The sequence below is a fragment of the Bufo gargarizans genome, chromosome 1, assembly GCF_014858855.1.
Source record: "Bufo gargarizans isolate SCDJY-AF-19 chromosome 1, ASM1485885v1, whole genome shotgun sequence".
Classification (NCBI taxonomy): Eukaryota; Metazoa; Chordata; class Amphibia; order Anura; family Bufonidae; genus Bufo; species Bufo gargarizans.
The window spans coordinates 234,505,616-234,649,794 of record NC_058080.1 but is presented as its reverse complement, the minus strand read 5'-3'; positions in this window follow the sequence as shown (position 1 = coordinate 234,649,794).

Here is a 144,179-nt window from a genome sequence, read left to right as displayed (position 1 = left end):
AAAAGGGACCACCAGAGGACCAGGTAGGAGGTATATTAGACGCTGTTATGAAAACAGCGTCTAATATACCTGTTAGGGGTTAAAAAATTTGGATCTCCAGCCTGCCAGCGAGCGATCGCCGCTGGCAGGCTGGAGATCCACTCGCTTACCTTCCGTTCCTGTGAGCGCGCGCGCCTGTGTGCGCGCGTTCACAGGAAATCCCGGCCCTCGCGAGATGACGCGTATATGCGTGACTCTGCGCAGGGCTGCCACCTCCGGACCGCACATCTGCGTTAGGCGGTCCGGAGGTGGTTAATACACTTCCCTCTGCATATATATATATATATATATATATACATATAAATATCCCACTTGGCCATTCAAGTCACAGGGGTCACACCATGCATGCGCGGCCGCCCTCCAATAAATTCTATGGAGCCACCGAAAATAGCCGGCACCATAGAAATGAATTGGAGGGATGGCCGCGCAAGTGCTGTGTGCCCTCCATGACTTTGAAGGCTCTGTTTACGAGATAGATGCAGTTCCCAGAGGTGGGACCGCAACTATATATATATATATACACTCACCTAAAGAATTATTAGGAACACCTGTTCTATTTCTCATTAATGCGATTATCTAGTCAACCAATCACATGGCAGTTGCTTCAATGCATGTAGGGTGGTGGTCCTGGTCAAGACAATCTCCTGAACTCCAAACTGAATGTCAGAATGGGAAAGAAAGGTGGGCTACAACAGCAGAAGACCCCACCGGGTACCACTCATCTCCACTACAAATAGGAAAAAGAGGCTACAATTTGCACGAGCTCACCAAAATTGGACTGTTGAAGACTGGAAAAATGTTGCCTGGTCTGATGAGTCTCGATTTCTGTTGAGACATTCAAATGGTAGAGTCTGAATTTGGCGTAAATAGAATGAGAACATGTATCCATCATGCCTTGTTACCACTGTGCAGGCTGGTGGTGGTGGTGTAATGGTGTGGGGGATGTTTTCTGGGCACACTTTAGGCCCCTTAGTGCCAATTGGCCATCGTTTAAATGCCACGGGCTACCTGAGCATTGTTTCTGACCATGTCCATCCCTTCATGACCACCATGTACCCATCCTCTGATGGCTACTTCCAGCAGGATAATGCACCATGTCACAAAGCTCGAATCATTTCAAATTGGTTTCTTGAACATGACAATGAGTTCACTGTACTAAAATGGCCCCCACAGTCACCAGATCTCAACCCAATAGAGCATCTTTGGGATGTGGTGGAACGGGAGCTTCGTGCCCTGGATGTGCATCCCTCAAATCTCCATTAACTGCAAGATGCTATCCTATCAATATGGGCCAACATTTCTAAAGAATGCTATCCGCACCTTGTTGAATCAATGCCACGTAGAATTAGGGCAGTTCTGAAGGCAAAAGGGGGTCCAATACCGTATTAGTATGGTGTTCCTAATAATTCTTTAGGTGAGTGTATATACAGTGGGATGCGAAAGTTTGGGCAACCTTGTTAATCGTCATGATTTTCCTGTATAAATCATTGGTTGTTACGATAAAAAATGTCAGTTAAATATATCATATAGGAGACACACACAGTGATATTTGAGAAGTGAAATGAAGTTTATTGGATTTACAGAAAGTGTGCTATAATTGTTTAAACAAAATTAGGCAGGTGCATAAATTTGGGCACTGTTGTCATTTTATTGATTCCAAAACCTTTAGAACTAATTATTGGAACTCAAATTGGCTTGGTAAGCTCAGTGACCCCTGACCTACATACACAGGTGAATCCAATTATGAGAAAGAGTATTTAAGGGGGTCAATTGTAAGTTTCCCTCCTCTTTTAATTTTCTCTGAAGAGGGGGTCTTAAAACAACTCTCAAATGACCTGAAGACAAAGATCATTGTTTAGGGGAAGGATGCAGAAAGCTGTCTCAGAGATTTTAGCTGTCTGTTTCCACAGTTAGGAACATATTAAGGAAATGGAAGACCACAGGCTCAGTTCAAGTTAAGGCTCGAAGTGGCAGACCAAGAAAAATCTCGGATAGACAGAAACGACGAATGGTGAGAACAGTCAAAGTCAACCCACAGACCAGCACCAAAGACCTACAACATCATCTTGCGGCAGATGGAGTCACTGTGCATCGTCAACCATTCGGCGCACTTTACACAAGTAGATGCTGTATGCAAGAGTGATGCAGAGGAAGCCTTTTATCCGCCCACGGCACAAAAAGTGCCGCTTGAGGTGGGCTAAAGCACATTTGGACAAGCCAGCTTCATTTTGGAATAAGGTGCTGTGGACTGATGAAACTAAAATTATGCATGGAGGAAAAAGGGGCATTATGCATGGAGGAAAAAGAACACAGCATTCCAAGAAAAACACCTGCTACCTACAGTAAAATATGGTGGTGGTTCCATCATGCTGTGGGGCTGTGGGGCCAGTGCAGGGAGTGGGAATCTTGTCAAAGTTGAGGGACGCATGGATTCCACTCAGTATCGCAGATTCTGGAGACCAATGTCCAGGAATCAGTGACAAAGCTGAAGCTGCGACGGGGTTGGATCTTTCAACAAGACAACGACCCTAAACAGTTCTCAAAATCCACTAAGGCATTTGTGCAGAGAAACAAGTACATCGTTCTGTATCTAGTTCCCAGACCTGAATATAATTGAAAATCTGTGGTGTGACTTAAAGAGAGCTGTCCATGCTCGGAAGCCATCAAACCTGAATGAACTAAAGATGTTTTGTAAAGAGGAATGGTCCAAAATACCTTAAACCAGAATCCAGACTCTCATCGGAACCTACAGGAAGCGTTTAGAGGCTGTCATTTCTGCAAAAGAAGGATCTACTAAATATTGATTTCATTTCTTTTTTGTGGTGCCCAAATTTATGCACCTGCCTAATTTTGTTTAAACAATTATAGCACACTTTCTGTAAATCCAATAAACTTCATTTCACTTCTCAAATATCACTGTGTGTGTCTCCTATATGATATATTTAACTGACATTTTTTATCGTAACAACCAAGGATTTATACAGGAAAATCATGACGATTAACAAGGTTGCCCAAACTTTCACATCCCACTGTATATATATATATATATATATATATATAGAGAGAGAGAGAGAAAGACAGAGAGAGAGAGAGAGAGAGAGAGAGCAAAGAAAATCTGCAGCACTCCTTGAAGTATAAAAAATGTGTAATTTTATTCACACATGTCAAAATTTGAAAACGTTTCGGTTCTCTCACAGAACCTTTCTCAAGTCAGGTGAACATAAAGTGCATATGTGCAAGTATAAGTACATCATCACATTGTTACCAATTCATTCATCAACCAATACAAAACCAGTACACTCCCATATTTAAGGCATGTTACAATTCATTCATTAACTCCATGTGTACAGATAAAGACGGATCGCGGTGCTTCCTCATCATTTCAATATCGATCATGATTATTCATCACCATACTGGGTGAATAAAAGTGCATAAGATAAAGTGCAAAGTGCGGTGTAAATCCTACATACTAAAATACCTTGCTGTGGCTTCATGCGGTGGAACAGAAGGAGATGGCGTCTAAACTTCTATGGAGGCATGCCACTACTCCGTGTCTCTTCCTCCTCAATGCGCATGTGTCAATTCCTTCCCCACTAACGACGCAGTACATAACTCCTATGCGTCATCCGTAGGCGGAGACCCAGCGTCATGACGTCAGATCCACTCCGTCGGCGCCTAACACGCGCGCACACGTGCCAGTACGCTGCAGCAGTAATCCGAGCCCTGTCACAGGTCTATTCCGCCATTTTTCATTAGGGCACTCATTTGGGCAATATCTTGCACCTTTTTTTCCTTCTATTCCCTCTTCCCACTTGCCAACCAGCAAAGGTAAACGCCTGAACCATACTTTCAAAGAGTACAATTGTACAAAATACATCACATTAAGACATAAATCAATCCATGTAACATCCATTGGGTCCACCCCATACAGCATGCTAGATACAACAGAGATAGGAACAGCAGAGAGGTATTAACTAACTATCCCTCCTGTCACCCTAAATTCGACATTTAACCCTTTGGGTTTCAGAGTATCCAACCGGAAGATCCACCTGAGCTCAGTTTTCTTTAAGATGGTTAATCGATCCCCTCCTCTATCTAATGGTCTTACATGATCCAAGATCATAAATCTCAGATCATTCTCCTTATAATTTTTTTCAAAAAAATGTTTTGACACAGGCAAATCTCGTCTTTTATTCCTAATGGATTGTCTGTGGTTGTTTAACCTAGTTTTTATATCACATGTGGTTTCGCCCACATAGAGCATTTTGCAAGGACACCTCAAAACATATATCACCCATGATGAATCACATGTGAGATAATGTTTTATGCTGAAGATTTATCCCGTGTCTGGATGCGCGAATGCCGATCCTTTATGCATCAGTTTACAATTCACGCATCCCAGACATGGGAAAGATCCCATACGTTTTGTCTTAAGAAACATCTGTCTTAACTGACCCTTTTCCGGCAGTCTAGAGTGCACCACCTTATCCCTAATGTTGCCTGCTCTTTTGTATGCCATCATAGGCGTATTTTTAAAGGCAGATATACTGGGATGCCCACTGCTAAGCAGCCCCCAATGGCACCTCACTATCCTTTCGATATTTGGGCTCAACTCATTGTATGTTGACACAAAAGGTAATCTGTCACTAGTCTGTCTTTGTTTTGACGTTAGCAATTCCTCTCTCGGGATTTCTCTTGCTCTATCAGCATGTTTTTTCACCAACCTGCTAGGGTACCCCCTATTTATAAAGGATTGTTCCATATTAGTTAGTGCTGAAGTCATATTCTCATCCTTATCCACTATTCTCCGTACTCTAAGCATTTGACTGAACGGCAAGGAGTTCACCATTCTCCTTGGATGTCCACTTGTAAAATGCAGTAATGTGTTCTTATCAGTGGGTTTAATATTCAAATCCATATGTATTTGTTCATCCTCAATGTATACCTGAGTGTCTAAAAACTGTACCCAGTCAACCGATGCCGTTAATGTAAATTGGATCTCCCGGTCAAGGGAGTTCAAAAATACGTGAAAGTCCATCAGTTGCTCCATGGTACCGGTCCAGATGAGGAAAATGTCATCTATGTATCTCCACCACGTCAAAACCTGATTGAAGTGGGGAGATACATAGACGAGACGCTCCTCAAATGACCGTACAAATATATTTGCGTAAGTGGGTGTGGCATTGGACCCCATTGCCGCGCCCATTACCTGCAAATAGAACTGTCCCTGGAACACAAAATAATTGTTCCTCAGGGACAACTCCAATAATGTCAACACAAACTGGCGAACTAACGCGGGGTGCTCCGAGTGTTGCAACATCTCCGCTACAGCAGCCAGGCCCTTTTCATGGTTAATCGAGGTGTATAATGACACAATGTCAAAAGATGCCAAAATCGCCGCTTGCGGGATCCGCATCCCTCTGATCTTGCTGATGAAATCGCCAGTATCCCTAATGTATGATTTAGCACCCATAGCATATTCCCTCAAAATTTTGTCAAGAAAGACATTAATATTTGAGAGAATCGAATTCGTGCCGGAAATTATTGGCCGACCTGGAGGGTCAATCAGCCTCTTATGTAATATGAAGTTGATGAAGAGGGAGACGCCCCTTCTTGTGGGGCGTCTCCCATGACACCACGTATTCCTAAAAAAGTTCCAGGCAGACTAGAATTGGCTTCATCACTTGTATCTTTGTTTCTCACCCATTTATTTGTTTCTTTATTCTGTTTTGATGTCTTCTTTGGCATCAGACTCCTGTCCACATGCCAAGGTTGTTCCCAAATATAAATGTGTCCAGACCCATAGTCATTTTGATCACAAGAAGGGGAGGTCTTAGACACAGAAGAGCTGGGAAAAACCAGAGCACAAAGATCCATGAGGACCAACAGTTCCAAACAGATGACTGTGACAAAGAAGAAATAGAGTCTAATGTAGTGGTCAATATTTCATCTCATACATTGACTGAGCATGAATTGAAGGTATTGAATAAAGGATTGTCCTTTTGTCCACAGGCTAAGCCTGACTGGTTTCCAGTTGGAACTAGACTTGAACCGCCTCTTCAGGAATCTTAAACTGAGGGTGTGGTTCGACTCTGGTTCCTCTGCAACCATGAGCACTAATGATGTCAATACTTTAGGTGTTGGGTTAACATTGAAACAGTTTGGGTTACACCTAAGAAGTGATTTTTTTCCTATTGTAAATTCACATGCCCTAGAGTGTTTTATCGAGGTGGTTAAGAGAGATGTCGCCCTGTTAAGACAAAAAACTAAATCTGATGTACTTGTAAAACCAAATATTATGGCACAAGAAATGTCAGTTTTGGAGAGTTTGTCCAGGAACCCCGAGCTCACCATCAAGCCTGCGGATAAGGGTGGTGGGATCGTGGTTATGGACACCTATCAATACATAAAAGAGATACATAGGCAATTAGGAGAACCTGGTGTCTATGAACCATTGGCCAAGGACCCCAGATACGATATTGCCAGGAAAATTGATATACAGTTGATCATTGCGGAACAGAATGGTGTCATTGACAAACAACTTAAAGAGTTCTTGGTGGTGAAATCTCCAGTTACACCAACTATATATGTATTACCCAAAATACATAAGAGGCTGATTGACCCTCCGGGTCGGCCAATAATTTCCGTCAGGAATTCGATTCTCTCAAATATTAATGTCTTTCTTGACAAAATTTTGAGGGAATATGCTATGGGTGCTAAATCATACATTAGGGATACTGGCGATTTCATCAGCAAGATCAGAGGGATGCGGATCCCGCAAGGGGCGATTTTGGCATCTTTTGACATTGTGTCATTATACACCTCGATTAACCATGAAAAGGGCCTGGCTGCTGTAGCGGAGATGTTGCAACACTCGGAGCACCCCGCGTTAGTTCGCCAGTTTGTGTTGACATTATTGGAGTTGTCCCTGAGGAACAATTATTTTGTGTTCCAGGGACAGTTCTATTTGCAGGTAATGGGCTCGGCAATGGGGTCCAATGCCACACCCACTTACGCAAATATATTTGTACGGTCATTTGAGGAGCGTCTCTTCTATGTATCTCCCCACTTCAATCAGGTTTTGACGTGGTGGAGATACATAGATGACATTTTCCTCATCTGGACCGGTACCATGGAGCAACTGATGGACTTTCACGTATTTTTGAACTCCCTTGACCGGGAGATCCAATTTACGTTAACGGCATCGGTTGACCGGGTACAGTTTTTAGACACTCAGGTATACATTGAGGATGAACAAATACATATGGATTTGAATATTAAACCCACTGATAAGAACACATTACTGCATTTTACAAGTGGACATCCATGGAGAATGGTGACCTCCTTGCCGTTCAGTCAAATGCTTAGAGTACGGAGAATAGTGGATAAGGATGAGAATATGACTTCAGCACTAATTAATATGGAACAATCCTTTATAAATAGGGGGTACCCTAGCAGGTTGGTGAAAAAACATGCTGATAGAGCAAGAGAAATCCCGAGAGAGGAATTGCTAACGTCAAAACAAAGACAGACTAGTGACAGATTACCTTTTGTGTCAACATACAATGAGTTGAGCCCAAATATCGAAAGGATAGTGAGGTGCCATTGGGGGCTGCTTAGCAGTGGGCATCCCAGTATAGCTGCCTTTAAAAATACGCCTATGATGGCATACAAAAGAGCAGGCAACATTACGGATAAGGTGGTGCACTCAAGACTGCCGGAAAAGGGTCAGTTAAGACAGATGATTTTTAAGACAAAACGTATGGGATCTTTCCCATGTCTGGGATGCGTGAATTGTAAACTGATGCATAAAGGATCGGCATTCGCGCATCCAGACACGGGAGAAATCTTCAACATAAAACATTATCTCACATGTAATTCATCATGGGTGATATATGTTTTGTGGTGTCCTTGCAAAATGCTCTATGTGGGCGAAACCACATGTGATATAAAAACTAGGTTAAACAACCACTGATAATCCATTAGGAATAAAAGACGAGATTTGCCTGTGTCAAAACATTTTTTTGAAAAAAATCATAAGGAGAATGATCTGAGATTTATGATCTTGGATCATGTAAGACCATTAGATAGAGGAGGGGATCGATTAACCATCTTAAAGAAAACTGAGCTCAGGTGGATCTTCCGGTTGGATACTCTGAAACCCAAAGGGTTAAATGTCGAATTTAGGGTGACAGGAGGGATGGTTAGTTAATACCTCTCTGCTGTTCCTATCTCTGTTGTATCTAGCATGCTGTATGGGGTGGACCCAATGGATGTTACATGGATTGATTTATGTCTTAATGTGATGTATTTTGTACAATTGTACTCTTTGAAAGTATGGTTCAGGCGTTTACCTTTGCTGGTTGGCAAGTGGGAAGAGGGAATAGAAGGAGAAAAAGGTGCAAGATATTGCCCAAATGAGTGCCCTAATGAAAAATGGCGGAATAGACCTGTGACAGGGCTCGGATTACTGCTGCTGTGTACTGGCACGCGTGCGCTTGTGTTAGGCGCCGACGGAGTGAATCTGACGTCATGACGCTGGGTCTCCGCCTACGGATGACGCATAGGAGTTATGTACTGCGTCGTTAGTGGGGAAGGAATTGACACATGCGCATTGAGGAGGAAGAGACGCGGAGTAGTGCCTCCATAGAAGTTTAGACGCCATCTCCTTCTGTTCCACCGCATGAAGCCACAGCAAAGTATTTTAGTATGTAGGATTTACACCGCACTTTGCACTTTATCTTATGCACTTTTATTCACCCAGTATGGTGATGAATAATCATGATCGATATTGAAATGATGAGGAAGCACCGCGATCCGTCTTTATTTGTACACATGAAGTTAATGAATAAATTGTAACATGCCTTAAATATGGGAGTGTACTGGTTTTGTATTGGTTGATGAATTAATTGGTAACAATGTGATGATGTACTTATACTTGCACATATGCACTTTATGTTCACCTGACTTGAGAGAGGTTCTGTGAGAGAACCGAAACGTTGTCAAATTTTGACATGTGTGAATAAAATTACACGTTTTTTTATACTTCAAGGAGTGCTGCGGATTTTCTTTGCTGTCTTCGTCCTAAATCGAGGGACCACCGCGGGCACCTTACAGCTACAGCTGCATGTCAAGGGAGTGCTGCCTGACTTTCTATGGATATATATACATATATATATATATATATATATATACACATATATAGATAAATACATATCAAATATATTTATATGTATATATATATATATATATATATATATACACAGTCAGGTCCATAAATATTGGGACATTGACCCAATTCTAACATTTTTGGCTCTGTACACAACCACAATGGATTTGAAATGAAGCAAACAAGATGTGCTTTAACTGCAGACTGTCAGCTTTAATTTAAGGGAATTTACATCCGAATCAGGTGTAGGAATTACAACAGTTTGCGTATGTGCCTCCTACTTGTTAAGGGACCAAAAGTAATGGGACACAATAATAATAATCATAAATAAAACTTTCACTTTTTAATACTTGGTTGAAAATCCTTTGCAGTCAATTACAGCCTGAAGTCTGGAACGCATAGACATCACCAGACGCTGGGTTTCATACCTGGTGATGCTCTGCCAGGCCTCTACTGCAACTGTCTTCAGTTCCTGCTTGTTCTTGGGGCATTTTCCCTTCAGTTTTGTCTTCAGCAAGTGAAATGCATGCTCAATCGGATTCAGGCCAGGTGACTGACTTGGCCATTGCATAACATTCCAATTCTTTCCCTTAAAAAACTCTTTGGTTGCTTTTGCAGTATGCTTTGGGTCATTGTCTATCTGCACTGTGAAGCGCTGTCCAATGAGTTCTGAAGCATTTGGCTGAATATGAGCAAATAATATTGCCCGAAACACTTCAGAATTCATCCTGCTGCTTTTGTCAGCAGTCACATCATCAATAAATACAAGAGAACCAGTTCCATTGGCAGCCATACATGCCCACTCCATGACACTACCACCACCATGCTTCACTGATGAGGTGGTATGCTTAGGAACATGAGCAGTTCCTTTCCTTCTCCATACTTTTCTCTTCCCATCACTCTGGTACAAGTTGATCTTGGTCTCATCTGTCCATAGGATGTTCCAGAACTGTGAAGGCTTTTTTAGATGTCGTTTGGCAAACTCTAATCTGGTATTCCTGTTTTTGAGGCTCACCAATGGTTTACATCTTGTGGTGAACCCTCTGTATTCACTCTGGTGAAGTCTTCTCTTGATTGTTGACTTTGACACACATACACCTACCTCCTGGAGAGTGTTCTTGATCTGGCCAACTGTTGTGAAGGGTGTTTTCTTCACCAGGGAAAGAATTCTTCGGTCATCCACCACAGTTGTTTTCCGTGGTCTTCCGTGTCTTTTGGTGTTGCTGAGCTCACCGGTGCGTTCCTTCTTTTCAAGAATGTTTCAAACAGTTGTTTTGGCCGCGCCTAATGTTTTTGCTATCTCTCTGATGGGTTTGTTTTGTTTTTTCAGCCTAATGATGGCTTGCTTCACTGATAGTGACGGCTCTTTGGATCTCATCTTGAGAGTTGACAGCAACAGATTCCAAAAGCAAATAGCACACTTGAAATTAACTCTGGACCTTTTATCTGCTCATTGTAAATGGGATAATGAGGGAATAACACACACCTGGCCATGGAACAGCTGAGAAGCCAATTGTCCCATAACTTTTTTTCCCTTAACAAGTGGGAGGCACATATGCAAACTGTTGTAATTCCTACACCGTTCACCTGATTTGGATGTAAATACCCTCAAATTAAAGCTGACCGTCTGCAGTTAAAGCACATCTTGTTCGTTTTATTTCAAATCCATTGTGGTGGTGTATAGAGCCAAAAATGATAGAATTGTGTCGATGTCCCAATATTTATGGACCTGACTGTATATATATATACATATATACGCCTACCTGGCACTGCCCTCTACAGTGACCCACGCCTGTATTGCGCGCGCATAACGCGCGTATTACATTGCCAATTTTTGCAATCAAGACCACATTCGCGAATTTGAGAATAAATGACGAATATTCTACCAAATATTTGCAAAATATGGAGAATTTGAATATTGCCCCTGCCCAGGGGCGTAGCTAAAAGCTCATGGGCCCTGGTGCAAGAGTTCAGCTTGGGCCCCCAGCCCTCAGTGCTTGTTGGCAGGGGAGCACATATCCTTCCTGCTGCCTGAGGTAAACATTTAAAGGGCACCCTCTAATGCCAAATTATTAACCTAACCCCTTCCCTCCAGCTAGAGGTGTAAATTGACCAGTATGCACTTTCTATAATGCCAGTGTCTTATGTGGCACAAGGGTCTTTGGGCCCCCTCAGGCTCCTGGGCCCGGTAGCGACTGATACCTCTGCACCCCCTATAGCTATGCCCCTGCCCCTGCTGCTCATCACTAACCTTCACTGGTTAAACTAGAAAACTAGTAACCTAAGCTCAGGCAATGAGTGACAGGGCAGTACAGCATTTGTGGCAGAAGTTGATTAACAATTAGAAGCACAAAGAGCAAGGAGAGGAGGGGAGTGGTGGTGATGGCAAAAAGTAGCAGTTTAATGAAAAATGTTCCTAATAGAAGTAGTGGGGCCACGACTGACATGGGCTGCATGTTTAACACAAGTTCCCTTTAAATGTAAAACCCTTTTTGAATAATAGTAACAATGGAAGCAATCCTTTTTTTACTTATGATCAGTTTTCTATCCCTCAGTATTTGATGGAAAAATCTGGTCCTGCTTTTATAATGAAATGGAAATACTGAAGAAAGACTGACAAATTTGAAGTAGTGTCACACTACTGCTTATCATACTCCACAATGATTGCAATAGAAGAGAATTAAATATTTTTATGTAATACATTTCTATTTCACTTTTTAGAAGTTACTTTTTAATCAAACTTCCATGTGAAATATAACAAGACTTTTGAAATGTATCTCAAAAACTAAGTACAAGAACACATGTCCTATCCAGCAGATTTACAAATCATAATCAATGTTCTTTGCATACTTCTTTTAGAAAGTTCTATACAATATTAAAGGGGTCATCCAGAGAGTATTTTAATATGTATATTAAATCAACTGTAGTAAATTGTAGATCTCCAGGAATGATTTAAAATGGCCGCCAGTAGGACTGGTTGCCACCACTTGCAGAGCTGCATAGGGGATCAAGGGAAGAAGCCACACTACACACTATGCTCTGGCACTTGCATATACTACACTTTGATGAGCGCTTCTGTAAGGCTGCTCAGCCATGATGGCATATATCAGGCAGGGTTGCATTTTTACCATCTATTGTAGAACAGAGACAGCTCTGCAAGTGGAGGCAACCAGTCCTACTCACATTCTAGGACAGGTTGCTGGTGGCCATTTTAAATCATTTCCAGAGAATCCCTTTAAGGATGCTGCCTTATTGCCAAAAATGTTTTATATAAGTTTCAATAGCTGTAGGAGACTCTTCCTGTCTTTAAAATCATTGCTTCATTACTAGCCTATGGAATTTACTATCACAGCAAATATATCGACTTTTATGCTTCCAGCACCATTATAGAATTTGAAGACCAAACTTAAAGGGTACTCCCATCTCAGACAATGGGGGCATATCGCTAGGATATGCCCCCATTGTCTGATAGGTGCGGGTCCTCTGGGACCAGCACCTTTCTCGTAAAAGGAGCCTTGAAAGTCACAGAGGTTACACCATGCATGCGCGGCCGCCCTCCATTAAATTCTATGGAGCCACCGAAAATAGCCGACACCATAGAAATGAATGGGAGGGATGGCCGCGCAAGTGCGGTGTGCCCTCCATGACTTTGAAGGCTCCGTTTACGAGATAGATGCAGTTCCCAGAGGTGGGACCGCAACTATCAGACAATGGGGGCATATCCTAGCAATATGCCCCCATTATCTGAGATGACACAACCCCTTTAAAGAGGACCTGTGTAAACAGAATAGATTGTGCTTCTGGTATAATCTAACTAGCCATGCTTCCCTGAACAATGCATACTTTACCCTATGTTCCTGCACCCCCTCATTCTTTAGTTAAGCCCACCCAAAGTTCCAGCATCACACATGTCCATCTGAAGTGACTAGCCACAGAGGTGTGGCTAACTACTTTACTACTTTCTTAAGACTATGTTCACATCACTGTTTATTTTTCCGTTCTTCTGATCCGTCAGAAGAAGAGAAAAAAAATATTATTTTATATTTTGCGCATCTATAAAGCTTCAGTAATTACAGTATAAGCCAAAACTAGGAGTGGGTCCAAAACAGAGATACAATGTAATAGAAATGTCTGCATCTTTTCTGTGTTTTGGACCAACTCCTGCTTTTGTCTTACAAATACTGATCATATACTGATTCAAAATATTGACCGTGTGAAAGAGGCCTTATGGATGCTCAAAATACAGGATCTTTTTTTGCTGTACACTTTATTGCTTCTGTGTCACAGTGCAGAATAATTCTGACAGTCAGTCTATTTCATCCAGGAAAAAACTGCAAAAAAACTAGGATGCTATTTGTATAAAAATAATTAATTATATTAAATTACATAGAACATTAAATATCAGTGTTAGTCAAAAGGGATAGGACATGACCGTCCAAACTATCCTAGCATCCTCCTCAATGAAACTCAGGCAAATGGTAGGACTGCGGCTGTATAATGATATAGCTGATGGCTGATGACTATTGAATGGTAACTAATACTGCCAATCCCACCCACACTGAGTCTCACATTACATACCCATGTTGCTGCTGCTCATGATGTCAATGGATCCCCAAATGCCTCAACCTCGACACGTGTTTTGCCACGTAGGCTTCGTCGGGAGGTACATTCAACACTGGGCCAACTTGTCTTAGTGTTGAATGTATCTCCTGACGAAGCCTACGTGGTAAAACACGTGTCGAGGTTGAGGCATTTTAGCTGTACTTCTGGTTTCCCTGGCAAATGGACACTGCTGCCATGCAGAGGCAGCAGCAACCGGTGGAATGGGGGAACCGTGACAGCTGCAGCTAGTAGACACGGACAGTACTGTACCACAGCCTGGCTGTGTCATAATCACAACACTACCGAGCCTTGTAGTTAAACCCTAAATTAGTCATAGATCACAAAATGACCACTTTATGTTGGCATCATGTTTCAAGCAGACTTTATTTTTTGGAGACGTAACAGGGCTTATAAATTTAATAGCAATTTTACTAATTTTAAAAAGAAATGTCAAAATCCTATTTGAAGCAATTGAAGTCACTTTAAGATATCTGTATATTAGAACATAACAAATCACTCCATTTTAAAACTGCACCCTTCAAAGTATTCCAAATGAGATTTACAAAGCGTGTTAACCCTTTAGGTGTTTCATAGAAATTAATGAAAAATGGAGCTGACATTTAAAAAGCCTCTGTCACTATGATCAACCCTATTAAACCAGACACCCTGCCTAGTAGGGTTGATCATGGTGACTTAAAGTTAGCCACCTTTTTCTCTGCAATCACTGTTACCAATGCAGAGACATTTTTTATTTTAGTCATATGTAAATGAGGTACTCAAGCACAGAGGGGTTGGCCTAGCCTAGTGATGGCTAACCTCCGGAACAACAGGTGTGGTGAAACTATGACTCCCAGCATGCTCCATTCATTTCTATGGAGCTCTGAGAACAGCCAAGTGAGTGGGCATCTTGGGAGTTGTAGTTTTACCACAGCTGGAGTGTTAGAGGTTAGCCATCACAGGCCTAGCCGCTCAGAGCATCTCTTTACCTCCACCTCTCATTGTTGCCACTCACCCTCCCTGTGAGATTGTCAGGGCCAGGCTGGCCAATGTCTGGCCCCAAAATCCGGCGCTGTGAGAATCTTACAGTGGCACTGTTGCCGATGCATGTACAAGATTTCAGGGCCAGGGTAGTTCAGGGGGAGGTGGAGGTGAAGTGGTGCTCTGAGGGGCTAGGCTTGTAGAGCAGGATTTACTTCCTACCTTTACCTCTCTAAGTCCAAAGAGTGTAGAATTGAGAGGTTCAATGGAAGCAGCCACAGAAGCAGGATATGTGAGTTTGTAGCAGCAGGGACAAAGTCCTAACAGTAATCGGCTAAACAGAAAGAGCGAGAGAGACCCTATCCACGCTCCTCAAGTAATATGGTAGAGACTCAGGAAAATCATAGCTCCATGTAAAGGACCACTGGACCACATTAGAACGCATGTGTAACCACAAAGAATGTGAATCTCTTCCTGTCAAAAGTGTTATAGCCAAGCTTTATTTCAAGTAAACATGAGTTTACTCTCTCCATGGAAATGTGTCTATAATCTTTATGGTGATATTGACCACTATTCAGTTATTCACCAGACTGGAGAGAATTTGTAAAGGCTTCTACAGAGGAGTAGAAAATGTGTTAGATGTTTGCGAAAGGCCCCTTTTGTGCAAAAATGTGCCACTTTTTTTACTGTTTACGGTGTGATCGTCACTTATTAACATTGGACAGCTGTGGCCCGGTAAATTTAAGATCATTTACTCCAAGTAATATGCAGACCTCCTTCCTGTGCCAGCTCTGCTTAGCTATAAGCATGATGTCCTATGCCAGGATTTAGCTGAGCAGAGCGGGCAACAGACAGGAATAGCAATGTTGTGTGTTCCCACTTAGTCTGCTGCGCTCTCTATTCCAGCAGTACAGTGGAATGTGTACATTGCATACATGTCATCAGTGTATGAATTCCAAAGCACTGTTGAAACCATGGTGCTCATTTAAATATAGCAAATAAATTTGAGTAAAATTCAAATGGTTGTAGATGGAAATGAATTAGTATAATTCAAAGAACAAATATTAATTCCCTCCCCAGCCCATTCTTTGATTATGGTGGATACATTTTATGGGACCTAGATTATACTTTGAATCACAGCACAGGAAACCCCAAATATTCACTACTGACAAACGTTTACCTGTTTGTAGACTACTGTATATATTAGCTAGCTTCCCTTTATTCAGTGTTTGCTCTCCCTATAACTCTCTTAGCATTCTCTGAAAGCAGCATATCCATGGGTATAACTTAAAGTTTCTAGGCCCCAAAGCAAAATGTCTATCAGGTCTCCCCAATTACAAACCGGATTCCAAAAAAGTTGGGACACTATACAAATCGTGAATAAAAACTGAATGCAATGATGTGGAGGTGCCAACTACTAATATTTTATTCAGAATAGAACATAAATCACGGAACAAACGTTTAAACTGAGAAAATGTACAATTTTAAGGGAAAAATATGTTGAATCAGAATTTCATGGTGTCAACAAATCTCCAAAAAGTTGGGACAAGGCCATTTTCACCACTGTGTGGCATCTCCCCTTCTTCTTACAACACTCAACAGACGTCTGGGGACCGAGGAGACCAGTTTCTCAAGTTTAGAAATAGGAATGCTCTCCCATTCTTGTCTAATACAGGCCTCTAACTGTTCAATCGTTTGGGCCTTCTTTGTTGTACCTTCCTCTTTATGATGCGCCAAATGTTCTCTATAGGTGAAAGATCTGGACTGCAGACTGGCCATTTCAGTACCCGGATCCTTCTCCTACGCAGCCATGATGTTGTGATTGATGCAGAATGTGGTCTGGCATTATCTTGTTGAAAAATGCAGGGTCTTCCCTGAAAGAGATGACGTCTGGATGGGAGCATATGTTGTTCTAGAACCTGAATATATTTTTCTGCATTGATGGTGCCTTTCCAGACATGCAAGCTGCCCATGCCATACGCACTCATGCAACCCCATACCATCAGAGATGCAGGCTTATGAACTGAGCGTTGATAACAACTTGGGTTGTCCTTGTCCTCTTTGGTCCGGATCAGTGCCGTCGCCAGGGGGGGGCCAGAGGGGGCCACGGCCCCCCCTACATCATGCTGGGCCCCCCTATGTGCCCCCCCAACTAAAATGCGCCCCCCCCCCAAAGTGAGCCGCCGCCGCCGCCGGGCAGGGGAGGGAGAGGCGTGTCCCTTCCCCTTGCTCTGATAGGCTGCAGGCACTAGGCCGGCAGCCTATCAGAGGCCGGCGCAGGCGGCGCGATGACGTCATCGCGCTGCCTGAGCCATACAGCGTGGGACACAGGCCAGAAGAGGCTTGCATCGCATCGCTGACACTGAGGTAAGTATAAGTGTTATTTTTTATTTTATTTTTTTTAAATTTTTTACAATAGTGATACTGAAGGGGGGGGGACGACTTAATAATGGCACACGATTGGGGGGACGACTTAATAATGGCACATGATAGGGACGACGACTTAATAATGGCAGATGATGGGGGGGCGACTTAATAATGGCACATGATGGGGGGGACTTAATAATGGCACATGATGGGGGGGACTTAATAATGGCACATGATGGGGGGGACTTAATAATGGCACATGATGGGGGGGACTTAATAATGGCACATGATGGGGGGGACTTAATAATGGCACATGATGGGGGGGACTTAATAATGGCACATGATGGGGGGAACTTAATAATGGCACATGATGGGGGGGACTTAATAATGGCACATGATGGGGGGGACTTAATAATGGCACATGATGGGGGGTCTTAATACTGGCACATGATGGGGGGCTTATTACTGGCACGTAATGGGGGGCTTATTACTGGCACATAATGGGGGGCTTATTACTGGCACGTAATGGGGGGCTTATTACTGGCACATTATTGGTGGGCACTATAGGGGCATCTACTGAGGCAACACAAAGAAGGGGTGTTTTATATGGGGGGCTCTGTACAGTAGCATTTTATACTGGGACACATTATGGTGGGTACTATGGGGAAGGGGGGAGAGGAGTACTATGGAGTCATCTACAGGGGCACTAAGAAGGGGTAATTTATACTTGCACAATTATGGGGGACACTGAGGGCATCTACTGGGGCATTTTATACTGGTACATTATGGGGGGCACTAGGAGGAAGGGGGAGAGGAGCACTATGGGGGCATTTACTGGGGGCACTATATAGGGGTATTTTATACTGACACATTATGGGGGACATTAGCTCAACTGGGGGCATAAGGGGGTATTTTTTGCATTGTCACATTATAAGGAGAATTATTTCTACTGGGGGGCATAATGGTGGGCTTTATTACTCCCACATGGTATGACCCCCTAGTAGCAGCACCAGCCTCTCCCTGCTCTGCTATCCCTCTGCCCCTTCTCCAAATACTTATTATGAAATCTTTCTTATTAGGATAAAACACATCAGCTCCGCCGAGCCCCTGGACAAAGTGTGGAAGTGGCGACCGAGACCCCCAAGGGCTATAGACATATAGCCTACACTGTGCCACACAAAATACAGTATACCTCTACACTGTGCCACACAATATACAGTATACCTCTACACTGTGCCACACAGTATACCTCTACACTGTGCCACACAGTATACCTCTACACTGTGCCACACAGTATACCTCTACACTGTGCCACACAGTATACCTCTACACTGTGCCACACAGTATACCTCTACACTGTGCCACACAGTATACCTCTACACTGTGCCACACAGTATACCTCTACACTGTGCCACACAGTATACAGTATACCTCTACACTGTGCCACACAGTATACCGTATACCTCTACACTGTGCCCCACGATATACAGTATACCTCTACACTGTGCCCCACGATATACAGTATACCGCTACACTCTGCCACACAATATACAGTATACCTCTACACTGTGCCACACAATATACAGTATACCGCTACACTGTGCCACACAGTATACAGTATACCTCTACCTGTGGAGTCTGTTCTATAAGCACCCTTGTTCTGTGGCGGCGGACAGAAAATAATCTGGAAGTGCCTCTCCCGAGACCAGGCTCTGGATCCGCCACTGGTCTGGACCACTCCCAGGAGTGTACATTTCTTCTAAACTGTAATCCGTATCCTCTGACCTGCAGAAATCAGCACTCGCTCGGTAACAACTAACAGGCAGTGCCTGAAGGCTGTAGCCTGGCCCTGTTACCGAAGCTAGCCGAGTGGTGTAAGGTTAAGGTACTAGTAGAGATGAGCGGCTGCTGAATCCTGATTTAAAGTTAAAGTTACTGCAGGATATGGATTACGGTTTAGAAATGTCAAATGTACACTCCTGTGAGAGGCGGGGAGGGAGATCTGTGGCTGACACTGTTATGGAGGGGGAAATGGGGATGACACTGTCATGGGGTGGATCTGTGGATGACGACACATATAGCATAAGATGCTATACACGGTATGTGACATCCACAGATCCCCCCCATAGCAGTGTCATCCACAGATCCCCCTCTCTATAAAAGTGTCATCCACAGATCCCCCTCTCTATAAAAGTGTCATCCACAGATCCCCCTCTCTATAAAAGTGTCATCCACAGACAGCTGGACTTTTCTTCCCTGTTGCGGTTTTAGGTATTGGGCAAAGTATCGCAGCATTTCTAAGCGTACTTGTGTAAATGTATCGTTTTTATAGCTGTCCCCCCTACTTTTGTCCTGGCCCCCAGTGTGCCCCCCCCCAAAATTTGAAAGCTAGAGACGCCACTGGTCCGGATGACATGGCGTCCCAGATTTCAAAAAGAACTTTGAATTGTGACTCGTCTGACCACAGAACAGTCTTCCATTTTGCCACACTCCATTTTAAATGATCCCTGGCCCAGTGAAAACGCCTGAGCTTGTGGATCTTGCTTAGAAATGGCTTCTTCTTTGCACTGTAGAGTTTCAGCTGGCAACGGCGGATGGCACGGTGGATTGTGTTCACTGACAATGGTTTCTGGAAGTATTCCTGAGCCCATTCTGTGATTTCCTTTACAGTAGCATTCCTGTTTGTGGTGCAGTGTCGTTTAAGGGCCCGGAGATCACGGGCATCCAGTATGGTTTTACGGCCTTGACCCTTACGCACAGAGATTGTTCCAGATTCTCTGAATCTTCGGATGATGTTATGCACAGTTGATGATGATAGATGCAAAGTCTTTGCCATTTTTCGCTGGGTAACACCTTTCTGATATTGCTCCATTATCTTTCTGCACAACATTGTGGGAATTGGTGATCCTCTACCCATCTTGGCTTCTGAGAGATACTGCCACTCTGAGAAGCTCTTTTTATACCCAATCATGTTGCCAATTGACCTTATTAGTGTTAATTGGTCTTCCAGCTCTTTGTTATGCTCAAATTTACTTTTTCCAGCCTCTTATTTCTACTCGTCCCAACTTTTTGGGGATTTGTTGACACCGTGAAAATTTGAATCAACTTATTTTTCCTTTAAAATGATACATTTACTCGGATTAAACGTTTGATCTGTCATCTACGTTCTATTACAAATAAAATATTGACATTTGCCATCTCCACATCATTGCATTCAGTTTTTATTCACAATTTGTTTAGTGTCCCAACTTTTTTGGAATCCGGTTTGTACACAGAGAGACCTTTGAGCTTCTCAGGATAACCATGTCCCAGGTGTCACTGCTGCCCCTACAGCCTGTATAAGTGTGGCAATTAGCATATCATTGGTGTTATGATATTGGTAGTTTGATGATGACAGGAGTAAGTCATTTGGTTGGCTGACTGCTTCCTTGTAAACGAGAGGCTGTGAAAGCTAGGAGGGCAGGAAAGACCTGACTGAGGATGAAACTACAGTATGTACATGTTAGAAGGGGGACATGGTAAAAGGTCAGATGTCCTTGGTTAGAAGAGGGAGCAGGAGCAACTGAAAAGAGAAGAAGCAGGAATGTTTCTGGGACCAAGGATAAGCAGGCCATGTGTGAAGCATAAGCATAAGTGGAGCTTCACTTTAAATAACATTATTCTGATCAGTGGCAGTGTAACTGGCCAGCTAAGACCTGTTCTAGGTTGCTAATATAGCTTATGTGTTTATACAGGTAAACCTGCCAATAACCTTAATATAGTTCCTATGTTTGTGTGTTAAAGACAAAAGCAGTTATTTACAGTGACTTCATGTTTGGATGTCATAAAACTGTTATATATTGTGTTCACAGAAGCAGAAAAGATAAAATGCCTTTATGATTCATTATATAATGTAAGGTAAGCTCAATGACACAGCAGAAACAACAGAAAGCATAAAGTTAAACTGTTGCTGCTGGGCAGGATTCTGGACCAATCACAGCCAGCCTCACACACAGCAAGAGTTTTGACCAATCACAGACAGCCTCACACACAGCCTGTGTGGGAAATTCCCCTAGCAGGAGCTGCTAGAATCATTACACCAGAGGAGAGAAGCTGAATAGACATTCACTTCACTAAGAGCTGTGTTTTATGGAAGCAGAGAGGCCAAAATAGTTCCACCAATTGCAAACTACAAAGTTCACAATCCAAATTCAAATTCCATATTGCAATCCAAATTGCATAAAACGATACCAGATCATACTCAACCAATCTACAAATAGTTACTGATAACTGCATACTGCAAATTGCAACCAAATTCAGCAAATAAAACTATTAGTTAGACCTTAAATATACCTCTCAGAGAGATCATAAAGTGCTTAAATAACTTAAAGTGAGAGCACAGATACTGAAGAGAGAAATATATCCACCATTTTATGTTGAATGACAAGACTGAACAATTGAACCACCATCTTTTGCATACCGCCATTTTGTGATATCTATTCAACACGTGTTATGTACATGCACTATCTGCTGCGGAGGCGGCAGTGTTATATGTCCGGATGAACCATACTATCTGGTAGGACCATCGGTTATTATTTTGTTGGTGCCGCTGTGCACCTTTATGCTAGAGGTTTATTGAATACTCTGAGCAGTCAAACATTGTTTTTGTCTTGATACACCTTAAAGGGCTTCTGTCAGCCCACTAAACCCTTTTTTTTTCCCCCGTTAATATTAATCCCTACACTGCAAGCTCCCTGTACATATGCTAAATATTCATTTTCGTTCAGTAGATATTGTTAAAAATCAAGTTTTATAATATGTAAATTACCTTGCTACCAGCAAGTAGGGCGGCTACTTGCTGGTAGCAGCCGCATCTTCCTCTCATCATGACGCCCCCTCCGCCGTTTGATTGACAGGGCCAGGGAACGGGTTCGTTCTCTGCTGGCCCTGTTCGAATTCAAAATATCGCGCCTGCGCCGTACCTTTCTTTAATCGGTGCAGGCGCACTGAGAGGCGGCCTCTCTCCCGGCCGCTCCATCCTCAATGCGCCTGGGCCGGGTGTAGATGTGACGTCATCGGTGCAGGCGCATTGAGGATGGAGCGGCCGACAGAGCGGCCGCCTCTCAGTGCGCCTGCACCGATGACGTCACATCCACACCCGGCGCAGGCGCATTGAGGATGGAGCGGCCGGGAGAGAGGCCGCCTCTCAGTGCGCCTGCACCGATTAAAGAAAGGTACGGCGCAGGCGCGATATTTTGAATTAGAACAGGGCCAGCAGAGAACGAACCCGTTCCCTGGCCCTGTCAATCAAACGGCGGAGGGGGCGTCATGATGAGAGGAGGATGCGGCTGCTACCAGCAAGTAGCCGCCCTACTTGCTGGTAGCAAGGTAATTTACATATTATAAAACCCCGAACCCTATTGAAGTCAGTGGGGACCCAAACTTTTGAGCACTAAAATGGCTCTAAAAAAGTCATGGAAAGGGCTAGAGGGCTGCAAATGGCAGCAAAATGTAGTTAAGAGCATGGCAAGTGCTCTGCAAACAAATATGGATATGGAAATGACTTAAAATAACATAAAATACATAACAAAAATATATAATCTTGATCTTGGAGGACGAGGTCCATATGGAGTAGGAGGTTGAGGAGGCAGTGGATGTGGCGGTGTAGGTGGAAGCGGCGGTGGAGGAGGAGGGGGTAGCCAACACTGGTTTTTAGTTTTAATTTTTAAATTTTAAATTTTTTTATTAGGGTACACCCCAAAACATTGAGAAATATAACCTGTGACAACCCCCTCCAGCCGTGCTAAACAAACGTTCAGACAATACACTGGCTGCAGGGCAAGCCAGCACCTCCAAGGTGTAAAGGGCAAGCTCAGGCCATGTGCCCAATTTGGAGACCCAGAAGTTGAAGGGGGCAGACCCATCAGTCAGTACGTGTAGGCGTGTGCACACATACTTCTTCATCATGTCGCACGTCCCTGTAATGTCCACAATCCAATTGGATTTTTGCTCTATCAACTTTCAATGTTCTTTTCTGCGCCTACCATGTTGATCACGGTTAGCGGCAAATCAGGGTTCCACGCTGGAGAGGGAGCGTGAGAAAGGGAGACCACACCCAAGCGAGGTCAATGGCTGCAATGTGATCAAGCTGAAATGTGGGACAAATTATTGAAGCCGAAGCTTCCAAGTTAAGGAGGGGGCGCACGGCAATTACCCACTCCCGAATTGGGGAAAGTAGTGATAATAAATAACAATACAGGACTCTTTATATGCCCTGTTATTGGAATGATTAATAAAAGATTATAGGGAATGTCACTGGGGTATTTTGGATTTGGAAACGTTAGCTGCCGCTTTGTTAACTCTCGTTAACTTCTGCCTGATCGCACGTCCCCGTGATGTCCACCATCCAATTGGATATCTTCTCTATCAACTTTTGATGTTCTTTTCCCTGTCACCTATGCAGAGCAGGGGTTTATTCACGGCAAAAATGGTAAAATGTCACCCAAGAATGTAACAGACGAATTAGTGAAATGTATTTCCTTGTCCACTAGGTAGAGCAGGGGTATATCACAGCCAAAAATTGGTGAATGTCACCCAACAATGTAAAAGACAAATTTGTTAAATGTATTAACCTGTCCACTAGGTAGAGCAAGGGTATATAACAGCAAAAAATTGGTGAATTTCACCCGAAAATGTAACAGACAAATTAGTGAAATTTGTTTACCTGTCTACTAGGTAGAGCAGGGGTATATCACAGCCAAAAATTGGTGAATTACACCCGAAAATATAACAGACAAATAAGTGACATTTATTTACCTGTCTAGTAGGTAGAGCAGGGGTATATCACAGCCAAAAATTTGTCATTTTCACCCGAAAATGTAACAGACAAATTATTGAAATGACATAAAAGAAAATAAAATACGTACAAATAAAAAAATAAATCTTAAAGTATCACGTGGAGGTCCATATGAAGTAGGAGGTTGAGGAGTCGGTGAACATAGCGGTGTAGGTGGAAGCGGCGGTGGAGGAGGACGAGGTAGCCAACACTGTTTTTTGGTTTAAATTTTTTTTTGTTTAAATTAGTGTACAAAAAGTTTTAGTTTCCCAAAAGAGTGGGAAATATAAAAAATACAACAATGAGCAATTGCACTGTAGTTGTCATGGACGGTGTACAGGAAACAAGACAAAGCAACATGCATATATGACTCACTGGATCCAAAGCTAAGGAACCAAAAGGGAGACCCCTGCACAAGACCTCGCACTTTCCCTGGCTGCTCAGCCTATGCAAAGATCCCAAAGGTGGATGGTTGCATATCAACGTACCTCGACTATATAACCCCTGAACACCCTACAATAGTGAGGGGACACGACCACCGGCTCCCTACACCAGACACGGAGGGAGTCAGGGTCACCTGGGATCCAGCAAACAGAAAATAACAGATAAATGTACAGCACTTAACTTTGTAGCCGACTGGGAAACAGGATCAGCATGCACGCACACTCCAGGAAGAAGTATAAGCCGCCCAGTAAAGCATTATGGGGAGGAATTTAAAGGGAAGCAATCAGTCCAACTACATGACAGCTGAGAGAGGCTAACGAGATGAGGAACTGAATACCACAACAAAGAAAACTCAAGGAGGAGGTTCTGAAAGGCCTCTGTCAGAGCTTCTCAGCTGTCTGGTTGTGACAGTAGTATAACAATGGCTGGGTAAGGTCAGTATACATGTCTATTCTGCACAAGATACGGACAAGTCCTGTGGAATCCATGCCTGGTCCATTTTAATGAACGTGAGCTTGTCCACATTGGCTGTGGACAGGCGGCTGCGCTTGACTGTGATAACGCCCCCTGCTGTGCTAAACACACGTTCAAACAATACACTGGCTGCAGGGCAGGACAGCACCTCCAAGGTGTAAAGGGAAAGCTCAGGCCATGTGCCCAATTTGGAGACCCAGAAGTTGAAGGGGGCAGACCTATCATTCAGCACGTGTAGGCGTGTGCACACATACTGCTCCACCATGTTGGTGAAATGCTGCCTCCTGCTAAGACGTTCCATATCAGCTGGTGGTGCTGGTTATTGTGGTGTGCTGACAAAACTTTTCCACATTTCGGCCATGCTAACCCTGCCTTCTGAGGTGCAGGTGGTGCCCCAGCTGCGTTGGCGACCTCTTCCTCCTCCTCTGCCTTCTCCTTGTGCTTCCACTGTGCCCCCACTGTCAGGTGGGAATGCCACCAGCAGCATGTCTACCAGCGTGCGCTTGTACTCGCGCATCTTCCGATCAGGCTCCAGTGAGGGAATTAAGGATGGTACGTTGTCCTTGTAACGGGGATCCAGCAGCGTGGCCACCCAGTAATCAGCACAAGTTAGAATGTGGGCAACTTGGCGGTCGTTGCGGAGACACTGCAGCATGTAATTGCTAATGTGTGCCAGGCTGCCCAGAGGCAAAGAAAATCTCTCCTCTGTGGGAGGTGTATAGTCTGTGTCCTCTGTATCCCCCCAGCCACACACCAGTGATGGCCATGAGCTGGTTTGGGTGCCATCCTGCTGTGAACATAGTTCCTCCTCCTCCATCTACTCATCCTCCACCTCGTCATCCTCCAGAACTGTGCCCTGGCTGGACAATTGTGTAACTGGCATTTGTGGGTGCAGGAACCCACCCTCGGAGCCACTTGTGAATGACTGGCCTGAAACCCTATGAAATGATCCCTCTTCCTCCTCCTCATCCTGTGCCACATACTCTTCCATCATCACTCAAAGCGTTTTTTCAAGGAGGCATAGAAGTGGTATAGTAACGCTGAGAATGGCGTCATCGGCACTGGCCATGTTGTTGGAGTACTCGAAGCAGCTCAACAAGGCACACAGGTCTCGCATGGAGGCCCAGTCATTGGTTGTGAAGTGGTGATTTTACGCAGAGCAACTCACCCATGCATGCTGCAGCTGAAACTCCACTACCACCTGCTGCTGCTCACACAGTCTGGCCAGAATGTGCAAGGTGGAGTTCCACCTTGTGGGCATGTTGCATATGAGGCGGTGAGCGGGAAGGCCGAAGTTACGCTCCAGCACTGACAGACGAGCAGCAGCAGGGTGAGAACACAGAAAGCACGCACAGACGGCCCGCACTTTATGCAGCAGCTGTGACATATCGGGGTAATTTTTAAGGAACCTCTGCACCACCAAATTCTGCACATGCGCCAGGCAAGAGATGTGCGTCAAACCGGCTAGTCCCAGAGCTGCTGCGAGATTTCGCCCATTATCGCACACCACCAGGCCGGGCTTGAGGCTCACTGGCACCAACCACTCATCGTTCTGTTGTTCCATGCCCATCCATAGCTCCTGAGCGGTGTTGGGTTTGTCCCCCAAACAGATAAGTTTTAAAACTGCCTGCTGTCGTTTACCCCTGGCTGTGCTGGAAGCAACAGGAGGCAAAGAGAAGCGCCCTGCAATTCTCGGTGGTGGAAGGACATGCGCCAAACTGCTATCCGCCTCAGGCCCAGCCGCCACTGCATTTATCCAGTGTGCTGTTATACGTCCCTGACCGTGCGTGCTTACTGGTCCACATATCCGTAGTTAGGTGGACCTTGCCACAGATGGCACACTTGATTTTGTCCCCCACTTGGTTGTGCAGGGAAGGGATGTCAGGCTTGGAAAAGTAGTGGCGGCTGGGCACGACGTACTATGGGACAGCCACCACCATAAGGCTTTTAAAACTCTCCATCTCCACCAGACGGAATGACAGCATTTCAAAGGCCAGTCATTTTGAAATGCTGGCATTCAGGGCCAGGGATCGCGTGTGGGTAGGGGGGTACTTCCTCTTCTGCTCCAGTGTTTGGGAGATGGAGAGCTGAACTCTTCCGTTGGACATTGTGGAGATGTTTGGTGACCCAGGTGGTGGTGTTGCTGGCAGATCCTCTGTTTGCGGGGTGCCAGGTGGCACTGTCACTCCAGAGGTGGATGAAGAGACCGAGACTGCAGCAGAAGAGGAAGCAGGAGGAGCCAGACACCTTTCTTTGTTTTCAAAGGTGTCTACTCCACTAGCACGAGCTGCACTTAGATGCCTGGTCATGCAGGTTGTGCTCAGGTTGAGAACGTTTATGCCCTGCTTCAGGCTCTGGTTGCACAGCGTGCAAACCACTCGTGTCTTGTCATCAGCACATTGTCTGAAGAACTGCCACACCAGGAAACTCCTTGGAGCTGGCATTGGTGTGCTCAGTCCCTTGCTGCGTTGGGCAGTAGCAGGCCTACTGTCTAGAGGAAGACCGCTCCACTTTTGCACCCTGCTCCTTCTTCTGCTGTGCTGGTGGCTCTGTGCGACCACCGCCTCTTCCTCCGAACTACACAGGTCACTCGCATGACCTTGATTTCATGTGGGGTCGAGGACCTCATCGTCCTCCACATCATCTTCCACCCAGTCTTCACCCCTGCCCTCCTTGTAGGTCTGCAGGCTTTCGAAAGCCACAGCAGTTGGCACCTGCGTTTCGTTATCATCCGAGACGTGCTGCGGTGGTCCTCCCATGTACTTATCTTGAAACATAAGTGGTTAATGTGCACTTAATTTCTCTTCCACTTCTTGGGCAGGGCTGTGTGTATTGCCCTGGGAAACCCTGCTAGCAGAGTCATCAAAAAGCAGAAGAGACTGCTGCATGACTTGGGGCTCAGACTGCTTGGCTGATTTGCAAGGGGGTGAGGTGAAAGACTGATGGACATCAGCTGCAGGTGCTAACTCTGATCTTTCAGCAGGATACAGGGTGGGAGAGAATGTGAAGGAACTGGAGGCACTGTCAGCAACCCAATCTACTATCGCCTGTACCTAAAAACCAATATATACCCCAACCAGGGAATTATTACTTAAAGAGGACCTTTCATCAATATAATTTTATTTAAATGACCCCCCTACCTAATAGTCCGGCATCCACTGATGTTCCCCCTTTTTTTTTTTTTTTAAATCGACCCCCGAATCTTGAAATAACAGCCTTTTTCTTCTGCTGCAGCGTCTGTCAATCAGACGCTTTTTTGTAGGGGGCGTTGCTCAAGTCTTTTCTTTGCTATTCTCCTTGGCTGAGAGCGCAGCCAATCGCAGCGCTCTCTCTCAGCCAGGGAGAAGGAGCTCAAGTTCTCGCGAGAATCGCGAGAACTTGAGCTTCCTAACATCCGGTTCCAGCGCCATCTTGGATTCCCCTGACGAGGATCGCGGCGGGTGAGGAAGCAGCGCAACGAGCGGCAGGGTAAGTATTAGAATATACCCCTTTTGCTCGATGTCTAGGGGTATATTCTAATACTTACCCTGCCGCTCGTTGCGCTGCTTCCTCACCCGCCGCGATCCTCGTCAGGGGAATCCAAGATGGCGCTGGAACCGGATGTTAGGAAGCTCAAGTTCTCGCGATTCTCGCGAGAACTTGAGCTCCTTCTCCCTGGCTGAGAGAGGAGCGCTGCGATTGGCTGCGCTCTCAGCCAAGGAGAATAGCAAAGAAAAGACTTGAGCAACGCCCCCTACAAAAAAGCGTCTGATTGACAGACGCTGCAGCAGAAGAAAAAGGCTGTTATTTCAAGATTCGGGGGTCGATTTAAAAAAAAAAAAAAAGGGGGAACATCAGTGGATGCCGGACTATTAGGTAGGGGGGTCATTTAAATAAAATTATATTGATGAAAGGTCCTCTTTAAAGAAGTAATTAACTGGCATAAGCCTATGCAAACTACCACAATACAAAACCTACAAAAAATGCCAGGCCGCTTATAATGAATTAATACTTTCTTACAAAATCACATAAATTTACAAACATGATGAAAAGAAGTAGGTGCAGGAGATAAAAGGTACGCAGAAGGTATGCTGAAACGCACGTTGGGGTTGGCGCCATCATGGAGGAGACGCAGTATGGGTAATTGTCCGATGTCCTTTTGATTACAGATGATTTGTTTGCATTTGCACTTTATCTTCCTATGTATTGCACTGATGGACTGATGTACGGACATGTACCTGCTGTATGTTTCCTCCAGTGATGTCGTCTCTCTTTTTATCTCCTGCACCTACGTCTTTTATTCATGTTTGTAAATTTATGTGATTTTGTAAAAAAGTATTAATTCATTATAAGCGGCCTGGTATTTTTTGTAGGTTTTGTATCGCCTGTACTTGTTCTGGCCTCACTATTCGTAGAGTCGCATTAGGCCCGACCAAATAACGCTGAAGGTTCTTTCGCCTACTCGCACCTGAGGAAGGTGTTTCACTTGTGCGTGTAGCTGGCACAGATCGACCACGTCCTCTCCCTGCAACAGGAGCTCCACAATCCGCCCCACGACCGGGGGCCACGTTCCTTATTCGACGCTCTCCTCATTCTCTGCAAATTTTGTATTTTACCCAAAATGGGTGTTTTTTTATAATAGAATATAACAGCAGTATCTAATGTGTGTATTTCACACTGACAGATGCAGCAAAGGCTGGAAATTTAGTATTTTGCCCAAAATGGGTGTTTTTTTAATAACAGAATATAACGGTAGTATCTAACGCTTGTATTTCACACTGACAGATGCAGGAAAGGCTGCAAATTTTGTATTTTGCCGAAAAAGGGTGTTTTTTAAAACCCAGAGAATTATTGCAGAATTTCAAGCTTAAATTTCACACTGACAAATGCTGCATAGGCCCCAGATGGAGGGTATTGCCAAAAATGGGTGCTTTTTTAAACCCAGAAAATTATTGTAGTATTTCAAGCTTGTATTTAACAATGACAAATGCTGCAAAGGCCACAGATGTAGGGTCTTGCCAAAAAAGGGTGATTTGTTTTAAACCCAGAATATAATTGCAGTATTTCAAGCTTCTATTTGACTGTCACAAATGCATATATGCTGTGCTGGTGCACTGAACTTGCATAAAATGGCCACCGCCGCCCACCTAACTGACTGACGAATAAACGTTATTTTTCTGTGTTACTGGGCTTAGGGCAGGGTAAAAACATTGTGCACTGCACCCACAAAACAAAATCTAGGTAGATCGCTGCGTTAACAAGCACTTCAGATTAAAGATTCTTTCCTATTCTCTCCCTCACAGCAGCAGCATCCTTTCCCTACTCCAGCTTATATAGAGGCTGGGTCACATGCTGCACTGGCCAATTACAGCCATGCCATTAGTAGGCATGGCTGTGATGGCTTCTAAGGGCACACAACACTTGTTGATTGGCTGCTCTGCATTAAATCGCCGAACAATGAACACAAACTTTTACTGAAAAGTTCGGGAGTCCAAAAATCCTAAAGTTCAGTACGAACCCGAACTTTACAGTTCGGGTTCACTCAACCCTAGAGCCGAATGCTGTGCCTAATTTATGATGAGGTGTACATCTTGTCGTAAATTAGGTGCAGTCCTTGCACCCAAACAGGTGTCTACAACAGTCCCTGGCTGTCATAGATTTGTGTCTTCTTTTATGCCAGAAAACTGGCATAAAAGAAGATAAGATGTGGTTGCCTGCTGGCCCTGGCCACTACCTACCTCATCACACAGGAAAGTGGTGGAGAAACTGGTAAAAAAATTATAATAAATCAGGCTCATAAAGTGTTTTTCTAGCTTCCTTCAAGCCAGCATACATTATTCTAATTGTTACTTCATGGAACAAGGTGTCAGATATAGAACCATGCAGTATATGTTTTAACATTATTGGCTATGTTTGAAAGTTGCCACACAGTGCTACCTGTTAGATGTATGGGCCCGTGGCTTCCATCATAAAATCCTCTTGAACTAAATTTCAAGCGGACCCTACAGACTCAATGTGAAGAGCCTCATCATCAGAAACACTACCACTACAACTCTACAAGTCCGATAATTACATGTTCCCAGAAGTAACATAAATAAGATATATTGACCATATAAAAATATCGAGTATAACATATAAAGTATTACATAAAACCAATCTGAAAAAGTCAGGAACATAACATTTCCTGCAACTTTTCCACTTCTGACATCTGACAACCTTTTCTACTTGTCAATATGAAGCATTTCACCCAGAATTTAAAGTATCCACTCAGAGGCAATTAACTAGATATGTGTTCCTGCATATGATCAGAGAAGTTAAGGCTGAGAGGAAATCTGGGCATTTAGATATATTGTCTCACTGTTCCATTATTCATCTGTATGATTTAGAAGAAGGGTCACGACAGTCAGCCGTCTGCTGGTCGCTGAGAACGCTGTTGGTTTTTTCTGAACATTCTGTACAGACAGGCTTGTTCCTTTGGGCTATCTCACTCTATGAAGATACCAAATAATAAGTGCAGAGTCATGTCCATAATCAGAGGTGAGCACACCAGTCGTTCATAATCAATAATTCATTCACAGGCTTTCCCTTTAATGCCACCACGTCAATCTATGTAAATGAAGGTTAAAATTTGCATTCAATGTTAACTATATATTTTGGTCTTGGATACCATAAACACATTTATTAAGATCGTCATTAAAGGGGTTATTCCATGACTACTGCTTATCACCTACTCACAGGATAGGGAAAATGTGTCTGATTGGTGGGGGTCTGACTGCTGGGGCCCCCACTGATCACTAGAATGGGGGCCCGTGTTCCCTGTTTGCAGTATCTGCTACTCAATTGAACTCAATGGGACTGCCAGAGATTGCACTAGACTATCTCGGGCAGGTCCATAAAGTTGAATGGAGTAGTGCTGCACATGTTTGAAAGCCACTCCATTCAAATGGGGAACATGGGACTCCATTCTAGTGATCAGTGGGGACCCATTGATCAGACCCTAACCAATCAAACACTTATCCTCTATACTGATAATATTTGTGGTGCATCTTGGCAGGTTGGTGCACTAAAACTGAAATCAGAAACAATGTGGTGGCCACTAGGCCTGGCCTTGCCCACTCACCTCCCACTATATCACTACAAGCATCTAAAAATGTTACAAGATAACAAAGTCATTGACACCTTACCAATCACCCCAGTGCTTTGCGGAACCCCTGTCATTCTCTTCTTCCTGCTTCTTCTGCAATGGCTGGGTTTGGGGTGGTCCCAACGCTACACCCTGGACACCGGCAAGATGTCGCCATGTGCTGCTGCTCTCCGGAGGGGATGTTAAGACATAGTGCACTTCAATGGAAAATAAGTCCAGAGAGTCAGGGTGTCACGGAAGGTGTACAGGAAACAAGACAATGCAAAATGAATATATGACTCACTGGATCCAAAACTAAGGAACAAAAGGGAGACCCCTGCATAAGACCTGGCACTCTCCCTGACTGCTCAGCCTATGCGAACACCCCAATGGTGGATGATCGCATATCCTCGTACCTCGACTATATAACACCTGAACACCCTACAATAGTGAGGGGACACGACCACCGGCTCCCTACACTAGACACGGAGGGAATCAGGGTCACCTGGGATCCAGCAAACATAAAATCATGAATGAATGTACAACACTTATCTTGTAGAAGACTGAGAAATAGGATCAGCATGCACACACACTCCAGGACGTTGTATAAACCGCACACTAATGCATTATGGGGAGGAATTTAAAGGGATGCAATCAGTCCAACTACAAGACAGCTGAGAGAGGCTAACGAGATGAGGAACTGAAAACCAAAACAAAGAAAGCTCAAGGAGGAGGTTCTGAAAGGCATCTGTCAGAGCTTCTCAGATGTCTGGTTGTGACACAGGGTTTGCAGTAAACCAGTGGGCTTCTTTTATTGAAGAACTCAAGTGCAAAACAATACAGGCAATGCCAGGGGCGTACATAGAAATCACTGGGCCCCATAGCAAGAATTGAAATTGGGCCCCCATTCCCCGTTTATAGCCCCTCCCACTACCCATTCCAGGCCTCTCTCTTTGTTCCATAAACTATTCTTGCTACTGCGTTTTATAATTTATGCCTTCATGGCCGGATTGGGATTACAAAACAGCCCTGGCACACAAGATAGGTATAATAGATGCAGTGTGTACAGATGTATAGAGTATACAGCAGTGTACTGTTATGTGAGGTACGAGGTATAATAGATGCAGTGTGCACAGGTATATAGTATATACAGCAGTGTACTGATATGTGAGGTACGGGGTATAATATATGCAGTGTGTACAGGTATATAGTATATACAGCAGTGTACTGATATGTGAGGTACGGGGTAAAATATATGCAGTGTGTACAGGTATATAGTATATACAGTAGTGTACTGATATGTGAGGTACGAGGTATAATAGATGCAGTGTGTACAGATATATAGTATATATAGTATATACAGCAGTGGACTGATATATGAGGTACGACCTGTAATTTATACCTCATGCCTCACGTCAATACACTGCTGTATTTACGCTATACCGGTACACACTGCATCTATTATACCTCGTACCTCACATATTACACTACTGTATATACTATATACCTGTACACACTGCATATATTATACCTCGTACCTCACAAATAAGTACTCTGCTGTATATACTATAAATCTATACACACTGCATCTATTATACCTCCTACCTCACATATCAGTACACTTCTGTATATACTATATATCTGTACACACTGCATCTATTATACCTCGTACCTCACATATCAGTATACACTGCATCTATTATACCTCCTACCTCACATATCAGTACACTTCTGTATATACTATATATCTGTACACACTGCATCTATTATACCTCGTACCTCACATATCAGTATACACTGCATCTATTATACCTCGTACCTCACATATCAGTACACTTCTGTATATACTATATATCTGTACACACTGCATCTATTATACCTCGTACCTCACATATCAGTACACTGCTGGATATACTATATATCTGTACATATTGCATCTATAATACTATAATACTGTGTAATATATGTAGTGTACGTGTATATATATATATATATATATATATATACACACACACACAGAGCAGTGTATTGATGTGAGACATACAAGGTATAATGCTATAGATGCATTGTTTACAGAAATATGTGGTCAGTTATACATTATGGTCACTGTGTGTGAGGTACATGAGGTAGTGGTCACTGTATCTGTCTGAAGTATTATACATGAGTGAGCAATGAGTAAAAACAGGGCATGGGGGGGGGGGTAAATGATGAGAAGTGGAGGGCCTCTCTTACCATTCCATTCTAGTCTGTATGGATCAATGCAGAGCTGATTGTGAACTTCTAATACTTGCTGTTAGGGGTTGAAGGACCTGTGATGTACTGCACTTAATACTTGCTTTTAGGGGTTGAAGGACTTGTGATGATGTCATCATAGGTCCTGGCAGATGTACCTTTCAAAACTAGGAACTACACCATTTTTGGTGCAGTTTCTTTGCTACATCCTGCAGGACCTGTGATGTTGAAGATTATGTCATCACAGGTCCTGGCAGATGCACTGTTCTAACCTGGGAACTACACTTTACACTGTGCAGTTCCCTTACAGGACCTGTGATGACATCATCAAAGGTCCATTAGCTTTAGAAAGATAGACAGAAGTAATTAGGGGGCGGGGCCTTTCCTCCACTGCGGGCCCCTCTTCCTCACGGCCCCATAGCAGCTGCGTGGTCTGCCTATATGGTAGGTACGCAACTGGGCAATGCACTGAGCTGGCATTTCCAGTCTCCCTTCTGGTAGCAGTAGGTTCTTTGCTGGGGAAAGCGAGCTGAGCTAGCTGTCTCTCTCTCTCTCAAAATGAAATGGACATATGGATGTGGAAAGCACACATAAATCATATGTGTGCTTTCCACATCCGTACACGCATGGACAAAATTGTTAGTAGCCTTCCATTAAAGAAAGAAAAACCCACAATGGTCACTGAAATAACTTGAAGCAGATAAAAGTAATACTAAATTAAAATTTACTAAAAATCAACCAATGAAAATCAGACATTGATTTTGAATTGTGTTTCAACAAAATAATTCTAGCAAACATGTGGACATGTTCCACAAAAGAGGTCCTATGCTTGTCTGCTAAATATGGACTGTGGACCCATTGAAGTCAATAGGTCCACAAAAAATGGATGGCATACTAACCGCAAAACGAATATTATTTGCATAAGACCTTAGGGATATTTGAACATTTTGGCTTCTGGAGAAGGTGAATTGCCTTTTTTCCCAATTCCCAATTGCCAATGACAGCAGGATCACAGCTATAGGGGTTATCTAACCCCTATAATGGCCCCCGTGATGCCTGGGCCCCTCATGTACGTCCCCGTCGCGGCCTGCAATTGGCTGCTTCCCCCCGTTGCCAGATGTTTTGATCTGTGCGAGAGAGAGATGCAGCCGTGGCCGTGCGGGGCATCAGGAGCGACGTCAGTGTCGGGGAGCGGGATAAGTATAACCTACATAAGTGGCCTGGGCATCAGGGGCGCATTGTAAGGGTTGACTAACCCCTTTAACTTTATAGCCAGCAGGTCTCTCTCACATGAAGATGATTTTAGCAGAGAGAGGCCATGCTGACTTTATACTTTTCTTTACAATGGATGGCCTATCACAGCAATCACATGCCTGGAGACCATTTTGGCTGGTTTCTGGGGTCTTCACTGTGATGGCAGCTGTCTAATAAAAGCATAGTCACAATGATCTGTAGCGCCAGGGGGCACAAGCAGATAGTGATGCAACCCTTTGCATTTATATGTTGGTTACTGTTAACAGACTACTGCCACAATGTATAAAGTCCCATTCCATCCAGCCAACTGATGAGAATGAAACGGGTTGTGTCTTTATGACTTTGGTGACATATTGCTAAGATATGTGTGGTGTGCTCCACATTCACGTTTGTAAAAGTTTTGAAAATAGAGGAGTGAGCGCCCCTGGTTATTTCTAGAACTCCCAATAGTTGTAAATAATGAGCGCACCATACATTCATGGCCGCCTCTCCATTCACCTCTATGGAAATTTTGGAAATAGCCTAGGTGGTGCTTGCTCTGCTATTTTCAAAACTCCTATAGAAGTGAATGGAGGTAGTCGCCCTTGCACAGTGGGCCCTTGTTTTATTTTGAGGGCCTTGTTTTAGAGCTAGGTGCAGGTCCTACCTCTGTTGCACTGTGGGTGAAGCTGCCCTGGCTTCCCTTTAAATCGTGGCAAACAAGAGGGGGAGGGCAGTGCCATGGAGGAGCAATCGCTCACCAAACCCAGGGCCCCTGCATTCCTGCTGCTAAGTAGCTCCCTCCTTCACAGCTTTTTTATGTTCAGAACTTAAAAATGTTGGACAATCTGTATTCAAAGAATGTGACCACATATTGGTTGGGATTTTGGACCTGAACATCTGAACACCACACAGAAATGTTTCTGGATGTTATTATTATTTTTTGTGAAACTATTTAAAGCATAACAGTTTTTGGCAGTTAAGACTTTTCTCAGATATTTCATTGCTCATTGTACATCTGTGGAGAAACATTATAAACAAGTTCAAATACTGTAAAGCTTAGTAGTCTATCCAGAGATGTCATATGGGCAAAATCACTACAACGTAAGGGAACCTCCTGAAACTAATTCAGCTTAGTGCTGCCATCATGTGTTCACGTAGAGAAAAGCTATTTACTGAAGATTAGCAAAATTTCATGTTTTTTCAGTTTCCATTAAAATGGCATGCATTCTGTTTGTTAAATTAAATGTTATATTTGCATTTGTTATTAACATAATCTGTAAAATCAGTTATTTGTAAATGTTCAAGTAGTCATTTGCTCTGCACTAAACAAAGAATATCATTCTTTCAGAATAACTACATGACATTATGTTATTTTGTGTGTTTTCAATGATCTTCCTGCTGAGAATCATTAGCAGTTGTACTAACTATTTTTATGTATAGCAATTTTTTTGCTATAGCATTATTTTTGGTGGATGTTATTGTACTTATTATACTATATTTGAAATATAGTATTTTGGGGCACTGTGCCACACAGTAGGTACAATAATAGGGGCGGATAAGCCAACCAAAGGGGAGTTTGTGTAGGTTGGAGAAAGGTAGGGCAGATGCTATAAAAATGAGAAGGCAATGATGTCTCTGTTGCAAACTCTTCAGACACAAGTCACAGATTGAAGAAGTCACCATGGTGGTCTGGGCCAGATGAAAAAGATGAGAAATCTGAATAAATCCAACTAGGGAACATTTGCTTCCACTGTAAGTTAATGGAATCTACGACACTGCATTCATATATATGATCTGCAGAGCATTTGTATAAACCTAACTACCATTGTATTAGGGTAATACTGGTCTTTGTGCAGTGTTTTTTTTCAGTAACAGTATGTTAATATTATTCAGTCACTATTTAGTGGGATTGGAAATGATCAAGGTGTAGCATTATGTGGGTTAAGAACCCACTTAAGTACTAGATGTCTTTTGCTCCCCCCCTCCCCTTCTGAACCCTAGGTATGTCAATCATCACAGTACGGTCAGCATAAAGTTAATGACAGGTTCCCTTTAAGACACTTTGTAACCAGTTTGGCAATATGCTTCGGGTCATTATCCATTTGGAAGACCCATTTCCGCCCAAGCTTTAACTTCCTGGCTGATGTCTTGAGATGTTGCTTCAGTATTTCCACATAATCTTCTTTCCTCATGATGCCATCTATTTTGTGAAGTGCACCAGTCCCTCCTGCAGTAAAACAACCCCACAAAATGATGCTGCCACCCCTGTGTTTCACAGTTGGGATGGTTTTCTTAGGCTTCCAAGCTTCTTCCTTTTTCCTCCATACGTAACGATGGTCATTATGGCTAAAAAGTTTAATTCTTTCCTCATACCACAGGAAATCTCTCTAGAAATGTAGGTCTTTGTTCCTGGGTGCATTTACAAACATTAATCTGGCTTTTTTATGTTTCTTTTGGAGTAATGGCTTCTTCCTGGCAAAGTGGCCTTTCAGCCCATGTTGACACAGTAGTCACTGTGGATATTAATGCAATCTCACCAGCTTCCGCCATCATCTTAACAAGATCTTTTGCTTTGTTCTTGGGTTGATATGCACATGTCGGACCAAAGCACATTCATCTCTGGGACACAGAACCCGTCTCCTTCCTGAGCGGTATAATGGCTGGACATTTCCATCTTGTTTGCAATTCTGTATAATTGTTTGTACGGATGAACGAGGCACCTTCAGGTATCTTGAAATTGCACCCAAGGTTGAGCTGGTCTTGTGCAAGTCCACTATTCTCTTCCTGATATCATGGCTGATTTCTTTAGACTTTCCCATGATGCTACACAAAGAAGCAGTGTGTTTCAGGTGTGCATTTAAATACATCCACAGGCGTGTCTCTAATTAACTCAGATGTTGCCAACAAACCTAACAGAAGATTCCAAACACATGACATCATCATATGGGCAGTACATGAATTGTTTAAAGGCATAGTAATCTTAGTGTATGTAAACTTTTGACATTGCAGAAAGTAATAAAAATGCCTTAAAACATTCTCTCTCTCTCATTATTCTGGCATTTGGCAAATAATAATAATTATGGCAATTCTAATTGACCAAAAACAGGAAAGGTTTATTCTAATTTCATGTCAGATATTGAGAAAAACATGCATATACTGTATGTCTTTTTATATAGTGTATGTAAACGTCTGTTTTCAACTGTATCTATCATTTATACTTATGCATAATTGTAACCTGAGCTTACAGTATAGTTTATAGTTTGCTAAGAAAATGCTAAATTATTTTCTCTTGATCCACATCATTAAAAATATGTATTTTTTTGGAACAAATAAACAACAGATCTTTCTCTTCATGTGACTGAATGACTGCGGAACGTCAGTTTCATGTCTGTCTTTACACTAAAGCTGTGTTTTATATGCATATTCTTGGAACATCTGAAATTAGGAAAATATCCAATTTAAAATGCCAGACTATTCTGGAGGCTAAACAAATAGGCGGTCGAAGAGAGTTATTATTATTGCATATAAAACTGATAAATCTCCATGACAACTATTAAACCACTTTTTAGCATGTGTTGTTAATATGAATTGTGTAGTAAATGCCATGTACATTCTCTTCAACCAAAAATCAAATATATGTTGGAAAATTCAAAATAGTTTTCCACAGTTCATTGCATATATGGTATGCTACAAAAGATGCAAACTAGAACTTTCACAAAGTTCAATCGACTTCATTCTCTGACTGTGGGACTGAAAATCTAACCTGAGTATTTGCTTAGTCTTAATGTTTTTCTAATAAAAAGGTTTACAGAGCCCATTGAGAAATAGTCTATCTAAAGTGAAGTTTCCTCCCCAAGAGCACTATAGAAGCCACAAGTTCTGCTTAGCTACTTGATTGTATAATCTGGACTCTGTAATGCTACAGAAAGCCAACCAATTACCCACATAAAACTGTATCTGTAGATATGCAACTGGTTTGGCTGCAAGATAACAGTTGACATCATATGTTAGGAACGCTAATTTATAATTTAAGCAATCAATTCAGAGAATTCCAGTATCCCAAACAGTAAGTTTGATGCCTAGTGAATAAAGGCATGCTGACTGACCATAAAGACAGCTTAAATGAATAGAAGACCAATTTAGAGTAATTTTTCCCCAATTGGTTGAAGGAATTTGACCAGGGCTTTCCCTTTGCCTAGACTTTTCAATATTAACAAAGAAGGGGGAGAGACTCAAGACTAGATTCCGCCAACCCTCTGTCCTACAAAGGTTGAACAGTTTAGTGGGTGAACATGCATTAAGTATATTTGATCCTAATTGAACCAGAACATTGAAGTTAGTACATATGTGTTTCTATTCTTAACAAAATAAGGCCATGGGGTGTCAAAATTGTGGTATTTGTTTCTGAAAACCCACTATTTTCAGTCAATACAAGAGATGCCTTTATGGCCACCTTGTTTGCTTCATGAACATTATGCAGGCATTTGGGCCACTAAATCAGTATAGAGGCCCCATAAATGAAAATGTAAGGGGGTGTTCCCACATAACGGATGAGAACTTTAACCTGCACCCTTATGAACTTGGACTGAATACTTATTGATGTGCACTGAATATTCATGTTTTGCTAGTTACATTTAATTTTGCAGGTGTTGTGCCTTTAACAATTATTTGTGATGCCTTGAACTGGATATTGGCGGGCATAATGGGCAGATGAGGTCATGTGTCCAGACCCAAGAGCATATTGCAGCAAAGGCTCTATACTACGGTAAGTTGAAGCCAGAGTATATATAGTAGTAAGGAATCATGGCAGGCCTTGTGGTTCTTGATTTTCCAGAGATACTGTGTATAAAGTGTGCAGAGAACATGTCAGATGCAAGACAAGTAGACAAGCTGAGATCCAGAGGAGGTCTGACGGAAGTAATTTATCACTGAGAAAGAAATTAGCCTGAGAGCCCTGCTGAGTGGTTGTGAACCACTTCCAATGCCTTGATCCTGAACTGAACTGCAGTATTAGTGCTATTTGGAAGCGAGTAGTCCATGGCTAGGGAAGGCTCTGTGTATCCTGCAAGTGGTTACAGACCACTTTAAGATTATTCCTGAGCCTTGGCTGGGTGGAAGTCAAGTTATTCTGGCTGACAACAGTGACCAAAGAGTGAAAGAGAGAGAGGGTCATCATGGCCTGGCATTTATTATTAGAGAAATTTCTTGAAATTTGTTTCAGGTCAAATTCTGATGAATCGGTCAGAAAATTCAATTTTGGTACAAATAAATTTGCCTCAAATCAAAACACGCTGAAAATTTTAGTATGACACTCTGAGGTCTCCAAGGACTCATATTTTTTTCTCTTGGCTTTCTCTCATTTTTTATTTTTTAAGAATTTTCTCTCTCTTCTCTTTCAAGCTGTTGAACAGATCAATAGTACAGTTGAAACCAGAAGTTTACATACACTATATAAAAAGACAGATATGCATGTTTTTATCGATATCTGACATGAAATCAGAATAAAACTTTTCTGTTTTTGGTTAATTAGGATTACCATAAATATTATTATTTGCCAAATGCCAGAATAATGAAAGAGAATGTTTTAAGGCATTTTTATCATTTTCTGCAAAGTCAAAAGTTTACATACATTTCATTAATATTTTGTACCATTTCCCTTAAACTGTATGACTTGGGTCAAACGTTTTGGATATCCTTCCACAAGCTTCTCACAATAGTTGGTCAGAATTTGGGCCAATTCCTCCTGACAAAACTGGTGTAACTGAGCCATGTTTGTTGGTCGCCCTGCTCGCATCTGCCTTTTCAGCTTTGCCCATAAATTTTTAATAGGATTAAGATCAGGGTTTTGTGATGGGCACTCCAAAACATTGACTTTGATATCCTTTAGTCACTTTGTAACCAGTTTGGCAGTATGCTTCGGGTCATTGTCCATTTGAAAGACCCATTTCCGCCCAAGCTTTAACTTCCTGGCTGATGTCTTGAGATGTTGCTTCAGTATTTCCACATAATCTTTCCTCATGATGCCATCAATTTTGTGAAGTGCACCAGTCCCTCCTGCAGCAAAACAACCCCACAACATGATGCTGCCACCCCCTTGTTTCACAGTTGGGATGGTGTTCTTAGGCTTTCAAACTTCTCCCTTTTTCCTCCAAACGTAACAATGGTCATTATGGCCAATAAGTTCAATTTTAGTTTCATCAGACCACAGGACATGTCTCCTAAAATGCAGAGGTCTTTGTTCCTGTGTGGATTTTCAAACATTAATCTGGATTTTTTATGTTTCTTTTGGAGTAATGTTTTTTTCTTGGCAGAGTGGCCTTTCAGCCCATGTTGATACAGTACTCGTTTCACTGTGGATATTGATACAATCTTACCAGCTTCTGCCATCATCTTAACAAGGTCTTTTGCTTTTGTTCTTGGGTTGATATGCACATGTCGGACCAAATCACATTCATCTCTGGGACACAGAACCCGTCTCCTTCCCGAGCGGTATGATGGCTGGACATTCCCATCTTGTTTGTACTTGCGTATAATTGTTTGTACAGATGAACGAGGCACCTTCAGGTATCTTGAAATTGCACCCAAGGTTGAGCCAGACTTGTGCAAGTCCACAATTCTCTTCCTGATATCTTTACTTTCCCATGATGCTACACAAAGAAGCAGTGTGTTTCAGGTGTGCATTTAAATAAATCCACAGGCATGTCTCTAATTAACTCAGATGTTGCCAACAAACCTAACAGAAGATTCCAAACACATGACATCATCATATGGGCAGTCCAGAATTGTTTAAAGGCATAGTAATCTTAGTGTATGTAAACTTTTGACCTTGCAGAAAGTAAAATAAAAATGCCTTAAAACATTCTCTCTCTCACATTCTGGCATTTGGCAAATAATAATAATTATGGTAATCCTAATTGACCAAAAACAGGAAAGGTTTATTCTAATTTCATGTCAGATATTGAGAAAAACATGCATATGTGTCTTTTTATATAGTGTATGTAATCTTCTGGTTTCAAATGTATAAGCTGCTTATCGACTCCTGTGGATTTTTATTGCTAGTGAATTCTAGGTTTTTCTTACCCAGGGGCAATGATTCAGTTCTCTTCCCTAGGCCTATATAGAAATAATCTGGCTAAGGCAGGGTCATTTTTGGCAAGTTTTTCACTGGCATCCTGCAGCTAGGTTAGGGCACAATCCCTACCAGCAACCTTCCTACCCTTGGCTATGACCCTTTGGTCTCGGATATTTTTTTTCTTCGATTGAAAGAATTTTTTTAAATGTTCACCAGCTGGCCCTGAGCATCCAGATACAGAACTGAGCCTATATACTTTCAGGCATCTGCATTCTGTGTGAGATGCGTTTCCCACATGCACAAGAAACCTTCATCTGCTAACTTATGTGCATTTCTGTTTTCCCTTTGTTTGTACGCAGCTCTATTTATAAAGCACATTGATTTTGCCTTTCAGTGCATCAGTAGCATTGCCAGGAACTTCATCCAGCTCTGAGACCTGAAAAGCTCCCAGGATTTCTGCAGTCTGTATTGGAAATTATTTGGCTCAGCTTTACAATACATTTTTGCTCGTACTGCTGATAGACTCGGGAAGGGTCTAGAATGCGAAAACAGTGATCAGCAAGAATAATGAAAAAATTATAATTTGTTTCATGTTACAATAGAAGGAGAGATTATACCAAATTAAAGGGCATCTGTCAGCAGATTTGTACTTATGAAACTGGCTGGCCTGCTGCATGTGCAGCTGTACAAGGCATCTATGTTGGTCCCATGTTTATATGTGTCCTCATTACTGAGAAAAAATTATGTTTTAATATATGCAAATGAGCTTCTAGGAGCAACAGGGGCATTGCTATGACACCTAGAGGCTCAGCTCTCTCTGTAACTGCAGCTCGCTCTGCACTTTGATTGACAGGGCCAAGCAGTGAACACGTCATCACACCTGCCTCTGTTAATCAAAGTGCAGAGGATGCAGCAGTTGCAGAGAGAGCAGAGCCTCTAGGTGTAATGGCAACGCCCCTGTTGCTCCTAGAGGCTCATTTGAATATGCTGAAACATCATTTTTCTCAGCAATGCGGACATATATGAATATGGGACCAACACAGATGCCGTCAGCTGCCAAGTGCACATGTAACAGGTCAGCCAGTGTCATAGGTACAGATCTACTGACAGATGCCCTTCAATAATAAAATGTCTGGTAAATAAAAGAGTGGCAATAGGTAGGGTAATGGAAAATGAAAAAGCCATGTCACGTCATCCATGATTGAGAATGTGAGCGGCTGTAATAGGCACCATTCAGCCAGTAGTAGTAACAGTTCTCCCTCACTTACAGTATGCTAGGTAAAAATGTATTATTGAGGACGAAGAGGATGACATTGTGGACTGGATGGCTCACTCATCATCTCAGCCACAGTAGGATGATGCTGATGTCACCTCTGAGTCTGACAGTGTGCCTTTGAGCCAGTGTATTCCTCCATATCCTCCTCTTTACTGCCCCAGAGAAGCTTTTCATTTGCAGCATCTCTGTCTTCAATACCCCTTCCTAGTGGCGTGCCTTCTTTTTTCGTAAGATGAGCCAACACGCCATGTGCTATGGAAGATACTCAATATGCTGTCCATAGTCATAGGTTGCCATCTAGTGGTTGTAGCAGTAGTGGCACTTGTAGCCATAGTGATGGTGGTAGGGGCTCTAGTTGCTGTGGCGACAGTGGCACTAGGGATAAATACAGGGTATGGTGAGTGAGACCAAGGAGCTATGATATATCACAGTCTGATAAAAGTGGTGGGGAGGGTAAAGACTTTGATGATGATTCCGTGTTGGAAATGACATAGAAACCATTAGAAGAGAAGGTTAATGTTGATGGCAATATAGAGCAGAGCCAATGTATAGCCAAAACATCCGGAAAAACTGGCACAGCCAGTTCTGCTTCTATTGTGGTCCGCTCGGGAAATGATGATGCCCTGATATTGCGCATGCAGGTTCAAAACATGTCAGACCGAGACCAAGCTCAGCTGCTGGTAGCTCTGTGTGGATATCACCTGTGTGGGAATATTTATTCACAGTACCTGAAGACAAATCTATTGTTGTGTGCAAGATCTACAGGATGAAAATAAGCTGTGGGCGTTCATTCACAAAAATATGCACTATGGCTGTATTGCAGCACATTGGACAATATATGTCTTTCAAAGCCAACTGTGTCAATGTTTTGCATGATAGCGGCAACTCTGCACTGCAGCATCGAGGCTAGGTGCAATTGACACCTCCATGTTTGTGTTGGTCTCGTTCCCATATCAGGTGCATTTCCACCTCCTCCATATCCACTTCAATGGACATCCTGCCATCCCCAACAGAAACAGGGCAGAGAGTTGTTTTACTCCCCTTCTCTTCTTTCATATATGTAAACTGAAATGTTGTCATGATGTCTTAGAACTAATGAGTCTGAGCGAGAGAAGCCACACAGCAGATCAGTTGGTAATCTGCATCAAGCTGGGAAAATGATGCTAGGTGTCTCACCACCAGCTACAACTGGCCAACGTGATCAGCGACAATACAATGTTTTTTAAAAATGTATTGAGGTTTGCAGAAGGTGCTGGAACTGTGTGCGCATTTCAGACATTCTCTCTGCTTCCTGCTGAGTCTTCGACCTCTCAGCATCTCTGCATCTCTGCATCTCTGCATCTCTGCTACAACAAGTACAGTCGCAGAAGTGGCAGCCCCAGCTGCAGTCAATAAAGTTTGCTGAAGTTGATGGAACTTTTTTTTTATAGTCAACACGAGGGAGGCTCACCAGACCTCACATATACTATATACTGGAGCACTGCCTAAGCTCTACCATGAAGCCCCAAAAACAAAGTTTGTAAAGTCAATCTTCCCAATTAAGTTATTTAAATCACAGGGTTATTCCTTCATACTGTAATGTTGTTACATAGTTAGATTCCTCTTACCGCTCTTCTGCTGATAGAGGTTGACGGAGCCTGAAGCTGATATTGTCTTACCACACTTCCACGCTGTGTCCTGGCATTTGCAGCATTCGATGTACTGGCTGTGAATTCTTCACGCATGTGCTCTGTATAGTTGGCCACGCCGGACCTCCGGATAAGATAGTGCTTCACCCTTACTGTTATCAAGAGTGTTTATCAAGGATATATAATCTCTGTGAATGTCCACACCAGACGCGTTTTGGAAAACTTTCCTTCCTCAGTGGCATATAATATGTTTTTTTATTTGGGACCTTCATTTTATTTATACCCTCTCGGGTCTCTAAGAAAACGTGGACCGGACCATTGAATTTACAAACTGAGTGGCGAGCGATATATCTAAGATAACTGGTATATCCAAGCCAACCAGCATATCTATGACAACAGCACTCCTCTGATAGCAGGAGATATTACCCAAACTAACTTTTATAATTTTTATAATATCAGTGTATATCTATTCAAAGAGTAGTGATGTCCCGAACTATTCGCCGGCGAACAGTTCACAGCGAACATAGCTTGTTCGCGTTCGCCGCGGCGGGCGAACATATGTGATGTTCTGTTTCCCCCACTATACATCATCATTGAGCAAACTTTGAACCTGTACCTCACAGTCAGCAAACACATTCCAGCCAATCAGAAGCAGACCCTCCCACCTCCTGGACAGCATCCATTTTAGATTCATTCGGAAGCTGCATTCTTAGTGAGAGAAGGAAGAGTGTAGCTGCTGCTGATTCAATAGGGAAAGTGTTAGCTAGGGCAGTGATCTGCTGTTAGGACAGCGTCCTGACAGCACCCCAAAAAGCCCTTTTTAGGGCTGGTACATCAGTCTGCTTTTTTTTTTATTTATATATGCACTCACCTAAAGAATTATTAGGAACTCCATACTAATACGCTGTTGGACCCCCTTTTGCCTTCAGAACTGCTCAGGTAGCCCGTGGCATTAAAACGATGGCCAATTGGCACTAAGGGGCCTAAAGTGTGCCCAGAAAACATCCCCCACACTATTACACCACCACCACCAGCCTGCACAGTGGTAACAAGGCATGATGGATACATGTACTCATTCTGTTTACGCCAAATTCGGACTCTACCATTTGAATGTCTCAACAGAAATCGAGACTCAACAGACCAGGCAACATTTTTCCAGTCTTCAACAGTCCAATTTTGGTGAGCTCGTGCAAATTGTAGCCTCTTTTTCCTATTTGTAGTGGAGATGAGTGGTACCCGGTGGGGTCTTCTGCTGTTGTAGCCCATCCGCCTCAAGGTTGTGCGTGTTGTGGCTTCACAAATGCTTTGCTGCATACCTCGGTTGTAACAAGTGGTTATTTCAGTCAACGTTGCTCTTCTATCAGCTTGAATCAGTCGGCCCATTCTCCTCTGACATCTAGCATCAACAAGGCATTTTCGCCCACAGGACTGCCGCATATTGGATGTTTTTCCCTTTTCACACCATTCTTTGTAAACCCTAGAAATGATTGTGCGTGAAAATCCCAGTAACTAAGCAGATTGTGAAAAACTCAGACTGGCCTGTCTGGCACCAACAACCATGCCACGCTCAAAATTGCTTAAATCACCTTTCTTTACCATTCTAAAATTCAGTTTGGAGATCAGGAGATTGTCTTGACCAGGACCACAACCCTACAGGCATTGAAGCAACTGCCATGTGATTGGTTGACTAGATAATCGCATTAATGAGAAATAGAACAGGTGTTCCTAATAATTCTTTAGGTGAGTGTGTATATATATATATATATATATATATATATGTATACATTGCAGTTGCCTGCCGTGTGTGAGAGGCTGCAGGCTCAGTCACAGACAGTACTGTGTGCACACCATTCATACATGGTGTCACAGACAATACCTTGCAGATAAAAATAATTCAATTTATATTATTTCTCTGTGATATAATCGCATTTGCAAGCCAGTGAGTGACTGTGTGGCCCACAGACAGTACTGTGTGCATACCATCCATACAGGGTGTCACAGACAATACCTTGCAGATAAAAATAATTCAATTTATATTATTTATCTGTGATATAATCGTATTTACAAGCCAATGAGTGACTGTGTGGCCCACAGACAGTACTGTGTGCACACCATCCATACAGGGTGTGTCAAGGAACCATGAACCAGACGTACAACAAGAGATAGTGAAAATAAGAAGGCTTTATTGAAAGTCAAGCCGTAAGGCAAAAGTCCAAGCGGATGGCTAAACCGAAGCAGGGTCTTGCGAAGCCAGAAGTCGGGAACCAGAAGGGTAGTCAGACGAAGCCTGGATCAGGAACCAGCAGGGTAGTCAGACGAGGCCTGGATCAGGAACCAGCAGGGTAGTCAGACGAAGCCAGGATCAGGAACCAGAAGGGTAGTCAGACGAAGCCAGGATCAGGAACCAGAAGGGTAGTCAGACGAAGCCAGGATCAGGAACCAGAAGCAGCAGCAGTCTTAGAAGCATGTGAACACAGGAGGACCAAGCAGGGAACTGAAGCCACAGACCTCCTATATATATGAGCTGGGCATCCAGCTCCTCCCAGTGGGAAGGAGAAGCCGCAGGGTGGGAGGCTACAAGAAACCCAGAAACCAAGATGGCCGCCAGCACATGTCAAACGAAGGAGGACAGCAAGAAGGTAAGACCATGACAGTACCTCCCCCTCAAGGGCCCCTCCTCCGCGGAGTAAAGAACGGTTTCTGAGGGAAGCGTGCGTGGAAGGCTCGGAGCAAGGCAGGAGCATGGACATCTGCGGAGGGAACCCAGGAACGCTCCTCTGGACCATAACCACGCCAATGGACCAAAAACTGCACCCGACCGCGGACCAGGCGTGAGTCCAGGATATTGCTCACCTCATACTCCTCACGATTGCCCACTTGGACCGGACGAGGCCGAGGAACCGAGGAAGTGAAACGATTACACACCAGTGGCTTCAACAGGGAGACATGAAACACGTTGGAGATCCGCATGCCAGGAGGAAGCGCGAGGGCATAGGCTACCGGGTTTACCCTGCGAAGCACTCGGAAGGGACCAACAAAGCGAGGCGCCAGCTTGGGAGTGGGCACTCGAAGGTTGAGGTTGCGGGTGGACAACCATACGCGGTCTCCGACCTGGTAGGAAGGAGCGGGCGCTCGTCTGCGATCAGCCTGGAGTCTCTGGCGCTGCGCAGAGACCTCAAGGGACCTCTGGATCTGTACCCAAGAAGCACGTAGGACGGAAAGGTGATCCTCCACAGCCGGAATATCCTGGGGAGAGAATACCTCCGGTAACACGGCAGGTTGGAACCCATAATTGGCCATGAAGGGAGACGTCCCAGAGGAAGAGTTCACCGCCGTGTTCCTGGCAAACTCAGCCCAAGGCAGGAGGTCAACCCAATTGTCTTGGTGATCGGAGACATAGCAACGAAGGAATTGCTCCAAGGCCTGATTGGATCGTTCTGCGGCCCCATTGGACTGAGGGTGGTAGGCCGAGGAGAAAGAGAGATGAATCCCCAACTGGGAGCAAAAGGCGCGCCAGAACCTGGACACAAACTGACTCCCCCGATCCGACACAATCTCCTTGGGCAAACCGTGCAACCAGAAGACCTCCCTGGCAAAAATCGAGGCCAACTCTTGTGCAGAGGGTAACTTCTTGAGAGGAACACAGTGGCACATTTTGGAAAACCGATCCACAATCATGAGAATGACCGTATGGCCTCGGGATGCAGGGAGGTCCACAATGAAATCCATCCCCAGGTGTGACCATGGACGCTCCCCGGTGGCTATGGGTTGCAAAAGGCCCAACGGAAGGTGCCGAGGGGACTTACTCTGGGCACAAACGGAGCATGCCGCTACATATGCGGCGATGTCGGAACGTAGAGAAGGCCACCAGAACAGACGTGAAACAGCCCAGGACAGCTGATTCTTTCCAGGATGCCCCGCGGCCTTGGAGTTATGGTAGGTTCGCAACAACCGAGTGCGCAACTCCTCAGGCACAAAACATCTGCCGTTGGGTCTCCCAGAGGGAGCACCAGATTGAGCCGCCAAAATCTGCTCACCCAGGGGAGAGGTCAGGCTGGTGCGAATAGCGGCCAGGATCTGATTCGGAGGTATGACCGAAGTCGGAATCGACTCCTCCCCGGACAGCTCGGAGTACTGCCGTGATAAGGCATCCGCTCTGATGTTCTTGGAACCGGGTAGGTAGGAGACCACGTAATTAAAACGTGACAAGAACAGAGCCCATCTGGCCTGACGTGGTGTCAATCTCTTGGCCTCAGAGAGGTAGGTCAGATTCTTGTGGTCCGTCAGGATGAGAACCGGAACCACCGAGCCCTCGAGCAAGTGCCTCCATTCTTTAAGGGCCTGCACGATGGCCAATAACTCCCTGTCACCAATCTGATAGTTGCACTCCGCGGAAGACAGTTTCCGGGAGTAAAACCCACAAGGAAGCAGAGGACCCTCTGGTGTTCTACGCTGAGACAGGAGGGCGCCTACTCCCGTCTCAGACGCGTCCACCTCGAGGACAAAAGGCAACCCAGGGTTGGGATGCGACAGAATCGGAGCCGACACAAAGGCGGACTTTAGAGCCTCAAAAGCTCGGATGGCCTCGAGCGGCCAGACCTGGGGATTACTGCCCTTCCTGGTCAGATCCGTGAGAGGCTTGGCTAGCATGGAAAAGTCCCTGATGAACTTCCGATAATAATTGGCGAAGCCCAAAAAGCGCTGCAGGGCACGAAGCCCACTGGGCTGGGGCCACTGTAAGACAGCCGAAACCTTCTCAGGATCCATGGAGAACCCCTCAGCGGAAATGATGTAACCTAAGAAGGTTACCTGGGATCGGTGAAATTCGCATTTCTCAAGCTTACCGAACAGCTTGTTCTCTCGTAAGCGTTGCAACACTCGTCTGACATCCAGAATGTGGGCCTCCATGGATTCAGAATATACCAAGATGTCATCCAAATAGACCACCACACACTGCTGCAACAGGTCACGGAAAACATCGTTGATGAATTCCTGGAAGGCTGCGGGCGCATTGCACAACCCAAAGGGCATAACCAAGGATTCATAATGACCGGTCCTGGTGTTAAACGCGGTCTTCCACTCATCGCCCGCCTTGATCCTTACCAGGTTATATGCCGCCCTCAGGTCGAGTTTGGTAAAGACCGTGGCCCCTTTGAGGCGATCGAACAGCTCGGAAATCAAGGGTATCGGGTAAGCGTTCTTGATCGTGATGCGATTGAGACCCCTGTAGTCGATGCAAGGCCTCAACTCACCGCCCTTCTTTTTCACAAAGAAAAATCCAGCCCCTGCCGGGGACGAGGATTTGCGAATGTGTCCGCGTGAAAGCGCCTCCCTCACGTACTCCTCCATGGCCTCATTCTCCGCTACCGACAGTGGATAGACTTTGCCACGAGGAGGAACGGCACCAGATTGTAACTCTATGGCACAATCGTATGGGCGGTGCGGAGGTAGGGCAACCGCACGCACCTTATCGAATACATCCCGGTACTCCTCGTATTCAGGAGGCAACAGAGAGTCCGAGGAAGTACACAGCAACTTGACAGGCCCATGGATGCAACTAGCCCCACACTGCGGTGACCACGAGAGGATCTCGGCCGATCTCCAATCGAAAGTCGGATTATGCTTCTGGAGCCAGGGGTACCCCAAGACCACCGAGTAGTGTGGAGACGAAATAACCTGGAGACAGACCGACTCTCTGTGAACGGCACCAATGGCCATCCCCACTGGAAGGGTCTCCTGAGTCACGTGTGGCGGCAGAAGGGGTCTGCCGTCTATCGCCTCAAGAGCCAGTGGGGAACCTCGAGGCTGCAGAGGAATGGAATTGGCGGCAGCGAACACACTATCAATGAACAAACCACCAGCACCAGAGTCCACCAACGCCTGGGTCGTCACCGAGCCCCCGACCCAGGAGAGGACAACAGTGATCAGTGGTTTGTCAACACGGGAAACCGGGGACGAGGAGACTCCACCCAAGATCTGCCCCCGACAGGATCTCAGGTGCGAGCGTTTCCCGGACGGTTCGGGCATGCCAACCGAAAATGCCCACCGAGACCACAGTACATGCATCGGCCCTCGCGTCTCTGGAGTACCCTCTCCCCCTCGGACAGGCGAGCAAACCCCAGCTGCATGGGTTCACCCCCAGACAAGTCATCCCCAGGAGGCGTGGGAGGAGAGGGAGGCATGGGTGGGACAGCAAACGTAGGCGCCAATCTGTTAGAAGACCTCCGCAGGCTCTCCTTAAAGGAAGGTCTCTCCCTGAGTCTGGTGTCAATCAAAATCAGGAAAGAAATAAGGGACTCGAGCTCCACTGGTAGGTCCTTAGCTGCAACCTCATCCTTCAAGGCATCCGAGAGACCATGAGAGAAAGCAGCGACCAGAGCCTCATTATTCCAGCCCACCTCTGCTGCCAGGGTACGAAACTCAATGGCGTATTCAGCTACGGATCGTGAACCCTGTCTGATGGACATAAGGAGCTTCGCAGCAGAGGCAGCACGAGCCGGCACATCGAATACCTTCCGAAGAGAAGCAACAAAACCGGAAAACTCGGCAACCACCGGATTGCTGTTCTCCCATAAAGGACTGGCCCAGGCCAAGGCCTTGTCCGAGAGCAGCGAGATCAAGAAGCCCACCTTTGATCTCTCAGTAGGAAAGGCATGTGGCAGCAACTCGAAATAAATGCCCACCTGGTTAAGGAAACCTCGGCACTGAGTTGGCTCTCCCCCAAAGCGCTGTGGAAGGGGGGCAGAACCGGTCATACCCCGAAACACCGCAGGCGCAGCAACAGGTGTCGGGGTAGACTCTGGCGCAACAACCGGAGCGGCAGTAGGAGCGGGCCCAGGAGCGACAACCGACCCATCGGCAACGGAAGCTAAATGAGCCGTGCGTTCAAGCAGGGTTTGCAACGCCACAGCGAACCGACCCAACAGGTGATCCTGCTGATCAAGTCTGGCAACCAGCGTAGGTAGCGAGGATGGCCCTGTACCGTCAGAATTCATGGCTTGGTCCTAATGTCAAGGAACCATGAACCAGACGTACAACAAGAGATAGTGAAAATAAGAAGGCTTTATTGAAAGTCAAGCCGTAAGGCAAAAGTCCAAGCGGATGGCTAAACCGAAGCAGGGTCTTGCGAAGCCAGAAGTCGGGAACCAGAAGGGTAGTCAGACGAAGCCTGGATCAGGAACCAGCAGGGTAGTCAGACGAGGCCTGGATCAGGAACCAGCAGGGTAGTCAGACGAAGCCAGGATCAGGAACCAGAAGGGTAGTCAGACGAAGCCAGGATCAGGAACCAGAAGGGTAGTCAGACGAAGCCAGGATCAGGAACCAGAAGCAGCAGCAGTCTTAGAAGCATGTGAACACAGGAGGACCAAGCAGGGAACTGAAGCCACAGACCTCCTATATATATGAGCTGGGCATCCAGCTCCTCCCAGTGGGAAGGAGAAGCCGCAGGGTGGGAGGCTACAAGAAACCCAGAAACCAAGATGGCCGCCAGCACATGTCAAACGAAGGAGGACAGCAAGAAGGTAAGACCATGACAGGGTGTCACAGACAATACCTTGCAGATAAAAAAAAAAATTCAATTTATATTATTTCTCTGTGATATAATCGCGTTTGCAAGCCAGTGAGTGACTGTGTGGCCCACAGACAGTACTGTGTGGACACCATCCATACAGGGTGTCACAGACAATACCTTGCAGATAAAAAAAATTCTATTTATATTATTTCTCTGTGATATAATCGCATTTGCAAGCCAGTAAGTGACTGTGTGGCCCACAGACAGTACTGTGTGGACACCATCCATACAGAGTGTCACAGACAATACCTTGCAGATAAAAAAATTCAATTTATATTATTTATCTGTGATATAATCGCATTTGCAAGCCAGTAAGTGACTGTGTGGCCCACAGACAGTACTGTGTGCACACCAGCCATACAGGGTGTCACAGACAATACCTTGCAGATTAAAAAAATTAAATTTATATTATTTATCTGTGATATAATCGCATTTGCAAGCCAGTGAGTGACTGTGTGGCCCACAGACAGTACTGTGTGCACACCATTCATACAGGGTGTCACAGACAATACCTTGCAGATAAAAAAAAATCAATTTATATTATTTATCTGTGCTATATTCGCATTTGCAAGCCAGTGAGTGACTGTGTGCACACCCACAGACAGTACTGTGTGCACACCATCCATACAGGGTGTCACAGACAATACCTTGCAGATAAATATAATTCAATTTATATTATTTCTCTGTGATATAATCGCATTTGCAGGCCAGTGAGTGACTGTGTGGCCCACAGACAGTACTGTGTGCACACCATCCATACAGGGTGTCACAGACAATACCTTGCAGATAAAAAAATTTCTATTTATATTATTTCTCTGTGATATAATCGCATTTGCAAGCCAGTGAGTGACTGTGTGGCCCACAGACAGTACTGTGTGCACACCATCCATACAGGGTGTCACAGACAATACCTTGCAGATAAAAATAATTCAATTTATATTATTTCTCTGTGATATAATCGCATTTGCAAGCCAGTGAGTGACTGTGTGGCCCACAGACAGTACTGTGTGCACACCATCCATACAGGGTGTCACAGACAATACCTTGCAGATAAAAAAAAATTATATTTATATTATTTCTCTGTGATATAATCGCATTTGCAAGCCAGTGAGTGACTGTGTGGCCCACAGACAGTACTGTGTGCACACCATCCATACAGGGTGTCACAGACAATACCTTGCAGATAAAAAAAAATTATATTTATATTATTTCTCTGTGATATAATCGCATTTGCAAGCCAGGGAGTGACTGTGTGGCCCACAGACAGTACTGTGTGCACACCATCCATACAGAGTGTCACAGACAATACCTTGCAGATAAAAATAATTCAATTTATATTATTTCTCTGTGATATAATCTCATTTGCAAGCCAGTGAGTGACTGTGTGGCCCACAGACAGTACTGTGTGCACACCATCCATACAGGGTGTCACAGACAATACCTTGCAGATAAAAAAAAATTCTATTTATTTTATTTCTCTGTGATATAATCACATTTACAAGCCAGTTGTCACAACCAGACAGCTGAGAAGCTCTGACAGAAGCCTTTCAGAACCTCCTCCTTGAGTTTTCTTTGTTTTGAATTTCAGTTCCTTATCTCGTTAGCCTCTCTCAGCTGTCAGGTAGTTGGACTGATTGCATCCCTTTAGATTCCTCCCCATAGTGCATTAGTGTGCGGCTTATACAACTTCCTGGAGTGTGTGTGCATGCTGATCCTATTTTCCAGCCTTCTACAAGATAAGTGCTGTACATTTATTTGTGATTGTCTGTTTGCTGGATCCCAGGTGACCCTGACTTCCTCCGTGTCTAGTGTAGGGAGACGGTGGTCGTGTCCCCTCACTATTGTAGGGTGTTCAGGTGGTATATAGTTGAGGTACGTGGATATGCGATCATCCACCATTGGGATTTTCGCATAGGCTGAGCAGTCAGGGAGAGTGCCAGGTCTTATGCAGGGGTCTCCCTTTTGTTCCTTAGTTTTGGATCCAGTGAGTCATATATTCATTTTGCATTGTCTTGTTTCCTGTACACCTTCCGTGACATTATAAGCCGCCAAGCATGGATCCGGTTTCATTTTTGACTGAACGCTTCCAGGGTCTTTCATTGGAGGTAGCTGATCTCCGTAAGACTCTTTCTCAGTTTCTAGTGACCGGTTCAGCCTGCGTTCATGGAGTTTGTTCTGAGCCTAAGATCTCGCTCCCGGATACGTTCTCCGGGGGTAGTGAGAATTTTGTGCGTTTCAGAGAGGCTTGCAAACTCCATTTTCGCCTTCTTCCCCATTCCTCTGGTGATAAGGAACGGAGGGTGGGGATCATTATATCGCTGCTCAGGGGTAACGCTCTGTCGCGGGCCTTTTCACTGCCGGTGGGGGCACGGCCCCTCCGTTCAGTGGATGATTTATTTTTAGCCCTGGGTCAGATATATGATGATCCGGATCGTGTTGCTTTGGCTGAGTCTAGACTACGTCTGTTATGCCAGGGTAAACAATCCGCAGAGATATACTGCTCAGAATTTCGGAGATGGGCAGCTGATACTGGTTGGAATGATGCTGCACTCCGAAGTCAATTTTGCCATGGTCACCTCACACCCTATAATAGGCCCTACTCTACTCCAATTTGGTAAATACCGACGCATTCCAACAATATCGCCTACACCATCCCCATTGTTCCCAATTTTGGGACACCCGGACTTTCCGGCAAGTATTTCGGGAGGCCCTTTTGTGCAGTGGAGACGGAGTGGGAGGTGTCGGGTGCCTTTCTTTAGGAAAACGGGACGCTGGCTTACTCACGCCGAACTGCTGGAGCAGTCCGAGCCATGTTCTTTCGGTCCTTGGAGAGCTATGCAACTGCATCACTTCCTTTCCTCTATTCCCTCTTCTCCGGATTTTGATAGAGCCCTCACTCCCTCTGAAAAAATATGCATAGGTTCAGGTGTCTATCGCCATTCTCTCACAGAGATATACAGGGCACTGGTACTACCTGACAAAGATTTCTGCCCTTCTTACGTACACAAGTGGACTCAGGATCTACAGCTGGATATCTCCTCTGACCAATGGCTTAGAATTTTCCAATTAGCTCATAAGTCTTCCATTGCCAGTAAGTATCAAGAGGCTAGTTACAAAATCCTGTCACGGTGGTACTATGTTCCGACACGTCTCCAAAGGATGTTTCCGACAGCATCCCCTCTGTGCTGGCGTTGTGAATCGTCTCAGGGTTCGCTTTTACATATTTTCTGGCAATGTGACAAAATCAGGCCCTTTTGGGACTCAATTCATAGGGCTTTATCGTCCATTTTAACTTTCAATATTCCGAATTCGCCTGTTTTTTTCTTACTGCTCCATTCGGATTTGCCCGTGAGCTTACTCCGACGCTCCTGTTTGCGTCATATGGTCATTGCGGCTAGGTCTTGCGTCCCGATGAAGTGGAAATCCCCTGTTCCACCTTCCATTGAAATGTGGATTCAAAAAGTGGAGGAGATCCGGAGAATGGAGGAACTAACGGCTTCCCTGAGGTACAACAATAAGACCTTTGTTACGACTTGGACCCCTTGGTTCACCTTCCAAGATTCAGCAGAGTATAGGTCGTTGCTTACCTGAGCTGTCCTTTAAGCTTGTTTTGTCTATGTAGTCTTCCTTTGCTGGATGTGTTCCCCTCCCCCCCTCCCCGTATGTGGTGTGTCTTTTCCTTTTTGTTAGTCTGAGTACTGTTTTCGTGTCTTGATAGGAATACTTCAAGACTAGCTACTCTTGGAGTGTAGTTTTTCTTAGGTCTGCCATGTCCTTTATTATTTTGTTTGGTCGCTGTCATGGTTACCGTATGCAATGTATATTCAGACTCTATTGTCAGGATATCTATGTGTTACTTATATTAGTATGTCGGTGTCAAGGAACCATGAACCAGATGTACAACAAGAGATAAGTGGAAATAGAAGGCTTTATTGAAAATCAAGCTGTAAGCAAAAGTCCAAACGGATGGCTAAACCGAAGCAGGGTCTTGCGTAGCCAGAGGTCAGGAACCAGAAGGGTAGTCAGACGAAGCCTGGATCAGGAACCAGCAGGGTAGTCAGACGAAGCCAGGATCAGGAACCAGCGGGGTAGTCAGACGAGGCCAGGATCAGGAACCAGAAGCAGCAGCAGTCTTAGAAGCATGTGAACACAGGAGGACCAAGCAAGGAACTGAAGCCACAGACCTCCTATATATATGAGCTGGGCATCCAGCTCCTCCCAGTGGGAAGGAGAAGCCGCAGGGTGGGAGGCTACAAGAAACCCAGAAACCAAGATGGCCGCCAGCACATGTCAAACGAAGGAGAACAGCAAGAAGGTAAGACCATGACAGTACCTCCCCCTCAAGGGCCCCTCCTCCGCGGAGTAAGGAACGGTTTCTGAGGGAAGCGTGCGTGGAAGGCTCGGAGCAAAGCAGGAGCATGGACATCTGCGGAGGGAACCCAGGAACGCTCCTCTGGACCATAACCACGCCAATGGACCAAAAACTGCAACCGACCGCGGACCAGGCGTGAGTCCAGGATATTGCTCACCTCATATTCCTCACGATTGCCCACTTGGACCGGACGGGGCCGAGGAACCGAGGAAGTGAAACGATTACACACCAATGGCTTCAACAGGGAGACATGAAACACGTTGGAGATCCGCATGCCAGGAGGAAGCGCAAGGGCATAGGCTACCGGGTTTACCCTGCGAAGCACTCGGAAGGGACCAACAAAGCGAGGCGCCAGCTTGGGAGTGGGCACTCGAAGGTTGAGGTTGCGGGTGGACAACCATACACGGTCTCCGACCTGGTAGGAAGGAGCGGGCGCTCGTCTGCGATCAGCCTGGAGTCTCTGGCGCTGCGCAGAGACCTCAAGGGACCTCTGGATCTGTACCCAAGAAGCACGTAGGACGGAAAGGTGATCCTCCACAGCCGGAATATCCTGGGGAGAGAATACCTCCGGTAACACGGCAGGTTGGAACCCATAATTGGCCATGAAGGGAGACGTCCCAGAGGAAGAGTTCACCGCCGTGTTCCTGGCAAACTCAGCCCAAGGCAGAAGGTCAACCCAATTGTCTTGGTGATCGGAGACATAGCAACGAAGGAATTGCTCCAAGGCCTGATTGGATCGTTCTGCGGCCCCATTGGACTGAGGGTGGTAGGCCGAGGAGAAAGAGAGATGAATCCCCAACTGGGAGCAAAAGGCGCTCCAGAACCTGGACACAAACTGACTCCCCCGATCCGACACAATCTCCTTGGGCAAACCGTGCAACCGGAAGACCTCCCTGGCGAAAATCGTGGCCAACTCTTGTGCAGAGGGTAACTTCTTGAGAGGAACACAGTGGCACATTTTGGAAAACCGATCCACAATCATGAGAATGACCGTATGGCCTCGGGATGCAGGGAGGTCCACAATGAAATCCATCCCCAGGTGTGACCATGGGCGCTCCCCGGTGGCTATGGGTTGCAAAAGGCCCAACGGAAGGTGCCGAGGGGACTTACTCTGGGCACAAACGGAGCATGCCGCTACATATGCGGCGATGTCGGAACGTAGAGAAGGCCACCAGAACAGACGTGAAACAGCCCAGGACAGCTGATTCTTTCCAGGATGCCCCGCGGCCTTGGAGTTATGGTAGGTTCGCAACAACCGAGTGCGCAACTCCTCAGGCACAAAACATCTGCCGTTGGGTCTCCCAGAGGGAGCACCAGATTGAGCCGCCAAAATCTGCTCACCCAGGGGAGAGGTCAGGCTGGTGCGAATGGCGGCCAGGATCTGATTCGGAGGTATGACCGAAGTCGGAATCGACTCCTCCCCAGACAGCTCGGAGTACTGCCGTGATAAGGCATCCGCTCTGATGTTCTTGGAACCGGGTAGGTAGGAGACCACGTAATTAAAACGTGACAAGAACAGAGCCCATCTGGCCTGACGTGGTGTCAATCTCTTGGCCTCAGAAAGGTAGGTCAGATTCTTGTGGTCCGTCAGGATGAGAACCGGAACCACCGAGCCCTCGAGCAAGTGCCTCCATTCTTTAAGGGCCTGCACGATGGCCAATAACTCCCTGTCACCAATCTGATAGTTGCACTCCGCGGAAGACAGTTTCCGGGAGTAAAACCCACAAGGGAGCAGAGGACCCTCTGGTGTTCTACGCTGAGACAGAAGGGCGCCTACTCCCGTCTCAGACGCGTCCACCTCGAGGACAAAGGGCAACCCAGGGTTGGGATGCGACAGAATCGGAGCCGACACAAAGGCGGACTTTAGAGCCTCAAAAGCTCGGATGGCCTCGAGCGGCCAGACCTGGAAATTACTGCCCTTCCTGGTCAGATCCGTGAGAGGCTTGGCTAGCATAGAAAAGTCCCTGATGAACTTCCGATAATAATTGGCGAAGCCCAAAAAGCGCTGCAGGGCACGGAGACCACTTAACTGGGGCCACTGTAAGACAGCCGAAACCTTCTCAGGATCCATGGAGAACCCCTCAGCGGAAATGAAGCTAAGAAGGTTACCTGGGATCGGTGAAATTCGCATTTCTCAAGCTTACCGAACAGCCTGTTCTCTCGTAACCGTTGCAACACTCGTCTGACATCCATAATGTGGGCCTCCATGGATTCAGAATATACCAAGATGTCATCCAAATAGACCACCACACACTGCTGCAACAGGTCACGGAAAACATCGTTGATGAATTCCTGGAAGACTGCGGGCGCATTGCACAACCCAAAGGGCATAACCAAGGATTCATAATGACCGGTCCTGGTGTTAAACGCGGTCTTCCACTCATCGCCCGCCTTGATCCTTACCAGGTTATATGCCGCCCTCAGGTCGAGTTTGGTAAAGACCGTGGCCCCTTTGAGGCGATCGAACAGCTCGGAAATCAAGGGTATCGGGTAAGCGTTCTTGATCATGATGCGATTGAGACCCCTGTAATCGATGCAAGGCCTCAACTCACCGCCCTTCTTTTTCACAAAGAAAAATCCAGCCCCTGCCGGGGACGAGGATTTGCGAATGTGTCCGCGTGAAAGCGCCTCCCTCACGTACTCCTCCATGGCCTCATTCTCCGCTACCGACAGTGGATAGACTTTGCCACGAGGAGGAACGGCACCAGATTGTAACTCTATGGCACAATCGTATGGGCGGTGCGGAGGTAGGGCAACCGCGCGCACCTTATCGAATACATCCCGGTACTCTTCGTATTCAGGAGGCAACAGAGAGTCCGAGGAAGTACACAGCAACTTGACAGGCCCATGGATGCAACTAGCCCCACACTGCGGTGACCACGAGAGGATCTCAGCCGATCTCCAATCGAAAGTCGGATTATGCTTCTGGAGCCAGGGGTACCCCAAGACCACCGAGTAGTGTGGAGACGAAATCACCTGGAGACAGACCGACTCTCTGTGAACGGCACCAATGGCTATCCCCACTGGAAGGGTCTCATGAGTCACGTGTGGCGGCAGAAGGGGTCTGCCGTCTATCGCCTCAAGAGCCAGTGGGGAACCTCGAGGCTGCAGAGGAATGGAATTGGCGGCAGCGAACACACTATCAATGAACAAACCACCAGCCCCAGAGTCCACCAACGCCTGGGTCGTCACCGAGCCCCCGACCCAGGAGAGGACAACAGTGATCAGTGGTTTGTCAACACGGGAAACCGGGGACGAGGAGACTCCACCCAAGATCTGCCCCCGACAGGATCTCAGGTGCGAGCGTTTCCCGGACGGTTCGGACATGCCAACCGAAAATGCCCACCGAGACCACAGTACATGCATCGGCCCTCGCGTCTCCGGAGTACCCTCTCCCCCTCGGACAGGCGAGCAAACCCCAGCTGCATGGGCTCACCCCCAGACAAGTCATCCCCAGGAGGCGTGGGAGGAGAGGGAGGCACGGGTGGGACAGCAAACGTAGGCGCCAATCTGTTAGAAGACCTCCGCAGGCTCTCCTTAAAGGAAGGTCTCTCCCTGAGTCTGGTGTCAATCAAAATCAGGAAAGAAATAAGAGACTCGAGCTCCACTGGTAGGTCCTTAGCTGCAACCTCATTCTTCAAAGCATCCGAGAGACCATGAGAGAAAGCAGCGACCAGAGCCTCATTATTCCAGCCCACCTCTGCTGCCAGGGTACGAAACTCAATGGCGTATTCAGCTACGGATCGTGAACCCTGTCTGATGGACATAAGGAGCTTCGCAGCAGAGGCAGCACGAGCCGGCACATCGAATACCTTCCGAAGAGAAGCAACAAAACCGGAAAACTCGGCAACCACCGGATTGTTGTTCTCCCATAAAGGGCTGGCCCAGGCCAAGGCCTTGTCCGAGAGCAGCGAGATCAAGAAGCCCACCTTTGATCTCTCAGTAGGAAAGGCATGTGGCAGCAACTCGAAATAAATGCCCACCTGGTTAAGGAAACCTCGGCACTGAGTTGGCTCTCCCCCAAAGCGCTGTGGAAGGGGGGCAGAACCGGTCATACCCCGAGACACCGCAGGTGCAGCAACAGGTGTCGGGGTAGACTCTGGCGCAACAACCGGAGCGGCACTAGGAGCGGGCCCAGGAGCGACAACCGACCCATCGGCAACGGAAGCGAAATGAGCCGTGCGTTCAAGCAGGGTTTGCAACGCCACAGCGAACCGACCCAACAGGTGATCCTGCTGATCAAGTCTGGCAATCAGCATAGGTAGCGAGGATGGCCCTGTACCGTCAGAATTCATGGCTTGGTCCTAATGTCAAGGAACCATGAACCAGACGTACAACAAGAGATAAGTGGAAATAGAAGGCTTTATTGAAAATCAAGCTGTAAGCAAAAGTCCAAACGGATGGCTAAACCGAAGCAGGGTTTTGCGTAACCAGAGGTCAGGAACCAGAAGGGTAGTCAGACAAAGCCTGGATCAGGAACCAGCAGGGTAGTCAGACGAAGCCAGGATCAGGAACCAGCGGGGTAGTCAGACGAGGCCAGGATCAGGAACCAGAAGCAGCAGCAGTCTTAGAAGCATGTGAACACAGGAGGACCAAGCAAGGAACTGAAGCCACAGACCTCCTATATATATGAGCTGGGCATCCAGCTCCTCCCAGTGGGAAGGAGAAGCCGCAGGGTGGGAGGCTACAAGAAACCCAGAAACCAAGATGGCCGCCAGCACATGTCAAACGAAGGAGAACAGCAAGAAGGTAAGACCATGACAGTCGGACTGGTTTCGGCTATGCCTTTTTGTGACATGTGATTTAACATGTTGCAAGCTTTATAATACTCTTGAAACTTATAAATAAAGAATTAAAAAAAAATAATAATAATAATTTTTTGCCATGGTCTTTCAGAGGGATTGAAAGATGCATTTGCCTTTCATGAGAGGCCTATCTCCTTGGACTGTGCTATGTCTCAGGCCATTCGTATTGACAGGCGTCTTAGAGAGAGAGAGGAGAGATCTCTCCTTCCTGTCATACTCAGTCCCAGGACAGTGCAGCGGTCTCATTCTATGCGCAGGGGTCTCAGTCGCTGTCAGCCCCTTCTGAGCAGGAGCTCATGCAGCTGGGGTTGATTGCCTCTGACGATAGAAGATTCAGCCCGCATGGGAAGGTTTGTTTTTGTTGTGGAGGTATAAATCATTTGGCAAATGTTTGTCCCTCTAGGAGATTCAGGCAGTTTTCTGGGAGTAATAAAGAAACAAAAAGGAAAAAATCTTTTAAAAATGTTCCATCTGTTACTATTGGCAGGTTGAGGCGGAAATTGAAGGTTTTCCGTTTGCTTGTATTTCCCATTTTGTCCTGCCTGCCAGGGTGGCGCTAGAGAGCAAGAACATTTTTTGTGAGATTTTTGTAGATAGTGGAGCAGCTGTCAATCTCATTGATAATCATTTTGCGATAACTCATGGTTTCCAGGTGTGCATTTTGGGAAAGGATATTCCTGTTTTTGCTATTGATTCCGCTCCACTTTCTCAGAAATCATTAAAGGGCATAGTTCACAATATTCGTTTAATTGTGAGTGATGCTCATGTTGAGGATGTGTCATGTTTCGTCCTTAGCGGATTACCTACTCCTCTTGTGTTGGGGCTACCCTGGCTCACTAAACATAACTTTACCATTGATTGGCAAGCGAGGCAAATAAATGGTTGGAGTGACTTTTGCAGAGAGAATTGCCTCACGACATCTGTTTCAGAGGTTTCTACTAAGACTGTACCTCCCTTTCTCTCTGAATTTTCGGATGTCTTCTCTGAGAGTGGAGTTCAGGATTTGCCCCTGCACAGGGAGTACGATTGCCCTATTAATCTCATCCCAGGCGCCAAGCTCCCTAAATCTCGTTTATACAATCTTTCCCAACCTGAAAGGGTCGCTATGCGTGCTTATATCTCGGAGAGTCTGAGAAAAGGACACATACGACCCTCGAAGTCACCTGTTGCCGCTGGTTTTTTCTTTGTTAAGAAAAAAGATGGTTCTTTAAGACCTTGTCTGGATTTCAGGGAGCTGAACAGTATCACTATTCGTGACCCTTATCCGCTTCCTCTGATCCCGGACCTGTTTAACCAGATTGTTGGGGCTAAAGTATTTTCCAAATTAGATCTAAGAGGGGCATACAACCTGGTCAGGGTCAGAGAAGGAGACGAATGGAAGACGGCCTTCAATACCCCTGAGGGCCATTTTGAAAATTTGGTTATGCCTTTTGGTTTGATGAATGCCCCAGCCGTTTTTCAGCATTTCGTGAACAGCATTTTTTATCATTTAATGGGAAAATTTGTATTAGTGTATTTGGATGACATTTTGATTTTTTCTCCTTATTTCAAAACTCATAAGGAACACTTACGTCAGGTCTTGCTCATCCTGCGGGAGAATAAATTATACACGAAACTGGAAAAATGTGTGTTTGCGGTTCCAGAAATTACATTTCTGGGGTTTCTTCTCTCCGCTTCTGGTTTTCGCATGGACCCCGAGAAGGTCCGCGCTGTGCTTGAGTGGGAGCTTCCTGAGAATCAGAAGGCGCTGATGTGTTTTTTGGGCTTTGCCAATTATTACAGGAAGTTTATTTTGAATTATTCCTCTATTGTTAAACCACTCACTGTTATGACCAGAAAGGGGGTAGATTTTTCTACGGTAGAGGCGCTAAGGCCTTTTCTAATATCAAGGAGAGTTTTGCTTCCGCTCCCATCTTGGTACAACCTGATATTTCTCTACCCTTCATAGTTGAGGTTGATGCTTCTGAGGTGGGTGTGGGTGCGGTCTTGTCTCAGGGTTCCTCTCCTGCCAAATGGCGACCGTGTGCCTTTTTCTCGAAGAAACTCTCCTCCGCAGAGAGAAATTACGATGTGGGAGATAGGGAATTGTTGGCTATCAAGTTGGCTTTTGAGGAATGGCGCCATTGGCTAGAGGGAGCCAGACACCCTATTACCGTGTTTACTGACCATAAAAATCTGGCCTACTTGGAGTCAGCCAAGCGTCTGAACCCGAGACAGGCCAGATGGTCTTTGTTCTTTTCAAGGTTTAATTTTGTTGTCACGTTCCGCCCTGGGGTTAAGAATGTGAAGGCAGATGCCCTGTCACGTTGTTTTCCGGGAGGTGGGAATTTTGAAGACCCGGGTCCCATTTTGGCTGAAGGTGTGGTGGTCTCTGCTCTTTTTCCTGAATTGGAGGCAGAGGTGCAGGCAGCCCAGTCAGAGGCTCCTGATCTTTGTCCTCCTGGGAGGTTGTTTGTGCCTCTCGCTTTAAGACACAAGGTTTTTAAGGAACACCACGATACGGTCCTTGCTGGGCACCCGGGGGCAAGAGCCACAGTGGATCTCATCGCTCGGAGATTCTGGTGGCCTGCACTTCGTAAGTCGGTTGAGGGTTTTGTGGCAGCCTGCGAGACTTGCGCTCGTGCCAAAGTCCCTCATTCACGGCCATCAGGTCCTCTCCTTCCCTTGCCCATTCCTTCCCGTCCTTGGACACATCTGTCCATGGACTTCATAACGGACCTGCCTCGTTCCTCGGGGAAGACTGTGATTCTGGTGGTGGTGGACCGTTTTAGCAAAATGGAGCATTTCATCCCTTTTCCTGGTTTGCCCAATGCTAAGACGCTGGCGCAGGCATTTATTGATCACATTGTCAAATTGCAATGGTATTCCTTCAGACATAGTCTCTGATAGGGGCACGCAGTTTGTTTCCAGATTCTGGAAGGCTTTCTGTTCTCGCTTGGGGGTTCGGTTGTCATTCTCTTCTGCTTTCCACCCGCAGTCGAATGGCCAGACAGAGCGCGTCAATCAGAATCTGGAGACATATCTGCGCTGTTTTGTGGCGGAGAATCAGGAGGATTGGTGTTCTTTTTTTGTCCCTTGCTGAGTTTGCTTTAAATAACCGTCGTCAGGAGTCCTCTGATAAGTCACCATTTTTTGGTGCATATGGGTTTCATCCGCAGTTTGGGACTTTCTCGGGAGAGGGGTCTTCTGGTTTACCTGATGAGGACAGATTCTCCTCGTCTTTGTCTTCTATTTGGCAAAAGATTCAGTATAATCTAAAGAGCATGAGTGAGAGATATAAGCATGTGGCAGATAAGAGACGTGTGCCTGGTCCGGACCTGAATGTTGGTGATCTGGTGTGGTTGTCTACCAAGAATATCAAATTGAAGGTTCCCTCCTGGAAGTTGGGTCCTAGGTTTATTGGGCCTTACAAAATCCTGTCTGTCATCAATCCTGTTGCCTACCATCTTGATCTTCCTCAGACTTGGAAGATCCATAATGTTTTTCATAAGTCCTTATTGAAACCTTATGTTCAACCCATTGTACCCTCGAATTTACCTCCTCCTTCGATTATGGTTGATGGGAATCTTGAATTTCAGGTCTCTAGGATTGTGGATTCTCGTCTTGTCCGCGGTTCTCTCCAGTACCTCGTTCATTGGGAGGGTTATGGTCCTGAGGAGAGGATGTGGGTCCCAGTGACGGACATTAAGGCCTCTCGTCTCATCAGGGCTTTCCATAGGTCCCATCCTGAGAAGGTGGGCTGTGAGTGTCCGGAGTCCACTCGTAGAGGGAGGGGTACTGTCACAACCAGACAGCTGAGAAGCTCTGACAGAAGCCTTTCAGAACCTCCTCCTTGAGTTTTCTTTGTTTTGAATTTCAGTTCCTCATCTCGTTAGCCTCTCTCAGCTGTCAGGTAGTTGGACTGATTGCATCCCTTTAGATTCCTCCCCATAGTGCATTAGTGTGCGGCTTATACAACTTCCTGGAGTGTGTGTGCATGCTGATCCTATTTTCCAGCCTTCTACAAGATAAGTGCTGTACATTTATTAGTGTTTTCCTTTTGCTTGATCCTAGGTGACCCTGACTCCCTCCGTATTAAGTGTAGGGAGCCGGTGGTCGTGTCCCCTCACTATTGTAGGGTGTTCAGGTGGTATATAGTCGAGGAACGTGGATATGCGATCATCCACCATTGGGATTTTCGCATAGGCTGAGCAGTCAGGGAGAGTGCCAGGTCTTATGCAGGGGTCTCCCTTTTGTTCCTTAGTTTTGGATCCAGTGAGTCATATATTCATTTTGCATTGTCTTGTTTCCTGTACACCTTCCGTGACACCAGTGAGTGACTGTGTGGACCCCAGACAGTATTGTGTGCACACCATTCATACAGGGTGTCACAGACAATACCTTGCAGATAAAAATAATTCAATTTATATTATTTCTCTGTGATATAATCGCATTTGCAAGCCAGTGAGTGTCACAGACAATACCTTGCAGATAAAAAAAAATCAATTTATATTTTTTATCTGTGACATAATCGCAGTTACAAGCCAGTAAATGACTGTGTGGCCCACAGACAGTACTGTGTGCACACCATCCATACAGGGTGTCACAGACAATACCTTGCAGATAAAAAAAATCAATTTATATTATTTCTCTGTGATATAATCGCATTTGCAAGCCAGTGAGTGACTGTGTGGCCCACAGACAGTACTGTGTGCACACCATCCATACAGGGTGTGACAGACAATACCTTGCAGATAAAAAAAAATTCAATTTATATTATTTCTCTGTGATATAATCGCATTTGCAAGCCAGTGAGTGACTGTGTGGCCCACAGAAAGTACTGTGTGCACAGCATCCATACAGTGTGTCACAGACAATACCTTGCAGATAAAAAAAATCAATTTATATTTTTTATCTGTGACATAATCGCAGTTACAAGCCAGTAAATGACTGTGTGGCCCACAGACAGTACTGTGTGCACACCATCCATACAGGGTGTCACAGACAATACCTTGCAGATAAAAAAAAAATCAATTTATATTATTTCTCTGTGATATAATCGCATTTGCAAGCCAGTGAGTGACTGTGTGGCCCACAGACAGTACTGTGTGCACACCATCCATACAGGGTGTGACAGACAATACCTTGCAGATAAAAAAAAATTGAATTTATATTATTTCTCTGTGATATAATTGCAGTTGCAAGCCAGTGTGTGTCAGGCCCACACAGACTGTACTGTGCCCATTGCCCACCAATTATATAGGGTGACACAGTACCTTGTACGCATAGTACCATTTATAAAAAAAAAAATGACAGGCAGAGGCAGGCCACCCCGCAGGGGCCATCGTGTTCGTGGTGCTGTGATTTCCACTGGCCCTGGAATAATGCCCAGTGTTCAGAGGCCACGTACCCTGAACCCAAAAAATTCTGAGAAAATAGTTGACAGACTTACACAGGACGCCCAATCTTCAACAGCTAAGAACCTTGTCACACTATCCTCCTCCAGCTCAGCTTTGGTCACCTGCTCTCAAGTTACCACCCTCCCGCCTGCCGCCACCACCACCACTACCACCACAGCCACCACAGCCGCTTCACTTGGTCCATCAGAGGAGTTATTTACACATCAGTTGGATGAAATTAGTGATGAGCAACCATTATTGACAGAAGATGTAAATAACAGGGATATGTCTCAGTCAGGCAGCATTACACACATGGACGTACAGTGTGATGATGATGATGATGATGTTGTACCCGCTGCTGCTTCCTTTGCTGAGGTGTCAGATACAAGTGAAGCTGTTGATGATGGCGATGTGTCCGTGGATGCCACGTGGGTGCCTGCTCAAAGAGAAGAAGAAGAGGGGGAAAGTTCTGAAGGGGAGACAGAGAGAAGGAGGAGACGAGTTGGAAGCAGGGGGAGGTCGTCGCAATGAGCTAGTGGCACAGTCAGACAGCATGTATCGGTGCCCAGGGTCAGCCAGACAGCACGCCAATCAACGCATGCTGTTGCCACCACCAGAATGCCGTCATTGCAAAGCTCAGCAGTGTGGCATTTGCAACCTGTGCCAAAAGAAACTGAGTCGTGGAAAGTCCAACACCCACCTCGGTACAACTGCTTTGCGAAGGCACGTGATCTCACATCACAAACGCCAATGAGATTAACACATGAGTACAAGCAGCACACAAACTCAAAGCCACCATCCTCCTCCTGGTCCAGCATCTTCAGCCACATCAACCACTGCTGTCCTCCTTGCCCCCTTTCAACCACCCGCCACTCCGCCTCTCACCTTCAGCAGTTACATCTCATCTGCCCACAGTCAGGTGTCTGTAAAGGAAATGTTTGACCGTAAGAAGCCAATGCCACAGAGTCACCCCCTTGCCCGGCGTCTGACAGCTGGCTTGACGGAACTCTTAGCCCGCCAGCTTTTACCATACCAGCTGGTGGAGTCTGAGGCCTTCCAAAAATTTGTCGCTATTGGGACACCACAGTGGAAGGTACCTGGACAAATTTTTTTTTTCAAAAAAGGCAATCCCAAACCTCTACTCAGTGATTGAAAAGGAAGTCATGGCACCTCTGGCATACAGTGTTGGGGCAAGGGTCCATCTGACCACTGATACCTGGTCTGCAAAGCACGGTCAGGGCAGGTATATCACGTACACTGCGCATTGGGTCAACCTGCTGACTGCTGCCAAGCATGGAATGCGTGGCTCTGCAGAGGAGTTGGTGACACTGCCACGACTTGCAGGCAGGCCTTCTTCCACCTCCTCTACTCCATCCTCTTCGATAACCTCCTCGGCTGAGTCCTCTTCTGCTGCAGCGTCTGGCTGCACATCAACTGAATCCACCCAGCTCCCCAGGGGCTATTCCACATCCCGGATACGACAGTGTCACGCTGTCTTGGGGTTGACTTGCCTGAAAGCAGAGAGCCACACCGGACCAGCACTCCTGTCCGCCCTGAACGCACAGGTGGCTTAGTGGCTTACCCTGCACCAACTGGAGATCGGCAAAGTGGTGTGTGACAATGGAAGCAATTTGTTGGCGGCATTGAATTTGGGCACGCCAGTGAGTGACTGACATGACGTCTGTTGAGGGACCCTCGTAAAAAAAGGATGAAGGAGACTGACCTTTACTGGGTGGCCACGCTACTAGACCCCCGGTATAAGCAGAAAGTGGCGGAAATGTTACCAAATTACCAAAAGTCAGAAAGGATGCAGCAGTTCAAAATCAATCTAAAAAATATGCTTTACACAGCTTATAAGGGGGATGTCACAGCACAACGGGAATCTAACTGGGGAAGAGGTGAAAGTAATCCTCCTCCTACCACGACCACAGCGGCAAGGACAGGACGCTTTACAGATGTGTTGTTGATGGAGGACATGCAGAGCTTTTTCAGTCCTACACATAGCCACAGCCCTTCGGGATCCAGCCTTAGAGAACGACTCGACCGACAGGTGGCAGACTACCTTGCCTTAACTGCAGATATCGACACTCTGAGGAGCGATGAACCCCTTGACTACTGGGTGTACAGGCTTGACCTGTGGCCTCAGCTATCCCAGTTTGCGATAGAACTTCTGGCCTGCCCCGCTTCAAGTGTCCTGTCAGAAAGGACCTTCAGTGCAGCAGGAGGCATTGTCACTGACAAAAGAAGTCGCCTCGGTCAAAAAAGTGTTGATTACCTCACCTTCATTAAGATGAATGAGGCATGGATCCCGAAGGGACTGACAGTGGGGGATACGTTTGACTAACAAAAGGCCTGATGACATGCCTTGTCCTCAAAATGGTCCCCACGCTGCTGTATTTAATGTCTGCATACCGGATGACTTTCGTGAATTCTCTGCCACCAACTAGGGTTCAAGCCGCAATGTTTTAGTCACTTTTCTGCCTGGAAAACATAAATTTTTACGGCCGCTGCTACAACAGCGGCTCCAACCATACCATTAGTTTTTCTGGCCTCTAGTGCTGCACTGTGGCTGCAAAAAAAAAAAAAAAAGGCACATACAAGTGTCAATTCTCCTTCGTGATCATTACCTTGTTGTGGTGAAGGGGCTTGCGTATCACAATGAAGCGATCATCACCTCTATGAGTGTGTTGGCAATGTTGCCACACCCCAGATGATAAGGCCGTTGCTTCATTATGATCAGACCAAAAGCGATCGGCTGGATAATTTTTCATAGAAAAAGCATGATTTTTTTTTTAAGTTGTATGCGTTTTTAATGCATAAAATAAAAAAAATCTGAATAAAGTCTCTTAATAGTTTATTAGAAATAATGCGGACAATTTAAAAAAATCCCCATCAATTCCAATACAAAGCAAGTACAAAGGTCAGAACTAAATTATTTCAGGATGTCGTAATGGTTCGTTAATTCGACTATGGTTTATCAATTTGACACATGTCCCTGGATAGGGGATGTAACAGGGATTAAACTGATAGGAATAGTACTAGTTAAGACACCACTCATATAGGGTCAGGGTGTCACAGCACATTGCTCGTGCACGCGCAGTGCCCCAACTTGGGAGTAAGAGGACCGACCAAGCTGCTTTTTCCATCTCCCGGTTCCTAAAATCAATTCAGTTTGGTGTATCAGAGTTTGGTCTGTCACTGTGAGGGCAGTCGAAAGTACCCGGCCTAAATTTTTTTTTTTACAAAAGGCAATCCCTGATATGGGACGTAACAGGGATTAAACTGATGAGAGGAGAACTACAGAAAATACCACTCATATCGGGTGTGAGAGTAAATTGCATGCCGCAGATGCAGTGACCGTGGATTCAAAGAAAGGGGAGGGAGCCAGCGTTTTTTTAACCATCTCCCCGTTCGAAAAATCAATTCAATAAATGGACCCCAGATTGGGGACGTAACAGGGATTAAACTTATGAGAATAGTACTACAGAAAATACCACTCATATCGGGTGTGACAGTAAATTGCACGGCGCAGACGCAGTGACCGTGGATTAAAACAAAGGGGAGGGAGCCATCGTTTTTTTAACCATCTCCCCGTTCGAAAAATCTATTCAATAAATGGACCCCAGATTGGGGATGTAACAAGGATTAAACTGATGAGAAGAGAACTACAGAAAATACCACTCATATCGAGTGTGACAGTAAATTGCACGGGGCAGACGCAGTGACCATGGATTAAAACAAAGGGGAGGGAGCCAGCGTTTTTTTAACCATCTCCCCGTTCGAAAAATCAATTCAATTCACCTTTCGGGGATCCTTGGTGTTGTACGTGGCTGGGTGGAGGAAGAAACCTTCAATGACATCAACGGGACATGGCTAGCTTGGTATCCAACCTTGTACAAATGGGGAGTTTGCGGTTGGGCAAATGGACTGTTCGTGGTTGTTTGCGGTGCATTAAAAGGGGAGTTTGGTCTGTCAATGTCTGTGAAGCTGGCGTAACCCTTACACTACCTGATTGATACAACATCATACCTGATCGTATACACACACTGGATGTTTTAAACCACGTTGTTCAAAAAATTTTAGGATTGTTAGGTGATTTATGCCCTTTATGGATTAAAATCCAACCCTGCGTCAACTATGTAATTTTCAATAGAATTTTTGCCATGGATCCCCCTCCGGCATGCCACAGTCCAGGTGTTAGTCCCCTTGAAACAACTTTTTTATCACTATTGTTGCTAGAAAGAGTCCCTGTGGGTTTTAAAATTCGCCTGCCTATTGAAGTCAATGGCGGTTCGCCCGGTTCGCCCATTCGCGAACATTTGCAACAATGCGCATTCGCCGTTCGCGAACGGAAAATTTTATGTTCGCGACATCTCTATCAAAGAGGTGGCCACAGACTTATAGTGGCATAAACAGTAATAAATGAACAAGAGTGCAATAACATCCAAGAAGGAGATATAGATTTGCGAGATTATTGTTCCAATATTACATGCGTGAGCTCCGCACATAAAATGTTTTAAAGGGACCGTGACCATATATACTTTTATGATTTTATGTATATGTGACTGTTTGTAATGCATTAATTTTCAGATAATTTTTCTTTAATTTTATTGCATTTACTAAATATTTAGTAGATACTGTGAGCCAGCCATTTTTTATTGAACTTTTTTTTAACCTGCCGCCGCAAGCTGACACATCAGCAAACGGAAACACAGTAGCTGAAAAAGCAGGTTCAGTTATTCCTAGACTGTGCGGTCACCCGGGAGCAGGCAGTTCCGAGAACAGCCCAATGAAGGCCCCCGGTGGCTGTTCTCGGAACTGCCTGCTCCCGGTGACCGCATTTGTTTCAGACCGGCTCGCGGCGCAGGCGCATGTAAGGGCTTACCTGTGCCTCACTGGACTTGTGATTTAAGATGGCAGCCCGCATGTGTTCGCGGCGAACGCGGCGAAGTGGCCATCACTGCCCCCCACTCCATGGATATAAAGGGAGGCAGATTAGAAGAGTGGCTGGAAGTGGCCCAGCTTGCTATGGATGTACTGTTTTGTCCAGCCTCCAGTGTACAGTAGAGAAAGAAGGTATTCAGCGTGGCATGTGGCACCATCACACTGAAACAGACAAAATAGTCCTTTGCAAATGTAGAAAACATTACATTTCTGAAAATAAATGAGACATGTGGATTTTCACACACTTCCGGCTGATGCTAATGAATAGATCTGCCATTGCCAGCAGCTTCTTGCCTATCCATCATGTTCCATTTGTATTGCTGCTGCAGATACTGCTTCTGTGACTGCCATGACTGCTACCTCTATACAGCTACACATCTGCTGTCTTGTCCATCAGGTCCTATATCATACTGCTGTTGCTGCAGCTAATGTTGCCTCTAAAGCTACCCTAAACAGCCACATATCTACTTATCTGTTAGTTTCCATACTATACTGCTACTGCTACTTCTGTCCCTACACAGCCACTCATGCCCTGCCATGTGTATGAGGTTCTGGACTGTACTGCAGGAGATTGCTCCCAAAAAACTGGGGCAATTGTTCAGAACAAGTCAATGCTTTTCCCTATGCTACAATGTCAGTATAAACACCGGCAGTAAACTGCCTCCAATAAGGGAAATTGGGAATGTCCAGCCATCATACCGCTCAGGAAGGAGACAGGTTCTGTGTCCCAGAGATGAATGTGCTTTGGTCTGAAATGTGCATATCAACCCAAGAACAAAAGCAAAAGACCTTGTGAAGATGATGGCAGAAGCTGGTAAGATTGTGTCAATATCGACAGTGAAACGAGTGCTGTATCAACATGGGCTGAAAGGCCACTCTGCCAGGAAAAATCCATTACTCCAAAAGAAACATAAAAAATCCAGATTGTTTTCAAATGCACACAGGAAAAAAGACCTACATTTTTGGAGACATGTCCTGTGGTCTCACGAAACTAAAATTGAACTTATTGGCCATAATGACCATTGTTACGTTTGGAGGAAAAAGGGAGAATCTTGGAAGCCTAAGAACACCATCCCAACTGTGAAACACGGGGGTGGCAGCATCATGTCGTTGGGTTGTTTTGCTGCAGGAGGGTCTGGTGCACTTCACAAAATAGATGGCATCATAAGGAAAGAAGATTATGTGGAAATACTGAAGCAACATCTCAAGACATCAGCCAGGAAGTTAAAGCTTGGGCGGAAATGGGTCTTTCAAATGGACAATGACCCGAAGCATACTGCCAAACTGGTTACAAAGTGACTAAAGGATATCAAAGTCAATGTTTTGGAGTGCCCATCACAAAACCCTGATCTTAATCCTATTGAAAATTTATGGGCAAAGCTGAAAAGGCAGATGCGAGCAAGGCGACCAACAAACATGGCCCAGTTACACCAGTTTTGTCAGGAGAAATTGGCCCAAATTCTGACCAACTGTTGTGAGAAGCTTGTGGAAGGATATCCAAAATGTTTGACCCAAGTCATACAGTTTAAGGGCAATGGTACCAAATATTAATAAAATGTATGTAAACTTTTGACTTTTCAGAAAGTAATAAAAATGCCTTTAAACATTCTCTCTCTCTCTCTCTCATTATTCTGGCATTAGGCATTATTCTGATTTCATGTCAGATATTGATAAAAACATGCATACTGTATGTGTCTTTTTATATAGTGTATGTAAACTTCTGGTTTCAACTGTATTTTAATTTCTGACAAACCAAGCTACAGGCACATTTTATATGGCATTTTACCATTAAGAGAGCAAAACGATTGGTAGATTCTTACTGGGAACTGTGTGTACTGTGAAAGTTTTGATGGTTAGATCAAAATCTACTATATAAAGTAAATCAATAAAATTGAATGCTTGAAATGGTAAAATGTACAAAATTAGGCTAAATGCACATGGTTGCTCAGGAGATTGTAATATAACACCAAGAGGTTTGGACTGGCCCAAAGCTATACAGGTGAATGCCCTGAGCAAAATGGGCCCCTATTCCCCCATTCCCTTCACAAGTAGCACATGACACAGTAGACTTACTGCACTACATACAGATAGGCAGCAGACATCATCTCTACCAGCCTATGTTCATATATAAACTAGGTATATTATTTAACAAACCACCCAGTTTATTATTATAGATGAATCAGGTTGCTGAGATAAATTCTAGGTACAGAGGCAGAGGATTCACTATTCTCATTTCCTAGGGACTTGTCTTCTTGAAGGGAACCTCCATATTCAATCATCTTGTAGCATCTTTCTGCTTTCTTCCACTGTGTGGTAATATTTGCCTGCAGCTGTGCAGTGGGCCCCAGATTAAATTCTACTGGTGGGTCCTAGGCATCCCAGTCCGAGACTGAACACCCATAACCTTCTATGGCCTCATATTGTACCAATATATGTCTTCGATTTAACACAAAGCTCAAAGAGATTTATCTTCCCTCACAAATTCAATCACTTGTGATATCACAAAGTTAATCCTCTCAAGGAAGCTTTGCTTATGGTAGTACAAGGAAAGTGGAACATGATTAGACTCTTTGGGCCAGATTTATCATTACTCTGACAGCTCACTCCACTTTCACATATGGCTAAAGTCAGTTTTAGCCAAGTCAGATTTATGATCAGCCCTTTAAGACTGTAATAAATGTGGTTTGACAGTAGCAGTTTATCCGTCAGTATGCAGCTTTACAAAAGTCGCACATCTTTACGAAAAAGTCGCACGTTTTTATGAAAAAGTCGCATGTTCTATTAAAAAGTCTCATAAGATAAGCATGGTCCTCACTGGAGTGAAATTGCGACTTTTTTGCGACTTTTTAAATAGTCCCAATAGTAAATCTCTCTAGAGATTAATTTACATAAGAAAACACGTCCACTTACAAAAAACTGGCGAGCATAGTGCAGAGCAGAAAAAAGTCGCAAATTTGTGCGCAGTTTTAGCGTTTGGGACTTTTTTGGGGACTTTTTCACTCCATTATTCTGACCTGAGCTAATGATAAATCTGGCCCAATGTGTTGCTGTATTTAGCACCATTTTTGCATACTTGAACCCATAATACCAGAAATTTAGATCGATATTTCAGAAAGACAGTGGTAGGAATTTATAATTTCACTTCTGCCAGAATTCTGATGGAAATAAGTCAAAGTTTTTGGTGCAGGTCATTTCTATGCAAATATTTAACGATTTAATGACGTTCTTGCCAGTTTTGAAAAATGGATGAAAAAGTGAGTATTATTAGCTAGGTTAACCCTTTCAGCCCAAGAGGTTTTTTTCGTTTTGGTTTTTCACTCCCTACCTTTCCGGGGCCATAATTTTTTAGAATTTTGCAGGACAAGTTGCATTTTCTAATTCCACCATTTAATATTGCATACAATGTAGTGGGGAGCTGGAAAAAAATTCCAAATGGAAACTGAAAAAAAAACCTTCATTTTTACACATGTTTTATGGGTTTTGCTTTTACAGTGTTCCCTATTCGGTCAGGAGGGTGTCAGTTTTTCTTGAGTCTGCATTGCTAAAATTTGCACAAAATCTTTCAAACAAGACTTTGACACAAATTTTGGCAATGTAGACTCAAGAAAAACCGATTATCTTTATTGTAGTTTCTCCCCAGTAGGTACAAATTTGAAGACCACAGCTATAGGTGCAGCTATATAGCAGTACCAATGTCCTGTAAAGGCTAGGTCACAGCCCCCTATCCAGGCTAAGAATACAGGTGAATCCCTTGCCAGACCCTGAGCGCTAGTGGCACATGGCAGAGTACACTGTAATACATAAAGATAGGCAGTCTACAGTATTTTATCCAGTCTATATATTGTGAGGCAGTGACAGGCCTCATATATGAAGAACAGTATGTATCTCTGAGAATGGTGCAGGAAACATATTAACTAGATGCATATCGTGGTTTGCTCTGGTGCACCTGAGACATGCCACCAAGGTACCCAGCCTTGATGGAGTGGAAGCCAGTAACTAGAGTGTCCACTAAGATAGATAGTGGATGCTGTTGGTACCTAGTATAGCTGGTATCAGCTAGTCTGGGCCTGGCTTTTAATGGGAAAAAGAAAAGAGCTGGGTGGGTGCTTATTCCGCCCGATCCGCTCCAGGTTTTATACGTGTCCCATGTCCACGATTGTGTTTAAAAGTCAGCAGTATGAAGCAGGGTGGGTCTGTTAGAGTAAGAGGCTACAGATCACAGAGTGCAAAGCACACGTGGAGCAACACTGGCCTGTGGACGGATCTAGAGGAGACCCGAGCCTGCATTACATTATTTTGGATGTCAAGGACTTAATACCTGACCTGGCTGCGATCCGGCTGTACAGAACTGTAAGTTGGCTGGAACCCGCAATAAACCATATTGAAGTGACTTTGTTGTGTCCCTGCCTTTCTTTAACACTAGTCATAGGAGCCCATGGCATTACATATGGTGGAGGATGTGGGCAAACCAGTAAGGCAAACACAGTGTTCACATTTTTTGGATTAAACCAGCAAAGTTCCAACCTAAGCCAGCAGCCGAGATGGAGGAACTAGCTGGTGGAGGCTAATGCGCAGCAACAACAGGCCAATGCACAACAGCAACAGACCAACAGCCTGTTGCTGCAGCAGATTGCGGCCCTGAGAGAAACACCACCAGCCATGACCCAGCTCCAGCCAGCGGCCCGGGATAAAGTCCGGTTAGCATTGAGGAAAATAACTCCGGAAGACAACGTGGAGGCTTTTCTCACCGTTTTAAAAAGAACAGCAGAGTGGGAGAATCTGCCGTCCGACCAGTGGACTGAAGTGGTGGCTCTGTTACTGGTGGGGGACGCACAGAAGGCCTACTTTGACCTCAGTCGTGAGGATGCCCAGAACTATGGGAAGCTTAAAGGTGAGGTCCTGGCCCGCATGGGGGTTAATACATATGTGCGGGCCCAGCGAGTGTACCAATGGGCGTTTGTAGAGTCTCAGCCTGCCAGGTCGCTGGCCTATGATCTGTTGCATCTTGCGAAGAAATGGCTCCAGCCTGAGACTTTGGGCCCAGCCCAGATAATAGAGCGGGTGGTGGTGGATCGGTTTGTGCATACTCTGCCAGTGGCCATCCAGCGTTGGGTGGGTCAGGGGGACCTAGACCTTGATCAGTTGGTCAGCCTGGTCATGCGGTACATGGCCAGGATTTGGTGCGGGCGGGACACTTCTAAAAAATGGGTGACACCCTGCCACCCGCCACAACTTATAGAGACTGGAAAAATGTCCCGATCCCAAGCAGGGCATAATGCAACCCAAAGGCCCATTAAGCATGCCCCGTGGGCTCGTGAAGACACATTTATCCAATGCTGGCGGTGACAGGGGCCCCTTGACCACTGAACCCATGGACTGCGGGTTTCCTCGCCTGTCCTCATTCTACACCAGACCTGTCTGTACCGCAGACACCCTGCTGAGGGCTGGTGAAACTCCCATGTGCCAGGTGTCCATTAACGGGTACTGGATTAACATGCTGTTAGACTCCGGGAGTCTAGTGACCCTAGTGCACGGGGCACTGGTTTCTCCGAAAAATCCCTCTGAACAAAAGGTCTCCGTTATCTGTATCCATGGGGATATCCGAGATTATCTGACGGTGATGGTTGTCATGGCCATGCCGGGTGGGGAGGTATAGCACGTGGTGGGAGTGGTAAAGAATCTTCCATACGGGGCTATTTTTGGAAGAGACTTACCCATATTGTGGAAGGACGGAATGCGACTTCTTGTGGAGAAATACTCTCTGGATCCTGAACCCGAAGACCCCGATTCCAGGGTATTGTTCGTAGGGTGTAATCCCGATAGGTTTCCCCTAGAGGTATTGGGCGGTGAGGCTGCAGAGGCCACATCTATACCAGAGCTGGACGTGTCCCGGGACATGTTCGGGACTGCCCCATTCCAGGACCCCACTCTGATACGGGCCAGAGAGATAGTGACTGTAATCAATGGGGTAGCCCAACAACCAGGTGCAGAAGCGGTGTTTCCCCATATGGCTGGCTGTTAGGACTTGTTGTACTACCTCAACAAGGTGTGACAGGAGGTAGTGGAGCAGCTAGTAGTAGCACCGCCCTACCACCAGGCAGTATTAGACTTGGTTCACACACATGTAATGGGAGGTCATCTTGTGGTCAAAAAGACACTAGAGCGTCTACTCCAGTGGTTCTTTTGGCCTGCTGTTTATGAAGAGGTTAAGAGTAGTGATGATCAAGCATGCTCGGCCGAACACCAGTTAGGCTCGAACATCTAGATGCTCGGCACATGGTGGTATTCGGCTGAGCGCAATGCTTGAGTTTCCGCCCCGCAAATTTCTTGGCTGCTAGGCAGCCAATAAATGTCCAGGTAAGTACTGCCCTCACTGTAATGCCGTAGCCATGTTGGCTGCTGGCATTACAGTGATTGGCTGGCCGTAACGCGTCATCGGGTACTATATAGCACCCGATGACGCATTCTTAGTCAGGGAGAGCTGTGCTGAGGAAGGAACAGACAGTGTAGTGAGTGATTTAAGAATATTTTTACCACCAAAACTTTTCAGAGACCCAGAAGTCCTTTTAAGGACTATTGTTTGTGGCAGCAGCAATCAATATTTTTAGTGCAACCTGCGCTAAATTGCTAAAACTTTATAGACCCAAAAGTCCTTCTAAGGACTATTGTGTGTGGCATCAGCAATATCTTTTCTTAGCGCAAACTGTGCTAAATAGCTAAAACTTTACAGACCCAAAAGTCCTTCTAAGGAGTATTGTGTGGCAGCAATATCTATTTTTAGCGCATACTGTGCTAAATAGCGTGCAATAGTTAGGCGGCTGCAGACAGCGACATTAGCTGCACCACATCTCCTGTGTAAAGTGTGAGCATCCGAAATAAAATGTAACATCCAGTGTCCTTTTTCCGTAGATGGTGTCCACTGCGGACAGTGACATTAGCTGCGCCAAATCTCCAGTGTAAAGTGTATGCATCCAAAAAATATCTGTGACATCCAGTGTACTTTTTCTGTAGACGGTGTCCGCTATGGACAGTGACATAACCAGTGCCACATCTGCAATGTAATGTGTGCACTGAAAAAATGTATCTGTGACATCTAGTGTACTTTTTTCATAAACGGTGTCTGCTGCACCTCCTCCTCCACTTCCACCTTCGAATTATCCACGTGCAGCACCAGTCAATCATCAGTCGGTAGCTGGAAGCAGTGTAGCACTGCAGTGGGGCAACATGCCACGCTGAAGCTGATATGCTTAGGGGACAAACAACACACCACCGCAGAGCTGTGGCAGGGGATAAGAGACCAGACTGAGCTGTGGCTCTCGCCACTCAACCTAGAACCAGGCATGGTTGTGTCTGATAATGGCCGTAACTTGGTGGCGGCTTTGGAGTTCGGCAAGCTCACACACATCCCATGCCTAGCCAACATCTTAAACTTAGTGGTTCAGTCGTTTCTCAAAACCTTCCCCAATTTGCCTGAGCTACTGGTGAAGGTGCGCCGCGTGTGTGCACATTTCCGCAAGTCATTGACAGCTTCAGCCGGTCTGTCAATGCTGCAGCAGCTTTTGAAATTGCCAGCTCACCGGCTGTTGTGCGACATGAGCGCAGGCTGGAAAAACGACATTCCACATGTTGGCCAAGCTTTGTGAGCAGCAGAGGGCAGTAGTGGAATACCAGCTGCAACATGGTCGTCGTCTTTCCAGTCAGCTTCCGCTATTCACAAGCGAGGAGTGGGCATGGATGTCTGACCTGTGAGGTTTTAAGAAACTTTGAGGAATTAATACAGATAGTGAGCGACGATAAGGCTATTATCAGCGTAATCCCACTTCTGTGTCTACTCAAACGCTTGCTGCTCACAATTAAGGACAACGCTTTGCATGTGGAAGAGGTGGAAGTGGGGGAAGACATTACATAGGGTGATAGCCAGACCACCGTCGGTTCGTACTCTCAGTCTGAATTGGACGATGAAGAGGAGGAGGAGAAGGAGCAGGAGACGGTTGCCTCCGCTACAGAGGTTAGTACCCATGGAAGTTTAATTCCATCTGTTCAGCGTGGGTGGGCAGAAGAGGAGGAAGAGAATGAGGAGATTGAGATTGATCTTTCTGATGACGACAGCGAAGTCGTGCCTGTTGGTACTCTGGCACACATGGCTGACTTCATGTTAGGCTGCCTTTCCAGTGACCTGCGTGTTATATGCATTTTAGACAACACGGATTACTGGTTGTTCACCCTTCTCGAACCCCGCTTCAAAGATAACTTCTCATCTCTCATTCCTCTGGTGGAGAGGATGAGCAAAACGGTGCAATACCAGAAGATCCTTGTTGAAAAATTGCTCCAAAAATTTCCATCTGACAACGCTGGCGGCAGAGTCCGTAGTTTCTTGGGCAACCGAGGGGTGGAGACAAGGGGAGCACATAACAGTTCCAACAGAGGCAGGGCAACACTCTCTAAAGCCTGGGACAGTTTCATGACACCCCACCAGCACACTTATCCTGATGCACGGCCTAGTGTCACAAGGAGGGAAACATTTTGGAAGATGGTGAAGGAGTACATAGCAGACCGTGTCAGTGTCCTCAATGATCCCTCAGTGCCTTACAACTACTGGGTGTCCAAGCTGGACACGTGTCACGAACTGGCGCTCTACGCCTTGGAGGTACTGGCCTGCCCTGCCGCCAGCGTTTTGCCTGAGCGGGTATTTAGTGCTGCTGGTGGCATTATAACAGATAAGCGTGTCAACTGAAAATGCTGACAGGTTGACTCTTATAAAAATGAGCAAGGCCTGGATTGACCATGACTTCTCGACTCCACCAGAGGAAAGCTGATGAACATAAAGGCCCTTTAAATGTGTTGTTTATAATGTACTGAATACACTGTATTCCCATGCACCTCTTCCAACACAAACACGGGTATATGGTTGAATCTTCCTTTTCTCATCCTCTTCCACCTCTTCCATCATATCAACATACTTATTTGTTGCATATAATGCCCTCGCATATATGCCCTTCGCATATAATGTTTTACAGGGTAGGCTCAGCTTCAGGCCCTCGCATATAATGTTTTAGATGGTCAGCTCACCAGCAGGCCCTCACCTAAAATCTTTCACAGGGTCAGCTCACCAGCAGTCCCTTGCATACAATGTTTTACAGGGTCAGCTCACCTGCAGGCCCTCGCATATAATTTTTTACAGGGTCAGCTCACCTGCAAGCCCTCGCATATAATTTTTTACAGGGTCAGCTCACCAGCAGGCCTTCACCTACAATCTTTTACAGTGTCAGCTCACCTGAAGGCCCTTGCATATATTGTTTTAGAGGGTCATCTCACCTTCAGGCCCTCACCTACTGTCACGGAAGGTGTACAGAAAACTAGAAGACACAAAATGAAGATCCGACTAACTGGATCCAAAACTAAGGAACCAAAGGGATAGCCCTGCAACAGACCTGGCTCTCTCCCTAACTGCTCAGCCTATGCAAAAATCTCAATGGTAGATGATCGCATATCCTCGTTCCTCGACTGTATAACACCTGAACACCCTATAATAGTGAGGGGACACGACCACCGGCTCCCTACACTTGATATGGAGGGAGTCAGGGTCACCTGGGATCCAGAAAACAGGAAAATACAAATGAATGAACAAAACTTATCTGTAGAAGACTCAGTAGTAGCATCCAGCATGCATACACTCCAGGAAGTTGTATAAACTGCAAAGTGATGCAGTATGGGAAGGGATTTAAAGGGATGCAATCAGTGCACCTACATGACAGCTGAGAGAGGCTAACGAGATGAGAAAACGAAAGCAAAACAAAAGGAACCTCAAGGAGGAGGTTCTGAAAAATGTCTGTCAGAGCTTCTCAGATGTCTGGTGGTGACAGTACCCCTCCTTCTACGAGTGGACTCCGGACACTGAGAGCCCACCTTCTCAGGATGGGACCTATGGAAAGCCCTGATGAGACGAGTGGCCTTAATGTCCGTCACTGGGACCCACATCCTCTCCTCAGGACCATAATCAAAGAGGTACTGGAGAGAACCGCGGACAACATGAGAATCCACAATCCTAGACCTGAAATTCAAGATTACCATCAACCACAATCGGAGGAGGAGGCAAAGACGAGGGTACAATGGGTTGGACATAAGGTTTTAATAAGGACTTATGAAAAACATTATGGATCTTCCAAGTCTAAGGAAGATCAAGACGGTAGGCAACAGGATTGATGACGGACAAGATTTTGTAAGGCCCAATAAACTTAGGACCCAACTTCCAGGAGGGAGTCAGGGTCACCTGGGATCCAAACAGGAAAATACAAATGAATGAACAAAACTTATCTGTAGAAGACTCAGTAGTAGCATCCAGCATGCATACACTCCAGGAAGTTGTATAAACCGCAAAGTGATGCAGTATGGGAAGGGATTTAAAGGGATGCAATCAGTGCACCTACATGACAGCTGAGAGAGGCTAACGAGATGAGAAAACGAAAGCAAAACAAAAGGAACTTCAAGGAGGAGGTTCTGAAAAATGTCTGTCAGAGCTTCTCAGATGTCTGGTGGTGACACCTAAAACCTTTTAGAGGGTCAACTTACCAGCAGACCCTCGCATATAATTTTTTAGAGGGTCACCTCACCAGCAGGCCTTCACCTACAATCTTTGTGTGTGTTTATGTATGCATGGAGTAGGAATGGGGGTGAGCATATACATACAACTTAGTGTCAGTGGCAGCAGTACTATTCACCTTGGGGAGGTGACAGATTTGCTTTAATTATTTAATCTTAAAGGGAACCTGTCACCTGCATTTTGGGTATTGAGCCCATGTGGGCTGCTAGATCGCCGCTAGAAAATCCGCAATAACCAGTCCCCACAGCTCTCTGTGCTTTTATTGTGTCCAAAAAACGATTTTATAGATATGTAAATTAGGCAAATAAGAAGTCTAAGGAGCTGTTACTAACGTTTCCGGAGCCCAGCCATGCCCATAGTGAAGGAGCCCAGCACCGCCCTGCATCCTCGGATTCTCCTCCTTGCTCCCTGACGTCACAAAGCTAGAGAGCCGTAATCTCGCGATGCGCAAGCTAGCGCGTGCGCAGGGTTGGCATAGTGTTCCTTCCCTGTACAATAAAAGCACAGAGAGCTATGGGGACTGAATATTACGATGTGCTACCAGGGATCTAGCAGCCCATGTCCTCAGCGCTATACCCAAAATCCAGGTGACTGGTTACCTTTCACAGTATTCAAACCCTCCATGACATTGGGAAATATATTTCTATGAATAACTTGACACCGAAACATGGGTGGAGCTTAAGGTGTGGCCTTCCACGGTCTAACAGATCATTCATGCCAGTGAAGAGATAAGTCAGCTCATAGCTGGTGCAGACTTGCTTTTCTAGCATACGAAATGCCAGAACATGAGAAAAAATAAGAGGTTTGCACCTCTTAATAAGTTTGGTGCTCCTTCATCAACACATTTTTAATATTGGTGTACGTAGTATTAGTACATTTCTCTGTATATTGTAAATGATACCTATTCACTATTGGATTTTACAAAATATAGTTTATAGAGATTAACTCCTTAAGGACACAGCCTTATTTCACCTTAAGGACCAGGCCATTTTTTGCAAATCTGACCAGTGTCACTTTAAGTGGTGATAACTTTAAAACGCTTTGACTTATCCAGGCCATTCTGAGATTGTTTTTTCGTCACATATTGTACTTCATTACACTGGTAAAATGAAGTGAAAAAAAATAATTTTTATTTATAAAAAAAATACCAAATTGACCAAAATTTTTTAAAAATTTCAAATTTCCAAGTTTCAATTTCTCTACTTCTATAATACATACTAATACCTACAAAAATAGTTATTACCTTACATTCCCTATATGTCTACTTCATGTTTGGATCGATTTGGGAATGATATTTTATTTTTTGGGGATGTTACAAGGCTTAGAAGTTTAGACGCAAATCTTGAAATTTTTCAGACATTTTCAAAAACCCACTTTTTTGGGACCAGTTCAGGTCTGAAGTCACTTTGTGAGGCTTAAAAAATAGAAACCACACAAAATGACCCCATTCTATAAACTACACCCCTCAAGGTATTCAAAACTGATTTTACAAACTTTGTTAACCCTTTAGGTGTTGCACAAGAGTTATTGGCAAATGGGAATGAAATTTGAGAATTAAAATTTTGGGGCAAATTTTCCATTTGAATCCATTTTTTCCAGTAACAAAGCAAGGGTTAACAGCCCAAAAAAATGCTATATTTATTTCCCCGATTCTGTAGTTTGCAGAAACAACCCATATGTGGCCATAAACTACTGGACGGGCACACAGTAGGGCGTAGAGGGAAAGGTGCGCCGTGTGGTTTTTGGAAAGCAGATTTTGCTGGACTGGTTTATTTACACCATGTCCCATTTGAAGCGGGGGGCACCCCTAGAGTAGAAACTCCATAAAAGTGACCCCATTTTGGAAAGTACGGGATAAGGTGGCAGTTTTGTTGGGACTATTTTTAGGGTACATATGATTTTTGGTTTATCTATATTACATTTTTGTGAGGCAAGGTTACCAGAAATAGAAATTCTGAAATTTCATCTCCATTTGCCAATAACTCTTGTGGAACACCTAAAGGGTTAAAGATGTTTGTAAAATCAGTTTTGAATACATTGAGGGGTGTAGTTTCTTAGATGGGGTCGCTTTTATGGAGTTTTTATTCTAGGGGTGCATCAGGGGGGTTTCAAATGGGACATGGTGCCCAAAAAAAAAATAGGCCATCAAAATCTGCCTTCCAGAAACGATACGGCGTTCCTTTCGCGACCTGCCGTTTGGTAATACAGCAGTTTACGACCACATATGGGGTGTTTCTGTAAACTGCTGTATGAGGGTAATAAATATTAAGTTTTGTTTGGCTGTTAACCCATACTTTGTTATTGGAAAAAAAACATATTTAAATGGAAAATTTGCCCAAAAAATAGTTTTTTGGCACAGTTATTATTTTTTTATTTTTTACCGTGTTCATCTGAGGGGTTAGGGGGGTATTTTGATAGAGCAGATTCTTACAGACGCGGCGATACCTAATATGTTAACACTATATTATCTTTTTATTTTTTATTATTATTTTATTTATTTAAACAAAAAAAAACATTTTAGTATCTCCATAGTGTGAGTAATTTTTTTTTCGTTTTTTGCCGATTATCTTAGGTAGGGGCTCATTTTTTGCGGGATGAGAGGACGGTTTCATTGGCACTATTTTGGGGGGCATATCACTTTTTGATCGCTTGCCATTACAATTTTTCTGATGTAAGTTGACCAAAAACTTTTTTTTTGCACCGTTTTTATTTAATTTTTTTGACCGTGTTCATCTGAGGGGTTGGGGGGGATATTTTTATTGAGCAGATTATTACGGACGCGGCGATACCTAATATGTCAACTTATTTTATTTATTTTAGTTTTACTAAATAATATATTTTTTTTTAACTTTTTTTAGTTTTAGTGTCTCAAGTCTGAGAACCAGTTTTTTATCTGATTGTCAGTGGCTAAATTGGGATATTAATTTAGTACTCCATGGAAGTGTGGTACTCCCTGAAGCAACCAAAAATGCAGAGGCCCGGATGATCGGGGCACGTGTCACATTGAGTAGTGGTGTCCTTCCGTATCCCCCTCCTGTGACACACTCTGCACTTTTTTGGGGTCCGTCCCTTCTTTCTAGTATGGGGGACCAAACCTGGAAAGTGTTGGCCAGGGACGATCCGGGCTCCAACAGTTCCCGGGGGACTCCTGCCTGTTCTTTCCCGGTCAGAAAAGATCAGGGCCTTGAGAACTGCCTCATAGAACTGAAGGAATGTCCCTGTGTAGCCAGCGCTCCGGGACAGCACAAAAGAGTTGTACAAGGCAACCTGTACCAAGTAGACCGCAACTTTTTTGTACCATACCCGGGTTTTGCGCATGGCATTATATGGCTTGAGGACTTCATCCGAGAGATCAACTCCTCCCATATACCGATTGCAGTCGACGATAAAATCGGGCTTGAGGACCGCTGCCGTGGTACCTCGCACAGGGACAGGGGTGATGCCGTTACCATGAATTGTGGACAGTACAAGGACATCCCTCTTGTCCTTATATCTGACCAGCAACAGGTTTCCAGTGATAAGGGCATGGGTCTCACCCCTGGGGATAGGTACCTGGAGGGGGTAGGTAGGGAGGCGTGTTGATTTTTCCGCACGGTCCCACAAGCGGACGTGGATCTGGAGGCGAGGGACTGGAAAAAGGGGATACTAGTAAAAAAGTTATTCACGTCCAGGTGGTAACCCTTATCTAGCAGTGGGTACAATAGGTCCCAGACAAGTTTCCCGCTAACACCCAGAGTGAGGGGACATTCTGGGGGTTGAATACGATAATCTCGCCTTTCGTACACACAAAACTTGTAAGTGTACCCTGAGGTACTCTCACAAAGTTTGTACAGCTTCACGCCATACCTCGCCCGCTTAGAGGGAACATACTGGCGGAAAATGAGTCTGCCCTTGAACACAATGAGAGACTCATCAACCGCGACCTCCTTTCCAGGTACATTTACCTGTACAAATTTGGCACCAAAGTGAAAGGCAGGATCACCTTGGGGGGGACATGCTGCATTATCTGAATACTGCAGGCATTTCCGGATGGCCTCAAACCGGGAGCGTGTCATGGCCGTACTGTAAAGTGGGGTCTGGTAGAGGACGTCCCTACTCCAGTAATGCCTGACACTAGGTTACTTGACTAGGCCCATATGCAGCACGAGACCCCAAAATGTCCTCATCTCGGCTGCACTGACTGGCATCCAGCCACCGGGCCTAGCCAAAAAGGAGTCCTGGTGTTGAGCAACAAACTGTTGGGCGTACAGGTTTGTTTGCTCCACCATTAGATTTACAAAGTGGTCACTGAAAAAAAGACTAAAAAAGTAATATTCAGTTAAGCCCACTGTGGAAATCTGGATTCCTGGTTGGCCTTCAAAATCAGGAATCACCGACTCATAATGCTCTGAGGTACACCAGACAAGTTCACCGGCAGTGGGCTCCGTTGGATTTAACTGGTGGGCCGGAAAAACTAGTACGAGCCCCAGAGCTGCTCGTACTAGGATGGGCCACAGGGTCCTTAGCATGCCGGTCCCCTTGCTCCGCCTGGCGGTGTCTTCGCCTGGCGTTGTCTCCACCGCCTTGGGGGCTCATCATCATCGCTAGATGATGAGGAGGACGCGCATGACAATAGGAAAGTGGGGTCATCCTCGTCCTCACTGGGACTCTCGGACTCGAAGGCAAGCTGGGCGTATGCCTCCTCGGCCGAGAACGTCCGACGGGCCATAGGGGAGTGTGTGTCTGCGTGTGTGTGGGTGTGTGTGTAAATCTGTATTTGGTGCGCGTGTGTGTGGGGGCACGGATGCTCGCAAACTCACTCTAAACCAAACAGAAAACATAAAAAAAGACTAACTAAAAAAAAGGGGAAAAAATTTGAATAAAAAAAAAAAAAACACTGATCAACCGTCCGAAGTTGATCACCGGTGGGGTGTGCAATGCGCTAACAGTAGCCGGACGCTAAGAGTGCCGGCCACAGTCAGCGTACGCACAAAAAAATAAAATAAAATGCCTGCACCCCAAAAAAATTGTGGGGGGGGGGGGTAGGGGCAAGCTGCAGCACCCCTGGGGGGGTCTAGGGTCACCAAAAACTTTTTAATTTTTTTCTTCAACTAACTTTCCCTAAATATCTAAATTGTCCCTAGCCTTTCCCTAAATACCTGGGGAGTGCTGGATCCTGGGCTCTGAACAAATGGGGGGTGCTGGCTCTGAGACACGATGCAGCGCTCCTCTCTCCTCGGGCTCCGGACTGAAAAGGAGGAGGAGAGGAGCGCTGCAATAATTTGAATGACTCGCCCGCCCAGCCCACCAATGAGAGCGATCCTGAGAGGTGATGTCACCATCGCCTCTCAGGATCTAAGGATGGTGATTGGTAGTGTATTATCACACCACCGATCACCATCCTGTTCCGGGTTATCTTTAGCTTTGATAACGGCACGCATTCGCTGTGGCATTGTTTCAATAAGCTTCTGCAATGTCACAAGATTTATTTCCATCCAGTGTTGCATACATTTTTCACCAAGATCTTGGATTGATGATAGTAGAGTCTGACAGCTGCGTAAAGCCTTCTCCAGCACATCCCAAAGATTCTCAATGGGGTTAAGGTCTGGACTCTGTGGTGGCCAATCCATGTGTGAAAATTATGTCTCATGCTCCCTGAACCACTCTTTAACAATTTGAGCCCGATGAATCCTGGCATTGTCATCTTGGAATATGCCCATGCCATCAGGGGAGAAAAAAATCCATTGATGGAATAACCTGGTCATTTAGTATGTTCAGGTAGTCAGCTGACCTCATTCTTGGAGCACATACTGTTGCTGAACCTAGACCTGACCAACTGCAGCAACCCCAGATCATAGCACTGCCCCCACAGGCTTGTACAGTAGGCGCTAGGCATGATGGGTGCATCACTTCATCTGCCTCTCTTCTTACCCTGATGTGCCCATCACTCTGGAGTCCAATCTTTATGCTCTATAGCAAATTGAAGCCTTTTTTTCTGGTTTGCCTCACTGATTAGTTGTTTTCTTACGGCTACACAGCTGTACATAGCCCTGAGTTCTACTGTTGTTTTTCTTCAATTTGATTTCACCAAACGTTTAAGTGATCACCGATCACGATTCTTCCTCGAATACGATGGGTCCCCACTATCCTTCCAGTTTTTAATAATGCGTTGGACAGTTCTTAACCCAATTTTAGTAGTTTCTACAATCTCCTTAGATGTTTTCTCTGCTTGATGCATGCCAATGATTTGAGCCTTCTCAAACAGACTAACATCTTTTCCACGACCACGAGATGTGTTTTTCAACATGGTCGTTTAAGAAATGAGAAGCAACTCATTGCACCAGTTGGGGTTAAATAACTTGTTGCCAGCTGAAAGATAATCGCCCATGCAGTAATTATCCAATAGTAGGCTCATAACTATTTGCTTAGATAAATCCAGGTGGCTACTTTTTTTTGGGACAGGCAGTGTATTTTTTCACTTACTTTTATTATAATTTGAGCAACTTTTTGTCCAAGCATATTAACTATATTTTTTTTACATTTTGCATTGGCCAAATGACAAAATATAAAATAATGCATTCCAAACATATGAGAAATGTAAAAATGTTTAATGTCTGAAACTCCCCTTACCTAGTAGAAATTGAATTTTTCATGTAACATAGACGGGTTTACAATACCCAGCACAAAGCAGGCTTGGCCTAGAATGCTGTAAATGTTGTCAGAATGGGCGATGAGATGAAAAGTTATAGTTAAAGGGTTTTTCCTAACCTACACATTTATACAAAGTCATGTAGAGTAACCTACATGTGCAGCATGGACAGCAGTTAGATGGACTGCGAGTGACTCAGTAAGGCCCTGGTAGGTCGTCACAGGTATGTGGAGCCATGCTGACTGCAGTGCATCCCACAGCTGCTGGAGAGGACATATGGGAGGATCCATAGAGTGAACACGAGGATCGAGGAGGTCCCACAGATGCGCAATTGGGTTCAAGTCTGGTGAGTTAGGGGACCAGGATAGTACATGGAAGTCTTGGTCATGCTCTTCCAACCAGTGTAAGACATTTCTTTCCGTGTAACATGTCACATTGTCTTGAAGATCCAATCTGTCCCAGGGAAGACAATCAACATGTATACATGATGTGCAAGGATGGATTCATACCCAAATTTAAGAGTGCCTTCCAAATGTATGAGTGGGTCCAGAGAATGCCACAAAAACATACCCCAGACCATAATGCTACCACCACCAGCTTGTGTTCTTCCAGTAATGGTTGTAGGAAGTTTGTTCTCTGATGTTTCTTGCCTGACACAACCAAGTTCATCCGCTTGAGGAAGCATAAAACATGACTCATCGAAGAAGACAACCCTTTGCCAATCAACTAAGATCCAGTTCTGATGCTGCTGAAAAACCTGAAGCCTTTTCTGCAGATGCCCCATACACAGTGGGGTTTGGTGAACTGTTTTTTTAGACACACCTCTGTAGCATGTCATTCTGCCCTCACGTGCCTTTTTAGCAAATATTGACCTCTCACATCAAAGGTACGCAGTGCCTTACAGTTTCCACGTTGCTTATTCACAATGGCTCCATTTGTCCACTCACAATACACGTTCATCACAGCAGCACGCAAATAGTTCACAAACTGCACAGTTTCAGAAATACTGCCACCCCTGGGGCGAAATCCAATAATCATCCCTTTTTGCAACTCTGATAAATCAATCCTTTTACCCATGAAAGCAATGATGGATATGTGTGTGCAGACAGCCTATCGAACATCTTATATACCCGCCAGGCCAGCTTGCAACACATGACTTCCTTCATGAGCTATGCGTTTCCAACATTGAAAGTAAGAATGGAGTGGTGGCCATGTAAAGCTGCAAAAAATGAGGGTCAGTCAGCACATCCCAATGTACAGGTGCACGCTGCCATGGCTAGAAACATAAAGAAAAAAACACAATGCAACAGCACTATGCAAACCAAATAACGTACAATAATGTCATAGTTATAGAGAATATTCTGGTGCTAATGCTATGCTTGCTCCCCCAGCATATGGGGTTTTGAGCATTTTCTGCCTTCTAATACAACTTTATTCTGTTATTCTGTTTGTACATGCACGCCTGGAGGTATGGCAACTCCAGGTTTGAACGTGCCTTGATTTTGATCTATGGGTAACATTCAGGTGCACCTGTGCAGCCTGCGTCACACGAGTCAGTGATAGGTGGGACTCACAGCCTCCTCCCTCCTCCCATTGTATGTGTGATTTCATGCTGGAGGTAACCTGGGAGCTGTTCGCTGTGTGTCGGACTTTATGCCCCTGTAATTACCCATACAGCCCCTGTAATTGCCCATACGGCACAGGTAGGTTAGTGTTAGGTCCCATGCCACTTTGAGATATCTTGACGTGGTGCGCGGGCTCCGGTATGTTCTTAATATAAGAATATATTGGTGAAAGTCTTATTTTAATATCAGTGTGAAGGTTTAGCAATATATTGTCAATTACATTTACCAGTGTAGTACACCATTTTTCGAAAATTTCTGTTTTATATAGCCAATCACATCCGCACATTTGGCTATCCTGTGTAGGATATCTTTGTGGTACATGTGATCCACTGCGGGCATCCTCCATTGTATGCATTTTTGCTGGGGATTGCTGTTAGCAACGAACCACATGTGCAGGATTTGCTCCTCCAGTTAAAAATGGGCAACAGCATATGGGGTTTTGAGCATTTTCTGCATTTTAAGACTACTTTATTCTGTTATTCTGTAATGCTACGCTTGACCCTGACCAGCCTGTCTGCCCCATAGGCTGATTTTAATTAGTGTAAGTATAAAGCTGTAGCCTGCTCTCACTGAATTAATTGGAAGCTGACTGGCACCAGGAGAGGTTTAGAGTGGGCTCGGAATGCATGTTGGTACCTGCATCCCCTGGAAGTAATGGAGGACATTATGGCACCAAAAATGGTAAAAGACAGAGTGGACCCAGCATGCATGTGGAACCAACACTCCCTGAATAGATATCAGGTAGTATTTAGTGGTAGGTTCCCGTCTTATAGAGATCGCCTTGAGGTGGCCATGTATGCACTGCTCTCTCCATTCACTTCTATGGGGAGTTCTGAAAACAGGTGAGCATGCTTGGAGGCCATTAATGTCAAGAGAGGTGACAGTTCCTTTTAAGTATCTTCAAACATATAATATAACTGCTGTGGAATAGATAGAAATACCAGCCATTGCTCCCCTCTAAAAATGATCTGGACCATCTGAGCAACAGTAGCCTAAAGACTTTTGTCAAGCTTAGAGTGAATCTGCAGGAAAATTAAATTACAAAATCAAATTCAAGTACGAGGTATGCATTGTAAACAGCCATATTAGGACACCCATAGTCTTATAGCCTACAGTACTTTGGGATGCGTCAAATTTCCTATCAAGGCATATTTGAGAGTGAACGAATTTCTTGAAATGAATTTCATGTCTGATTCGTTGAATATTTGAAATTTGATTTGTGTTCGAATTGATTCTACACAAACCAAAGTTGCTCCAATTGCCCTAAAACATAACACCCTCTAGTCCACTGGGACTCTTTTTGTTAATATTTTTTCAAATTTTTACTCTTTCTCTCCCCATTCCCTTTTAAAGGGGTTGTCCCACTTCATTAAATAGGGTTACATTAAATCATTGCCCCCCACTGAACATTTCTTCTAATACATTAAAAAAAACATAGCATTCAGCCTAAAAACGCTCCTTTCACTCCCCTTTGTTTGTGCTGGTATCCCATGGATACGGCCGCATCTCGCCGGCCGCATCCATGCCGCACCTGCGCACTGATAACTATTGCGATCCTACAGCCGGCCTCTCACTCACACTGTGAGCGCGCACGTCGCATAGCTCTGCGCATGCGCGGGCGCCCGATCATATCAATGTATTACTGTTTTCTTGTAGCAGGAGGGAGCGCACGGCGTCATAGCAACCGAAGACGCCGTGCGCTCCCTCCTGCCGCCGGAATACAGTGATACTCTCTTATAGATCATAGCAGTGTATTACTGTTTTCCAGCAGCAGGAGGGAGCGCACGGCATCATAGCAACCGAGGACGCCGTGCGCTCCCTCCTGCCGCCGGAATACAGTGATACACTGCTATGATCTATAAGAGATGATGACATGATGTGCTGCTAATAAACATTGAGTGCGCCCCCCCAGTATAATAAACATTGAGTGAGGCCCCCCCCCCAGTATAATAAACATTGAGTGCGGCCCCCCCAGTATAATAAACATTGAGTGCGGCCCCCCCCCAGTATAATAAACATTGAGTGCGGCCCCCCCCCAGTATAATAAACATTGGTGGCGCAGTGGGAAGTGCCAATGAGGGTTAAAAAAATAAATAAAAAATTAACTCACCTCCACCAATTGATCGCGCAGCTGCCGGTCTTCTGTTCTTGCTTCAGGACCTGTGGTGACGTCACTAAGCTAATCACATGGTCCATTACCATGGTGATGGATCATATGATGTACCATGTGATGACCACAGTGATGTCAGCACAGGTCCTTTGACAGGTCCTAAAGAAAGAACAGGAGATCGGCAGCTGCGCGATCAATTGGTGGAGGTGAGTTAATTTTTTATTAATTTTTTTAACCCTCATTGGCACTGCCCACTGTGCCACCAATGTATATTATACGGGGGGGGGGGGGCCGCACTCAATGTTTATTATACTGGGGGGGCCGCACTCAATGTTTATTATACTGGGGGGGGGGCCGCACTCAATCTTTATTATACTGGGGGGGGGGCCTCACTCAATGTTTATTATACTGGGGGGGGCCGCACTCAATGTTTATTATACTGGGGGGGCCTCATATACATTGTCGGCTCCAGAAGGATGACTCATCCACATGAACGAGCACGCAAGGACTGAGCTCTCAGGGTGAGTCATGAGGAGGCGTGGCCAGCCTTCACTCAACTGCCGGAGCCAAACCAGGAAGTTATCAGGACATTTACTGCTGGTAAGATTGAAAAAGCAAAGTGGGACAACCCCTTTAAGCTCTTGAACGCAATGACAGCAGTAGCACATAATGTAAAAGTGACACACATAATATAGCTATGGATAAATGCATGTTTGATGGAGTTAACTTACAGCGTGTTTAAAAAAAACACTGCACCATGTGTTATGCTTTTTCAAACCTTCTAAAAATAGTCTCTTATCATGGGCAGATGGTGTTGGAAAACACACACAGTGTTATGGGGAAAAACAGTGGCTTGTTGGGACAAAGAATCCAAAAATGATGCCTCATTGGAGGAGACCTTTGAGACCTTTTTATACACACAATGTGAAGAAGGAGTAGCATGTTCTGCATAAACATCCAAAATGATACCTGCCCGTTTTTATATACACACAAGTGTTAATTGTCAGAAGAAAGAGTGGCTGGTTCTGAATAAGCCTAGAAAAATTCTCCCTTTGAATTGGGAGCAGCAGCAATACAGTGTAGATGTGGAAAGGGTGGCATGTAGCTGCAATAGTGGTAACAGCAGTAGCTGCACAGCATGGAACAGACATGGAATAGGTAGTAAATGTGTGTGCTGCTGTTTATGGGTAATAGAAATAGAATAAGTGGTGACTGTGTAGCTGTAATGTTAGCAGCTATGGGTGAGCGAATCGAGTCGATTCGTTCCAAAATTAAATTTTAATGCTGTATGGAGAACTGTCTCCATAAGTACGAAAATGTATTTGCTTCGGCAAGGCAAAATTAAATAAGTGCGAAGACGCGTGAAACTTCAGTGAATAACATCAGGCTTCGATTCTACAATTTTAAAAACATGGTGCATGACAGAATCATTCACCATTTCACGCTGCTCATACAGGTGCTCTAGCATCTACAAGGTGGAATTCTGGCAAATTGGAATTGGAATTGGAAGATTAAGCGGTGTAGTGTTAAATGGCGCCCGCTGCATGTAAAGTGGTGACAGAGGGTGTGGACTCCCTCTGTCTCCCATTGGCACCCCGCAAATCTGATTGCAGGGTGCTGATGTGTGTAAAGGCTAATACAGTCCTGATCAAAAGTTTAATGGCAAAAAATCATATTTTACATTGTTGTATCTTAACAAGGTTCCAAGTAGAGCTTCAACATGCAACAAGAAGAAATGAGAGTGAGAAGAGTGAGACAAAACATTTTTTGAGCATTCAATTACTTGAAAATAACGATTAAATTGAAGCAGGCAGTTTTTCAGCTGATCCAAATTTTAGGACCACATGCCTTTAAAAGGCCAAATCTGTACAAAGATGTGGATTCATTGTCATTTTCTGTCAGGTAGTCACACGTTGTGATGGCAAAGTCCAAAAAACTCTCCTTTTTTGAACGTGGTCCGGTTGTTGAACTGCATAAGCAGGGTCTCTCACAGCGCGCCATCGCTGCTGAGGTGGGACGCAGTAAGACAGTCATTTGGAATTTCTTAAATGATCCTGAGGGTTACGGAACAAAAAAGTCAAGTGGAAGACCCAAAAAAATTAATCAGCACTGAGCCGGAGGATCCAATTGGCTGTCCGTCAAGACACTGGACGATCCTCGACCCAAATTAAGGCCCTTACTGGTGCTGACTGCAGCCCCATAACCATCAGATGGCATCTGAGACTGAAGGGCTTCAAAAACAAAAAACGTCTTCAAAGACCTCGTCTCCTTGAACGCCACAGAACTGCTCGTTTGGACTTTGCAAGAGAGCACCAAACATGGGACATTCAAAGGTGGAAGAAAGTTTTATTCTCTGGTGAGAATTTTTTTTACCTTGATGGTCCTGATGGTTTCCAACGTTACTGGCATGACAAACAGATCCCACCTGAGATGTTTTCTACGCGCCACAGTGGAGGGGGCGCCATAATGGTCTGGGGTGCTTTTTCCTTTAGTAGAACAATGGAGCTTCAGGAAGTGCAGGGGCGTCAAACGGCCGCTGGCTATGTCCAGATGTTGCAGAGAGCATTCATCATGACTGAGGGCTCTCGTCTGTGTGGTAACGACTGGGTTTTTCAACAGGACAACGCTACAGTACACAATGCCCGCAGGACAAGGGACTTCTTCCAGGAGAATAACATCACTCTTTTGGCCCATTCTGCGTGTTCCCCTGATCTAAATCTAATTGAGAACCTTTGAGGATGGATGGCAAGGGAAGTTTAAAAAAATGGACAACAGTTCCAGACAGTAGATGTCCTTCGTGCGGCCGTCTTCACCACTTGAAGAAATGTTCCCACTCACCTCATGGAAACGCTTGCATCAAGTATGCTGAAATGAATTTTTGAAGTGATAAACAATAACGGCGGAGCTACTCATTACTGAGTTCATGTTTGGAAGTTGGATTTATGGTTTGGGGGGGTTTAGGTGTTTTTTGGAGGTGTGGTCCTAAACTTTTGAGTTTCAGTTTATTCGTTGTTTTCATTAAATTGAATGCTCAAAAAATGTTTTGTCTCACTCACATTTCTTCTTGTTACACGTTGAAGCTCTACTTGGAACCTTGTTAAGATCCAGCCATGCTAAATATGATTTTTTGCCATTTCTCAAGTGGTCTTAAACTTTTGATCAGGACTGTATAAGGGTCTGATATAGGCCCCAAACCAACCTTGAGTATTGTCCAGCAGGTTGTGCCTCTCTGTAGGGATAGTGCATTGCATTTTAAAATCAATCAAAATGTTGTCTGTTATAGTCCCCTTGTGGGACTATTAATTGGTAAGTTAAAAAAAAAAACACATAAATTTTTTTTTTAAAAGCCAGTAAAAAAACAAGATTTTTTTCCTTTGAAAGAACGCTTTTCAATGAAAAAAAATGGCTAAATAAATCTCCCCCATATGTTTGGTATCGCCATGTCTATCACAACCCGCTCTACATAAATATCATGTAAATTATCACCTACAGTGAATGGCATACATTTTGTAAAATAAAATTACAGAATTGCTATTTTATTCTTGGTTTCCACCCAAAAAACTGAATAAGAAGCGATCAAAAAGCATAATTTACTCCAAAATAATACCAATGAAAACTACAAGTTGTCCTGCAAAAATCAAGCCCTCACACAACTCCATAGAAAGAAAAAGAAAAAAGTTATGGGCTTTGGGAAGCAGCAATGCAAAAAGATTTTCTTCCTTTTAAAAAAAGAGGTTTTATTGCACAAAAGTAGTAAAATGTAAAAAAATAAAATATATATATGTATTTGGTATCACTGTTATCGGACTGACCCAGAACATAAAGATATTATATCATTTATACGGAAAAATTAATGTAGTAAAACTTTTACCTTAAAAGCTCTGTGGCAGTATTGCTGCTTTTCCCATCTCCCTCCCAAAAAGAGTTAATAAAATTTAATCAGGAAGTTATGTGTACCCCAAAATGGCACCATTAAAACTACAACTTGTCCCGCAAAAAAACAAGCCCTCATACAGCTATATAGACGGAAAAATAAAAAAAGTTATAACTTTTGGAAGGTGACAATGAAAAAAGGAAGAAAAATGCTTGGTCAGTAAGGTCCAAAACAGGCTGACAGATAAAAGTATTTTTAGAAACCAATATAACATTGTAATGCTGTAATATATTTTATTTCCACAAGAGAGCAGCAAACCTCCATATGTGAGCGTTTGCTTAACATTTTAAAGTGAAAACAAGCACAGCAAGTGACAAGAATTTTATAAGTATAAATTAAATGTTCTGAAGTAAGATATACATTAATAACTGTATGTAGTAGAAAAAAATCCAGCAGCAGGCTCAGGAAAAAATCCCATTTCTTTATTTCTTTATTATAAATTTCATAGGCTGACCAGACAGGCAAGGTTTACGCGTTTCGACTGTACGTCTTATCATGATTGGTCATTCAAAACGCGTTTGCTTTGCCTGTCTGGTCAGCCTATGAATTTTATAATAAAGAAATTGGATTTTATCCTGAGCCTGCTGCTGGATTTTTTTCTACTGTTTTGATTGATTCCTGGTCCAGGATCCGTGCACGGTGAAGGTGGACGGTGGGTGAGCTGAAATCCCTTTTTTTCTTATATTAATAGCTCTATGCTATGCACGTAAAAAATGGATATATGACATTTAAAGAATGAAGCTTCATTGTGAAACGTGTTGGATGTGGTGGGCCCTTAGTGGTTGGCATACAGCTATTTGTGCTCATTATTGCGTATATGGTTTAAACCTTATATATAGTTACTAAGTGTGGCTGTGGCTGGTATTGCCTTTTTGTGCACTTTGCTTTGGTATGCTCTTCAATGTCAATTATTGTATAGTTCTTTGCTGGTTGCTGTTGAATTTTTCATCCACCAGGCGTCCCCCTTGTTCCATTTTTGAGCTGTGTAGACTATCCTATTTGTCTATACGCATATATATATATATATATATATATATATATATATATATATTCAGAATTTTAATTAATAGATACACACAATAGATAGATAAAAGATGCACCCATATACAATGCATTTAGAAAATTCAGACCCTTTCACTTTTTCCCATTTTTTTATGTTGCAGCCTTGTGCTAAAATTTAAAAATAACAGTTTCCCCCCCCTCAGTCTCTGAAGAAGGGTGCAAAAACATTTCTGCTGGACTGAAAGCTCCCAAGAGCACAGTGTCCTCCAAAATTCTTAAATGGAAGATGTTTGGAACAACCAGGACTCTTCCTAGAGCTGGCCACCCCACTAAATAATCAGGGGAGAGGGGCCTTGTTAAGAAAGGTGAACTGGAATAGTCACTCTGGTTGAGCTCCAAACTTCCTGTGCATTGATGGGAGAAACTTCTGGAAGGTCAACCATCACTGCAGCACCTTTCAATCTGGGCTTTATGGCAGAGAGGCCAGAAAGAAGCCTTTCCTTAGTAAAAGACACATAAAAGCTCACCTGTTTGCTGGGGGAAAAGGGGGGGGGGGGGGCAGGGGGAAGCACCAAAAGGACTCCCAGACTCTGGTGTGATGAAACCAAGATTGAAGTTTTCGACCTCAATTCTAAGCGTCATGTCTGGAGGACAGCAGGAAGTGATTATTATCTGCCCAATACCATCTTTACAGCATCATGATGTGGGGTATTTTCCAGCAGATGGGGCAGCGAGACTGGTCAGGATTGAGGGAAAGCTGAATGGAACAAAGTACAGAGATATTCTTCAACTAGGTACTGAGTAAAGGGTATGAATGTCAATGCAAAGTTTTACCTTTTCAATAAATTAGAAAAGTTTTCAAATATTTGTTTTACTTTGTCATTAATAAGTGCAGATTGATAGGGAAAATTTTGAACTTGTTTTTTAATATAACAAAATATGAAAAAGTGAAAGATTCAGAAGACTTTCCAAATGGATTGTATAGGGGAAAAAAATATGTATTATATTACATGCAGAGAACCATTAGATTGGGTTCATTAAATAAAAACTAACACAAATTCAGGTTCTGAATATTTCTAACCATGAGGAATATAAAATGGTTCTTCAGATGGAATTAAAACAGCACATTTATAAAACGGCTGAAATGCCGACTATTTTTTCTATATACACCAAAGACAATTTATTTCCCAAGCATTTATATGTGGTGATTTTTTTAACAGGAGAGAATAAGGCAATCTAATGGCAAGTGTAATATAAAAGCAATTCATCAACAGATACTGTACCACGTATCACTATTAATACAATAAAATCTATGCAAGAAAAAGAGCACAACATTGCCATCTAGTGTTTCTTTACCTAAACTGATATCACCACATATTCCTGTATGTAAATTGCTTTCAATGAAGAAATATTTGACTAATAAAATCATTGCTTTCTATGAAGAAATATTTGACTAATAAAATCAAATACAAAGTAGACACACCATAGGAAACAGGATATGCTTAGTCTTGACAAAAAGATATAGTATAGTCTGACATAGATGAAGACTATGCATTTCTGATGGCTTTTAGATAACAATGACAGAGGATATTATTTTCTTAATGCTGAATTGCCTTATTTCAAATTTATAATAACATAGTCCAAACCAAAGGCTCTTTTTATATTAGCATCGAATTATGGAAATGAGAAAACCTATTTAAGCTTTCTCCCGAGCTCTGTATCAGAAAATGGAGCACCAAGCCATGTAAAGATATCCTAAGAGATTTAAATAATTTTAGTATTTTTGTTCTTTGTCTAGTGTTGCTACTGACAGTTTCCATTAAAGTAACATGCAGCCTTCTTGATAGGTTCTTTCCATATAACTGATGCAAAGGAATATAGTGTAGTTCATGTACTATTTATCCGTTTTTTGAAAATAGTAATAGTTCATGGATCAGTCACTTGTTAGCTCTCTGTTTAACTTTGTGAATATTTTTGCTAGAGCCATGATACTCGAAAGTACCTCCTTGTCAATACAGAACACAATAATACCATACCATCAACTGCAGTATTTGAAGAATATAATTCCAATCTGTGTTACCATTTAAATGCCAGAAATTGATTCATCTGCCTACAGTCGACTATAATGCAGTCGTAATTTGAGCTCAGAAAAGGTATGATTATAAAAGCTGACAAACAGGTTGAATAATGGCAAGGAAAATTATGGGATAAGGTGAATTGGAGGAGCTTAGTCTCCTGTCAAGCACTGGGAAATAACAAGCTGATGGCAGATCAAGTAAGTAATAATAAACTGTTAAGGAACATCCAGGCTCCTCTGGGCAGTTAAGGAACATCCAAGCTCCTCCAGGCACTTAAGGAACATCAAGGCTCCTCCGAGCAGCAGGCAACATTACATAGTAACATAGTAACTTCATAGTTTATAAGGCTGAAAAAGACATCTGTCCATCCAGTTCAGCCTGTTATCCTGCAAGTGGATCCACAGGAAGGCAAAAAAAAAAAAAAAGAGAAAAAATGATTTCCCGACTCTAATCAGGCAATCAGAATAACTCCCTGGATCAACAACCCCTCTCTAGTAGCTATATCCTGTAACATTATTACACTACAGAAATACATCCAGGCCCCTCTTGAACTCTTCCAGTGAACTCACCATCACCACCTCCTCTGGCAGAGAGTGCCATAGTCTCACTGCTCTTACCATAAAGAATCCTCTTCTATGTTTGTGTACAACGAGACGTAGAGGATGTCCCCTCGTCACAGTCCTGGAGATAAATAGATGATGGGAGAGATCTCTGTACTGACCCCTGATATATTTATACAAAGTTATTAGATCTCCCCTGAGTTGTCTTTTTTCTAAAGAGAATAACCCTAATTTTGATAATCTTTCCGGGTACTGTAGTTGCCCCTATTTCAGTTATTACTTTAGTTGCCCTTCTCTGAACCCTCTCCAGCTCTGTTATGTATGCCTTGTTCACAGGAGCCCAGAACTGTACACAGTACTCCCTGTGTGGTCTGACTAGTGATTAACAAATTCTACTCTTGTAAATTCTATAATTATGCATTTCATGGCCAGTGGCAAATTGAGAGAAAACCAAAACTGGATATACGCACTTAAAATACAAATGATAAAGTTAAATGGGTTTTCCCTGACTTTAATACAGATTGACTATCCTTTGGATAGGCCATACATATCAGATTATAGGACATCTGACTCTTAGCACCCCAAGTGATCAGGTGTTTGAAGGTACCATGGTGCCGTGGTGGTCTGGTAAGTTTTGTGGCCTCTTCAGTACCAGGTACAGTGCCATACATTCTGTAGCAGCTCTACATCGTACTACACATTAGTCCATCCCATTCACTTTACTGGGAGTTAGTTGCAGTACAATGCACAGCTGATACAAAATATATGTGACTGGTAAGTAAAATTGTGTTCCAGGCGATAGCTTTATTTAAAAGGGCTGTCCCGCCATGAGGACTTTTCCCCTATGCATAGGCTAGGGTATAAGTATCTGATCGGTGGGGCTCCGACTGCTGGGACCAACACCAATCAAAAGAATGAGGTGTTGGAGTTCCTGAAGTGAACAGAGTGTTGGTCATGCATGCGCTCTGAAACTTCGTTCAATTCTCTGAGACTGCTGGAGATGGCCAAGCGCCGTAAGCCAAGTGGCCAAATGAATGACCACTTCCTTCTCTACAGGTACCTCTGCACCTCTTTTTTTTTTATTGGGGGGGGGTCACCAATACATAAGTGAAAACCCCTACTACTACCGTCCCTGCTCCTCTCCACTTCCCGGTCTCGGGTTCGATAGGGAGGAAATGGCTTGGACTGACCACTCAGCCAATCACTGGCTGGGGCGGGACACAGCTTAGGCCAGTAATTGGCTGAGTGGGCAGGCCAAGACATTTCTGTGTCAAGCCTGAGACTGGGAAGTGCATGGACTGGAGCAGAGGCTGTACAGTAGTAGCTGGAGATTGGAGGGGTGAGTACTGGTTGTTTTTTCAGTCACTCTAACCCTATCTTTAAATAAAATGGTCCCCCTGGAAAACCCTTTTAAAGGGAGTCTGTCAATGTAATTTAGCCCTATTAACTGCAGTCTTTACATGAGTTAAGATTGCTAGTTTTTATTTTAATACCTCCGTTCCCCTACTGAGCACCATCAAAGCTCTGCTGGATTACTGAGCTTGTGCTCAGGAGGTCCTCTCCATTATGTGCACGCAGCTCAGCAGTGCAGACTCTCTGTACTGCTCATGAACTGCCCTTTATGCAGCTGTAGTGCTCCCTCCAAGCAGAATGGACCCCCAATGATCTGATATTGATGGCCTATCCTAAGGACAAGTCATCAATATTAAAGTCCCAGACAACCTCTTTACTGTATTTCGTCTAGGGCTCCACAGTGCAGTAATAAAATCTTGTCATTAACCCTGCTTTAGTGTTTCACTATGGAAAAAAAATGTGAGTTGCAATGGTTTAAAGATGACACCTTTTTCTTCAGCAAGACATTGGAGTTGCTGCACATGTCACTGTAATGCCTCTATTTTGCTATGTGGGTAACATGTGCATTTCTGTAGAGTTGGCTCAGGCAAAGGATTACATAGCACAACTAGTCTTCATTAAAAATGTCCTATCATTTTGTGGACATCTCATGTCCATGACGTCTATGGTCACGGGATTTAAGTGCGGACATGCGCTGTTTCCCCTTGCACATGCCATCCACCACTCAGTTTTTCCTGTATACAGTGGTATGTATTGAGACAATTTCCTTGTATTTTACTACTGTTCAAATTCATTATTTATCTGCACTATTTTTTACTGCTGTAACAATATTGATTGGTACATTAGTTTTCAACCTTAGTGGTACTACATATCAGAATTTACCATTAACAAATGCAGACCTCGACTGTACTTTATGTCCAACACACCCTTTAATTTTGGATTGGCTATTGGTTATGTCATAATATCTATTTAAGCAAATAGGAGATCGTATCAAATAAGGCAAATAAGATCGTATCAAATAAGGCAAATAAGATAATGGGTTGCATCAAAAGGGGCATAGATGCCCGTGATGAGAACATAGTGCTACCACTTTACAAATCATTAGTCAGACCACACATGGAGTACTGTGTACAGTTCTGGGCTCCAGTGAACAAAGCAGACATAGCAGAGCTGGAGAGGGTCCAGAGGAGGGCAACTAAAGTAATAACTGGAATGGGGCAACTACAGTACCCTGAAAGATTATCAAAATTAGGGTTATTCACTTTAGAAAAAAGACGACTGAGAGGAGATCTAATTACTATGTATAAATATATCAGGGGACAGTACAGAGAACGCTCCCATCATCTATTTATCCCCAGGATTGTGACTGTGACGAGGGGACACCCTCCGCGTCTGGAGGAAAGAAGGTTTGTGCACAAACATAGAAAAGGATTCTTTACGGTAAGAGCAGTGAGACTATGGAACTCTCTGCCTGAGGAGGTGGTGATGGTGAGTACAATAAAGGAATTCAAGAGGGGCTGGATGTATTTCTGGAGCGTAATAATATTACAGGCTATAGCTACTAGAGAGGGGTCGTTGATCCAGGGATTTATTCTGATTGCCTGATTGGAGTCGGGAAGAATTTTTATTTCCCTAAAGTGAGGAAATTTGGCTTCTACCTCACTGGGGTTTTTTGCCTTCCTCTGGATCAACTTGCAGGATGACAGGCCGAACTGGATGGACAAATGTCTTTTTTCGGCCTTATGTACTATGTTACTATGTATCTTTCCATAAGCATATTCATTTATACCTACCTTTTATACCTACCTTCTTTCACTCCCATTTTAGACGCCAGCTTTAAAAAAGCCCTAAGCTGGCGGTGGATCCGCTGAAGTTATGAAGAGGCACCAGCCTTTTCATAACTTCGGTAGATCCTCCGCCAGGTATAAATGTAAGACAGCTTCCTAGTTGTCTTACATTTAGACTTTCTTCTATACCCGAAACAGGCATAGAAAATAGTAAATAAAAAGGGCCTGCCAGCCCCTTCCCCGCTCACACCAACCATAAAATCCTGCAGTTTTCGCTCTGGCCGCTAAACCTAATAATAGATTCCACTTCTTGGTCTGTACAGTTCACTTTACTACAGTTATCTGCTTATTTGTCATTATAATCCTGCCTGTAATCACCTCTGTGTATAAATAAAGATCCATCATTCACAATATGTGATTGTCGAAGCTTATCTACTCCACGTGGAGCATCCGGGCTGCGGTCATGAACCACGTGGCCAATTAGGCCACAGCTTCCTTCCATTTAACTAATGTAGACCGCACTATTAAGTCGATCTTCATTGTTAATGGACGCGCAGTATTCAAGGTGCAGTGCAGACCCTACAATGAAGACCGGCTGTACAGTGCAGGGCTATTTGGTTAAAGTGGTTCATGACCACAGCACAGCCGCAACCCGACCGGATCACAGCTGCTTTGTGTGGCCGTACAATTATGGTGCAGCATGTCTTTGACAATTTATGCATATTTTTATTGCAATGCATAGGGGGAAATCCATAAAAAATCTGCAGCAAAATCCAAAATGGATCCGCAAAATCGCAAATCTGTTGCTGAAATTTGAAACCTGGTCAACTTTAAAAACGTGGACAGATGCGTCTCTGCGGATTTTCTTTATCAAATGTATATGGACAACTGAAGCCTTTATCCGTATTTTACTGCAAGAAGAAGCTGTATTTTCCATAGGTCCACAGTAGAAGGCAATGAAAACCAATGTACCCTAGAGTTACTATTCAAATATTAGTTAACCTCCAGAGTCTAATAACACTCCTAATATTTTTGTTTTGAATGTTGGTTTCATGGATCTACCGTGTTGGTGGTACAGGCATTTACTTGTGGAACTTCTCATTTCACAGTTTAGAAGCTCACAAGACTTTTATGGACACACTATATGTTTGAGAATATTTGGAGTTATATTGACATTGGTATGGAGTCCAGCTGTTTTATGCATAACAGTAAAAGCAGTCAGAACATAAATAACTGACAGGATCTTTCCAAAATGCAAATTACTAACATCCTAAACCACACATGGAAGAAAATCTCCAAGAAGTGACATGGGAAGTTGAAAAAAAGATGTAAGAAACAGATTCTCCATACTTTGCTTTTCCAGTTGTAGTTTTCCAGTCCTATGGTGAATAATGTCATCAAAATGCTAAAGAATATGTGTATTGAAGGACGCCCTGGGATCTGAAATACATATGTGCTTTAACTTCTGTAAGATGCATAATAAAATAGTAAACCATGTGCTACAGAGATTAACTCGATTCATTCATTTATGCATAAATCAAACATCCTGATTCATCAACGGGGAAAGTAAGATAACAGAGAGAAATATACTAAAAGAAATGGCAGGGGGAGATTTCCAAAAATTGGAGTAAAGGAAAAGTGGAGTTTGCCCCTGGCTACCAATCTTTATGCAGCTGTCATTTAAAAAAAGACCTCTGGAAAATGATAGCTCAAAGCTTATTGGTTGTTATTAGCAACTAGAGTACTCCAGCTTTGATAAAAAATGATGTGCAAATGGTTTACGTACTGTAAGGTTAGTCACTACCTAATGTACTGTTAGCAGATGAGATGTCTTCATAAGCCAGTCTTACAAGTAGTCATGTTTCCCTGATGTAATGGATATCACAATGTTCTTATTTCCACTGCTCCATGACTCTCCGTCTCAGGGAGAAAGGGTGATACTGATTATCCTGAAAAATTAAGTAATGGAACCCACAACTGAAAACAGGCACAGCAGCATTAAAGTGTTAAGGGAAATATTAATTATTGAAATTTAGGCTAATCTCAATAATTAATATTCATAAATAGGCTTAAGTCGTCTATAATGACTCTGCCTATTTATACTATAAAAAAAATACTCTCTTATTAATTAGCTAATTGTCTAACTAACTAGCTACCTCTGTTGCCTATACACTACAATTAACTACGTGCGACTTTCTACTACTATACTACGGCGGTCACTAAAAACACTATACACTGTATTATGAATAAAGAAATATTTATAACACAATGCAAATACAGTCTATTACGCTATATCTATATATATTTATAGATCAATGGTCATAAATATATATACATATAGACGCACACACAGCAGTACAATAATATTACTACAATAAACGCAATATAAACCTAACTACACTACACAATTCAATTCCCAATTCCACCCCACACACTATCTATACATTACACTCAAACACATATAAATACCAGCAACTCCAGCACCTGGCTACGCAATGTCCCTACGGGGTACAAGGGGTAAAACACAATAATTTCAGGGGTAATCAAGGCAGAGTACTGGGGTTCAGGGACTCTGCAGGTTCAGCCCAGCAAGGGGTTAATCAAGCAGCAGGGGTAAATGCTAGGGATCTGGGTATGCAGAAGTAAATAAGGGCAGGGGAGCAAGGCTGGGGTCTGCAGGGGTTAATTCAGCAGGGGTATGGGACAGGGCATGATTCGAATCTCCCACCTGTGAAGCACCCGCATACCTCCTGGTGCTCCTAACACCTACAGGGGCGGGGGAGCTCTTTGTTCTCCCGCCTTTGTAGTGCAGAACATCTCCGGCCTTGCCGGAGATGTTATCAAAGGACAGAGGATCTAAATTGATTCTCTGTCCTTTGAAGTGTCCGAAACTGGACATAATTGTCCAGTTGTGGGCCTCACTTCCTGCAGGCGCATTCCAGAGGGGGGCACCTGAAATGGGGGATATTCTGGCCGCATTTCAAACATATATATATACAGTACAGACCAAAAGTTTGGACACACCTTCTCATTCAAAGAGTTTTCTTTCTTTTCATGACTATAAAAATTGTAGATTTACACTGAAGGCATCAAAACTATGAATTAACACATGTGGAATTATATACATAACAAAAAAGTGTGAAACAACTGAAAATATGTCATATTCTAGGTTCTTCAAAGTAGCCACCTCTTGCTTTGATTACTGCTTTGCACACTCTTGGCATTCTCTTGATGAGCGTCAAGAGGTAGTCACCTGAAATGGTCTTCCAACAGTTTTGAAGGAGTTCCCAGAGATGCTTAGCACTTGTTGGCCCTTTTGCCTTCACTCTGCGGTCCAGCTCACCCCAAACCATCTTGATTGGGTTTAGGTCCGGTGACTGTGGCGGCCAGGTCATCTGGCGCAGCACCCCATCACTCTCCTTCATGGTCAAATAGCCCTTACACAGCCTGGAGGTGTGTTTGGGGTCATTGTCCTGTTGAAAAATAAATGATGGTCCAACTAAACGCAAACCGGATGGAATAGCATGCCGCTGCAAGATGCTGTGGTAGCCATGCTGGTTCAGTATGCCTTCAATTTTGAATAAATCCCCAACAGTGTCACCAGCAAAGCACCCCCACACCATCACACCTCCTCCTCCATGCTTCACGGTGGGAACCAGGCATGTAGAGTCCACCCGTTCACCTTTTCTGCGTCACACAAAGACACGGTGGTTGGAACCAAAGATCTCACATTTGGACTCATCAGACCAAAGCACAGATTTCCACTGGTCTAATGTCCATTTCTTGTGTTCTTTAGCCCAAACAAGTCTCTTCTGCTTGTTGCCTGTCCTTAGCAGTGGTTTCCTAGCAGATATTCTACCATGAAGGCCTGATTCACACAGTCTCCTCTTAACAGTTGTTCTAGAGATGTGTCTGCTGCTAGAACGCTGTGTGGCATTGACCTGGTCTCTAATCTGAGCTGCTGTTACCCTGCGATTTCTGAGGCTGGTGACTCGGATGAACTTATCCTCCGCAGCAAAGGTTACTCTTGGTCTTCCTTTCCTGGGGCGGTCCACATGTGAGCCAGTTTCTTTGTAGCGCTTGATGGTTTTTGTGACTGCACTTGGGGACACTTTCAAAGTTTTCCCAATTTTTTAGACTGACTGACCTTCATTTCTTAAAGTAATGATGGCCACTCGTTTTTCTTTACTTAGCTGCTTTTTTCTTGCCATAATACAAATTCTAACAGTCTATTCAGTAGGACTATCAGCTGTGTATCCACCTGACTTCTCCACAATGCAACTGATGGTCCCAACCCCATTGTCATCCGGACCAAAGAGGACAAGGACAACCCAAGTTGTTATCAACGCTCAGTTCAGAAGCCTGCATTTCTGATGGTATGGTGTTGCATGAGTGCGTGTGGCATGGGCAGCTTGCATGTCTGGAAAGGCACCATCAATGCAGAAAAATATATTCAGGTTCTAGAACAAAATATGCTCCCATCCAGACGTCATCTCTTTCAGGGAAGACCTTGCATTTTTCAACAAGATAATGCCAGACCACATTCTGCATCAATCACAACATTATGGCTGCGTAGGAGAAGGATCTGGGTACTGAAATGGCCAGTCTGCAGTCCAGATCTTTCACCTATAGAGAACATTTGGCGCATCATAAAGAGGAAGGTGCAACAAAGAAGGCCCAAGACGATTGAACAGTTAGAGGCCTGTATTAGACAAGAATGGGAGAGCATTCCTATTTCTAAACTTGAGAAACTGGTCTCCTCGGTCCCCAGACGTCTGTTGAGTGTTGTAAGAAGAAGGGGAGATGCCACACAGTGGTGAAAATGGCCTTGTCCCAACTTTTTGGGGCTTTGTTGACACCATGAAATTCTGATTCAATATATTTTTCCCTTAAAATTGTACATTTTCTCAGTTTAAACTTTTGTTCCGTGATTTATGTTCTATTCTGAATAAAATATTAGAAGTATGGCAATGTCCAAATGCCCTATGTGACTGAAGGACAGACTGGTGAGCGGCTCAACTTCCTCATTGCTAAAGGATGTGGCTCTTTGTATTTCCTTCTGCTGTGCCATTTGCTAACTGGATCAGTGTCTCCTCCTCTCCCTGGTGTTGGGCCAAGAACCTCTTTCGCAGCATGTCTTGCTGGATAGATTTACATATACATTCTACTGGATGCAAGACTTCTTCCTAAATGTCTACCTGTCTCTTGCTGGTTATAACAGCATTGGTCTTCTTGACTTGCACTCCAATGTGCTTAGGGCCAGTTCCACTTTTAGATGTAGGGCTATTTTACACAATCAGACTACTGACTCTTGCCTGTCTTGCCAATCTAACAACAAACTGGGTCCACTGAACTTTAGTAGAAGAATTAAAAGAGCTCCCATTGGCAACATTGGATATGCTGGCCTGGCAGATTATGTCTGCCTGCCGACTAGCACCAAGTTGTAAAATGCAGGTGGACAAGTGAAAAACTGCTTATTTTCTTACAGAAAGATGCAGTAAGTAGTATTAAATGACAGGCCATGTGTAATGTTTTTTACGGTATGTATAGAATATCATAAAAATGGCTCACAATACCAGTAGAAATCACTCTTGATTGAGCTGAGGACAGAGCAATATTGTTATTAGTGTGTTTCTTTTTGGGGATGTCTTGGCAGAGCTCTGGCTTGTACACTCCACTTGTTGCCAGCTGCTCCGATATCTGGCTGTTTTTGACACTCTGCTGCTGATGCTCTGGCACAAGGTTGTTACTTCTCCTTTCGTAGCTCTAGTTCTCCATTTTGGCTACTATGGTACTCTGACTAAGCGACACACCCAACCTCTCTACACACATGCACCCACTGAAGCAGTATTTCCTTCCCAGCTGCTAAGCGGCCAGTGGTCTCAAGGAGGCCTGAACTAGCACAGCTCATCCTGGCATGCAGTATTTTCCTTTTCTCCACATGCATTGGGCTGCCCTGAGGCCGGGGTGGCTGACATTTCCCTTCTGTTTGCATAGCAAATGGGTTAGTGTGAACTGTTGCCAAGAAACTGTCTGACAGCGAGAAGGAACTGTTTCAAATGTTGCAGATAACTAGCAGTTTTCTAGGAGGGAAGACATTTCAGAAATTGACTGGTAACGGTGGCATTCTTATTACAGTATAACACTTGAATTAAATTGAAGGAGTTGTCTCACTTCAGCAAATAGTATTTATCATGTAGACAAAGTTATTACAAGGCACTTACTAATATATTGTGATTGTCCATATTGGATTCATTTTTCATTATACATTGCTCGTTTCCAGGGATTATGGCCACCTCTGCAATCCAGCAGCAGAAGGCGTGCTTGCACACTATGAGAAAAAGTGCAGGCCTCTCTGGTGGACAAAATCATGGGAGCACGCATAGGCATGCATACACAGCAGTTCCCATCTTGGACACCTCATATCAGCGCCGCAGCGGTAGCTGTGCAGCGAACCCCTGAGGAGTCTGCATAGAGAATGAGAGTGGTAGTCGCTCTGATGATGATGTGTCAGAGTTTATTCCCTCAGGTCGTCCCTCCCTGGGCTCGGTGCAGTGAAGGAGGGGCACCCTGTTTTCTCTCAGAGGACTCCCTGTATCTGTAAGCTCCCTGCCTGATGATGGTTCGGGGGTGCCCATGGTGTTAATGTCCATGTGGGTGCTAGGCAGGGCACGTGTTGGAAATGCATTGGCCAGAATGTGGTGCTAAGAAAGTCAGAGACCAGATCAGATTAAACTTAACAAGAGTCTCTTATTACTGTATGCAGGATTGAAGATGTAGCACATCCAGCAGTAGATTGTACTGCTGCAATACAAGGCAAAGTCCTCCCAGATGTCCCTGCATGAGCTAAGCAGATGAATACAGAATTGGCCATCAGATTATTCTGGCTAAAATCTCTGCTATAGGGATCTCTGGCTAATAGCTTTGCTCTGGCAACTGTGGCTGTAGTGTCCACTATTCTAAGATGCATATGGTGTCTTAACTTGTTATCCCCCTGCATTAACCTGATCTGGATTGCCTTAAGCTGGGTTACCTTTATGTCTCTCTCTCTCTTGAATTAGCCATGCAAATCCTCCTCCTTTAGTTCTTGCTTGGGTCTCCTGGAGCTTCTGGAGGTTACTGAGGCTCCAGGTTCTGGAACTGGAGTATATGGGAGAGGAGCACATGGAGACATCTCCTCCTTCCACCCTCTCTACAGCTGCTCTCACTTTTGGAGCTAGGGGGTAGGGAGTCTTGTGAAATGCTGTCCATTGCCTGGCTCATGCTGGAACAACTGATTGTGCAGTACATAGCATTAAAGGGAACCTGTCACCAGTTTTATGGTGTCCTAACTAAGGGCAACATAAATAAGTGACTGATTCTCTTAGCAAAATGCTGGGTCACTTTCTTTAATTGACCCAGTCAGTCTGCCAACATCTTGTAATGAAAAGCTCCAGCTGATAATGATGAGTCATGCATATTTATGAGCTCCTGACTCTCCCCGCCTACCTGCTGCTGATTGACAGTTTTTTCCCATATGAATTAGCAGCAGATGGCTATATCTCTGAATTAAAAAAACGCTGGACTCACTGACGTCACGCTGGACTCAAATCAGCTCATTAGCATGCGGCATGTTGCCTCATTGTGTGTATATTATGAGGTAACCATCTGTCACACCAGTAAGTGAATACATCTAAGGTACTTTTTAGTAGTTAATGATTGTATATAATTAGTTAGATTATAATCAAATATCCACATGACAGGTTCCCTTTAACATTATAACCATTACAAACATTATATAACAAACCAAACTATGCACATACTCTCAGGTGTGGGGAACTGCAGCCATAACCCCTGGTTATAATATGTATAATGCGATGTAAAAATGAATCAAGCCAGCAAAGGAAGCAATATGGAGAATCACAATACATTAGTAAGTGTTGTCTACTAACTTTGTCTACATGATAAATGCCATTTGCGCAAGTGAGACAATCCATTTAAAGAGGACCTTTCACGGTTTTGTTTTATTCTAGATAAATAACTTTACTTGCTGGTTACCCCCCGCTGATGCTGCCACCCTGAATTTTTTTTATATTGCTCCTGCACCCCGCTGTGGCCCCCTGTAGTTTTCCCGGTCAGTATGTTAATACTTAGCATCGGTACAGGGAGGAGGAGACGCCAGATTTTCTCAATGGGCGTCTCCTTCTCCCTGGCTGTGCTGCGGTCCAATCACAGCGGAGAGCGTCACAGCCAGGGAGGAAAAAAAGCTCACCTTCTCCCTGGCTGTGTCGCTCTCCGCTGTGATTGGATCGCGGCACGGCCAGGGAGAAGGAGACGATTGAGAAACCCTGGCGTCTCCTCCCTGTACCGATGCTCAGTATTAACATACTAAGCAGGAAAACTACAGGGGGCCACAGCGGGGAGCAGGAGAGATATTTAAAAAAAACATTCGGGGGGCAGAATCAGCGGGGGGTACCCCACAAGTAAAGGTATTTATCTAGAATAAAAAAATAACTCTTTAAGTGAGTTCTTTAATATGACTGATTCTTTCACAAATGTTTGTAAAGGTACACTGCATGGCTAGTTGCTGTATTTTATACACCTGTGGCAATGAGCCTGAATGAAACACCTGAATTCAATGATTATGACCTATGTCTCAATAATTTTGTCCATTAAAGGGGTTGTCCGGGTTCAGAGCTGAACCCGGACATACCCATAATTTCACCCAGACAGCCCCCCTGAGGCTAGCATCTGAGCATCTCATGCTCCGATGCGTTCCCTTGCCCTGTGCTGGATCGCGCAGGGCACGGGCTCTTTTGTTTATCATGACCCGCCCGGCAGTGTGTTCAGTGACTTCACCGGCTCTGATGGGTGGGCTTTAGCACTGCCCTAGCCGTTTAGCATGGACTGCTCCGATGCTCAAATCAGGGGGTCTGCCTGGGTGAAATTAGAGGAATGTCCGGGTTTAGCTCTGAACCTGGACAACCCCTTTAAGTATAATTGCAGAACCAGAACGAAGCTCATAACATAAATAAAGCACCATGATCAACTTCATAACATGCAATGTTCCCTGTTTACATTATGGCTCCTACGCTGTGTGCCTGTTTACTTTACAGCCTCCACACTATGTGCCCTGCTTAAATAATTGTCCTTACCCTGTGCACTCTGATTAAGCTAAGGCCCCCATGCCATGCTCTCCAGTTAAAAAAAATGTGTATGCAGCTCCAGCAAGTAGCTCCCACCTCCTGCACCCAAACTGCTGCTACGTGCAGTAGAATGGTTGGGGTGACAGCGGCTGCCAAATAGGCACATGACCTCAACACGAAAAACACACACTAATGTCAATTTTGTAGGGAGCCAATTTCCATTTTTGGAGTGTGGGAGAAAACCAGCAGAAACCCACACAAACACAGGGAGAGCAAGGCATCAGTGCTAATCACTGAGCCACTGTGCTGCCATGAATACAACTGAATATAGCCCTCCTAATTCATCAGCCCTTAATATCTACTGGGGGCACAAGTCACCCTGTCCCCCCTCTAACCTACCCATGTAAAGGTCCATGGAGGTGGAAGGATAAAAAGACAGACTTAGTAACATTATGATTAAACCAGCCTGCCAGGATTTCTCCCTGTAGTCCCAATGACCAATCTGTCCCTGCTCCATAACCATAACGTATGCTTTGATTTCTTTATGTTGCATACATTTTAGATGTACTATAGAGACAAACACAAATATGCCAGTTTCGGTGGAGATAAAAGTAGGAAGGAAAAAAACATTTTGCAATAATGAGTGTGATATACTTTATTACTAGTGATGAGCGGCAGTGGCTATATTCGAATTTGCGATATTTCACGAATATTTTGTAGAATATTCGTCATATATTCGCAAATTTGAGAATTCGAGATTATTTTATTAAATGCAAAAAATTGGCAATGTAAAAGTCGAGTAATGCGAATTCGTAACGCAAAATACAGGCGTAAGTCACTTTGGCTACATTTTTCAAGCTGCTAGAAGTTTCATGAGTTTCTCCTGAGACTGGAGAAAATTGTTGGCACGGCAGAACATTACAATAGCTTTATATGCATATAAAGTCAAGTGCTCTAATATATTCGCGATTGCGCTAAACGGCAGTGATTACAATATTTATTCGCACTACGTGCAACTTCACATTTTAGCAGGTCTGACCACAGATTACTGATTGGTGCACTAAGTATTGTTGTGACCTTGACATTGCTTCCTTCTCATTGGCCCACAAGCAAGAAGCAGAGAGGAATATGTGTTCAGATGGAAAAAAATGCAGGATATTCGATATACCGAATACATAGCACTATATTCTAAATATTCGCGAATTCTCAAAGTGGCGATATTTGCTATAAAAATTCGCTATTCAAATATTCACGCTCAACACTATTTATTACTATAATTTTCTGCAGTTGTCATTTTATAATAGAAGAATTACGTTCTGGATTTGATCTGTTTGCCACATATAGCAGTATTATGTATTGATGATAGTTTAATGCTTTTGCCAAGAGACAAGATGAAAATCTTGTGTAGCTGACCTGCTTCTAAGGGGGGCGCTAGTTTACGGCCTCTGTCTCCTGTCTCCAGTGTTTACCCTCATAGGCTGCCGCAGGCCGCTTCTGGTGTTTGTGCAGCATACGGGTAGGCTACCCGACACTGCTAGATTGTAATGTGTATTTCCCTTTAAGCCAGTCAGGCCTGGTACAGGCGATCCTTGTCACAGCCAGCAGAGGGAGCCCCCAGTTCAGTATGAATAGGCTAGGGCCTAGCCCAGGAGGAGGGTTCAGAAGTTTCTAGACTCAGTGTTGAGAGGGTCAGAGCTCAGTCGGCAGTGCAGAGATTGCATCTCTGGTGTGGAGGGTCATACCCACCCAGCTTTCCAGGTTAGTGATACCTGAAGAACTCCAAAGACAGAGCCAGCCGTCAGGAGGGAAGAAGACCTCTACCAAGTATTTGCTCAAGGGTTATTACCAAGAATTAGGTGTCTGGACCTTGAGGGTTTTGCTGCAAGTAGAGTAAGAGGAAAGCCCTGATCCTAGGAGGCCTGTCTCGAAGTTAACCTTGTTGTAAGTGAAAGCCTGAACCACCACTGTTAACTGCATGATAAAGTGTGAAATAACTCTGGAACTGTGTTATCTGGCTGTTCACCCCACTACATATCCATGCAGTAAAGTTGACCTGTTGTATGAATACCTGGGTTACTCCATTATTCCACCTATCATTACACGGTGTGTCACCGTTCAATTGACACTGGCGTCACGACATTTATCACCTGCCTGTTCCAGTGCTGACCCGTTTGAAGACGACAGTGAGTCCCAGGTTAGTGGGTTACCCTGCACTACAAAGCCCAGCATACCTAAAGCTACACTACTGACCCCCTGGGACACTGCATGTGTGTGTGTGGGGGGGTGCTTTGGAGAGAGCATTATATAAATGGGCATTGTACTACGGGAGGGAGAGAATTATATATGCAGGGACATTATACTTCAGGGGGGAGAGCAGGAGAGTATTATATAAACAGGGGCATTATACTATGGGGGACAGTATTATATATACAGAGGCATTATAATAAAAGAAGGTAGCGTATTATATATATGGGCCATTAAACTACAGGGGTGAGAGCATTATATATACAGAGGCATTATACTACTGGGAGAGAGCATTATATATACATGGATATTATACTACAGGGGGAGCTTTATATGTACAGGGCATTATACTGTGGGTGAGAATTTTTATATATGGGGCATTATACTAGAGGAGGAGAGCATTATATAAGCATTCTATATGCTATAGCTGCAGGGGGGCATTACCAGACATCCCAACCTGCAAAAACTCATTTCAGGGAGGTGCACTTCTCATTTCCGGGAGGTTTTCTTTTTTTGTTGTTTTCTTTCACAAACTTTTTATTACATTTTCCAAACATATGCAGTATCTGCACACTTTGCTCTATGGTGTGGAGGACTGGGCTCATTACCCTGCCCCAAATTATCATATTTATGTATATGATTAAAGGGATTCTGTCACCACCTATAAGCCCTGTGAGCTAAACATATGCTCATGTCCAGGATAGCATTCTGATTTCTAAGGTGGCCTTATAAATGCTATTTGTGGCTTTATTCTGCGGAAAAACAGGTTTTACTAACCTGTCAATCATTAAGGTGCCCAAGCAGGGGAGGTCTGTGGATGCATGGTGCCCAGCGCCGCCTTCTACTCCTCAGTGCCGCCTCTCCCTCCCCCTCCCTCCCCTCCTCCCGCTTTGAGATCCCGCGCGTGCGCACAGGCTCAGTCTGATGCGCCGTTGCGGACTGCTGACATCGGCTTCTTCTTGCACTGTGTCCCACGCGCCGAGAAGGGGACACTGCTACAGGTTGCCGGAAAGGTGTACTGCGAGTAAACCTTTCCAGGATATATTGTTTCACATGCGGGCGTCAGGGAGCCGCTATCTAATAGCGGGAGACTCACTGAACGTCCGGGAGACTTAAGATCCCTGCATTACACTATGGGGTCACTACGGGGGAGAACATGATATACTACCACTAGAAGGGGGCATTATGCTATGAGGGGAGAGGGGGGTGAGAGCATTACACATGCTAGCACTACAGGGAGCATTATACTACAGTGGGCATTATGAGAGGGGAATTATAATACAGGCCAGACCACTACAGTGGGCATTATATAAGGGGGACTACAGTGGGTGAGAGCATTATTCATACTAGCACTACAGGGGGAGGCATTATACTACAGGGGGCACTATGAGAGGGGAATTATAATACAGGCTAGACCACTACAGTGGGCATTATAATACAGGGGTAATTATAATACAGGAATAACTACAGGGGGGCATTATATTGCAGGCCAAAGCACAAGGGGCACTACGGGGGGTGGGGTGAATTGTAATACAGGCCGGAGCACTACAGGGAGAGCTACTGTATAATACAGGGAACAATATACATATTGGCACTACTACTGGTGGACAGCAGAAATGCTAGAATCAGCCCTGGCTACAAATGACCCATATCATTGCTCTGATTATCCAGAAACAAGTTCAGTTCCCTGCCATTGTGATGTCACTGGCTTTATGTGCAATGCAGGAGTAGGTGTACATTTTGTGTGTAATCCACACGACACGCACGTATGAAAGATACGCTACTACACTCTTTCATAACAGCGCTCCAGAGTTAGTATGTTGCCTCTGGCCTTGAAAGAAATCCAGTGAAATCCTTTGTGTACACCCTGTAATTTAAGCACTGAAAGAAAAGTTGACAGGATGAAATGTGTTTCCTGCTACCTGCCAGGTTTGCATGTCAGCTCATTTCTTTTTGGTACAAGGTGTTACCTCAGTTTTGAATGGTATTATTAGGTTCAGTGGGAGTTAAAAAAAAAACTTTGTTCTGATATCATAATGTCATATTAATACAGGCTGGTAAAACTTTGTATATGTTATTATAGCACACAATTTGGGCTTTGTTATATTCACACTATAGGGAGTTTGTCAATGCCTCTTTGTTCTTATGATCATGTAATATGTAATAATGATTATATTTTACACAAATGCAAGATTGTAGACGTGGCAAAGCAAAGGAAACCGCCTTGCACTGCACTTCCAGATGCAGAATTGCTTACTTCCATTACAGTACTGTGCCTTTTCCCTCTCAAATTTCCCCCATTGCACATTCTGATAGCTGAAATAAGCTCCAGTCCCCTTTAAAGAGGATCTGTCATATATAAAATGCAGTGCAATCTACAGGCAGCATCCTATAGAGCGGGATAAGCTGGGTAGATTGATATATAGTTTTGTGGGAAAAGATTCAGAAAAACTTGTAATTTCTATATTTATATTTCTGCTATTTCTTATTTTATTGTTCATGGGGGAGATGTTATCAGTGACTGACATCTATCTCTGTATACACACTTTCACAGAGAATAATACAGTTATCAGTGACTGACAGCTATCTCTGTATACACACGTACACACAGAATGACACAGTTATCAGTGACTGACAGCTATCTCTGTATACACACTTACACAGAGAATAATACAGTTATCAGGATATCTTAGGATATGGGGGTGTATGCCACCTAAACCTGGTGATATGACATATTGTTATACTCTTATTTTCATTGAGATACTCAAATAGCATCTCTTGGAAAACCCTCAAACAGTTTCCTCATGACAGATGTTAGACTTATCAGTCTATAGTTTCTGGGCTCTGACCACTTTTTGAATATTGGTGCCGCATTTGCTAAGCGGCTCGAGAATCTCGTACTTCGCTGAGTGCAGCATGTGCTCGAGCGCAATGCTCGAGACTCCTCCCCGCAAGTTTCTTGCCTGCTACGCAGCCAAAAAACGTGCAGGGAGGTACTGGCATGCACTGTAATGCCATGTTGGCTACTGGCATTACAGTGATTGGCTGGCTGGAACGCGTCATCAGGTGCTATAAAGCACCCGATTACACGTGTTCGGCTCAGTCTTAGTCAGGGAGAGCTGAGCATAGTAAGGGAAAGACAGTGTAGGGAGAGTTATTGGAAACATTTTATTACAAAAACTTTCCTTTAAGGACTATTGTGTGTGCCAGCAGCAATATATATTTTTAGCACATCCTGCGCTCAACAGCGTCTAATAGGCCGCTGCAGACAGTTAAATTATCTGCGCCACATCTCCTGTGTAAAGAGTGCGCGTCCCTAAAATATCAGTGACATCCAGTGTACTTTTTCAATAGATGTGTCCGCTGCGGACAGAGAGATTAGCTGCGACACATCTCCTGTGTAAAGTGTGCGCATCCCTAAAATATCAGTGACATCCAGTGTACTTTTTCCGTAGACTGTGTCCGCTGCGTACAGTTAAATTATCCGTGCCACATCTCCTTTGTAAAGTGTGCGCATCCCTAAAATATCAGTGACATCCAGTGTACTTTTTCCGTAGACGTTGTCCGCTGCGGAGAGTTAAATCATCCGCGCTACATCTACAGTGTATAGTGTGTGCATCCCTAAAATATCAGTGACATCCAGTGTACTTTATCCATAGATGGTGTCTGCTTCGGACAGTTAAATTATCTGTGCGACATCTCTTGTGTAAAGTGTGCACATCCAAAAAATACCTGTTACATCCAGTGTACTTTTTCAATAGACAGTGTCCACTGCGGACAGTGAGATTAGCTGCTCCACATCTCCAGTGTAAAGTGTGCGCATCCAAAAAATATCTGTGACATCCAATGTACTTTTTCAATAGACGGTGACTGCTGTGGACAGTGATATTAGCTGCGCCACATCTACAGTGTAAAGTGTGCGCATCCAAAAAATATCTGTTACATCCAGTGTACTTTTTCAATAGCCGTGTCCGCTGCAGACAGTGAGATTAGCAGCGCCACATCTCCAGTTTAAAGTGTGCAAATCCCAAAAATATCTGTGACATCCAGAGTACTTTTTCCGTAGACGGTGTCGCTGCGGACAGTGACATTACCAGTGCCACATCTCCATGGTAAAGTGTGCGCATCCCAAAAATATTTTTGACATCCAATGTACTTTTTCAATAGCCGTGTCTGCTGCGGACAGTGAGATTAGCAGCGCCACATCTCCAGTTTAAAGTGTGCGAATCCAAAAAATATCTGTGACATCCAGTGTACTTTTTCCGTAGACGGTGTCGCTGCGGACAGTGACATTAACAGTGCCACATCTCCAGTGTAAAGTGTGCGCATCCAAAAAATAAAAAAATTGTGACATCCAATGTACTTTTTCAATCGACGTGTCCGCTGCGGACAGTCAGATTAGCAGCACCACATCTCCAGTTTAAAGTGTGCGCATCCAAAAAATATCAGTGACATCCAGTGTACTTTTTCTTTAGACTGTGTCCGCTGCGGACAGTAACATTAGCTGCGCCACATCTCCAGTGTAAAGTGTGTGCCTAAAATTTTTATCTGTGACATACAGTGTACTTTTTACGTAGACGCTTTGGACAGTGACATTACCGGTGGTACCTCTCCTGTATGACATTTCTTCATCACAACTACCTGTGAAATTCCCTGTAATTTTTTATTAGCCACTGGTGACAATATTGAGATTATCTGCATGATATCTCCTGTGTGACATTTCCACATCCCAAATACCTTTTTTTTTAAAATTGCGCATACACTTCCAAATCCTATGCTACTGTACGTGTGACATACTTTCAAGCATATATCACATTTAAAATGAAGAAGGCGAGCAGTAAGGGACAGGGAAGTGGCCGTGATACTGATGGTGCACACAGACGCTGTGGCCCTGGGCGCGTTGAAACTGTGCCTGCTTCAAGAGCACAAGAAAAACAGTCATCCATGATACCTAGCTTCATGTCCTAGTTTTCAGGGTGGCGCAGGACACCACTTTTGAAGTCAGACCAGTGCAACCAGATGGTCGGTTGGATTGCAGCAGATAATGCTTCCAGTCAGTTAAGCACCACCCTGTCTGCCACCAAGTTCAGTCTTAATACTCCTTCCTCATACCATGCAGAGTCTGGCCAAACAAGTGATCCCAAACTCGGATATTCCGCGGACCTCTTTTCCTCGCAATTCCTTGATTTGGTCCTCTCGCCAAGCATGCTTGAAGAGGGACAGATCTTGTACCCTGATTCCCAAACTCCTGAGCATCCACAGTCACATGAAGATGACGGTGAGGAACAGCAATTAGTGTTTATTGAGGTGGATGATGATGAGACAAAGTTGCCAATAACTCAACAGCAATTACTGTCTCAAGAGGTTGAGGAAGAGGATGAGACACAGTTGTCAATAACTGAGGTTGTGGGTAGTTCAACAAGTCAGGAGGATGAGCAGAGTGAGGTAGTGGAAAAGGAGGTGGTGGACGATGAAGTCACTGACCCAGCCTGGGAAGGTAGAAAGCTAAGCATGGACAGAAGTACAGAGGGGGAGGGATCTGCCACACTGCAACAGGCTGGAAGAGGCAGTGGGGTGGGAAAAGGGAGAAAGCGGGCCACACCAAACAGGCCCGCAACTGTTCCCTGGAGCACCCCCTTGCTGCAATCTCCCTTGCCAAGGGGTAGGTGTTCCGCAGTTTGGCACTTTTTTGAGGAAAGTGCAGACGACAAAATAATTGTAATTTGCAGCATGTACCTCACAAAAATAAGCTGGGGCGTGAACACTGGCAACCTCACCACCACCAGCATGAGCTTCCACATGGCATCAAAGCACCCTAATAGGTGGGCCGGACGCCTGGGTCCACAATCTGTGTCTGCGGGTCACACCACTGCCTTCTCTTCACCAGTGTTACATGCTGGCCAGTCCCCTGTCCAAGACGCAGGCCCAGATGCCTCCCGCCCTGCACCTGGACTTTCACAAGCACCTTCAGCGACCACATCCACTTCCGTGTCCCAGCGCAGCGTCCAAATGTCCTTACTCCAGGCATTTGAATGTAAGCGCAAATACCCAGCCACCCAACCACAGGCCATTGCACTAAATGCACAGATTTCCAAATTACTGGCCCTGGAAATGTTGCCATTCAGGCTTGTGGACACTGAGGCCTTCCGCAGCCTGATGTCGGCGGCCATCAAGCGTAACTCAGTCCCCAGCCACCATTATTTTTTAAGGAGTGAGTCGTACCCTGGGATGGCACAGGTGCTACCGACACCAAGGTTTGCGGACCCTACATCGATCAGTGTTTCTGCCAGCACCTAAGTTAGTGGCTTAACCCCCACTTCTCCTCCTCCGCCTCCTTCTCCACTTCAACCTCTGAATTATTTGCGTGCAGCACCAGTCAGTCATCAGTCGGTAGCTGAAAGCAGTGTAGCACTGCAGTGTGGAAGTGGCAACAGGCCGCGCTGAAGTTGATCTGCTTAGGGGACAAACAGCACACTGCCGCAGAGCTGTGGCAGGGGATAAGAGACCAGACTGAGCTGTGGCTCTCACCACTCAACCTAGAACAAGGCATGGTTGTGTCTGATAATGGCCGTAACTTGGTGGCGGCTTTGGATCGTGCCAAGCTCACACACATCCCATGCCTAGCCCACATCTTAAACTTAGTGGTTCAGTGGTTTCTCAAAGCCTACCCCAATTTGCCTGAGCTACTGGTGAAGGTGCGTCGTGTGTGTGCACATTTCTGCAAGTCATTGACAGCTTCAGCCAGTCTGTCAATTCTGCAGCAGCGCTTGAAATTGTCAGCTCACCGATTGTTGTGCAACGTGAGCATGCGCTGAAACTCGACGTTCCACATGTTGGCCAGGCTTTGTGAGCAGCAGAGGGCAGTAGTGGAATACCAGCTGAAACATGGTTGTCGCCTTTCCAGTCAGCTTCCACTATTCACAAGCGAGGAGTGGGCATGGATGTCTGATCTCTGTGAGGTTTTATGAAACTTAGATGGTAAGAAACAGATACTATTATCAGCGCAATCATCCCACTTCTGTGTATACTCAAATGCTTGCTGCTCACAATTAAGGACGAAGCTTTGCATGTGCTAGAGGTGGAAATGAGGGAAGACATTACATAGGGTGATACCCAGACCACCCTAAGTTCATCTTCTCAGCGTGAATTTGACGATGAAGAGGAGGAGGAGCAGGAGATGGTTGCCTCCGCTACAGAGGTTAGTACCCATAGAAGTTTAATTCCAGTTCAGCGTGGGTGGGCAGAAGAGGAGGAAAAGGATGAGGAGATTGAGAGTGATCCTCCTAATGATAACACCGAAGTCTTGCCTGGTTCATGTTAGGATGCATTTCCAGCGACCCATGTATTATACGCATTTTAGACAACATGGATTACTGGTTGTTCACCCTTCTCGAACCCGGCTACAAAGATAACGTCTCATCTCTCATTCCTCTGGTGGAGAGGATGAGCAAAACGGTGCAATACCAAAAGATCCTTGTTGAAAAATTGCTCCAAAAATTTCCATCTGACAACACTGGCGGCAGAGTCCATAGTTCCTTGGCCAACCTAGGAGGGGAAGACAAGGGGAACACATAGCAGTTCCAACAGAGGCAGGGCAACACTCTCCAAATCCTGGGACAGTTTCATGACACCCGGCCAGCACCCTCACCCTGATCCCTCAGTGCCTTACAACAAGCTGGACACGTGGTAGGAACTGGCACTCTACGCCTTGGAAGTGCTGGCCTACCCTGCCGCCAGCATTTGTCTGAGCGGGTATTTAGTGCTGCTGGTGGTATTATAACAGATAAGTGTTTCTGCCTGTAAACTGAAAATGCTGACAGGTTGGCTCTTATAAAAATTAACAAGGCCTGGATTGACCATGACTTCTTGACGGCACCAGAGGAAAGCGGCTGAACATAAAGGCACTTTAAATGTGGCATTAAGGTTTATTGAATACACTGTATTCCCAGGCACCTCTTCCACCACAAACAAGGATATATGGTTGAATCTTCCTTTTCTTATTCTCCTCCTCCTCTTCCATCATATCAACATGCTTATTAATCGCATATAATGCCCTTGCATATATGCCCTTCGCATATAATGTTTTACAGGGTCAGCTCAGCTGCAGGTCCTTGCATATAATTTTTTAGAGGGTCAGCTCACCAGCAGGCCCACACCTACAATGTTTTACAGGGTCAGCTCACCTGCAGTCCCTCACATATAATTTTTAAGAGGGTCAGCTCTCCAGCAGGCCCTCACCTACTATGTTTTACAGGGTCATCTCAGCTGCAGGCCCTCGCATATAATTTTTTAGAGGGTCAGCTCACCAGCCGGCCCTCAACTACAATGTTTTACAGGGTCAGCTCACCAGCAGGCCCTCGAATATAATTATTTTGAGGGTCAGCTCACCAGCAGGCCTGCATCTAAAATGTTTTACAGGGTCAGCTCAGTGACCTGGGAGTCCAAGATGTATCCAGACATCCTCCCCATGCTGTTCCCCGATCCATTTGGGTGGTGTTTCCATAAATTTCAGATTTCTGAAATTTGTGCATAATTTTTGGAGCATATAATCTAACTGGCCAACAGTAAAATTGGTATATGGTGACCGCCTAATGTACCCCTAGCCACATATTCACTTGTTCTTTTCTGTACGGTGAATGCCTTATGTTTGGGCCCTTTACTCCACTGGCCTGCAGTAAAATTGTAATCCAATGACCGTCTAATATACCTCCAGCCACATAATCATTTGATCTTTTCTGTCCGGTGAATGCCAAATTTTGGGGCCTGTACTCCATTGGCCTGCAGTAAAATTGTTATCCAGTGACCGTCTAATATACCTCCAGCCACATAATCACTTGATCTTTTCTGTACGATGAATGCATAAATTTTGGGGCATATAATCTAACTGGTCAACAGTAAAATTATATACGGTATATTATATAGTAAAATTATATACGGTAAAATTATATACAGTGCTGCCCATAATTATTCATACCCCTGGCAAAGTTTGACTTAAAGTTACTTTTATTTAACCAGCAAGTAATTTTTTGACGGGAAATTACATAGGTGTCTCCCAAAAGATAATAGGACGATGTAGAAGAGGCATTATTGTGGGAGGAAAAAAAAATAATTCTCAGCTTTTATTTACATTTGAGCAAAAATTTGCCGCACTGTGGAAAATCTCAGAGGACGTGGTCAGAAGCCAAAAGTGACACCTGTGCTGGCCAGGAGGATAGTTCGAGAGGTGAAAAAGAATCCAAGGATCACCACCAAGGCCATCCTGGTGAATCTGGGCTCTGCTGGTGACAATGTCTCAAGGAAGACAATCCAACAGACACTGCACACTGCTGGGTTCAACAGATGCAGACTAGGCACACAAAAGCTCGCTTTGCCTTTGCAAAAGCTCATCTTGACAAAGAAGACTTCTGGTCTTCTGTGTTATGGTCAGATGAAAAAAAAAATGAATTGTTTGGTCACAATGATGTTTCCTTCATTTGGCATAAAAAAAGAAGAAGCCTTCAACCCAAAGGACACCATCCCCAATGTAAAACATGGTGGTGGGAACCTAATGCTTTGGGGGTGTTTTTCAGCCAATGGACCAGGGAACCTAATCACAGTAAACGGCACCATGAAAAAAGAGCAATACATGAGGATTCTCAGAGAAAACATCAGGCAGTCTGCAGAGAAACTTGACCTTGGGCACCAGTGGACATTTGAGCATGACAATGACCCAAAACACATATCAAAAGTGGTGAAGAAATTTTTAGCAGACAACAACATTAACGTTTTGGAGTGGACCAGCCAGAGTCCAGACTTGAATCCAATTGAGAATCTGTGGAGGGAGCTAAAAATCAGGGTGATGGCAAGAAGACCCTCCAACCTGAAAGATTTGGAGCTCATTGCTAAAGATGAATGGGCAAAAAAACCTGTGGAGATATGCAAAAAGCTGGTCTGCAATTATAGGAAGCGTTTGATTGCTGTAATAGCCAATAAAGGCTTTTCTATTGATTATTGAGAAGGGTATGAATAATTTTGGACTGGACACTTTATGCTAAAATGTAAATAAAAGCTGAAAAATGTTTTTATTTCCCAACAATAATAATGGCTCTTGTACATCATCTTATTATCTTTTGTGAGACACCTATGTAATTTCCCGTCAAAAAATTACTTGCTGGTTGAATAAAAGAAACTTTAAGTCAAAATTTGCCAGGGGTATGAATAATTATGGGCAGCACTGTATATATAGTTATATGGTGGCCACCTAATTTACCTCCAGCCACATAATCACTTGTTCTTTTCTGTACGGGCCCTATACTCCACTGGCCTACAGTAAACTTGTTTTCCAATGACCGTCTAATATACCTCTAGCCACATAATCACTTGATCTTTTCTGTCCTGTGAATTTCTAATGTTTAGGGCCTGTGCTCCATTGGCCTGCAGTAAAATTGTTATCCAATGACCGTCTAATATACCTCCAGCCGCATAGTCAATTGATCTTTTCTGTCCGGTAAATGCCTAATGTTTGCGGCCTGTACTCCACTGGCCTGCAGTAAAATTGATATCCAATGACCATCTAATATACCTCCAGCCACATAATCACTTGATGTTTTCTGTCCCGTGAATGCCTAATGTTTTGGGTCTGTGCCCCACTGGCCTGCAGTAAAATTGATATCCAATGACCGTCTAATATACCTCCAGCCACATAATCACTTGATCTTTTATGTACGGTGAATGCCTAATGTTTGGGGCCTGTACTTCAGTGGGCTACAGTAAAATTGTTATTCAGTGACCGCATAATGTACCTCGAGCCACATACAGTATTTTTCGCCCCATAAGATGCACCGTCCCATAAGATGCATATTTTTCATTACACCTCAGGTCAGACCACTAATCAGACCCCCAATGTTAATAAGACCCCCAATCAGACCTCAAATCAGATGCCAATATAAAGAAGAGCCTCTCATTGAGACTTCAGATGAGAACCCATGCCTCATATCAGCCCCCTGCTATATCTCATAACCCCCAGCCATATTTCTTTGCCCCTAGCCATGTTTGATCAGCCCCCAGCCATGTTTGATCAGCCCCCAGCCATGTTTAATCAGCCCCCAGTCATGTTTCAGAAGCCTCCAGCCATGTTTAATCAGCCCCTAGCCATGTTTCAGCAGTCCCTAGCCAAGTTTGATCATCCTCCAGCCATGTTTCAGCAGCCCCCAACCATGTTTCAACAGCCCCCAGACTCAGATCACACAAAATAAATCACTTACCTCTCCTGCTCCTAAACGCTGCTCACTGCCTGCGCTCTGTCTTCCTCCTCTGTCGGCTGTGCTCTGTAAACCGAAAGAAGGCGTAAGGTATGATGTCACGGATGGTGCCCTGACTGCGACTGACCAGTTTGGTGGTCTCATCAAATGGCCACAGAAGTCTGCATGCATCACGCATAAGTTCGTACAGGTAGTCGTTAATGGAATGTTACTGCTGGAGCAGCCTATCAAGCATGTACAAGGTGGAGTTCCAGTGCGTCGGGCTGTTACAAATCAGATGTCTGATGGGCATGTGGTGTCACCGCTGAAGGTCAGCAAGGCGAGCCATGGCCGTGTAAGATCTTCTAAAAAAGCCAGAGATTTTCCTGGGCTGCTGCAAAACGTCCTGGACCCCGGAGTATTTGGCAACGAATCGCTGTGCGACTAAGTTCAGGACGTGTGCCATGCATAGCACGTGTGTCGTTTTGCCCTGTCTAAGCGCGCTCAGCAGATTGGCACCGTTGTTGTACACCACTTTACCAACTGTCAAATTGAGCCACTGATTGGCCTGTCACCGCAGAGCTGAAAGCAGTGCAGGACCGGTGTGGCTCTTAGCTTCTTCCAGGCACAACAGCCGCAGCACAGCATGGCAACGTCTCACATGGCACGTCGAATAGGTTCTGGGGAGCTTGAGGAGTGCAGCGGAAGAGGCGGTAGCAGTGGAAAAAGAGGAGTTAGCCGAGGAGGAGGCGGAGGATGGAGTAGGAGGAAGAGAAGAAGAGGCAAGCCTGCTTGCAATCCGTGGTGGTAACACCAAATCCACACTGGTGCCACGAGTTACATTCTTGACGGCCGTCAGAAAGTTTACCCAGTGGGCAGTAAAAGTTATGTACCTTCCCTGCCCATGTTTGCTAGACCACGTGTCTGTGGTCAGATGTATCTTGGCAACAACACTGTGTGCCAGAGATATATTTACTTGCCGCTGAATGTGGCCATATAGCTCTGGGATGCCGTTCTGGGAGAAATATTTCCTTCCGGGGACTTTCAATTGCGGTGTGCCAATCGCCACAAATTTTCTAAAGGCCTCCGAGTCAACCAGTTTATATGGCAGTAGTTGGCGGACTAGCAGTTCCGACAAGCCAGCGGTAAGCTGTTTGGCAAGAGGGTTATCCGGCTTCATCAACTTTTTACGCTCGAACATTTGGTCCACGGAAGCCTGCCTTCTGCCAAATGAACGCGACGACGGCACGGTGGAAAGTGAAGTTGAGAACAAATGGGAAGAGAGAGAAGAAGGAGAAGAGGCAGGACGTGGAGTGCCGGGAGTGCGACTTTGTGGGTTCTGACGGCGTTTCTCCCACTGAGCTCGGTCGTCCCTAGGTGAGTGTTGGGCTTACCACGACTTATGCGTTGACAGCACAGGCTGTAGATGGTAACACTATTACCAGCAGCTGACACATTAAAAAAAAGCCCACACTGCGGAGCCATGTGCCATCTGCTTTTTGCCTCCAGTGCACTGCGAGTTCTGCCTACTTCTCCTCCCTATCTGCTGCTCCGTCTCTCCCTCTGAACTCCCCTCCTCTTCCTCTCTTGTGGGCACCCATGTGACATCCATCAACACGTCATCATCATCACCTTCACAACCACTGACATTAGAAATTTCGGAGTAGGCAGCAACAGCGGGGACCACCCTCCTTGAGATGATCTGGGTACTGTCGTCAGACCGCTGGGTGGCGGCTGTTGCTACCTCCTCTTCCTTATCCAATGCCAAGAATGTCTGGGAATCAGTAAGGTCTGGGAATGGATGGGAAAATAATTTCTCTGACTCAAATGGAGGGGCTATGGTAGTAGTGGTTTCTGCCCGACCCCTACCACCCCTGCAGAACGGCCTGCCTGTTCCCCTGCCTGTCATTTTCAAAATGACCCTGTGCCAAAATCCCTAGAGAAGAGCGATATTTGGTGGAAGCTGGTATATTAAACCCCTTAATCAGTATTTTGTGAAAGCAGGTGTATTGCAGACCTCAATCAATATTTGGTGAAAGCAGATATATCGCACCCCTCAATCAGTATTTTGTGGAAGCAGGTGTATCGCATGCCTCAATCATTATTTGGTGGAAGCAAGTATATCAAACCCCTTAATCAGTATTTTGTTGACGCAGATGTATCGTAGGACTCAATCAGTATTTTTTGGAAGCAGGTATATCAAACCCCTTAATCAGTATTTTGTGGAAGCAGGTATATTGCTCCCCTCAATTACTATTTTGTGGAAACAGGTATATAGAACCCCTTAATCAATATTTTGTGGAAGAAAGTATATCGCACCCCTCAATCAGTATTTTGTGAAAGCAGGTGTATTGCAGACCTCAATCAATATTTGGTGAAAGCAGATATATCGCACCCCTCAATCAGTATTTTGTGGAAGCAGGTGTATCGCATGCCTCAATCATTATTTGGTGGAAGCAAGTATATCAAACCCCTTAATCAGTATTTTGTTGACGCAGATGTATCGTAGGACTCAATCAGTATTTTTTGGAAGCAGGTATATCAAACCCCTTAATCAGTATTTTATGGAAGCAGGTATATTGCTCCCCTCAATTACTATTTTGTGGAAACAGGTATATAGAACCCCTTAATCAATATTTTGTGGAAGCAAGTATATCGCACCCCTCAATCAGTATTTTGTGGAAGCAGGTATATCGCAGGTCTCAATCAATATTTGGTGGAAGCAGGTATATCGCACCCCTCAATCAGTATTTTGTTGAAGCAGGTATATCAAACCCTCAGTATTTTGTAGGTATATTGCACCCCTCAATAATTTATTCTTGGGGCAAAAGGTATATCACACCCGTTGCAAATAGTTGTTCCAAAATCTTTTTTTTTTTATTCTTGTGTGCATCCACATAGACCCCTGCACCTAGTCAAGAAAGGAACTATCATCCAGTTGTGAGCCATTGTTTAGAACGGATTATGCAATTAGACAGGGACAGTGGTGTGGGTGGAATTCAGAGCTTCCCTGTCTGCTACGCTACCCCAACACATCGTAAGACGTAAATCTCCTCAACAAGTTTGCTATAAAGTTTTTTTAGACAGCTTATCTCTACAGAGCTTTTACACGCACATTCATTCTACATTGGAATGCTTCTTACATTTTACTCTTTTCTCCACTTTAGTTGGGTTTAATAATTCTTGATGGTTAGTTTCCTCCAGGCCTGTGTTCTCAGCACACTATACTACACTGTACAGACATCTAATGTTTCACATTGACTGTGTTACACTGAGTTCTAACCACTCCCTATGGGGAGAATGACAACAGCCCCACCTAGTGATAGTAGCTAAGGCTTATTAACTTATTAGGCACCCAAAAATACATGAAATGCATACATCACCTAAAAGCACATTTTAACCCTGCGGTGTACCAGTGCAGCATGCTCAAAAACGTTATTTTCTTTTGACAATTAAATATTATTTTCTTAAATTCTTTGCCCTAGTCTAATTTTATAAATGTCTTGACTTGAGCCCAGTATAGAAGCAGACATGCAAAAGAAATTACAATGGTAAGAAAATAAATCCCCCTTTAATCTAAGAAATATTTCACATTTCTAGACTTAGCCTTTGCATTTAACATTCTGCAAACCTTTTGGAAAAATACATTTATCAAAGTAAAGAAAGCAAATTACAAGCAATGGGATTTGATGTGATAAATCTGATAGCAATCTTTTGAGCAGGATTTTGAGCAAATTTTCGTCCAAGTTCCTGTAATCCATCCTATTCATTTTGCAGTACAGTACATTTCCTCTCTTTGGTATTTCCACATAAGCATATTTGAATATCAAATAACATACCAAGGTATCTAAATCTTCTCTGGTCAATAGAGCCAAGGAATTATAATACCTGTCTTCCAGAGAACAATTACTGCATATATCCTTTTAGCATAGTACATTTATTTTAATAAGTTACTTCAGAATGACTAATCTATCCATATTCATTATGAATTAGCAGTTATTCCGAGGAAAGAAAACGATTATGTGCAAGGTTTGGCAAGTCATATTTTATTGGTAAAACATAATTCCTGTCGCTGAATAGGCCAGAACTAAATTCTCATATCTATACATATATACTGTAAAATAAATAATCAAATAAAATAGAACATATGCTAAATACTAGAGTAACTGTATATGATGCTGTCAGTGACACATTACTTTTTAGTATTAAGCAAAGAACTTTGCTGTATTTGTGGGAGGGGAGGCTGATTTCAAGGCTACTTTCACACTAGCGTTCATAATAATGCAGACGGAGGCTCCGTTCAGAACGGATCCGTCTGCATTATTTTTAGCATAGAACAGCTAAGTGTGAAAATAGCCTAGTACGGATCCGTCCAGACTTTCAATGTAAAGTCAATGGGGGACGGATCCGCTTGAAGATTGAGCCACATTGTGGCATCTTCAAACGGATCCGTCCCCATTGACTTACATTGAAAGTCTGGACGGATCCGCACAGATCCGCACGCCTCCGCACGGCCAGGCGGACACCCGAACGCTGCAAGCAGCGTTCAGCTGTCCGCCTGTCCGTGCGGAGGCGAGCGGAGCGGAGGCTGAACGCCGCCAGACTGATGCAGTCTGAGCGGATCCGCCTCCATTCAGACTGCATCAGGGCTGGACGGCTGCGTTCGGGTCCGCTCGTGAGCTCCTTCAAACGGAGCTCACGAGCGGACCAGCGAACGCTAGTGTGAAAGCAGCCTAACATGCACCTGTGAGCCCAGGCTGGCTGGTTACTAGGCTGTTTATAGGCTCCTGTGGGCCTAGGCTGACGACGATTCAGCTGATTTCACCCACCCACCCACACCATCTTACAGTCACTTCATATTAGGGTGGCCCCCTTTAGGTTGCCCTACCGCAGCAGTTATGGCACAATTCTACTGCTTGTTGTAGATAGGGTTAGATAGGTTAGGTACACCTTTCTGATAGCCGATCCGACCACAAATACAATTTAAAGGGGTTGTCTCACTTCCACAAATGACATTTATTTTGTAGAGAAAGTTAATACAAGCCACTTATTAATGCATTGTGATTGTCCATGTTGCCTCCATTGCTGGCTTGATTCATTTTTCCATCACATTATACACGTCTGCTTTCCATGGTTACGACCACCCTGCAATCCAACAGCGGTGGCAGTGCTTGTACACTATAGGAAAAAGCACCAGCCTATGCACACTCCCATGGTTCCGGCCACCAGAGAGGCCGGTACATTTTCTTATAGTGTACAAGTACAGCTACCGCTGCTGGATTACAGGGTGGTCCTAACCACGGAAAAAAGAAGTGTTGAATGAATCAAGCCAGCAAAGGAGGCAACATGGAAAATAATAATACATTAGTAAGTGCACTGTATTAACTTTCTCTACATGATGAATGCCATTTGCTAAAGTGAAACAACCCCTTTAAACTGTAAACTCTGCAGCATTTCAATTGCAAAAAAATAGAACAGTTCCAACAGTATCTCTGTAGGGCTCTCTGTAGATTATAATGAAAGGCTGACATAATGTCACTATGATAACTTCTGGAAGAAGTCAATAAAACTTTGTGTGTGTGTGCTAGGCCATGTGAACAGAGTGATGGGGGTTCAACTCTCGGTCAGTAAAAAACGTGAGATGTGACACCCAAGCCTGTATTCCCATGCCTTCAAATAACAGCAAAATTGACTTTGTGCAAAATGAATTTCCCTCATCTACTATATGGAGCTATTTATTATTCCACCTTATGTCCACACAGGCTTTTGACTAATAAATTACTGGGAGTTTCTAAAACTACCATGTATTTTCTGAAAAGTGTTCCGGTTCTGAATCTATCGATACAGCTTTCAGATTAAATTCGGTCTGAATAAATTAGCACTGTTTCAAAACCCTTTATACACCTTTTTTGCCCAAGCTCAGCTTGGCTGTGGGAGAAAGTACTTAAAGGAAATGTGTCACCAAAAATGTTATCTGTCAGTTAAAACCAGATAGTCACACATCTCCTTTTCTTTTACTCTGTTTTTATTTTCTGATTACAGATTTATTTATTTTATTTCTTGCACATTATTAAAGTAGTGGCCATCTTGCCTGAGCTGTTCTCAACAGCATTTACACAGCATTAAAAAAATGCTTTATAGCAGCCCTATGGGCCATAGACACAATGGACAGGAGGGGGACCTATTGACTTACAGGGAAAAAATTTCTAGGCATGCTCTGTGACCTGTGCAGAGGTCATTATACAAGGAAGGAATAGATAAACTTTGGCAATCACTTATTGTAAGTGGTTAATCCTGTCTTATGTATACAAAGAGATGATATCAAGTATAGTCAGGATTAGAATGAGTTAACTGCAGTAAAGTGATCTGTACAAACCAAGAAGTGGCGCCAATTATTAGACATAGTGGCCAGTTCAAAAACTGGAGGATTGTTTGTTTTAGATTAAACATACAAAGTAACATGGAAAATTAAAAATAATATCATCAAAACATGTTTAAAAATATGTTAAATATAAAAAAGTGATTTAAACAGCAGGTCATTTTCTGAAGACACATTCCCTTTAACTGTTCTGCCTGAGCTGGGCTTGGGCAGAAGTGGAAGGTGAGGAGCTGCTTTAGCTGCTGATAGCTCCTGAATGGTAGCAGCTAGAAGAATGGAATTAGTCCTATTTGAAAGCTGGCATCCTAGGCATTGAAGAGTCCAAGCTAAACAGAAGATATGACTGTTAGAAATTGAGTCTGGAATAATCTTGGGTAAAACCCTCTTTTAATTTCACTTTCAGCTGTATTCACTGCATCCTGATTTCTAACAGTGATATCTTCCCCTGTACTAAAGATAGTGCTATCATTCTGATATTGTTAATGTAAACCAATGTGGAGGACAATGTGGCTCCACTGCTCAGTGATACAGAATTGGTGCACCAATCAATATGACTCACCCTGTCATCAATAGATTAGAATTTGTATATACTGTAAATGATAGGCACTCAACATCCGGAATCACTTCAAGCTGGCGACATTTATTTAAAAGAAACCCGACACACATACATGTATTTAAAAACCATTATAAACACAAAAGTAAAAAATAAAAATAAAAATTTTGGATGAATTATCTGCACCTCTAATTAGGTCACACTTATGGGAAATTACAAGATTGTCATGTACCATACAGAACATTGATAGTGACCGGGGCGGACTGGGAAGTTAAAGTGACCCTAGAAAAAATACTAAAAGTGGCCCTATTTTGTAGTCAGGTCCAAATTTATGGAAGGCAGGGCCAGCAATACCATATTATGGCACATTATACCACCCCAACACAGCCAAATACCACAGTCCATCACCAAATACATCCCCAAAAACTTCCACTGGCCGCCGTGAGGAGGGCTCAGGCGGCCCTCTGGGCATCGGCCCACCGGGAAATTTCCCTGTAAGGTCTTAGGCCAGTTCGCCCCTGATAGTGACCAAATCTCTATCATAAAATTGCCACAGAAAAAATTGTCATTCAATCCATCCATATGTATATTATGCGTCTGATATGCATTGATACAGCTGACAATAGTGATTAATTAGGATTAAAATATTGCACAGTCACTGATGTTAAAATACATAGCCAGATACTGTCCTAGATAATCTGGAGGTTATAGAATCACACTACGATGATATTTGGTGCTGTTATATTGTTAAATCACAATCTTGATAGTGCTGCTGAATATCATATAAGGTTGCATAGCTGAATATCAAGGAATGTCCAAACGTAACAAATCTGTTATTGTAGCTGTTCAATTCAATTGCGTAGTTTCCATTCACATCAATACATAACGCTTTCTGTATATCCAGATCCCACTACTACTTAATATACAGTTTCGTTTTGTTCAAATGTCCCTCCATATAACAATGGTTGTAATAGATGTTCAATACTCACTGTTGGTTATCCACACTATTGCGTGATACAGCGGGTTTGTTACTTACTGTTTAGTGTGCAGGAGCGGAGACAAGTGCCTGCTGTGGCGTCCCACGTGGTGTACGGCACCGATGGATCTTACCTTCGTATCTTCCTCTTGATAGTGAATACTACAGTCACACTAAGAGACCAGTCGGCGTTACACGTGGTTAAACACCTTGCCGGCTTTGTGTTAATCCTCTAGGCTGTTACTTCTTCAATTCGCAGGCATATAAACTTTGGAGCGCTCCATATGTTATAAGTTTTAAAAGTCCTTACGAGGGTACTTGTACATAGGGGTATTTCCAACCAGGTGCGTTTTGGAGCTTTAAACTTTCTCTTTCCTCAGCCACTGATAGACAAGGCAGGAGAACAAGATTTACTGCAGGCACACATTTAAAAAAGTGACATTTTGGGGAGGGTTTTTCCAATTTTAATATGACTATTAGGAGGTTTAAGCTCATTAACTCCTAGACAACATTAGTAGTATCAAAATGACAGTGACATATATGGCTATGGGTAAACGGTGGTGGCAGTAATCTGTTTAAAAACACTCTGCACTGTTGGATTTGTTATGCTTTTTAAAATTAAAAAAATGTGTTAAAAAGTTATTATATTGAGGGCAGATGTCTGCCAATGTTTATCCACACACGGTGGCATGGGAAGAAGAAATGGCTTGTTTTTAACAAGTGGTCCAAAAATGATGCAAAAAATAATTTAAAAAAAGTTGTTTCAGCTCACCAAGCCTGAAAAACAGTTCCACGATCCTCTTGTTTCACTTGAGTGGTGCATGGTTTCTCCATATCGGCATTGGGTTTTAACTGAAAACTTATTTATCTCCATAAAAACTGTATATTTTTTATTTAGAGCCAGTTAAAAACTTCCACAGCTACATAAGTCTGACAATAAAACCTACCTTACTAGTGGTTAACGAAATGCAATGTGCACAGGGATTGCAAGTCTAAATCTGCTTCCTGATACCACAGGTGTGTTGGACATTCAGCATGAGGGTGGCAAGGGCACACGTTAGTGTGAGTAGCCTGATGGGTGTAGTTATCATACTCACGGTTCTGAAGCCCCCTGGGCCGGCATGCAATTAATAGGAAGGACGCACCGGTTCTTCCTTTTGGGGCACACTCCAGTTCTTGCGATTCTCCTGCCTGATGATGATCAAGGTGCCCTTGGTGTTGATGGTTTTACGGTGCGAGGCAGGGTCTCTGTTGCAATGCCAGCACCTTGCAGTGCAAATGTAGTGCAGGAAGCAATGTGGAAACAGTTGTGCAGCGGAAGAATTCAAATGCAAACAGTTCAGGACAGGTCTTACTTGCAAAAGACTGGCCGATGTTACACAGAAATGCAGTATCCTCAGGATTTACAGTTCTCATAGGTAATCATAGGTCAAAAGTAGAGTTGAGCGAACCCGAACTGCAAAGTTCGGGTTTGTACTGAAGTTTGCGAGTTCGGGTTCCCAAACCCGGACATTTTAACTAAAGTTCGGGTTTGGTGTTCGGGTGATCATGGTTATAATGGAAAATAATAGCATTCTTAAAGCAGAAGGGGTTAAAAAAAAAAAAAGAAGGACCTTCTATCTTCATTCAGCAGGACCTGCAGTGACGTCATCGCGCTCACCAAGTGGTGAGCGTGATGACGTCACCGCAGGTCCTTTTGCAGGTCCTGAAGAAAAAAAGATACCAGCAGTGCGATCAAGTGGATGAGGTGAGTTTTTTATTTTATTTTTAACCCCTCAATAGACATTTTATTTAGCATTCTGTTTTAAGAATGCTATTATTTTCCGTTATAACCATGTTATAACAGAAAATAATAAAGTTCGGGTCCTCATTGACTTAAAGGGTTCGGGGTAAAGTTCAGGTCAAGTTCAGGTCCCGAACCCGAACTTTGACCTGAAGTGCAGCCGAACCAGAATTTCCACGGGTTCGCTCAACCCTAGTCAAAAGGTGTCTTTAAAATAGTTGAATCAACTTTTTTATGCCTTATTCATATAAATGTTTTGGTCAGTAATTCTCTTAGGGACTATGAGCCAAAACAAAAAGTGTATGATACACAGACATAAGGTATGATGGAAAGATCTGCACCTGATGTGTGTTTAGGGCTGCACCTGGCTTTGGCTCAAAATCACTGATGGAAGACACTGACCAAACACTGATTATGTGAATATGACATTACTCTGCACTTTGCTAACTGACTTGTACTTAAGGATCCTGATGTGGCTTATAAAAATACATTACTTTAGGCAATATCTTGCAACCAATAAGGTCGTCCCTTGTCAGGCATACACTTCTGATACATTATTTGTACAAGTTGCTAATCCACTCTTTCACCTTGGGATGTGGAGATATACACAAGTGGTCTAAACTCTGTGGGGTGTGCTGAGGCAACAGGGGCTTCTCCTGAACACAGGTGCAGTAAAGTCAATAAATTCCTTTGTAAGACTGGTTATCTCTACTGGTCTTACTCTACATCTCTCTCACCTCTGGTCTGCTTTGGAGATGTTCTAGCTCTATCCTGGTTGGTACCAGGTCCAGGATGAGCTGGCCGGTCAACTTCACATACTTGTGGTTCCATCTCCTAGCCCTATGCTGGACTAGCATAGACTGTACTATACATATACTGAACTCTGGAATGTTTTTAATCCCTCTTTATATAAATGGTAACAATAGCTTCATCTTGTGGTGACTAAAGATATGGCCTATAATTACCATGTGCTTACAGAAATACACAGTAAATGCATACATGACATGATAAATATAATTAAAAAATTAACCCTAGCAATGATGGACAAAAATATTAATTTAAATATATAATATAAAAAGGCTAGTTTAGGAGCCCACATTTTAATAAAAATATAAAACATCACTACAATTATTTAAACCTTTTGGTATACGATTTTCATGTTGCAAAATGCAGGGTGCTTCCCTGACCAATACTTTGTATCTCCAATTGCCTCCCTTTTGTGGTGTGAACACCTTTTCAAACCCATACACCTACAAATGGGTTTCATCCCCAATATGTACTTATAAAAAATATTTTTACAAAGGCCATTAAAATATCATCCCTTTATGGGAGCAGCTTCAGGTTTGCTGTACTCTCAATGGTAGAGTTCCCAGCAGCAGCAGTCCAGTATGGAACATAATGGACAAGGCCAGAGATGTGTGGCTGTGTAGGGGTAGTAGTAGCAGCAATGGCAGCACACCATGTAACATGATAGACAAGGCAGGAGAAGTGTAGCTATGTAGGTTGTGTACAGTGGTAGCCGATGGAAAGGAAAAATGTCTTAGTTGCCCATAGCAACCAATCAGATTCCACCGTTCATTTTCCAAAGAAGCTCTGAAAAATAAAATGTGGAATCTGATTGGTGGTTATAGGCAACTAAGCCAGTTTTGATAAATCTCCCCCACAGCTTCAGACTCTGAGGTAATATCAACATCATCCTGCTATGCTGTGCTTTCTCTGCAATAATAATCTGTCATATACCAGAGTGGAGGAACAACTGTGTCCTGTTACTATAGGGTCGCCCAAAAAAAGCAGCCCGCCTCCAGTGATAGTATGACAAGATAAATGGCCAAGTGACTACATTATTATAATACTATTCAGACTCTGAATACAATGTTGAGCTGGTGGTTTTGTTCCTGGATGCTTGTCAGCAAAGGTCTCTTGTGTTTCCTTAAAGGGTTTTTCTCATCTCAGACAATGGGGGCATATCGCTAGGATATGCCCCCATTGTCTTATAGGTGTGGGTCCCACTGCTGGACCCACACATATATAGAGATCGGAGCCCCGAAAGTGAAAGAGAGCGCACTGCACATGCGCAGCCGCCCTCCATTCATTTCTATAGGGCCACCGAAAATAGCCGAGCGCTGGCTCGGCTATTGCCATCTGCCCCATAGAAATGAATGAGAGCATGGGCTGCCCATGTGCGACACGCTCCCATTCACTTCTATGGGAGAGGCGGGGATTAGCGCTTGATGGTGGACAGAACCCGGGAAATCTGGGGTCCTCCAGCCACAGCTCTCCCCGCTCCGTTCTCGATATAGGTGCGGGTCCCAGTGGTGAGACCCGTACCTATGAGACAATGGGGGCATATCCTAGCGATGAGCCCCCATTGTCTGAGATGGGAATACCCTTTTAAAGGGATGAACTGGCTTCACGCAGAGCGGGACTGAGGGGGCGGGGCTCATTATAAAAACATTACCATTTGGATTTTTTTAATAAAGTATATTAGGAAACTCTTTTTTACACTACCTCCCACTATATAGTGGAAAGTACTTATATAGTGGCCAACTCCTTTAATTGAATTGCTTCGCACATAGCCTTCCACAATCACTATTTGCTGTTCCAGGGAGAACACCATCTTTCTTACACAATAGGTCACTTTTATCAAACTGAATAATAAATCAGTCTTAGCTGTCTATATCAACCAATCAGAGCTCCGCTTTCAGCGCCTACAGGGCTCTGACAAAATGAAAGCTGAGCTCTGATTGGTTGCTATGGACAACTAAGACAGATTTACTATTAGGCAGTTTGATTTGGAGATATTGGAGGCGGGTTACTTTTTCATAGGCCACCTTGTGCTACTACTAACTAGATGGCTGGTGGCAACAGTGTTGCTGCTTCACGTGTCTGTTCTGGCTTTAAACCTCTCATCTTCATTGTTGCCACCCAATGAAATGAATGGGACGCAGAATTATCTTACCCTGTCCTTTGCCACTCTTTTACCAGACATTTTATTTTTAACCCAATACTTATCAAGAAAAATAATCAGAAGTCCACAGTCTATCAACTAAAAGTATACTGTATTGTTTTTTTTTGTTTTTTTCCCTTTATTCTTTCTTTTCCCCCTTTTTTTTTTCTTTTTTACTCTCTCTATTCTTCTCCAACAACTCTCTTGCTTCTTTCATTCTTTCTTCCCCCTAAATAAACTGTTTATGTGTTACAAAAAATCAAACCAATCTCCCCATAAAAGGTCGAAAGATTGGAGAGCAAGTAAAACTAAAAAAAATACAACCAGCAGCACAAAACAAGGACCAAGGGAGGACAAAGGGAGAGCAAAAGGGCTCCACATAGAGAAAACAAAAAGGGTCAGGAAAAACGCAGGTGTGGCAAACAAGCGGTCGTATCAGAGAAGCCAGTTCTTGTAGATTGTTAGTTGTACGTTGTTAGGTTCATGAACAGTAGAAACAAAAATAAAAAATTATAACACAGACAAATCTCACTAGTCTTCTCGGAGAGAAACGATAAGCTTCAGCAAGACACAACTTACAGGGAAACTGCACAGAGGGCGGAGGAGAAACGCCGGCAGAGGAACCCACGTGGGGGCAGATGGAACGAACAATGTCACAACCGGAACACAAGCTGTGCTAGGCTTAGGCTACTTTCACACTTGCGTTCAGAGCGGATCTGTCTGGTATTTGTACAGACGGATCCGCTCCTATAATGCAAACGATGGTATCTGTTCAGACGGAACCGTTTGCATTATATTTCACTAAAAAAGTCTAAGTACAATTTGTATTCAGACGGATCCGTCCAGACTTTACATTGAAAGTCAATGGGGGGCGGATCCGTTTGAAAAATGCACCATATTGTGTCACCTTCGAACGGATCCGCCCCCATTGACTTCCATTGTAACGCTGGACGGATCCGTTTGCCTCCGCACGGCCAGGCGGACACCCGAACGCTGCAAGCGTTTGGGGGTCCGCCTGCTGAGCCTGCAGGCGGACTGCTGAGCGGAGCGGAGGACAGACGGTGCCAGACTGATGCATTCTGAGCGGATCTGCATCCACTCAGAATGCATTAGAGCTGGACGGATCCGTTCGGGGCCGCTTGTGAGAGCCTTCAAACGGAACTCACAAGCGGAGCCCCAAACGCTAGTGTGAAAGTAGCCTTAGCTGACGCCATCCACCACAACCCCCCGGGAAGCACCACTTTATCAGAACGGAGGTCCGGTCCTAGACAGGTGAACTCCAGAGCTCAGGAGGCACTCCTAACACCAGACATCAGAAGTGCCAGGAGACGCAGTGGAGGGAGGCAGGAGGGGAGAGAGAGGGCATGACGCGCATAGTTTACGTCATCACATCCGCAAATGTGAAGTACACTGTATTGTTGGAACAAGTGCAGTGCAATATAACTGCAACAAAATGTCAGACACAATAGCCTCTGACCAACTGAATTTATTAAACTGAATCTTAAAAATGTTTGAAGAAAAGAAAAAGTCCACTAGTCTGGAATTCACTTTTTTTTTTAATTAACTTTGAACAAAAGGTCAATTGGGCACAGTCTACCACAATATACAGTAACTATGATGCACACCAATATGCTAGGCACACTTGTCTATAACTTTTGCTTTCGTGCAATGTCTTTAATCAAGATTGCCGCGATGGCCTCAAATGGATAAGGTGATTATTTTTTTATATTATTTTTTTACCTTGATTAAAAAAAGCCTGAAAAGCCTAAATGGTGGCCTCAAATGCCGTGATCGGTGATGAACGCGGCATCTGAGGGGTTTGATTACAAGGGGAGGCGCGATCGTTGTTCCCCCACATTGCGCCCGCTACATACAAAGAAATTCACTTTGTGATGAAGTAAAATTCTTGTAAAACCAGTATAATACTAAAATAAATACTAGTTATAATAAACTATTTTGCTGACAGATTATGTTATGCTCTAAAGGCTTTCAATGACATATCACAGGTTCAAAAGTTCACCATCTTACTGTAAAATATACAGTATGCTTAACAGAAAAACAGGAACAGATTTACAAGCGTTTTCACATTACAGGCCCTAGAAATTCTTTATTTAATATATTTTATGTGCCAGGTCAGATATAATGATAATGGTATCAACAGTAATAATCATAATAATTGTAATTTTTAAACATCTTAAACATGCAACATTCTAATACAATTCTGTACTTACATGTACAGTGCTTAACCACCTTTTGCATCATCATCTACGCCATAGAAAGCATCCTTTCCCTGTATACGTTCAAGTGATTTTGCAAACACGAAAGCTGTGTATAGCTATTCACCTGTTAGATGATGGCTCTGATTATTTTCAGCATTAATACCCTTTCAGCCCGTTTGTCATCTGTCCACAAATGTTTTCCCTCCAAATATCTCTGACCTATTCTCCCGCTACCACCCCACACAAAATCCTTTAAGGGCTACTCAGACAATCGTCTCCAAGATTTCTCCCATGCATCCCCCATACTCTGAAACTCGCCACCCCAACATATCATACTCTTCTCCACCATACTCTTAACCACCACAATATTTTGCTAGCCCTGATTATATGTGTGGACTACACATACCTGAAAATGTCTGGTGTAGTTGTGTGATATACCAAAAAATATTTACTTTAACTATGATGACCCCAAAATACTATTGTAATATACCGTACTCTTGGCCTAGACCACCCCTAACTTGATCATAGGGGTCGATCTAGTTGAATTAAGTTTATCTGATTTAGTCTGGGCTACTAACTAGTCTATTTAAATCTGTTAAGGAGTCTTTCTCTTGACCCATGCTTTTGTAGAACTGCTGTCAATCATCTGTGTCAGCAGGCGGGCTGGACCCGGCACCCTTTTGCTTACCTAGCAACGGGGGACTTCGAGCCCAGGCTGTGATACACGATGAGTGGCCCCTGCATCACGTGACCCCATGCTTCCAGTTTATGGAACGCACGCCGAGCGTTCCATAGGCACACTACTATGTGCCTACAGGAAGTAGGGGATGGGCGAAAAGGCTAGGTACATTTAAAAAGAGGGATGAGACGCAGGCCAGAGTTCTCCCCACTTAGTTACACCAACGGTGAGGTAGCAAGATGTATGGGACACTTCCCCACATCTAGACACAGCAGGACCACTGTCAGACTGTGTCCACCCTCTTAAGGGAGTAGATTTGATATTCTACTTGTAAGTAGGAGGTGGTTTATTGTACACTATCTTTATGGTGTACATATGACTGAATCTTTAGAATGATGGAGCATTTGTAGTTACTATGTTTGTTTGCTTTCCCTTGTGTTTTTCAGTTGAACTTCACTAAATATATTCCCCTGATATATTCCCCTGATGAGTCCTGTAGCAGGGATGAAACGTGGCATGTAGGGAAATAGTGAGGGTAAGTATAGGAAATAGGACCCTAACTAGGGAAAGATACCCTATGGGGTCGCCCCTATCGCTGTGGTTGCTCTGTGTCTGCTAGGCAGTTAATGTATTAGCCCCCCCTATTTACCACTTATGAGCGAATTAGAACTAGGGTTACTACTGTGTAGCTGTTCTTGACACTCATAACCAGAGCACCAGTCTTCAATGTCCTTGGCCACTGCATTTTGAGGATATTCTCTAATCACACACCTGATGTTCACCTGTCTGGAGGTGGTAAGTGTAGTGTAAATGTGCGCACTACACAAGGGTTAATATGACCATTGTAATTGATATGATGTTTTATGTGTATTTTCCCTGTGTATCTGGGTATCAGGGCCTGTTAGGGTATAGTTCCTCCTCCTAGACAATAGAGGGAGCTAGGGAACCGCTAATATATATAGTTAGGCCCAGACAGGAAAGGGGTAGTGTAGTCCAGGAGGCTAGTGAGTGCAATCAAGCCTGCCTGCAGTTCCTGAGCCATAGTTAGCTCAGAAGATTGTCACCAGGGGAAGAGTTACCTCCTGAGAAACCAAGTTCCCATAAGCACAGAGCAGAGCAGAAGTATCCCAGCCAGACAAGAGAGCTGAAGGGCAGAAGGATTTTGCATAAAGCAAGGATATATACCTGAGGAAGTTTATACCAAGGATAAAGCCAGCATTAGGGCATATGAGCCTTGGGATCAAGACAGCCAGGAGTTCTGAGGAATAGTGCACAGGATTTCTGAGGAAAAGTGCAGCCTGGTCTGTAAGTGTTTTTACACTCTGTGTATCTTGCAAGAACATTGTGCCTGCCATATATATAAAGCCTGCTTATATCTGCTGCTGTTATATGGAACTTTGTCAAAGACTGTATAAAGTTAACAGTTTCCAGTAAAAGGAAGTTTTGGTTCACCACAACAATGTGTTCCTCACTTTTTACCACTATCAACCGGTGTGCCACCGTTAAAGGGACTGGCGTCACAAATCTTAAAGGGACCTTGCCCCCGACACATTAAACATCTGCAACATCCAGGGCACCTCACCCAACATCAGGCCTGGTCCCTATACACCGAGAGTGCCCCAGAGGTCTCCTGTGCCAGCCTCTCCATCACTGCTGTACGCCTGCCCAGGGTCCTCCGAGAAACTGTGAGTAACCCAGAGCAACCCTCGTTTGCCTAAGTAACCGTGACCTCATAATTGCAATACCCTGAAGGTCTGCGTACTGCATATTTTGGCGTCACGAACAGGATGCAATCATTCCTGCACCATTGTGGAATATAAACTGTGTGCCGTTATTGCCCATAAAGTGAAAAGCTCTAACTGTTTATTTGAAAAAT